Below are 110,273 nucleotides of genomic sequence, written 5' to 3' on the forward strand. Positions count from 1 at the left end.
TGTGATTATGAGCATGTGATCTTTTTACAGATAGAACGGGCTAGCAACCGAATACTCAAGTGGGGATACTACTGATATAAGGAACTGATCTTCAGCCGAAGGACAACAGTCTAAAATCTTTTCCTATCTTAAATTGAACGCGAAACCAGAGATCGTGAACATGGAGTAAAATTTTTTTTAAATCAGGAGTTGTGAAAAACAATATTTTGGCATAAACATAATCCAAATATTGTTGAATCATGCTGAGTACTTCAAGAAATTAATCTAGTAGTGAATTATATTTGTTGTCAGTCGCGTAATTGCGAGGCTATCTCGACAGATTAGCTAAGGCATTTTGATTTGCCGAGTAACAGTATAAAAGCTGCGGAGGCCAGCAGGGCGGGGACTTATTTCGCAGATATCTTTATGAACTTATTATCTCGTCGTCAGAGCAGCGTACGCTTGTATAAAGAAAACCGCTGCAAGAAATTTGCAATCAGCAGTCAAGGAAAGTAAGAAAAATCCATCGCATCGCAGAATAGGTGAAGAATATCAAATTATCGGTGAGTTTATGCAGATCTCATTTTCCTCAACATTGCCTCAGAAGGCCATAAAAATAAATTGCAAGTATTTCCAGATTAACCTTGGATATTTTTTTCCAAAAATTATAAAATTTTATCGAATATTCTCAGCCCTCTGACTGGTATCAGATATCAAAACCATGGCGCTTTACTCGGCGTTCTTCATAGTTGAATTTTTGGGGATAATAATTGCGCTCCTCTCTGCCATTTACATCTACTTCAAGTATGTGGCTTTCAACTACTGGAGCTCAAGAAATGTCGTATCTTGTGAGACAATTTTTCCTTTTGGCAGTATGTGGCCTGTATTTTCAGTGAAAAATTCAATAGGTGAGTGGCAAAACTTTTCTGACAGAAATGTACTTTACGAGACTGAAGCTAGCAGCGAGAATTAGCAGCTAAAAGTTCTAATCTTCGTTTAAATGAGGTGGTGAAGTCAAAAAATGAAAATTTTGTGCAACACCTTGAACCTCCGACGCTTTTCTGGAATTACGAGGATAAAACTGACCGCATTTTTCTATTTCCAAAAAGTTTAACACATTTGGCTGCTACCATCAGCTTCATATTTACCTACTCTGGATCCGAATTAATTTCGAAACACTGTAACACCAACTTTGTAACTCTATTACAGGTGAATTTTTCCGCGATACTTACTTGAAGTTCAAGAAAAACCGCGTCTTCGGTGTTTACACCTTTCACAAGCCTGGACTAGTGATCTGCGACCCCGAACTCATACGCCATGTCCTTACAAAGGATTTCGGGCACTTTCACGACCGTGGAGTATTTTCGGAGGAAAAGATTGACCCTTTGTCGTTACATCTGTTTAACGTCCCTGGTGCTAAATGGAGATTCTTGAGGACCAAGTTCACCCCTACATTCACTTCAAGCAAAATGAAGCAAATGTTTTTCACCGTCAAAGATTGTTCTGAGACACTCGCCGCGTTTGTGGCCGATAAAGCTAAGAATTCGGAATTGGTCGAGGTGAAAGATCTCGTAGCAAGGTTGGTTTATCATTAATTGGATAATTCCAAAAATTTATAGAAATTACTTTAACGACACCTTGTTTTTTTCAATCAAGGTTTGCCACCGATGTTATAGCCTCGGTGGCTTTCGGTATTGACTGCAAAAGCATTGAAAATCCTGATGTGGAATTTCGAAGGATGGGTCGAAAAGCTTTTGCAAGCAGACCGTTGACAAATTTTCTAGGACTTTTCGCCCCATCTATATTTAAAGCACTTCGTATTCCCACAACCGACAAGGATGTTAGCAAGTTCTTTATCAGTGCATTCAAGGAAACAGTCGCGTACAGGCAAGCCAATAACATAGTTCGAAAGGACTTCTTGGACCTCATCATACAGCTGATGAACAAAGGCTACGTGCAAAATGACGAGAAAAAGGCGGTGCAACCATCAGGTAACCTTTCGCTTTCTTCATTTTTAAATAATCGAAATGGAAAAACAAACTGAAAATTATTTTCCGCGCGTAGCAATTGACACTCAGAAAATCACAATGGCGGAAGGAGCTGCTCAGGCATTCGTCTTCTGGTTGGCTGGCTTCGAGACATCTTCATCAACTGTGACTCACTGTCTTTACGAGTTGGCGTTGAATCAAGAGCTGCAAGACAAAGTGGCCGAAGAAATAAACAAAGTTCTTGAAGAATTCGGAGAGGTATCTTACGACAGCGTTAAGGCGATGTCATACCTTGACAAAGTCGTGGATGGTTGGTTTCATTCGATAATAATTCAACCAACCCCAACCACCGAGTCACGTGACGAATCTCGATTTTTCCAGAAACGTTGAGAAAGTATCCATCAGTACCGATTCTGAACAGAGAGTGCACAAAAGAGTTTGAACTGCCCGGCACTGGAATCCGCTTGGAAAAAGGGACTCCGATAGTCATCCCAGTCCTCGGGATCCAATCGGACCCAGACATTTACCCAGATCCAGAAACTTTCGACCCCGAACGTTTTAACGAAGAGAATGTCGCAAGTAGACATCAGTACACTTATTTGCCGTTTGGCGAAGGGCCGAGAAACTGCATTGGTAAGTTGATCTTGTGGCTCCGAAACATGACTTATTGGAATGGATATAAACTGACCCATTTCTGTTCTTTTCGCAGGCATGAGGTTCGGTTTAGTGCAGACGAAGGTTGCGATCATCTGTTTGCTTTCCAAATACCGTTTCAAACCTGGACCAAATCTGAAAGTACCGATGTCAATGGACAAAGGAAATCTCGTGCACTGCGCTGACTCTAATGGAATAGTGCTTCGCATCGAAGAGCGATAAGATCACGACAGCATTACCATAAAGGTTATTGTATATTACTGTAACTGAGTGAACCGAGTTTAAAATTAAGGTTCTAATGCTACTGCTGCATTATTTTTGACGACAATAAATGTTATACCCGATTGCCCTCATTTTTGGACAAACTCGTTCGATATTGTTAAGTGAATTTTGTCATTTCGATGCAATGTCTGAAAGCTTCGTTACCCGAAACCTTGAAGCGGTTTAGAAGGTTGTAAACCGGTAGGGTGAAATCACGTGCTGTAGAATAATTTATTCCCAATACTTGAAAAGTGTAATAAAAATCAAAAATCACATTTCATCGAGATTATAAATAAACGGATTATAAATAAATATTTTTTCTTTCATGCATCAAAACAGTGCAAAAATATGTACGCCCCCCTTAAAGTTTTTTTCTATAGTCTTGGTAGTCTCCGTAGTAATAACGATTTAACAATTTCGCTAGCGTAAGTCGTTAAGAGATTTTGTACCTGGGATTTGCTTACGTGAATATTATATGTCGAGTGATATTAAACAGATGAAAATTATTATTTTTAGAAAGAGAGTTTGATTTTGCAGCTAGTAGAGTGCTATATTTTAAAAATAAAGAAAATCTTTGATTTGAATTATTCAGCCAATAAAAAACCAAAACGATATTATTTTTCACACGAAATGATAAATATTTGTCCAACGTTTCCCACCGAGCACTCAGCAACAACTCATATCCATTCCCACTTTCAACGACTGTAATCAGCAGATACACAAGTCATGCTGAATGTAGTAACATCGTTTTTACAACGCAGGCATCGTTCAGGAATCGAAGTTGGTAACATTTACAGATTTATTCATTCTAATTTCAGAATTGGTTTCTTTTTTTGAAAATGTATTAGTTACATAACCAAGAAATATAATTTATGGTGAAAATATTTGAGGTCCAAGAAAGGGCGTTTTTATAAATTTTTAGGGATTTATCATTAATTACTTGCTACGTAGTAAGAGTCAATGAAGCGAAGCCTGACAGCGATCAGTATATATGGGGCATTCCACGCCAATTCGACCTGGGTTTTACCCTTGACCTCTCAGGTTATTTTGAAAGGTGTTCGGTTTTTTTTTCTTCTATTTAATTTAAATTTTTTATAATTTTTAGAAACGGTTTCATCGACCGACCAAAATTAGAAATTTGAAAAATTTCTGAAAAATTCTGTGTTAGATATTAAAATTTTCAAGCTTGGACTCGGAGTGGGCCGATTTTCCGTTCTTATTGTTCTTAAGCTTTTCCCGAAAAAAACGTTAAGAAAATTGAAAGTGAAAGTCATTTTACTATGGAGGGTTGCTGAATCATTTTTTTTATGTCACATTGGATTTTTGAAGATCTTTCGTAAGATTTTTGTTTCTCTTCCATTTTGCTGATTAAAAAATTACAAATGGTAATACGGTTCCGAAAAATCTGAAAGAAAATTTCAAAAATCCGGTGTGACAGATAAGAATATTTCAGCAGCCTTCCATAAAAAAGTCACTTTTGCTCCTAATGTTTTAAAGTTTTTTTCCGGAACAAGCTTGAAAACAGTAAGAAGAGAAAATCGGCTCACTCCGCGTCCAAGCTTAAGAATTTTGATATCCGACGCAGGATTTTTCAGAATTCTTCCAAACTTTCAATTATGGTCGGTCGATAAAATCGTTTCTAGAAATTGTAGAAAATTCAAATTGAGTAAAAAAAACCGAGTACCTTTTAAAATGAGAACAATAATATAAAAAAGTTTTCATAGACAACAGCAATACTTTTATGGATGAAATTTTTGCACAGAGCTTGCAGATTAGAAGCTACGTGAATCTGAAAAATCGGAGATTCTCAGGAATTCAATTATTCGGAAGGTTATTACGGCACAACGTTACTTCCAAAATTACAGTTGATCCGTCCAATACGTTATTGATTCATTGAGAAAATCAAAAAATACCGGTACGGGTTACAGCAAAAATAGTCTCGTTTGCTCGATTTTATCTGAAATCGCCCGAATAACGGATAACCTTAGCAGTAGCCTCAAGTCATCACGACTGATCTTTAATTGATAAAAAAAGCGACTCGCACATTGCTATTCGACTGTCCCACTCAGACTTATCTCCAACACAAACGAAGCTTGGTATCTGAAATGGTTACGCAGCCTGAGGCCACGGTCATTCACTGTACGATCAATGCACGCGGCAAGTATTTCCGCGGTTTTTTGCTTAGGTTATGTGATAGCGTTTGGAAAGTGTTGAAAGAAGATTTGAAAAACGGAAGGTGAGGTGGTGGAATTTCTTTGTAAAAATGGGGTTTCTTTCCGCATACTTGGTCGTCGATTTTTTGGCATTATTAATCGCCATTATCTTCAGCACGTACTTCTACATGAAATATGTAGTCTACAACTACTGGAGTTCGAGAAACATTGATTACGTCAAGCCGATATTTCCTCTCGGCAACTTGGGACCCGTCTTTGCCGGGCGGCGATCAATCGGTACGAAAAAGTATTATTATTGGAAGGCACGAAAGAAAAAATCTCGAAGATTATAAATTACAGGTGAAGTCTTCCACGATGCCTACTCGAAGTTCAAAGGAAGCCCGGTCGTCGGTCTCTACATGTTTCACAGGCCGAGCCTCGTTATCAACGACCCGGACCTGATACGCCTTGTGCTGACAAAGGCCTTCGGGCACTTCATGATCGTGGTTTACACTCCAATGAGAAGGTTGACCCCTTGTCGCTGCACTTGTTTGTTGTGCCTGGCGAAAAGTGGAAATACTTAAGGACCAAGTTCACCCCTACTTTCACTGCGAGTAAAATGAAGCAGATGTTTTTCACGATCAAAGAATGTTCCGAGACACTGGCCGTGTACGTCGAAAGAAAAGCCAAGAATTCCGAATTGGTACAGGTCAAGGATCTCATAGCAAGGTTAGTCGATCATTCGTCGGTGAATGTGTGACCATCGGCGAGCAATAACGATATCCCATTGGGTTTGTTCCAGGTACGCCACTGACGTTATAGCCTCTGCGGCTTTCGGAATACAGTGTAACAGCATCGAGAATCCTGATACAGGATTTCGAAAATGGGGACGGAAGATTTTTCAAAACAAACCACTAAAAAATATGGTCTCAGTTATGGTCCCATCCCTGTTGGATTTATTCCATATTCGTGCAGTTGACAAGGAAATAGCGGACTTCTTCATAGGTGCATTCAAGGAAACGGTGGACTACAGGACGGCCAACAACGTGGTCAGAAAGGACTTCTTAGACCTGGTCATGCAACTGGTGGACCGAAGTTACGTGCAGAATGATGATCGAAAAAAAACATCGCCATCGTCAGGTAATATTCCGACCGATTTCTATTCAAAGAATAAAAATTATTAAGGTACTCAAACATTTTTTTTTTTTCATCAAGCAGAGTCTGATACCAAGAGAATCACCCTTATCGAAGGAGCTGCACAGGCCTTCGTCTTCTGGGCAGCCGGCTTTGAGACTACCTCTTCAACCGTCACCCATTGTCTTTACGAAATGGTATTGCATCAGGAAATGCAGGATAAACTGGCGAAGGAAATAAACACAGTTCTTGAAGAATTCGGAGGCGTATCTTACGAAAGCGTTAAGGCGATGCCCTACCTTGACAAAGTGGTTTCTGGATCGTATCTTGGACTAATAATTCCTTAAACTGAGGACTATTGAAAACAGGAATAAAGTTCCAGCTGATATTTTCTCGTCTTTCCAGAAACGTTGAGAAAGTATCCACCGTTGGCGATGCTGAACAGAGAGTGCACAGCAGATTTTGAGCTACCAGGAACTGGCCTCCGCGTCGAAAAAGGTACTTCGGTAATAATTCCGACTCTCGGGCTCCACTTGGACCCCAACTTATATCCAGAGCCTGAAAAATTCGACCCCGAACGTTTCAACGAAGAGAATATCGCGAATAGACATCAGTACACTGATCTTCCGTTTGGCGAAGGGCCGAGAATTTGCATCGGTATATCGATATGACTCTGAAATATGATAGTGAATTTATTTTAAAACTGATCAATTTGTCTTGACTTTACAGGTAAGAGGTTCGGTTTGGTGCAAACAAAGGTTGCGATTATCGCTTTGCTTTCCAAATACCGTTTCAATCCTGGACCAAATTTGCAAATACCGCTGATAATGGACTCAGGCAATTTTGTGTATACCACTAGAGATGAACTAGAGCTTCGCGTCGAAGAGCGATAATAAGTTGCAAAAGGGAAATGGAAAATGCTACAGTACTTTCATGCAAATAATTTAGTGAATTTAACAGTAACACGGTCATCCTTAATTGGTGGTGGGAAAATTTTCATTGGGACGCCTCCCGAATTTACTGCAAATCATTAAAAAATATCTGTGTCAAGTTTCAAGCTGTGACATTAACTGGAGGACGTACATCAAAGTTCTGAAGGTTTTAAATGGAAATTACCTGGAGCATTTGCAATAAGTTATTTCGTTTCTTGTGACTTTGGTATGAATAAAAGTAACGATTTCGAACTTGGCAGGAACAAATGCTTAGAGTTTAAAAGATATGACTTCTGGCGTAAATGTATTTCAGGTCCGAGAAAGAACATTTATATAGATTCTTAGTAATTTTATAATGATTATTTGTCACCTAATTAGAATCTATGAAATAAACCCTGGCTTGAACCAAAACTAAAACAACATACTGCAAATTATATTTAAAAAAAAACCTCGGTCTGCATTGCTATTTCTGAAAACATTTGACTTGGCAGCTGACGAAGACTCCGTCGATAAGGTAGGCAAATCGTTTCAGAAATGGTAGTACAGATCTAAGATGTAATTTCGGTTGCCTATCTACTGGCGTTGGTTCACAGATAACTTGGGGTACAAATAAAATAAAATGATGATACGAATTCGCACCTCGCTTTTTATCATTCTAATCACACATGTCTATCGCACGACACGAAACGAGTATTATCACGGGCTATTACACGTGTAATGAAGTAGCAGCGAAATCGTATGATAATGTTACAGTCGCAGCAAGACGTTGGGTGTCATTGACTTCAGAAACTCGGAAAGAGTGTTTTTGCGTTAATTTTTTATTGAATTACGTAAAGGTACTAGAAAAGTGTTTGACGAGATTTGAAAAATGTCTCAACCTTACACCAAATTTAAACTACATTGGCGCCTTTCTGAAAATGACTTTTCATTCCACAGATTTTGTTGGTAAACTTTAGAGAGCAACAAATTGCATCATCTGCTCCCTGTCGACCTCGATAAAATATATAGCCTTCAGATGATAGATTATAGGAAGCAATTGGTGATACTTATCCGCAGAGAGTGATCGATCGATATGAGAAATAGACTAGGCATTTGAAAGATTAAAATAATCTTAGGCAGAAGAAATTACAAGTGAATTTTTCTGCGATGCGTGCTTGTATTTGAAACCATCCAAGTTCCGAATATCCTCCCGTTTTACAAAATCATTCGTATTGAACTGTGCAAGCCAAAGAGAGGACGATTCAATTGTTCTGAATTTAAAAATTTGTTCAAAAAATTAACAATTTTTTACAATTATTAAGAGAAATTACGTTCTGGAAAGAACTTCGCGAGAAATCTTTGGTTCATTGAGTGATTTTAGATTTGAGCTTGATTTACAGACTTTGTGGTGTCCAGATTGTAATTATTCGTTTTTATACGAACTTTAATATAAATACACATTTATCAACAATCACAGTTTTTTTCAATCGGTTCTCAAGGTTCGTATTCACAATAATTTTCCTTGCTGAATTTTCAAAATCTCACTTCAGACTCATAATCAGCAACCCCAAAAACACAGATTTCTTATAAAATTTGACTCAGCACAATAACGTGTGACTCAAAGGGTTATCGCAGACCGACCACAAGACGCTATCGGGATTCTCTTGACACTGTAACGCATGGTGACATCTCAATGAATGTTGCAACATTAATCGCCAGCTGATATTTGAAGAGCGATTGCTAATCATCCCACTAGAGTGAACTTGTCTGACTTAACCCTTTAAGTCACGCTGGGACGCTCCACCTTCTTTTGTAGCTTTTTAATCATTAAACTACATTTTTGATAACAATTGCAGAGTTTTTTTGTTCCACGAAAAAATATAAGATTTATTTCTTTATTCATTGGAAAAATAGCACATGTAAACAAATGATCGATATTTGTACTTTTCAACGAAAAGAAGCATTTTCTGCTCATCTACCATGAAAATCCAAATGCCAATTTTCACACAAACTTAATACACACCGAAAAATTTTACAGAATTTTTTCAAAATTTTTATTTTTTTGTCTATCCACCACCTTAGATCTGCCATTTTTAATTTTTCTATTTCGAGTTTAGTTTCGTAATCAGTGACCGCTAAAACCATGTAACATACAGTTTTATCAAAATCAAATAAATTTTTTAATATTCGTCCGCCATTTTGAATTTTTGAATTTTGACTTCAAATTCATAATCAGCGACCCCAAAAGCCTGTGAATGCAAAATTTCAAGTGAATCGCGTACACGGAAAAATGTATGCATAAAAGGATTATCTATCTTAAATAACTTGTCTGTAGAATTGGAACTGATAAGGGTACTCAAAGTGAACAAGAATCTATAGACGTATTATAGTTTACAGCACATTACCACATCGCTATTGAGCGACTTTACCAGCACGCGGATGTCTGAAATGATTATATATCGCGATGAAAAGTGAAATACATGAGCACTGCACTGTCTTACTAAAATTTTGCGAATTTGACAGTGGTTTTTGAGAGTAAAACTGATACAGTCTAAAGTCAGTGATCATTTCTTACAATAAGCACATCGTATGGCTACTGGATGTTGGACATACCATTTTTCAAAAATAACATACTTATGTATACTCCACTGGGTTACTCTACCACAATAACACAGTGTCAAAAACTATGAGCACACGCTATCCATATAGGTACATACATATCGCTGATAGCACTCACATTTATTTATTTATTTTCATATAAGTTCCCGCACAGGCCCTTATAGAGATGGGATAAACACCCAAATGAAGTTTTGGATGAAATCGAATAGGAAAAAGAAGGTCTAATCCATTTATACTCGACATTTTGAGCAGAGATACCCAACTGCTTTGAAATCTGCTGTTTTACTGAACGATCATCACTTAATACACTAATCGGATCCTGTTTCTATTGAAAAAGTAACTGCTTATCCTGATCATTAGAGAGTATCTAGTTTTTTTCGGTATAAAGGTGTGAATGAACCAGATGATGTTGAATTTCTTAGCAAGTATGATAGACACATTTGTAATCAAACTCACCATTTGTGAACTAAAGTATCTCGTGGATGTTTGTGGCTCATCAGATAGCTATACATTGGAAGCCAACAAGTGGAGGAAGTTATCTCGGAAGTCCGGGGAAAACCTAGTCGCGAAAGAGGGGATGGCAAAGTATATAAGCCAACAACATGTTTGAAGTGGAGCTCCGGTCTCAAGAACTGAACGTAATCCGGTAATGTGAGAAAAAGTTTTATTGAAGTGAAGATTTCGTGGTTGAAGAACCTGACAACTCCAGTGAAGTCTTCAAATCATATTTTCGTACATTAGAAGATATAATAACAAAAAACATGGTGCTTCACTCCAGCTATTTCATCCTGGAAATCGGCGGAATAATAATTGCCATTGCCATATCTGTCTATGTGTACTTAAAATATGTGGCCTTCAATTACTGGAGTTCGAGAAATGTCATTTCTCCAGAGCCGGTCATTCCTTTTGGCCATATCAAGCCCGTCACCGAGAGAAAACGTTCAATAGGTATGACAAAGTGCCATCAAGTGTTTCTGCATGAACGGAACTATAAGTCCGACAAACTAAGTATTAATTTTGTGTGAGTAAATAATTTTCTGGTATGTCGCAGGTGAACTTTTCAAAGATATCTACTTGGAGTATAAGAAAAATCCAATTATTGGTGTTTATTTTTTTACCCGGCCTAACCTCGTCGTCGCTGATCTGGACCTCTTACGTTTTGTTCTGACAAAAGAATTTCCGCGCTTCCACGACCGTGGAGTTTACTGCGACGAGAAGGCTGAACCTTTGTCTGGACATTTGTTTTCGCTACCTGGTGCCAAATGGAGATTTTTGAGGAACAAGTTCTCTCCCACGTTCACTTCCAGTAAGATAAAACATATGTTCTCTACGATTAAGGAGACTTCCAGCAGACTTTCTCAGATTGTTGAGAAAAAAGCACGAAATTCTGAAGTGATTGAGATAAAAGATCTTATGGCAAGGTCAGTTTACCTCTACAGAGGCCCAAATTCCATTAAGCTGGTATAAATATGTCCAAATACTTACCGATCTTCCGTTTCTCACGACAAAGGTTTTCCACCGACGTGATCGCCTCGGTGGCTTTTGGCATTGATTGTAACAGCCTAGAGAATCCAGATGCTGAATTCCGGGCGATGGGTAGAAAGTTTTTTGCGCCGAGAAAGGGTATAACCGGATTTGTTTTCGCATTTCCAATTTTGCATAAACTGTTTAAATTCCGTGCGATCGACGAAGAAGTAACCAATTTTTTCATGGGCGCTTTCAAGGAGGCCGTGGAATATAGAACGGCCAATAACGTCGTTCGAAAAGACTTTTTAGACTTGGTTATACAGCTGATATATAAAGGCTACGTTCATAATGACGACGAAAAAACACCGCTGCCTGGGACAGGTATTTTGCCAATCGATTTACTTTGGATTACTTGAAAAAAAGTAGATGCGAGAAAGTTGTAATAGTTTTTATTCTGTAAAAAAAAAGTTGACGAGCAGAAGATCACCATGGACGAAGGAGCCGCACAAGCATTCGTCTTCTGGGTTGGTGGCTTTGATACATCATCGTCAACGGTGACTCATTGCCTCTACGAGTTGGCACTGAATCAGGAATTGCAGGAGAAAACAGCCGCGGAAATAAACAGAGTCCTCGAAGAATTCGGGGACGTTACTTACGAGTCCATCAAGGCGATGACTTATCTTCACAAAGTCGTTTCTGGTAAGTTGTTCTAAATAGCTATTTATGTGGCATGCCCGTAAACCGCCTGTTTTTTTGGTAAGGATCAAGATTTCAGGACGAGCTGAAGGCGAGCCGGAAGCGAGTACTGGAATTATCCGAGCCAAAAAACGGTTTACGGGCATGCCACATACAATATTTTTCACGGTATGGGCATTGAAAAGCAAAACGAAGAGTGAGGTTATGTCACGATATGTTCGACGAAGCTACTTTATTCGCCAGTTTGGGATGCGCACTTCGAACTGCGCATCAAAACTGCGGAATAAAGACTTTATTCCGCAAATTTGTTCGCTGCCGTATAAAGCGTCACTTTACGGAACGAAAACTGCCACAAAAAGTGGACTTTTCAATGTCCATGCCGTAAAATAGTATATTACCACCAGATAATGTTCAACTGTGATCCACAGAAACGCTGAGAAAGTACCCGGTCGTCCCGATACTCAACAGAGAGTGCACCGAGGATATTGACCTGCCTGGAACCGGCTTTCGAGCCACCAAGGGTACTAAGATTATTGTCCCGGTTCTTGGGATCCATTGGGACCCCGACCTATATCCGGAACCAGAGAAATTCGACCCGGAACGGTTTAACGAGGAAAACATTGCCAAGAGGCACTCGTACGCTTACTTGCCATTTGGCGAGGGGCCCAGGAACTGTATCGGTACGTTGCGTTGGTGTTGTAACCTTCGATTATAAGGACAGGTTCAAACTAATTTGTTTCCATTTTAATCACAGGTATGAGGTTCGGGTTGGTGCAGTCTAAAGTTGGCCTGATCCGGATGTTGTCAAAGTTCCGTTTTACTCCTGGGCCAAACTTGGAAGTGCCTTTAGTAATGGACAAGGCAAACTTCGTGCAGATGGCCCTAAATGGAGTATCATTGCGTGTCCAAATGCGATAATGCGATGGAGTCAATGTGTAGTATTCAATTGATATTGTGCAATGTAAGTGTAAGATTCCTAAGATGGTGGGAGCTAGGATGAACCTTACAGTCTTCAGTAAACGAGCTTCGTAATAAATCGTGTTTCGAAACCAGGCGTTCTTGTATTTCTTCTTTGTGATAGAATTTCTGTAACCACTCATTCCATTGGCAATGGTGGTGACAAAAATCTATTTGCCAAAACTGGAGACCGAATTTCTTGGTAGTTTGTAAGCAACACTGACATTATGTCATCCACCTACGTCAGAAAAATATTTACACTCACGATATCAGACTCTGATTATGTGATTTACGCTGCTTATCGTACTTAGACTGCTTATGCAATACGCTGGTATATTTGCTTCGCCATTAAAGTTATCTGAATTCAGGTTCATTTGCTCCTTTCAGATTCATATACCCACCACTCCGATTTCTTTACAGATATTTTACATAACATTGTAGTGTGTATAAAATTAAAAGTTCCATTAATGGTGTCCGAGTGAGCGAAAACAATCCACGATACTTTTTTGTTTTGCTCAAAGTGTCAACGAAGCCCCAGTATGGAATATCGACCATCAATTCGAACGTGAGCACGCGCCAACTTTATGTTTCTCCACTGATTGGATAAACGGTACCTTTGCACATATGTCAAAGGTTTCGCGAATAACACTTTCAACGAAAGTGATATAAAAATTGTTTACAGTTATTATTGGGATTTGGTGATTAGCTAACGTAGATAACGTCAAATTATCAACTTGATTAGCTATCACGATGTAAAATCCATTCGTCATATGACCCGTTGTTTCTTACAAGATCAATATGTCCATTCACAGTGAGAGTATTACTATGATAATGAGAAAGCAGCTGCGTACTGTATAGTTTTGTATAGTTTTCTTTTTTACTCAACGAAATTATAGTCATTATTTTTCCGTACTTTTAGTTAGTTATTATAATATTGTTTATTGTTAGTATACCAGTCCTACGCACAGGTTCTTGTAAGTTCCTGTAAGTTTTTAAATTTTTACTTTCATGTACATACATTTGTAATTTATTACCAGTAAATAAATAATAACGTTAATAATAATAATATTTCTCAAATGTTTCAAATGCAAGCATGTATCTGCAGTACTGCCACAACATTCCTGCAATGTTGCAACTGCAGTTGCAATATTGCAAATTGTGAAAACATTTCACAAATCGTGGTGCATGCTGGGTCAGATTTAATGTCACGCAAAAACGATGCATACTTACTTAACATCCCAGTCAATATCTGAGCACAGTAGATAAGATATGAGAGTTCTGGCGCACAATGGCGGCGTTTCGAGGAGGGGGTTCCCCCCATTCCTACGGGCCGGCCGGGCCAGCAGCAGCGGCGCGCGGGGGGGGGGGGTCCGCGAAGGGTGCGCGAGGGGTGCGCGGGGGGGGGGGGGGGGGGCAAAATCCTGTCGGGTCTTGTTCGATGGCGGGAAGCTCTAAGTTAGATAACGCTAGACCACTTGAGAAAAATTCCTTGAAATGCAGCCTTTCAACTCATGCCGATAATGAATGCAGTGGGGTGGTAATGTAAATAAATCTGTACATACTAAATTTTATCATAAATGCCGGATGCAGCTGTTGAAATAAATCTGTCACACATAAAAGATTCTTCAAAAATTATTAAAAAATGCCAGATGTCGGTTACGGGAGGATGGAGAGCGGGGGCGGTTTTTCCCTCGAAAAATTTTCCCCTCGATATGCAGGTCGAGTCTTGTTTGATGGAAGAATCGTGGTGGGGATGGATGGTATATAAAATACCGATTCATTTCGATAGTCACTCTGTTCTCATCGTCTTCTCGTCGCGTACTGTTCGTACTTGTGAAAAAGGAAAGTCACTCTGTTCTCATCGTCTTCTCGTCGCGTACTGTTCGTACTTGTGAAAAAAGAAACTCTCATCGAAAACGCTATGGATTTGGGAAAAATCAACCACGCCAGCCGCCTGGAGAATCTGCCGACCAAGAAGATGTCGGAATTCGAAATTGGAGAGGTGTATAACGTCACCGGACTACGACTGGTCAAAACGAAATTCGGGGTACGTGTTCTGGCCGAGATTGAGGGGGAATACAACGTCTTCCTACCACCAAGAATCGCGAAAGTTCTGCAAGAAGATTCGAATCAGCTGACCGAAATGTGTGATATGGCTGGGGCAAATCGTCTACAGTTGAAATACTTCGGGGGAGAGTTCAACAAGTTTGAATTTTCGTGCAGTTAGGTGCCACAGATAATTTACATCGTATCCCCTCCACTTCCATCAGATTCGACGGGGTAACACCTGGTATGCGGGGGAACGAATAGTCAGTCGTCTACGGATATTTGAGAAAAATCGAGCTCGGCATCCCTCTGCACCATGGAGATGATCCTGGACGTGCAATGTTTCATCGATCAAGGCAACCAGCTTGTACCCAAAGAAGTCGCAGCCATATACATAAACGGTTCGGGTTTGGAGCACATCCTCATTAAACCACCATGTGATTTAACCAGCCTACCAATCGAATATAGAGCTACTAACGCCTCGTTAACGCGCAATCATCACGGGATACCATGGAATGTCGGCAACAAATCTCACGATGAAGTACCGAAGATTCTGAGAAAAATTGTGAGAAATGCGTGTTACGTATACGTCAAAGGAGCAGAGAATAAAGCATGGTTGACGGAGATCCTCGGTGGCACCACGCCAGTTATTAATATGGAAGATTTACACATCGAGCCCCCTACACTGGTAAAATTGAAATATATGGAAGTGGCACCCTTGCACGACCTAAACCACGGATACTTCCCATCGGACGATATTTGTAAATATGCGGAAGAAGGATCGATTTGGTATGATGACAACCCTGAATACATCCCGGGATACAACTGTGCCTTTGAGAACGTTCAGCGGCTGAGAAGTTGGTATTTGAAGGAGTGTACCGGCTCTCTCGAGAAATCACTCCACCTGTACAAGGAATTGGCTGGTTTAAGAGCAATGAGGTCTGAGGATATCGCTTTTTTACCGAAAGAATTCGTCTACATGTTCGCATCAAATTCTATCAATGATGTGTGGGATAAGCTGCCTGAGAATATTAAAATGGATGCCAACATCTACAGTTGTCGCAGATGTACCCTGCATTATATACCCGGACCCGATGGCGATATAGTGGACGGTCCAAACCCTCTGGTTAAAGACTGTTTGGAATGCAATCGTCTGCCTAAAAAATGTAGGCAATATGTTTGAAAATACCAATAGAATTTACAACAATTACATCCTCGCTGATACATATAATAAGAATGCAGTATTCAATAAAATTATTTACATATTTAGAAAAAATAGAACTGATTGTAATTACATCCTAGCGCATACATAGAATTAAAATTTTATATGTAATTAGATTATTATTGAATTCATTACAATTATACACATATCTTCATAACTTTCATCCGTTTTTGTGAAATAAATGTAAATATTATGAATTTCATTTGTGTGAAAATATATGATAAATAATTGTGTAATTTTTTGTAATACATGATTTTACTCCCCGAAGTAATCCATAAAATCATCTTCATTATCACGAGATGTGTGGCCGGAAAAATTTTCTCAAAACACTTTACCCAAAAAACTCTTCTCGGGAGGTTTTCCCGTCAAACGTCGTAAAACTTTGTAACATGGATCTGCACTGCCAGCCTTTCCTCATGTGATTTTTTTCCTACTTGACAGGTTGCACATGCGACTTTTCACCAAACAGCCCTTTTCGTCAGATCCCATAAACATAAATTACCCGGTCAAGAGTTTAGGGATCAGAATTCATCTCTATGCCACTCGAAGCCGCTTCCCGCCAACCGATTTTCCCACTGGGTATCTCCAACGTGTTTATTTTTTTTCACTGATAGGGGAGGGATGGGCGTGTGCAGGCTCGGACGTGGTCGACCACAATTGCGCGCAAACTCCCGGAGAAACCGTGAATTCATACCAAGATTCCACATTGCATGGGTCAAAGATCTTTCAGAAAACTGCGTTGTTCATTAATTTATAAAAGTTTTTTTTCAAATTCACTGTTCGATTTTTTTCCGTAAATCAGTATTAAAATATTTTTAGAGTAATATGTTCAATGTAAGGATGTAACAAAATTTTATCATAAATGCCGGATGCAGCTGTTGAAATTATGCGATAGATGTCTATACCACTTTGCTGTAAAACCTACGCCTACGACCTAACGATCTACGAATAAAGTGTGCATACCATTTCCAAGATCTGAAGATTTAAATTTAAAGGTCAAACTTTTTAATAACAAAGACACTGTCCCGTTTGTTGTTAACGCCGATCTCACTAACATCTTCGATTGTTTTACCGAAAACTGCGTTGTTCATTGATTTATAAAAGTTTTTTTCAAATTTACTGTTCGATTTTTTCCGTAAATCAGTATTGAAATCTTTTTAGAGTAATATGTTCAATGTAAGGATGTAACAAAATTTTATCATAAATGTCGGATGCAGCTGTTGAAACAGATACCACGAATACTTCCCATCGGACAATATTTGGAAACACGCGGGACAAGGATCGATTCGGTGTTTAATAAGATTATTACAGAATTTATTACAATTATACATATATCTTTATAACTTTCATCCGTTCTTGTGAAATAAATGTAAATATTATGAATTTCATTTGTGGAAAAATATAATTTTGTGTAATACATAGTTTTACTCCTCGAAATAATCCATAAAATCATCCTCATTATCATGATCACTATCATCATCTTCATCATCAGCATCATTTTCTATATCTATCATTATGGCGACAGTCTCATTTTCCCATTTTTCTATAATAATTTGTATAGGCGTTCGATTATAATAATTTATGTAATATCGGCTGTTTGGCCGCGCTCGAGCCTCCCGCGCATCTTCAACGAGTCCCCGAAGTTCCTCCAGCGAGAACTCTGACGCTGCTTCAGAAAATCCGATGGTTATTTCGTCCCCAACCTCCGCAACCCCCTCAACCTCCTCCTCATCTTCAGTCCATCCGCTGCTGCCGGCCCGGCCGGCCCGTAGGAATGGGGGGAACCCCCTCCTCGAAACGCCGCCATTGTGCGCCAGAACTCTCATATCTTATCTACTGAGCACGCAAGAAAGAGCGAAGTCACCGTTAACGCGGCATATTCCATTGCAGTAGGCTTGGCTAAGTGGCGGACAATATCATTTCAGTTTCAAGAAGAAGTGGGGTGAATGGCAACGATTGTTATAAATCTGTAAGATGAAAACGAAAAGCGGCAATGCAATGTTCAGATCAGAATCAGGAGCTGATTGAAATTAAGTAGACGTGCAAAACTTTCAACACTTTTCAAGAAAAGCAAGAAATAATCGAAGAAATTTATCGCGGAAAATTAAACATTTACGAAATCTGGCAAGATGCCAGCAGTTTTATTCGAGTGAAAATTTTGTGATTGAGTAATTCGATAAGACTAGTCGAGTTTTTTTTATATAATTGTGCGTTCAATCGTGAGATGATATAGAAAACATGGCGCTCTACTCCAGCTATTTCCTTCTCGAATTTCTGGGCATAATAATTGCCATTGCCATATCTGCCTACGTCTACATGAAATATGTGATCTTCAACTACTGGAGTTCGAGAAATGTAACTTCTCCAAAGCCCATCGTTCCTTTTGGCAACATGAAGCCCGTCGTGACAGGAAAACGTTCAATAGGTATAACAAATTAGCGTAAAATGTTTCTACCTCACAATTAGTCTAACTGTAAATAATTATCTCATATCTTTTCTAAAGAAGGTAATTTTTCAAAGTGACAATAATTGTGCGGTTCGTGTTCCAGGTGAAATGTTCCACGACATCTACTTGGAGTTTAAAAAAAGTCCGATTATTGGTGTTTACATGTTTCACCGACCTTCTCTTGTCGTCGCTGATCCAGAACTCGTACGCTTTGTTCTCACGAAGGAGTTCGCACACTTTCATGACCGTGGAGTTTACTGCGATGAAAAGTCTGAACCCTTGTCTGGACATCTGTTCTCGTTACCCGGTGCTAAATGGAAGTTTTTGAGGAACAAGTTCACTCCCACGTTCACATCGAGCAAGATGAAGCAGATGTTTTTCACGGTTAAGGAAACATCCGAAAGACTTGCAGCAGTTGTCGAGAAAACAGCTCAGAACTCTGAAGTGATTGAGATCAAAGATCTCATGGCAAGGTTAGTCGAGCTTTTTTTTTGACACTCTTTGATTCCTTTGGGCGCCATCGAAAGCAGGATGTAAGCAACCGCCAACCACCAAGGATCTTCTGTATTTTAGGTTTTCCACAGACGTGATTGCGTCAGTGGCCTTTGCCATCAACTGCAACAGCCTCGAGAACCCAACCGCAGAGTTTTTAGTGATGGGCCGAAAGTTTTTTGAACCAAAATTATTTACAGCCGTACTTTCCTTCACCTTTCCATACTTGTTACAAGTATTGAAAATTCCTACGATTGACCACGATACTACAAAATTCTTTACTCGTGCTTTCAAGGAAGCAGTCGATTATAGAATTGCCAATAATGTTGTCCGAAAAGACTTTTTGGACTCAGTCATACAGCTGATGAACAAAGGGTTCGTTAAAAATAAGGATGAGGATAAACTTTCCTCCGAGACAGGTAATACTTGAAACTAAGACTAAGTTACTTTCTCACTACTACTGTCAGACATTTTTAAATCACAGTCATTTCTCATCTACGCTAAAAGATTCAAACAGTTTTCATTCACGGTTAGAAATTGACAATCGAAAGATTACCATGGACGAAGGTGCCGCCCAAGCTTTCGTATTCTGGATTGGTGGATTTGATACATCATCGTCAACGGTGACTCATTGTCTCTACGAGTTGGCGCTGAATCAGGACTTGCAGGACAAAGTGGCCAAAGAAATAATCAGTGTCCTCGAAGAATATGGGGGCGTGACTTACGAAAGTGTCAACGCAATGTCCTATCTTGCCAAAGTCGTTTCCGGTAATTCTTGCGTCTAGTCAAATCCAAGGAGTTAATCACTAGTGTATGCTTTTCCGGAAATCTTGTGAAATCCTCTGAAATCTTGTGCAATCCTTGAAATTTCACGAAATATTCCAAAATCTCTTGAAGTCTTTTGAAATCTTCTGAAATCTCTGAAACTTTCTTCCAAAAAAATACTTCGAAATCCCATGTGGCCTCTAGTATTCTTTTGAAATCTTTTGAAATCCTTTGAAATCTCTTGAAGTCACTTGTAATCCTTTAAAATCTTGTGAAATCATCTGAAATCTTTTGAAAACTTTGTAATCTTAAAATCAGATGTACATGAAATCGATCAGTGATTAACCCATCGGCGAAATCGTTCATGGTGTTACCGAGTTTCAGCTAATGTTCAACCATGATCGACAGAAACGCTGAGAAAGTACCCGGTGGTCCCAATACTCACCAGAGAGTGTGACGAAGATATTGAGATGCCTGGAACTGGCTATCGTGTCACGAAGGGTACTCCAATCGTCATCCCGGTTCTCGGGCTCCATTCGAACCCCGATATATACCCAGATCCAGAGAAATTCGACCCGGAACGATTCAACGAGGAGAACATCGCCAAAAGGCATCAGTACACGTACTTGCCATTTGGCGAAGGGCCCAGAAACTGCATAGGTACGTTAGTGTCAGCCTTGCATCATCTGATTATGTCCATACTGATTACATTCCGTTTTATTTACAGGTATGAGGTTCGGACTGGTGCAATCTAAGGTTGGTCTCATCAGCCTGTTGTCAAAGTATCGTTTCACTCCTGGGCCAAACCTGGATGTGCCATTGATAATGGACAAGGTCAACTTTGTGCAAGTCGCCGCAAACGGAGTAACACTGCGTGTGCAAATGCGATAATGTGATGTTGTTAATCTATGGTGTTCGGTCTTAAGATTGCCAAGTAGTTAGAGGTGATCGGGAACGGCATAAGCATGTTAGTCAATAAACGTACTGCAAGTAACCTTCTGGTGTTTTCTGGCATTCTGGTGTTTCCTGCTGTCAGAGAATTTCTATCCACACTCAGTGCATCGGTGATTATATCGAAAATCTTTTCCATGAAAACGGGGGAGACCAAATTTCTTGATAGATCAAGTCACAATGACATTTCTTCATTCTTTAACGTGAAAATTATTTTTTACGGCATGGGCATTGAAAAGTCCACTTTTTGTGGCAGTTTTCGTTCCGTAAAGTGACGCTTTATACGGCAGCGAACAAAGTTGCGGAATAAAGTCTTTATTCCGCAGTTTTGATGTGCAGTTCGAAGTGCGCATACCAAACTGGCGAATAAAGTAGCTTCGTCGAACAGATCGCGACATAACCTCACTCTTCGTTTTGCTTTTCAATGCCCATACCGTAAAAAATATTGTATGTGGCATACCCGTAAACCGTTTTTTGGCTCGGATAATTTCAGTACTCGCCTTCAGCTCGTCCTGAAATCTTTATCCTTGCTAAAGAAACAGGCGGTTTACGGGCATGCCACATGAATAGGTATTGATACTGGTGATTGGACAATACGCTAGTGTATTTTCTTTTCGGTATTCAGGGTGTGTTGTTAATTGACGTTTATGTCTCTTAAAGAGTCGAGAGCCAATTGTTTTGGTTATTATACTTATCAGTACAATTTATTATCAACGTTGAGAAAAATAATCGTGCATTTTCATGAGAAGAAATGTGCTGTACTTTTTTTTCACTCACCTAACGCCTTCGCTATATCCCATTTTCTATTGATATTTATAATCTGTATTTTACTTCGATCGGTTTAACTGGAATGATAATAATAATCATCAGGAAATTATCGTGGAATATCGAAAGTCCCAGTGACAGGCTGATGCTAAAGGAGCCAAGAATTTGTGATCAAAGACGCAAAGAATCTGGAAAATCGTTTTGAGATTCAATTTTAGGCTAGAAAAACTGAAGATAAGATTATTCCTTCTGATTATTTTCTCGTCGAATTTATTGGCGTAATAATTGCTGTTACTCTTGCCGCCTATTCTTACGTCAAGTATGCGATATTCAACTACTGGGATTCAAGAAACATCGAATCCCACAGTTGACCATTTCTTATGGAAACATGAAGCCCGTGACGTCAGGAAAACGTTCACTAGGTATGAGAGATTGCTGCCAAACGATCCCGAGTGGATTCAACGAACGGTTTGTCCGAACTTATGTTACTTTTCACGAAACGGAAGCAAGCCTTGAATTCGTTTTACAAGTGAAATGGTACACAACGTGTATTTGGAATTTAAAAATAGTCGGATCTTTGGCATTTACGTATTTCATCGAAATCAAAGATTGATACTAGGATTAATAACCCAGAAATAATAACTCTGACAACAATGGCTCACAACAGAAATAAGTCATGACAACAATAACTCACGACAAAAATAACTTATGACAAAGATAAGTTATATTCCATTTTAATATTATTTTATAGACTTACGTGTGATTATTACGTAGTTTATTATTCGAAAAAATAATTTTTATATTATATATATTCATTTTTTCTACATTGTTGTTGTTTTGTTTTTATTTTATTTTTTTTTTATCAAAAATTAAATCCATTATCTCAAAGAAAGAGTAGCCTCGTAATTAATGTGAATTTTTGATCATTATTTATCCTAATTTGACACAAAACATATGGTCTTGTTAATAATTATTTATCAAAGAGTAAGTTGACATGGTGATATTGTAAATACTTATAATTTTGTCATGAGTTATTCTTGTCATAGGTTATTTTGCTTCTAAATTATTGTTGTCATGAGTTATTTCTTAAGTGAAGTTCAGGATGAAATGTTTTTTTTTTGAACTCGGTTATGGAGCTGATGAACAAGGTGATTTTTTATACCTCTGTCATAACAGTTTAACTAATCCGAATATCACATGTTAATTACAATAGATATGTCTCATGTGAGAGATAATCATCAGTTTGATTTAATTGAATTGACTAAATTTTCGGATGAAAGAAAAAAAAAATTCTCCGAAAAATTGACAAGGTTCGGATGAGTCTGCATCAACACCGTATCTCCTATTTAATTATAAAATTAACACATCAGTCAGCGCCGCAGACTTTGCCGTATGTGGTATTTGCTTCAAGGTCGAAGTTCTACCAAATAAAGTAGCAGTTAATCGTCTAACCGTCTAAAATTATTAAAAAACTCGCAATAACGCAAATGCTAAACCTTCTCTGTCTCACTTGCTCCGTTGGGAGTTATCAGATGTAAGACGTACCGATGTTAATCGTGCGGGGGATTAATTCCCGATTCTTAATCGCGAACTTGAGCGAGAAAGAAACAGAAAAAGTAAGAGACGCTTTGGTCAGATTAGATTTTACATGAGTCAGGTTAACCTTGTAGAGCCACAGCCAGCGGCAGTTTCATCTTAGATTCTCCAAGTTTAACATGTGAGAATTGAGAGATACAACAACGTCAGATAACGACAAATTGGAAGGTGAAGGTTGTGAGTTCGGTGGGAGTTTTGAACACTGGTGAACACTGATTTACAGTCTGTATAGAATAATAATTGTGCTTTGATGAAAACATTAATTTTTTACTTCACGAATCACGGATTCTTACATAACAATTTGGTCTTCTCTCTTTCACTCGATCAATATACACGTTACAGGGATTTGGATTCCAGCTATAATCTCGTCAACAGTAGAGAATCTTGAGAGGTGATCGCATCAGCAGTCACAGCTCGACGCTGATTGCAATTTTGCATAATTAAATCATGGGGAATCATTCGGAATACCTGCTCGTTGAATTATTCGGATTGATAATCGCTGTGATCGGTGGTGTATACATCTACTTGAAATATGTGACCTTCAATTATTGGCATTCGAGGAACGTTGATTACGTCAAGCCAATAATTGTTCCATTTGGAAGCTTATGGCCCGTATTATCAATCCAGACTTCGCTCGGTGAGTACAACAAATCGATTATACGATAACGTTAAGATAATCCAGTTTCCGAACGATTTTTGCTTTTGTTTACATTGCAGCCGAGTTCCTTCGTGATACGTACATAGCGTTCAAAAAAAGCCGAGTAGTCGGTATCTACACGTTTTACAGACCCATGCTTGTTGTCAACGACCCTGAGCTGATACGTTTCATTCTGACTAAGGAGTTCGCCTACTTTCACGACCGTGGTTTATACACAAACGAGAAAGTCGATCCTGTTCTTGGAAACCTCTTCTTGGTACCAGGAGCCAAATGGAAGCATCTGAGGACCAAGTTCACTCCGACGTTCACTTCAAGCAAGATGAAGCAAATGTTTTTCACCGTCAAAGATTGTGCCGATATCCTGGCTTCCTCCGTTTCAAGCAAAGCCAGTAAATCTGAACTTATCGAGGTCAAAGAACTGATGGCAAGGTCAGCTAATCTGACAGTGACTGTTTACTCTGACGAACCAATTCCTGATGTGTAAAAATCGCGATTGCAGGTTTTCCACTGACGTCATTGCGTCAGTAGCTTTTGGCATTCAGTGCAACAGCATCGAGAATCCAGATGCAGAGTTTCGAAAGTGGGGTCGAAAGGTCTTCGAGCCAAAACCGTTGAGAAACGCGCTTGCGATACTGTTCCCGAGCATCATGCATCTCTTCAGCATTCGGGTAATCGACAAGGAGATATCGAACTTTTTCATAAACGTTTTCAAGGAGACCGTGCAATACAGAACGGCCAACAACGTGGTGAGGAAGGACTTTTTGGATCTGGTTCTGCAACTCATCAACAAGGGTTACTTACAAAGTGACGAGAGGACGAAATCGCCTGAGACAATATCGGGTACGCTGATATAATCAAACTTCCTAAAAGCGCAAGAACCGTAATCCATTTAATCTCGACTCGCAGATGCCGACAACGTGAAGATTACAATGCTGGAAGGAGCAGCTCAAGCCTTCGTCTTCTGGTTGGCCGGCTTTGAGACGTCTTCAACAACGGCAACCTACTGCCTTTACGAAATGGCGTTGAATCCTGATGTCCAGGAAAAAGTTGCCGAGGAGATAAACACCGTATTGTCCAAGTTTGGTGGCATGAATTACGAAAGCATCAAGGAGATGCACTATCTTCACAAAGTTGTGTCTGGTACCTTTTTTTCTTTCTCGATAATTATCACTCAATTTCGTATCGCAAATGAAGATATTCACTAGTGAAAATTTTTTCCGCCAACAGAAACGCTGAGGAAGTATCCTTCGCTTCCGGTACTCAACAGAGAGTGTACCAAGGATATTGAACTTCCTGGTACCGGACTTTGCGTCACAAAGGGAACTCCGATTCTTATTCCCGTATTCGGGCTTCACCGAGATCCCGAAATTTATCCAAACCCGGAAAAATTTGACCCGGAAAGGTTCACCGAAGAGAACATCGCCAAGAGGCACCAGTTCTCTTATTTGGCGTTCGGCGAGGGGCCCAGAAACTGCATTGGTATGTTACTTTCGTCACTTTAAATATCGTGAAGCTTCAATCAATGCCGTTGCTTTGCTTTAATTTGCTGTATCATTTTAGGCATGAGGTTCGGGTTGATTCAGACGAAGGTTGGCCTCGTCAGCCTACTTTCCAAGTACAGATTCAAGCCAGGTCCGGATTTAAAAGTGCCGCTTGAACTGGACAAGGGAAACTTTGTTCTTGGTCCGAAAGGAGGAGTGACTCTTCGAATCGAAAAACGATAGTGCTCCAAAGTGTACTTTAGTATTGATAAAGGTTTTTACTATAATTCAAATAGACGGAAATATGAATGCATGAAGAATACAAAGAAGAATTATAACCGCACGATAAATTGAAGATTTCTGCTCGAAGATTGTTCTGGTGTTGACGACGCTACCACAGTCTATGCTTGTGACTATTGTGATGAAAAAAAAGAAAATAACATTTTTCTCACTTTACTCAACTTTACGTGTCATTATCGTTTGCGCACTTAATCTTTTCATTCCAACTTTAAGTAAATAGTCAGTTTTGATCATTTTCCTATGGTCCCCATCTTACCTGCACGTTTGAGCAGCATGGGAATTTCTGCACTTAAGATGCTTATAAAGAAGCGTCGTACGCCTCGAAAACGCGGGGTTGCAAAACTCCTATACCGCTCAAGGGATCAGAGTAAAGTTTGGGCAGTTAATGCCTTATTTTGGCAAAAAGTGGAGCGTCTTATTACTTTTTCAAATTTTGGAAACAAATTTTACAGATTGGTTACCACCCACAGAAATTGGCCAAATTTTCGCAGTTACACTGAATGGATCGAACTGTCCAGTATGATGAAACTTGGTGGTGATGAAACAGACATTTTGAGCCTAGTTCCATGAGATTTGATGGTGAAATGACGAAATGGCAGCTGATCTGGTTTTTGATTACGAAGTACACCGAAATCTCATTTTGGCGACATTTGTTACCGACCTTTCACGCATGCGGGTAATTTTTTACCGACATTACACGCATACATTACCGGCATGCGTGAAAGGTCGGTAACAAATGTCGCCAAAATGAGATTTCGGTGTACTTCGTAATCGAAAACCAGATCAGCTGCCATTTCGTCATTTCACCATTAAATCTCATAGGACTGGGCTCAAAATGTGTGTTTTATCACCGCCGAGTGGCATCATGCCGGATAGTTCGATCCATTCAGTCTAACTGTGAAAATTTGGTCAATTTCTGTGGGTGGTAACCAATCTGTAAATTTTTTTTCCAAATTTTAAAAAAGTAAAAAGTGGCTCCATTTTTTGCCAAAATTAGGCATCAATTGCCCAAGTTTCACTCTGATCGCTTGAGCGGTATAAGAGTTCTGCATCTCCGCGTTTTCGAGGTGTACAACGGGTCTTTATAAGCACCTTAAGGATAAAATAAGTCATTTTCTTGTCCAATGATAAAACATTCGTAATTGTCCTGTTAATCGTAACCAGATGAAGGTCTACAGATGACGGACGGGACTAGACGATGACCCATTCATCGTGATAAGACAAATTATATCGATGCTCCAGCTAAAGTCCCCATTTAAATCGCCTCTCTACCAGAACGTAAAGAAAAATAATGTTTCAACTCGTATAAAATTATCGTTGACACTGACTGAAATCTCCCACTAATTACCAAATTTCCTGATTACCAAATTTCACGGATAGTTTGGTACCCGCCCATCGTTGTGAATAGAATGCATTAAAACTGTGGCCCATTTCGGTGCTGCGGCTCATGGGTTTCCTAATCTTTAGGCAGATAAGATAATTCTTCGTACGCAAGGCGGAGATATTTCCATAAATAATGCTAACGACTCTATTTTCATGTTGTCGAGTTGGAAATATTCCACAAGATCATGGTACGAAAACGATGAGTTAAAGAATCAAAAAACCGCCTAAAGGGTGCCAGTAGATCTTTCCTCAAACGAAAATTAACATAGTCAAAAATCGATCTATTTTTTAGTCAACGGGCATTTCATATAGAAAAAATTTGGAGGTGGAAAATTCCTTGTTACACAAATTTTGCATTTTGAACATTTTCTTTTTTCGCCGGGAAATAAACTTGAATTTTTTATTTTTTAAATCCGTACTGGTCCCTTTAAGTAAAATCTTACTTGCCTCTTCTTCCGGAAGGAATTATTAGCAAACCGAATTTTCACCTATGTTATACTTCGAATGCGTTATTGAGAACAAGACAAGTCATGAATCACAAGCTGCTTCTTGTCCACGGATTCCACACCATATTTACAAGATATTCTTACCCAGTTGAAATTACTCATTAGGTTTGAGATTAGGCCATAAGATAAGACGCAAACGTGTTTCAGACCAACTAATTGTCTCTTGGCCACGTACGCTGTTCACTAGAGTTTCTTGAGTTCTCAAACTGTTTTCTTCAAATCGTTCTCAAAATCGATATCGTAATAATTGAACGAATTTGAAAGCATTAGAATGCCAACATCGAGGCTCCACGAATATATGTCAACCATTCCAATGAAGTAATGGAAACTAAAGCTACAGCTATTACGTCAGACGCTATGGCCTCCGGTTAGAGTGCGTTTATTGCTATGGAGGGGGTTCGATGCTTATATACTTGCTTTCCGAAACCCTGCGGGCTGCATATGTGACGGGACATGAAAAGTGTCGAACTATCGTCGCTACTCTCCAATTTATCAACTTTTGATGTGTCAAGTGCGTTTCAATATCACAGTCCTTGAATAGAGTGCCGCATGCCGCTACCTTTGATTCCCCATAACACCCTGGACATGATTTATTGCATTTGTGAGCATCCTTGTGTGTCTGGATAATTCATTCTCTAGTGTCTGCCAAGATGGTGTTTCTCCCGGACAACCTTCTTCTCCAAATTCTTGGTGTGATAGTTGCAATTTTCGGTGTCGCCTACATGTACCTAAAACACATCGTCTACAATTACTGGAGTTCAAGAGGGGTTGTTCAGGGTGAAACGATAGTACCGTTCGGCAACTTGTTGCCGGTCCTCATGGCCAGGAAGACAATCGGTGCGTTTCAATTTGATATCGAACAGCCAGAATTCCAATCTATCTTCAATGTATGCACTCGTGTTGTTCTCAGGTGAAATGCTGCGCGATGAGTACAACCGATTTAAGAAGAAACGCGTCTTCGGCATTTACGCGTTCCACAGACCAACCCTGGTAATCTGTGACCCAGACCTGATCCGCTCCGTGCTGACAAAAGAGTTCGCGAAATTTCAGGACCGCGGAATGTACGTGAACGAGGAAGTGGACCCGATGTCGTCCCACCTTTTCCTGCTCGGTGGTGTGAGGTGGAGGAAGATGAGGGCGAAGTTAACGCCAACGTTCACGTCCGTTAAGATGAAGAACTATTTCAGTGCTGTTAAGGACTGCACCGATAATCTCGTCCAGTGCTTTGCCGGTGAAGTGAAGAAGAGCGATCTCGTTGAAGTGAAGGGCATCATGGACAGGTGAGTGGTCGAAGCTAGGCGTCGTTCAGCAAAGGTCAGAAACAGGAAAACCCTCGGTTTCAGGTTTACTACTGACGTCATCGCCTCCATAGCGTTCGGAATAAACGGCAACAACTTGCAAAACGGAAACTCTGAGTTTCTTTTCTGGGGTCGTAAGACGTTGGAGCCCAAGCCAATCATAAACACGCTGCTGTCAGTGTGTCCATCGATTTTGAAGCTGTTGAACATCAGCACAACCGACAAAGGATCTTCAGACTTCTTCATGAGAACGTTCAAAGAGACGGTGGCGTATAGAAAGTCTGCTAAAGTAGTAAGGAATGACTTTATGGACCTGGTTATGCAGCTGATGGACAGGGGTTATGTCAAAGCTGACGACGGCAAGGACACCCAGGAGTCAGGTAGAACATCGAATCACTCGAAATAAGTCAGGATGCATTAACGATGCTTCTTTTTATGTTGAATCGTGCAGAGGACACTGGTGGACGGATAACTATCGAGGAAGGAGCAGCTCAAGCTTTCATCTTCTGGCTAGCCGGTTTCGAAACTTCATCAACAACGGTAACAAACTGCCTCTACGAAATGGCGCTGAACCCTGAAATCCAGGAGAAAGTTGCCGAGGAAATAAACACCGTCCTCGAAGAATTTGGTGGAATGACTTACGAGAGCATCGCAAGGATGGTTTACCTTCACAAAGTTGTATCCGGTTTGTTGATCCAGGATCTGTTCATCAAACTATATCCACCGGAATCAAATTCTCATTTCTTTTCTCTCGCATTTCACAGAGACCCTGAGGAAGTATCCTATCGTTCCAGAACTCAACAGGGAGTGCAATCAGGACGTTGACTTGCCCGATAGCGGCTTCCACGTTCCAGCGGGTACCCAGATCTTCATTCCGGTGTTTGGCATCCATAGGGATCCCGACTTTTATCCTGAGCCAGAGAAATTCGACCCGGAACGTTTCACGGAGGAGAATATCGCCAAGAGGCACCGTTACGTTTATCTACCTTTTGGCGAAGGGCCCAGATATTGCATCGGTCAGTTCTTCACGTGAATGTCGAACGTAATGCATTACTGTTTTTTCTAAATTCCTTTTACAGGAATGAGATTCGGCTATCTTCAGACGAAAATGGGCCTCATTGTACTGCTTTCAAAGTATCGCTTCAAGCCCTCTCCGGATTTGAAAGTACCTCTGCCTCTGGACAGAGGAAATTTGTTGCACGGACCCCTAGGCGGAGTAACGCTTCGAGTCGAAGAAAGATAGTGGAAGATGGAAGAATATTTAACTACAGCCTGACTGTAGTAGAGAAAAAAATTCTAAGCAACTATTGTGAAATGCTGTCATCTGCATATGAACCTGAAACGATAATGTAATTTATACCCAGATTATAGAGAATTAATTGATATTAATTTATAAAACGCTTGATCAACCTACGTTTTCACTTTTGGAACTTTTTAAAACAATTGTATGTGATTCGTCGATTATTCGTCAAATAAATTGTTTCATAACCGTATCACAGCTGTGCAGAATTTATTATGGGACTATTACTTATTTATGAATGATACTTTTTATTTCAGACTGCATATTAGGCTGCAGTCATATTAGGCCATAAGCTTATATCATATAGCTATACCTATATCTATTGCTGCTCGTGTAATATTAAATGAGACCATAACCTTCGAAAATTGATGGGTTCTACCAAAGTCAGAATTTATCAAACTTGAAGACACTCTGAAGTGTTTTTTGAATAAATATAGCGCAAGTAAATTGATGAATTAAAAGTAAAAAAAACCACGTTTCAAAATTCTTTATATACTGAAATTATTATGCGCAACTCCATTCACAATTTTACCAATGAATGATGCATCGATTTTTTTTGAATCGTCCAAATTTCTCGCAAGACAGTGTAAAACACATTTTACAAGCCATGTTTTGCATCAAAGAATAAGCATTTTATGTAAACAAAATGATAAGATAGTAGAATAAGAATTTGTATCACGTAGTTTTATTCCCATTTTCTTTTCCGAAAAACGTTTACACAGAATTCCGAATAATCTCGATCTTAATTAACATAAACGCGGTGTGCAAGCCATTAGCAGACCAGAGACCACCTACGCTCCGTACTGGAACCATCACGATTCACAATATTAAGTATATTACGAGTTCACTGGTGTAATAACATTTCCTAAAACCGTAAAAAAAATTCAGGTTTGACAATCACATGGTGCTATTCAATTTGTAACTCGATAAAAAACTGTTATAATCGTTTCCGCAAACGTCAAACTCGTGAAAAAGCATAACATATTTACTTGCTAAAGTGTGTTCAATTTATTAACGAATATGTAGATTCAAAAAATGTCTCCAAATTTGATGGACAATTTCAACGTAAAAATTAGTACTTTAATCGAAACATCTGATAATCCTTTATTGCAGATGAGTTACATTAGCATCAGTCTCTAAATAGCAAACATACGTAATTTGATGCAAGAGGTTCGTGGAAAGATGGAGCTTATTTCAACAAACTTACTTCTCCATATTTTTAGAATAATAATCGTGATCGTTGGTGCATTCTATTTGTACCTGAAACACGTGACTTACCATTACTGGAGATCGAAGGGGATCGTGTAGTCCGAACCTGTAATTCCGTTCGGTAGTCTATGGGCAGTACTCACTGCAGAAAAATCTGTGGGTAAGGGGAACCAGTTTATAAGAAACATTGACTGTATGGGAATGAGTGTTCGTCGATGTGGTTGAAACAGACATTCGGCATTCACGTGTTTCAGGTCAACTGATGCGCGACTTGTACTTGGACTTCAAGAGGAACCGCATCTTCGGCATCTACTCGTTCCACAATCCCACACTAGTGGTCTGTGATCCTGAGATAATCCGGTTCATAATGACGAAGGAGTTCACGGCTTTCCAGGATCGTGGCCTGTACCACAACGAGCAGATCGATCCGATGTCGGGTAACTTATTCCTGCTCGGTGGTCCAAAGTGGAAGCGCCTCAGAGCCAAGTTCACACCGACCTTCACAACTGGTAAAATGAAGCAAATGTTCGGGATAGTGAAGGAAATCGCGGAGAAGCTCAACAAGTGCATTGCCAAGGAGGCCAACCAGAACGTCGACGTAGAAGTCAAAGATCTCATGGCGAGGTGCGTAAGGCCGACACGTATTGTAGTGCCTAGTATCGAGATGGTTCAAAGTGAATTGCATCCGTATGAAAAACGATGTTTCATTTACTCTAACCCTGGAAAAAGTTGACACCTTAGATATTTTCTATGATTTGGAATGGAGTTATTCTACATATACTGGACGATCCAGATTTATATTGTTAAAAAAATTAATGTACACAGCCACTGTGATACTCATCGTTTCCCATTTATAAGAGTAGGTTTTCCACGGATGTGATAGCTTCAGTGGCATTCGGGATCGACTGCAACAGCTTAGAGAACCCAGAAGCGGAATTCCGCGCTTGGGGCCGGAAACTACTTGAGCCCAAACCAGTGAGGATTACACTGATGAGTCTGTATCCGTCGATCATGACAATGTTACATGTCAAGATCATTGACACAGGTCCTTCAAATTTCATAATAAACACCTTCAAGGATACCGCCAAGTACAGGATGGCTAACAATGTGGTACGAAATGATTTTATGGATCTGGTTATCCAGCTGATGACCGGAATGAAGTGCAACGGGGCCCAGGTAGGTGGTCGTTTACTTTTTCTTCAAGTTTCTTGGACAGTCAAAATAAAGAATATAACTATTCAGTCGCGGCCAGTGAGAAGATTACTATGCTGGAGGGGGCAGCTCAAGTCTTTGTTTTCTGGATTGGTGGTTTCGAAACCTCCACAAGCACCGCCACTCATTGTCTCTACGAGATGGCAATGAATCAGGACATCCAGGAGAAGCTTGCCGAGGAAATTAATACCGTGTTAGAAAAGTACGGAGGCTTGACGTACCATACCATCATGGAAATGCCCTATCTTGACAAAGTGGTTTCTGGTCAGTGAACGATAAGAATTTTCAAATACTTATCTCCGTGCTATTTGAATCACCGTATCGTTTTCAAACCAACCTGTCATGATCAATGTTTCACAGAAACACTCAGGAAGTATCCTACCTTCCCAATCCTGAACAGGGCGTGCAACAGGGAAGTCGAACTGCCAGAAACCGGATTCATAGTCCCAACTGGAACCCCGATAATTCTTCCAGTGTTGGGGATTCATTGGGACCCCGACATTTATCCTGATCCGGAGAGATTTGACCCCGAACGTTTCAGCGAAGAGAACATCGCGAAAAGACATCGTTTTGCATATTTACCGTTCGGTGAAGGGCCCAGGAATTGCATTGGTGAGTTCTAACTGCCATCTCAACGTATCCTCAGATTTCTGTCCACTTACAGTCATTTTGTCCGTTTCAAAGGAATGAGGTTCGGCCTTCTTCAGACAAAAATCGGTCTCATCACCTTACTTTCAAAGTTCCGTTTCAAGCCAACACCGAACACCAAAGTCCCTCTACCTCTGGATACAGGAAACTTTCTACTCATGACACTTGGTAGGGTGACTTTACGTGTCGAGGAACGATACTGAGAACGAATAAAAAAAATAGTCTTTTATCACACGTCCGCCTATGATGAAAAAATAACAGTGAAAAAATAAAATCACCTTGCGTCGAAGGAGTTGTTGTTGCATTTCATTATTCATCTTCCAACCCTGCTAATTTTCACTTTACATTTCTCTTCGCTACTCCAGAAGCGATCAGCGACCTTATGAATATCATAGGAGCGTACAGTAACATTCACATCATCTACGTACCTTGTCAATACTAATAACAGCACAAAACTAGGTGTACAATTAAAAATATGCAAGTGATTAGTCTTGACAGTCACCGTCAATTATACAATTTAAACCACGGTTATGCGTATTCGGCCGTGCTGATTTGTTCACAGTAGTCAGTAGTAAAGCAATTCGTTATGATTTCATTGTAGAAGTTCCGAAAACTAAGGGGAAAGCTATTTTTTATTTAAATAATCATCAATCAACTTGAAAGTTACAGCACTACCACGCTTAGCTGTGCAAATACCATTTGAACCCAAGAACATGTGGTAAACGACCCCCGCCGACTGCCAACCTGCTCTCTTAAGCTAAAAATTGACATTACCGACTGAGGACCGTGATCACAATTCGTTTTTATTATTCGGCAGTGAGGTTGAGTCGGCGGGAGCATCAGTTGCTTGCTGGTCATTGCGCAGAACAATCCAAAAAAATCAACTGGGGTCGCTAACAACCCCATTCTAAGGCTGCCGTTTTCAGTGGGTAAATATTACTTTTTTTACTCAAATAAAAATATTTGCCTTTTTATTACGTGATTTGAGCAGTAATATACCATATTATATAAAGCCATATACTTTATATACTGAAGAGATTTTATCCGTGAACTTGAACGCTTTGTAAAAAATGTGAACTTCTTTATTTTTTCATGTGAATCAGTGACTTTGTATAGGATGCGTCCTATTTTTTTACGCTAGGAATGTCTGAAAGAAACAACTTAGTCCTCTGCAAGGAACATCCAACGGTGCATTATTGCCTTTGCGCTAGTGCAGTCGAATGAGTTATACGATTCCTTCCTTAATTTACTAATACTAATTGTATACTACTTTTCAAATGAAAAATCTTGAAAATAGGCGAAAACTTTTCACAAATGCTTCTTTTTATTACGTTTTTATTGAATTTTTTCGTATTTCCGTATTTTCACCATTTTCATAAACCGAAGTAAATGTACTGTTTTAATGAACCATAAGAATAGTATTTTTTCGTAGATAGTCTGATGCATCCTCTGCAAAGTCGCGTTTGAAATTCGAAAATCGGTTCATTAAAACAAAAGATACGAGATTTTGTTCGAAAAATAACGTTTTTGCCGTTTTTAGCACTTTTGGTTACCTATTTAAATTTTTTCACCACTTAAACATGAATAAAATTCAATTTGCTCTTCACCATTCGTTTCTTTATCAAAAAATGAAAAAAATTAAACGATTCATGTATTTACGAGTTCCACTACAGAACTCTACTACTTTTAGAACAATTTTACGAACAAGAAACGCATGGGGTCGTTATCAACCCCACTCCAGAGTTAGAAGGTAGAAAAAAATACGTGTGTTTTGAGGTCAAGTGAAATAAGATGGATCCCCCCCCCCCCCCCCCTTTTGCTTTTCGATTACACGTATTGATAGACACGTCGTTATAATATCATCAGCAATGTATGCACCATGAGGAACTTAAGTGAGTTATTACTCTGGCGGCCTGTACCTCATTCACGAGAAAAACATATTTTTAGTAACGGTTCGATTTTACTACCTCAATTTTGTCATAATGAGTCGGGGAATACCAAGAAATCAATTTTGACGAAATTTAGTATATCGTTATGTAACAAAATATGTTTCCCATAAGATCGATAGCGAAATTTTTCAAAATTGTTTCTTCAAAATCGGGGCGTTATTATGCGATTGTTGAAAACACTACTAATCATTAAATGTCATTAGACTTTAGTTCCGGGAGGGGGGGGGGGGGGGGGGCAGCTGATTATGCACCACACTGAGTCCTCCACTCCTTGATCCTGAGAATTTTTCAAAATTGCTGGGGGAATTTCTAAAAACGAATTAAATGCTCTCTCTCTTAGATTATGGTACGATAAAATTTCTCGCCAACTCCGTTAAAAAAACATCTTGGAAGGGCGTATGAACGAAAATCTTGAATACATCAACCTGACGATGGAATCAAATATCAGGTTGCACAATCTGCAGTGTAAATCCATCAATATCTCAGGTCAGGAAAATTCTTGACGAGTTTGTAAAACGATGGGACTTGATTCGCCAAGTTTGATTATTCAGCTTTTGGGAACAATAATTGCGGTAGCTGGTGGAATATATTTATACTTGAAATATGTCGTTTACCGTTACTGGAGTTCAAAAGGAATCGTGCAATCGGAACCTTTTATTCCGTTTGGGAGCCTATGGCCAGTTCTCACTGTAAAACAATCAGTGGGTAAGGAAAATTAAATATGCTAAGCAATTGCTTTTTTGTATGCTACGAATACTTATCGTTCGCGTGTTCCAGGTCAACTGATGCACGAACTGTATTCAGAGTTCAAGAAAAACCGCATCTTCGGAATCTACTCTATCTACAAGCCCAGACTTGTGATCTGTGACCCTCAGATAATCCGGTTCGTGTTGACGAAAGAGTTCACAGCGTTCGAAGACCGCGGCATGTATTGCAATGAGAAGATTGATCCATTGACGGGTACCCTGTCTCTGGTTAATGCATCAAAATGGCGGCGGCTAAGGGTAAAATTTACGCCAGCATTCTCGTTGGGGAAAGTCAAGTACATGTTTGCGACAGTAAAAGAAATCGCAAATAATCTTCGGGATCGCGTGGCCAAGGATACAAGCCAGAGCGACCTCGTCGAAGTCAAGGATCTCATGGCCAGGTGGGGTGATTGGAAGTATATAATCGACGAGCGTTGATGTTAGTGCGTATTCAAAAATAGAGTTGGATTACAAAGTTGAGATTGAGCATTACTTAGAATTTCACCACGTCGAGTTGTCACGCCTTTTACCTTTCACATTTTTCTATTACTATGATCAATCATTTGTTTTACTCCCGTGCTTGAGTTTTACAGTTGATGAAAGTTTACAGGTTTTTGCAGAAAAAATTTACAAGAAGATACCGATACAAGCGACGATTCGACGTTTTGGTAATACTGAAGAGTTTGAACTTTTAAATACTTTGAAATTTCTACAATTTGGTTGGAAAAATTCGGCGAATTGGTCTGCCTAGTGTTAAATTCATTAATGATTGCAGATATTCGACGGATGTGATCGCCTCAGTTGCCTTCGGGATTGAATGCAAGAGCCTGGAGAACCCGGAAGCGGATTTCCGTGCTTGGGGCCGGAAGTTCCTTAAGCCTCAACCAGTGAAGAATGCACTGTTCACACTGTGTCCATCGCTTATGAAGATGTTCAACGTCAAGTACGTCGACGAAGACGTTTCGAATTTCATAATAAGTATCGTCAAGGATACTGTTGCTCATAGGATAACCAATCACGTGGTTCGAAAGGACTTTCTGGACCTGGTAATTCAGCTGATGACCAAGGGCTACGTACATTCCGACGACGACAAGGAAACCCAGCAGAATCCAAGTAGGCAAATGTTAACTCATTTTCTCGATGGTCTCGAAAAGTGATAATTCGGCAAATACTTTGCAAAGATCTAATAGCTGCATCCACTGAGAAGATCACCATGCTGGAAGCAGCGGCTCAGGTTTTCGTCTTCTGGCTCGCTGGATTCGAAACGTCTGCTACCACCGCCACATACTGCCTGTATGAAATGGCTATGAATCAGGACATCCAGGAAAAACTTGCCGAAGAAATTAATACCGTATTACAAGAGTTCGAAGGCTTGACGTGTGATGCCATCATGGAAATGCCCTATCTTGATAAGGTGGTTTCAGGTCAGTGGACGAGAACAATTAACGAATAGTTATCTTCGTGCGATTTTGATCATCCAGTCCATGACCCACATTTCACAGAAACGCTCAGGAAGTATCCGTCCTTAATGATCCTGAACAGCGAGTGCACCAGAGCGGTTGAGCTGCCTGATACCGGGTTCATCGTACCAACCGGAACCCCGATAGTGATTCCAGTGATGGGGATCCACTGGGACCCCGACATTTACCCTGGCCCGGAGAAATTCGACCCCGAACGTTTCAGCAGGGAGAACATCACCAAGAGAGACCGATACACTTACCTACCGTTCGGTGAAGGGCCCAGGAATTGCATCGGTGAGTATCAACTGCAATCTTGATACTGCGGATGCACGTCCGCTAAGTTATACTTGCAACTTTTACAGGCATGATGTTCGGTCTTCTGCAAGTCAAAATCGGTATCATCACACTGATATCAAAGTATTGTTTCAAACCAGCACCCAACACTAAAGTGCCCTTACCTTCGGAAGCAGGAAGCTTTTTTTTACTTCCGCATGGTGACGTGACGCTACGTGTCGAAAAGAGAGTTATATGAATGGAAATAATTTCTTTATCGTACATTTGAATATGCCTTCTGGAAATTTTTTAATTAAGAGACTTCTTTTTTTTCTTGAGGTGTAAAAATAAACTTACTTAAAATAAAATTGTGTATTTGGAGAATCTCTGTTTCTTATCATTATCCATCCTACGAATTGTAATAACATTTTAAATCTGGTGCAGTATGAATATTTTCAGCCGCACATCACATCATATTTCGGATATTCCAGGGCAGGTTCTTCGGTATCCTTAGCTAATTTGGATGTTGCAACTACAGTCTGGTGATTAGTATAGAATCTACTAATTTGTTATGTCAGGAATTCGTTGCGTACAGTGACATAGACGATCGGCAACTTCACTCCACATCTAGCCGTAGTCCAGGTCACATGCCTTCACGAAAATTGTGACAAATCCGATCCTCATTTACAAGAAATCGTAAATTTTGAAAACCTATCACCGACGATAAAATAGTTCAACTATCATCAAAACTACGACTCGTATGCCGAGTGAAGAGGTCGGCATTCCACATAAGAGGTACGTTGTGATTGAGATTGGAAAAGGATAGTTTATTACGTTTTGGAGCGACCTCCTAAAATTGCCTGACTTGAACAATTAGAAAGAACCAAACTCTTATGAGATTCGATACAGTATAATGAAAAATTTGTTCCACACGTTAGAAAATATTCTATATAACTTTTCACAAAGAAAATCGATGAAAATAAATTTAATTTTTAATTTTTTTTTACAGTAATGGTTTTATTTCTGCACTGTGGTCTCCACTTGCAATTATGTAGAAAATGGAATTTGTGAGATCTGATATGATGAGTCTGTTCTAATCTTGAGAAGAGGACGTTATTCTAAATTAACCTAGTTAGAGTTCGGATCCTTTTTCGAACCGTTTTCTAAAGTTGGGATTTGCCATTTTCATTTGTGTGCTAAACAGTTGATCAGGTTCTCTCGACTCTGCGATGTTTCACAGGAAATATCGATGAAAAAAGATTTCCACCCTTTACGCGTGGCTCAGATTATTCAAAAGTGATTATCAATCATATTTAAACCTTCCGATAAAAAGTGATAATTGCAAAAGTAGATTGCGATTGACTCTGACTCCGTTCGATTGAGGTATAACAGATATACCTTTATGCATGAACAATGTTACATTAGGGTGTCGCAAAAAAAACCGATCATTGTCTTTTTTTAGTCTCGTGTGATATAATGTAAGTTTTTGATGTTTTAAGCGCCCACTCCAAAGGACAACTCAAAAATGAATTTTTAAGAGGTCGCTCCACATTTTTTAAAACGTCAGAAATCGTCAAAAGCCGAAGTTTTTTTTCTAAATTTCTTATCTCGTTACGGTATAATTTTACAGACAAAAAAAAAATAAGTTTTCGAAAGTTTCAGTTCAGAATTTGAATTTTGGAAGGTCACTCGTAATTTTTTTAAATTTTTTCGTGCATTTCTTTAGATTTTTTCGAGCGACTTTTTGATGTTCATATTGAAATTTCATAAATTTTTTTTCTTTCATTTGATGAGAAAAAATATATAAAAATACATCACGGCATGAATTAAAAATAAAACGAAAAACTGAAAATATAATTTTTTTAATTTAATTTTTGACGATTTTTGAGATTTAAAAAAATTTGGAGCGACCTCTTAAATTTTTTTTTTCTTAAGCTGTCCTTCGGAGTGGGCTCTTAAAATATCGAAAACTAACATTTTGTCACACGAGACTCAAAAAAAAAAAAAAAAATAGCCGCTTTTTTGCGCCATCCTAATGTTACATAGTACCGGATTCCAATCTATAGTATCTGTTTCAATTTTGTTCCAAAGTGAAGAGAAAAAATATTGCCAATTAATTTTTCCTCGACTGTTAAAATACGAAATCAAAAAAAGTCGTAACACTTCCGCGTTGCATTAAGATAGTTGCTGTGATCGTAAAATGTGTTGACACGAGTAATATTACGTAGACTCACTTTCGACTATACGCAATAATTAACTCGTCATTAAAAGACTATTAACAATGTCTGTCACGATAACGAAACTCAGGTCTGTTATTGCAATCGTTACCCCCCATTCATTTACGACCGAACCATATTTTCGAAATATCGTCGGAGTGCGCATCGCTAATGCCGTACTAATCGTGTGTTGTTAAATTGTAAGAGGAATATTTAAAACTTGTTGAAATTTTATAGACCATAGTCGGAATGAAAATGTGTGGCATTGTATCCTACACAAATGTGATCCCAAAAACTGTAGCTCTGCAGTCCAGATCAAATACCTTCTAAGTAATCCGGCAACAATCTCTTAACAACAATCATGTAACAATAAAACACAACTCATTGGACCCACACAAACAAAAATTGTGCTTTGATCCCTTGCTAATTATTCAATTAAACATACAGTCAAGACGCCTTTCGGTATTTTTCGTAAAAATGATATTCGATCGGCATGAAGTTAAAATTTCAGCGCTATCTGATAAATCAGCCTCTATGTAAAATACACCCTTGAAATTGTTGCTAATTACAGTAGTGATATAGAGAAATGATACATAATCTGAGTAAAAATAAAGTTAACAAGATTCAAATACAATAGGGGAATTCGATGAAAGTCTCTATTAGACAATTCAACGATGAGGTGTAATTTCAGGTTGAGCGATCAGCAATATAAGTCCAGGAATAGCCTTGCAGTCAGGGGAATCCCTGATTAGTTTTTGGATCTATGGGGCTCATTTCGGCGAACGTGCTCTTCCAGCTTCTGGGACTGATAACTGCGATCCTCGTTGCGGCATATCTTTATTTGAAACATGTCACTTACCAGTACTGGAGTTCTAAAGGAGTCGCGCAGGCCGAACCTGTCGTCCCGATTGGCAGCTTATTTCCAGTCCTTAGAGGAAAAAAGTCCGTGGGTAAGGTGATTCAGTTGAGGAATTTTCATTCCATGAAAAAGCAAAATCTCAGACACGGTTCGGATATTCATCGCTTGCGTCTTGCAGGTCAACAGATGCGCGACCTCTATTTGAAGTTCAGGAAGAACCCCATCTTCGGAGTCTACTCGTTCCACATACCCAACCTCGTAATCTGCGATCCTGAGATCATTCGATTTATACTCACGAAGGAGTTTACGGCGTTTCAGGACCGCGGCGTGTATTCCAATGTAACGCTTGAGCCACTGACAGCTAACCTGTTCCAGCTTGGTGGTTCGAAATGGCGGCACCTCAGGACAAAGTTCACGCCAACATTCACGACTAGGAAATTAAAGTACATGTTCACCACGGTGAAGGCAATTGCGGATAATCTCAGCAAGCAGATAGCCAAGGAGTCCAGCCAGAGCGACCTCGTTGAGGTCAAGGATCTCATGGCCAGGTGGGTCTAATGAAAACATCGACACGCGTTCTTGTTGACTTGTCACTTGGAAAATGATGACACACTCATCATCAACGATTGTTCAGAATTTCATTAGTCTAACCGGTGAACATTATCAATCGCTTCAATTATCAAAAGTTTTTTGATTTTCACTCAGAGTGGTTTGTATGGTTTGCGAGAATTTTTTGCAATCCATACGGTTTACTGGAAAATTTGACCTTCTGAAACTCCTGACCGGCGCGAATTCTTAGTACCTCAAAATTTCTGCGGTTATGTTATAAATATTGTACATGTATAAATTGGGCATAATGGTTGGCATAGTGTAAGACTATTTAAAACTCTAGTCGATGGATAATTACCGATCGTTTTTCATTGCATCACGCTAAAAGGTTTTCGACAGATGTGATCACCTCGGTTGCCTTTGGGATTCAAAGCAACAGCCTGGATGATCCGCAAGCCGAGTTTCATTTCTGGGGCCGAAAGCTCGTGGAGCCTAAACCAGTGCTGAATGCACTTATCGTTCTGTGTCCACCGGTGATGAAGATGTTGAAAATAAAGTACATTGACGATGGAATTTCAAATCATGTAATAACCGCCTGCAAGAACACTGTCGAATACAGGACGGCCAATAATGTCGTTCGAAATGACTTCATGGACCAGGTCATCCAGCTGATGACCAAAGGCTACGTGAACTCTGACGACGGTAAAGACACGCCACAGGATCCAGGTGAGCGATTGATTCTTTCTTTTTTGAGGGTCGACAGAAGCAGAAATCCGAAGAGTAATTCATATCCATCTAGTGACCGGCATTGAGAAGATCACCTTGCTGGAAGCAGCGGCTCAGGTCTTCATTTTCTGGTTTGGCGGATTCGAGACGTCTTCTACCACCGCCACATACTGCTTGTATGAAATGGCGATGAATCAGGATATCCAAGAGAAGCTTGCCGATGAAATCAACAGTGTGTCACAGAAGTTCGGTGGCTTATCATACGAATCCATCATGGAAATGACGTATCTTGATAAAGTGATCTCAGGTCAATAATCAAAAAGAGCTTAAGAATATTTATTCTAGTAGTTCCAATAAGTCACATGTTTTTCTATCATCAAAGATTTACTTTTCCTCACAGAAACCCTCAGAAAGTACCCAACCTTCATGATCCTGAACAGGGAGTGCACCAGGGAAGTCGAGCTTCCCGAGACCGGGTTTGTCGTCCCAGTCGGAACCCCGATAGTCATTCCGGTGTTGGGTATCCACCATGACCCTGAAATTTACCCCGAACCGGAGAGATTTGATCCCGAGCGTTTTAACCAAGAAAATATCGCCAAGCGACACCGATACGCTTACCTTCCGTTTGGCCAAGGGCCCAGAAACTGCATCGGTGAGTTTCGACCGCTTTCCCAACTTGGATACATTTTCGCTGAGTCAATTCTGTATCTTTAACAGGCATGAAGTTTGGGCTTCTTCAAACGAAAATTGCTGTCATCACTGTGCTCTCCGAGTATCGTGTCAAGCCAGGACCTGACACCAAAATTCCCCTACTTCCCGACGCAGCAACTTTTTTTCTTGTTCCCTATGGTAAAGTGACGCTACGTCTTGAGAAAAGGTAGAGAAACAAAATGAATCAACTGAAACAATAGCTCACCTTCTCTTCGTTAAGTATACTTCATGGTGTATGTTTTTCAAAGACTTTGTGATTTCGGAAAATAAATGTGGTGCAAAAGCAAACTTACGTCGTTCCTTACATTCTTGCTATTTCTCAGTACCCATCAACTAAAATTTCCGTCATATAGTATAACGGCCAATACCGTATGAAATTATTAGATCAGTTGACCCTGAAATGAAAAGTAAGAGTTTCAAATATTTTTCGCTGACCGTTCAATTCGTGCGAATTTTTAAAACTGCCAACAAATTTAACCCCTCCGTCCGATAGCATCCCGCCTGATTTTCGAACTGTATGCAAATGACAATACTGAGATACCGAAAACAAGTGTTTCAGTTACCTATAGTACGACTGAGATTCATATTGGTAGATCAATTGGTAGCTGAAGCGACAGTTTTTGCTCCTACAGTTGTAGAGTTCGTCAAGTATGAGTTGAAGTTTGGGAGGTATGGAGGTTGAACGCGTTCGAACGAATTATTAACCCGACGATAATCGAAAATATTCGCCTCGTGGCTGCATTTTTGTTTATATGGGATTTCGACCCTCAGGAATCAAAATCTGAAGTCATTTTTAAACCGCATATTCGCAGTTTTGAGGAAACAGCCAAATTTCACATTTTTCTCAAAAACTGCTATCGATAGATAAAAAATGACTTGACCATCGTAAAGAACGGAAAATTCTACATGGAACTGTGTTCTCATATGTTAGAAAAGGAGTAGAATAAACAAATTGAGAAAAAATAAATTATTTCACTAAAATTCCCCAGATGACGTTGATAAGTAGAATTTTTTTTTTTTTTATCAATTTGGTCATCCGACTCCGTTTATGACGTAGATGATCATTTTAGACATTGGAGCGTAACGCGCTTACTGGCCGTATTTAAAATGACTAAAAACAGTATTTTGGTATGCTAGGAGACCATTAAAAAAAAATTTCATACCGAAAGGCGATGCCACGATACAGTTAAGCCAAAGTTGAGCTTTCTTTAAAACATGCTCAGATCAAACGCAAGAACAAGAATTTTAGTAATAAAACGCACAAATATGTGCAATTTTTCAATATCAAAATCAAATGATGTAAAACATGGTTTTAGCCTTAAACCCTCCAGAATCTGTGAACCGCCAATCCTGTTCAAAATCCATATTTCAAATTCTTCCGTTTCATCTGCCACCCTACCATTCTAATCTCATTCAGATTTTCCTAAACTAGAAAATTTCAAAACCAGTGTGAAAGAATTTCATAAAGAAATCTTTAAATATTCGAGCTGTATCGTAAAATTGAAGACATCGGTGCTGAATTTTCCATGAAAACAAGATGCCTAGAGTAATCGTCAGTAGACTGGCTACGTTTCCAGAGTGATCGTTAAAAAACGAGAAGACCTCCGATGATGTGTGAGAATACCTTTGGTCACCATGACTCAGCATGCGTGAATTCGCATCTTCGCCGATTATTTTTCTTACTGACTGCGATACTTTGATTTGTTGAATATTCAACGACGAATCAAGAAAAAGAGAAACAAGTAAATCAAGCATCTTATAAACAATCTTGCCAGTAAGTGTTCCCGCAAATTCGTATATAAAAGTACAATGTACATGAATTTTTGTTTTAATTCTTTAGTAAATAAAAATGAAGTATTTGAATTGAAGTTTTGATAGAAGCACTAAGTCCCTATGTGTGAAAATAATTTGGTTCCTTGCTATTTTAGGAGGAGACTTGCGAGTTCGTTTGTTTGTTTTTTTTTTTTTTTTGAGGAGTGAAAAATTGTCTCGTAGCTTTGTATGTATATTCAATTACCGTTCATTTCAGATAAGATTATATTTATTCGTGACATAAGACTGGGAACTGTAGCTACATCGCCTCTGTCAAACTTTATTCGGAGAGGGGATTCGCAATCAAATTACGGTCATTTCCAAATGGTCTTTTCGCGAGAACACAAGTCCCGACTGTTCGGTCCACGTCTTCATTGCAAATAAGATTTCAACTAACGGGTGAGTTCGCTGTTTTTCCAGAGGTTGTTTGAAAAATGGTTTTACAATATGAACTGCATGAAATATTATGCAAATGAGTTTTGTCGATTGAGAATAAATACTTGAAGAATATAACGAGAAGGAAACTTCAAAATTATACAGTGGATCGATCGAGTTTGAGATTATCACGAACTTTCAAATTTATTTACTCTAATTCAGCAGGCGATTTTAGAAGCGTGGTCAAATGTGGCTGGTCATACACAGTTATGGATGGTTATTGTTAGGAAATTCCGTGCCAATTTCATTATTGACTTTTTTTCTAACTTTCCGCTTTTTTTTATTAAGAGTAGTTATTATAATAACCCCGAAAGTAAAAAGTCGAGTTTCTACTTTATAATTTACAGATGTACGTGTGTGTGTGTGTGACTGTGTATATCTAATCTACAGAGCTTTTATTAAATTGAAACTGATTAGATTCTCGTCTCGATCAGATCAGCGATTTTGTAGTTAATAGATTAACTCTGGGAAATTTCCGATACTAAAAGTTTATTCCAAAAATTGTTAACGATAAATAACACTGATTGCCTTCGAGAGTCAGAAAAATCATGTTAAAAATCGCTGACCAGTTCCGAGAAGTCAAGAGTTGGTCCCACGTCAAATTGGTATGGAATGACCCATATAAAGTTGAAAAACTACTGCCCCATTCCAGCAGAAGAAATGAGAGAGAGCACTGGTAATGAGAGTGACTGTGAACCAAGGAAGAAATAATGCGAATAATATTATGAATAATTGTTTAAATCTACCAAAAAAAAAACAAAAAAAAACAAACGCAATTCCAAAAATTTTCCAGAGCAATGGGTATCGTTTCGGCAAACTTGATTCTCCAGCTCCTGGGAATAATAATTACGATTTTTGGTACGATATATCTTTATTTGAAACATGTCGCTTACCATTACTGGAGTTCGAAGGGAATCCTTCAGGTTGAACCTGCCGTTCCGTTCGGTAGCCTTTGGCCAGTCCTAACAGCAAAGAAATCCGTGGGTAAGTCTGAAGCTTTTATTTTACGGGAGAAAAGGAGACAGAAAAGTTTATCATCGAAATGTAACAGGTCAACTGATGAGCGATCTGTACTTGAACTTCAGGAAGAACCGCATCTTTGGATTATACTCGTTCCACAAGCCAACACTGATGGTCTGCGACCCCGAGATAATCAAGTTTATAATGACGAAAGAATTCACGGCTTTCCAAGACCGCGGTATGTTTCACAACCAAAAAAAGGATCCAATATCGGGCCACCTGTTCCTGCTTGGTGGTGCAAAGTGGAAACGCCTCAGAGCAAAGTTCACGCCGACTTTTACGACGGGAAAAATAAAGCAGATGTTCCCAACGGTCAAGGAAATAGCAGACAACCTTAGCAAACGCATGCATGAAGAGATCGAACAAAGCAGTGTCGTAGAAGTCAAGGATCTGATGGCCAGGTAGGTCGAAACAACACGAGCACTGCCAATGAAAATGGAGATGGTTCAAAAAATTTAGTGAAATGGTTTTCTCATTAACGAGACACTTTGGTCCCGATTTTTGAAATTTCCAAAAGTCTGCTGGGATTGGTAGTATTCAAATATCGCGAGAGGATTTTTTCTGACAAATGAGATCCTTACCAAAATATAACTTGTCGTTAATTCCTGTCAGCACAAATTTGGAAACCTTGCTAATTTTTCACCGAACTGAAGGAATTCAGAACCGTTCTCGCAAGTTAAACTGTTCGTCGTTTCTGATCAATGTACGCAGGTTTTCCACAGATGTAATAGCTTCGATAGCCTTCGGGATCGAATGCAACAGCTTGGATAACCCGGAAGCAGAATTTCGTGTCTTCGGTCGGAAGTTCCTGGAGCCTCAACCCGTGAAAAATACGTTGATGTCGTTATCCCCGACACTTATGTCGTTGTTGAACTTCACGGTCGCTGATGAGGGTACGACAAAGTTTATAATAAAGACCTTCAAGAATACCGTCAAGTACAGAACAGAGAACAATGTGGTTCGGAAGGACTTTATGGACCTCGTTATCCAGCTGATGACCAAGGGCTACGTGACCTCTGATGACGACAAAGATACGAATCGGAATCCAGGTGAATGATCGTTTATTTTTTCGCAAGATTCTGGTCGAGCAGGATTTTAGAAAACCTTTCTTAACGATCCAGTGGCTGACAGTGAGAAGATCAGTATGCTAGAAGGAGCAGCTCAGGCCTTTGTATTCTGGGTTGGCGGTTTCGAGACGTCTTCTTCGACTGCGACTCACTGTCTGTACGAGATGGCGATGAACCCGGAGATCCAAGAGAAACTTGTTAGTGAAATTGACACTGTTCTGGAGAAGGTTGGAGGTTTGACGTACGATGCAATCGCAGAGATGCCCTATCTTGACAAAGTGGTTTCAGGTACCTAAGTCAACTAGAAGTATTTGAAAATAATTATAAATGCCATTTGAATTACGGACGCGCCTAATACCAAAGTGTCCATGATCCATGTTTTTCAGAAACTCTCAGGAAATATCCTTCCTTCCCAGTCCTGAACAGAGCGTGCAACAGAGAAGTCGAGTTGCCAGGGACTGGATTCGTTGTTCCAACCGGAACCCCGATAATCATTCCCACGTTGGGGATGCATTGGGACCCTGACATTTATCCTGACCCGGAGAAATTCGATCCGGAACGATTTAACGAGGAGAATGTCGCCAAGAGACATCGTTATGCTTATCTTCCGTTTGGCGAAGGCCCCAGGAATTGCATCGGTGAGTTTCAACTACGATCTCGACTAACAAATAAGGTATTCTCGGTCAATCTCTCCGATTTGATTTCATTTTTAATACGTCATAGTTGACGAAAAACTAAGCGACTCTTGTTGTTTTTTATCTGCCATTGAACACTTCAAGGGAGTGAAACCAGCCTCCGAAGTAAGGCATGTCAAGGAGCTGTTTGGCAGTTTCACCCACAAGAACGTAATATTTTTCAACCAAGCTTCTGACTTTTTCACAGGTATGAGGTTCGGCCTTTTCCAAACGAAAATCAGTCTCATCACCCTGCTTTCCAAGTATCGTTTCAAACTGGCACCGGAAACCAAAGTACCCCTACCTGTGGATACCGGAAATTTCCTATTCATGTCATTCGGTGGAGTGCCACTACGAGTCGAAGAACGTTACTAGATACTGGGAAACTTTTTTATTTATTCTCTTGTCTACTGCAAAAATAAACTGACCTCTTTCAGACAATTGTTATTAAAATTCATTACACATCCTTCCATTTCTTACTATTTAGATTTTTTTCCTCTCCAAAAGTGACGATATTAACCTTGAATGGTATTTATATACATTACATCACATCAGTGCGTAGAAGAACATTCGTATCATGTATGGAGCACACCAATCGTTACCCATGTCATGATATTTGATTACCATACATCGCAAATGACTAGCCTTTAGCGTTACTCAAGCATATATATATATATATATATATATATGTTTACAACTTAAACCAATGTTATATTTATTTGGCCACATTGATTTGCTCACAGGCGTAATGAATTCCGAATAGTCCCAATCATGACAATTGCTTGTCATTTTATTTACACGAGATATGGAATTGGATGTCACAATTAGTAAAAGTCTACCATCTTTAATCGTAGGTATTTCATTCTCCAATTTTTAGGAATATTCCCGCCACAGTTTGTTAACTATTTTATGAATCACCGATTGAATTTATGTAACGCAGGTACGCGGCAGGTTAATTTTTTTTTTTTTTTACTGCGTTCCGTAGGTAAGATAACCGTTTTGGCGGCACTACAAAAAAGCGCACTCTTACGCCTTGAAATTAGAAGTAAAAAGTGTTTCTTTTTTGTACTCCATTTGCAATAATAATTGGTCTAAAAAAACTTTACCTCCTTGATTCAAAATCTAATATTATTAGAAATTTTTATTGACTTGTGCGATGCATCATTATTACGTGTTGATGATGTACAGAAAAAAAAATCCTCAACAAATTGAAGGACATTTTCATGACAATTTCAGGTTATTCAAGGACATTGCGGAAAACAAAAAAAAAAAAAACACTCTTTGAAAATAGTTACTCGGTGAACGGAAACAAAATGTATCATTAGCAGAAAACCTCAAAAATAGAATATTTCCAGGACACAAGAAGAAGTCAAGGATGTTTTCAGGACTTTTTAAAGACAATCAAAATTCAAGGACATTTCCAGAACCTCAAGAACTTCCAGGACCACTGAACACCATGATATGGACGGGTTTGATTTCATTTCTGGCAGTGGACTAAGTTGTTCAATCAACATCATCAGTGTTCAGCCATTTAAATTTATGGAAAAAGGATTATGCAAAAAAAAAAAAAAATCACAGCACAAAACAACTCTTGTCTCTGGAATTATTCTTGACACTATAAAAACTACGGAATGATCTCCAGTTATTTACAGCCAGCATTACGTAATATTCAACATGAGGTTTACACTTGTTCTGCTAAAAGGACATAATAAAAACAAGTGAAATTCATAAATGTGGTTTTTTTCCAGTATCGAATGCCTCCCGCACGGTTTTTTTATACTTCCATATGCTTTGACAGTGGGATTTAAAAAAATTGGACTTCGCTATTATTCGTTATATCTGTTTATCGTTTGTAATAGATAAGCGATAATGATCATTGGTTGCGTAACGCACTTCATCGCCAAGGTCAAGCTAATTTATAGACACAACGAAGCTCATAATTTTCAGCACACCGATTCCTCATGCATGTAGGAGAGGGGATTTGAGTCGGAATTCGCAAGTGCGATCACTTGCGTCAATAGTCCTGGTCATTGGCTAGGTACAACTGTTCTATTCGTGTCCAGATTGTGATAATATTTCACCTTACGCGTAAGTTGAGCATTTTTCTATGTTGATTTGAAAGAAATTGTTGATCAATAAAACGTTCGTAATATGATGTAAACGAATTCTATTTCTCTTGAATAAATATTTGAAGTAAATGAAGTAGGTTTAAATAAACTTCTAAATTATATGGGAGATCGACCGAGTTTTAGCAAGTAAATCGAAAGTGATTTGTTATAAATATTCATTGTACATACAGTGTTTTTTGAAACAACGTTTGGCTGCATGTTATGTAATCTGACTTGCCGCAGCATACCGGTCAACAATTGTATTTAAAAACATGTCGATCTGTAAAGATGGAACATTGATTTTTACTGAATTTCCCCGAACATTTAAGTATTTCGGACAAAAAGAATATTGAGTATAAATTAAACGAATTTTGTACTTGATTTAAGAAAGTAGTTGACACTAGATTTGCTATTTATATAATCATATTCTTCTAAACGAAAAGAATATTTGCCAACCGTTTCTCATTTTGGATTTTCTTCTTATTAAGTATGGACGCACCTAAAAATAGGTTTTTTTCGCAATATTTTTCACCACGAAAGAGTTTGTTCATCGGTTTGTTTGAGAAACTTCTTGACTGAATGAAAAATCTGGAACTCATAGAACTTAGCAGCAAATTAAAAAGTATTGAAAGAAGAATAAGGAAAAAAAATTTCTGATGAGCAAAAAATTGATAAATTTTTCTTGAAACAAGTAAATTAACTCGGTGAAACATAATCGATTATTTGGAAGAAGTAATAAAGAGGAAAGAGTAAAGGTTCGTTGGTTGTACATTGGAAATCGATTAATTTCCGGTCCAATCGGAGCTTTAAATTGACCGAGACGTAGGAATTTTTCATGCCCATCATTTGGTACAAAGATCCTGTAAATTTCAGATTTTTTCATTTAGCCATTTCCAAGATCATTCCTGGAGTTTTTCGCACATACCGACACTCTCTAAAATAGCTATTTATGCGGCATGCCCGTAAACCTCCTGTTTTTTTTTTTTTTGGCAAGGATAAAGATTTCAGAACGAGCTGAAGGCGAGCCGAAAGCGAGCCGCAAACTAGTACTGAAATTATCCGAGCCAAAAAACGGTTTACGGGCATACCACATACAATATTTTTTACGGTACGGGCATTGAAAAGCAAAACAAAGAGTGAGGTTATGTCGCGATCTGTTCGACGAAGCTACTTTATTCGGCAGTTCGGGATGCGCACTTCGAACTGCGCATCAAAACTGCGGAATAAAGACTTTATTCCGCAACTTTGTTCGCTGCCGTATAAAGGGTCACTTTACGGAACGAAAACTGCCACAAAAAGTGGACTTTTCAATGCCCATACCGTAAAAACACATTGCTCGGATTCTAGAGGTTAGAAAAAATAAAAATACGTTGAAATTAGAAAAGATGATTTTTGACGAGAGCCAATACTTTTAACACCCAAAAGTGATGGTAAGTAAAAGGAAATCACCATAAATTCCTGATACGAAGTGTGAATAATGTGACGAATAAATAATGCATGTGAATTTATTAGGATCTTCATAAATCCATCAAGAGAATGATGATCTATGATTTCAGATTGTGCGGTGGGCAAAACAAATCTTTGAATATCCTAAGTCAGGGGAACCCCTGATAAGTTCGTGATACGATGGGGCTTATTTCAGCAAACTTTCTTCTTCAGCTTCTGGGAACGATAATTGCGATCTCTTTTGCGATATATCTTTACTTAAAACATGTCGCATACCATTACTGGAGTTCAAAGGGAATCGCGCAGTCTGAACCTATGGTTCCGTTTGGTGTTATATGGCCGGTCTTAACAGCAAAAAAGTCTGTGGGTAAGGAGAATGGGTTAAAAAAATTTAATTTATAGGAGAAAAACGTCCCCTCCATGAACTGGATGTTTATCACTTGCGTCTTGCAGGGCAACTGATGCGCGACCTATATTTAAAGTTCAGGAAGAACCGCATCTTCGGAGTCTACTCGTTCCACATACCGAACCTCGTGGTCTGCGACCCTGAGATCATTCGATTCATAATGACGAAGGAGTTCACGGCGTTCCAGGATCGCGGCATGTATCACAACGAACAGCTTGACCCAATGTCAGGTAACCTGTTCCTGCTTGGTGGTCCGAAATGGCGGCAGCTCAGGGTTAAGTTCACGCCAATATTCACGACTGGAAAAATAAAGTACATGTTCACCACGGTGAAGGCAATTGCGGATAACCTCAGCAAGCAGATAGCCGAGGAGTCCAGCCAGAGCGACCTCGTTGAGGTCAAGGATCTCATGGCCAGGTGGGTCTAATTAATTCGTCGACACGAGTACAGTGAGTGGTCTAAGATGGAGAACGCGCGAAAAATTCGGACCGATTATTATGAATGGTCTCATCAGTCTACATGATTCTAATTTTCTAAGAGTTATTTTGGATTACATGCCTAGATGCGAAATGAAAATTCTTTGGAATCAATTACATCGATACAAAGATTATTGCTTTTCGTCAGTTTTAGCCAGTAAAAATTTTGAATGATCAGAATTTCGACGATCCAGACTGAAGATTGACGTAGATTTATACTGATCGTGATTTTCACTACTCCTAGCAAAATTATCCTCGTCAGTTCTGATTCCCGAGTACAGATTCTCCACTGATGTAATCGCCTCAGTCGCTTTCGGGATCGAGTGTAATAGCCTGGAGAACCCGGAAGCAGAGTTTCGCGCATGGGGCCGTAAATTCCTCCAGCCTCAACCAGTAAAAAACACCATGATGGCACTGTGTCCGTCGATAATGATGATGTTCAACATCAAGTTTATCGACGAAGGCGCTTCCAATTTCATAATAAACGCCTTCAAGGACACCGTCGAATATAGAACGGCGAATAATGTGGTTCGAAAGGACTTCATGGACCTCGTTATCCAGCTGCTGACCAAGGGCTACGTCAACTCTGACGATGGCAAGGACACGCAGCAGGATTCAGGTAGGCGACTGATTACTTACTTCTCGAGTGTCTGAGGAAGAGGAAGTTTAGGAAGTTTAAAACTTATCTGGCAACGCTGCAGTGACTGCAAACGATAAGATCACCATGCTGGAAGGAGCTGCACAGGCCTTCGTATTCTGGGTTGGCGGCTTCGAGACGTCTTCATCGACCGCGACTCACTGCCTCTACGAGATGGCAATGAATCAAGACATCCAGGATAAACTCGCCGAGGAAATGAACAGGGTGCTGGAGAAGTTCGGGGGTTTGACGTACGACGCCATCATGGAAATGACCTATCTTCACAAAGTGGTTTCAGGTCAGTGAACGATGAGAATTTGAAAACAGTTATTCTAGTGCAATATGGATCACTCGATTCTTTCTCGACCAAACTTTCATGATCCACGTTTACAGAAACGCTCAGGAAGTATCCATCCGTCCCAGTCCTGAACAGGGAGTGCAACAGGGAAGTCGAGTTGCCTGGGACCGGATTCGTCGTTCCAGTTGGAACCCCGATACTTTTCCCAGTATTGGGAATCCACTGGGACCCCGAAATTTATCCTTCCCCAGAGAAATTCGACCCGGAACGTTTCACCGAAGAGAACATCGCCAAGAGACATCGTTATGCTTACCTACCGTTTGGCGAAGGGCCCAGGAATTGTATCGGTGAGTTTTAACGGCCATCCCGACTTACGAGGGAAGTAGACGCATCCGGGGTGACCGAATTCGGTAAAATTTGAAATGGCGAAACTAAATCGAATTTCATTGAAGCCGTATTATTTTCCGTCACATGGCCGACGATTCCTGAGATATCACGTGGAGTTTATTTAAAAAATCATTTGGATTCTTTATTTGTATTTTTATTACCATCATGTACATTTTAATGCAATTATTTCCCTCCTGCAGAATGTCCTGGATGGACATATCAATCAAACAAATGATATAATGCGGGTATTATCATTAATCATACGTTATCAAAGGCTCTGCAAAGTACCAATCTTTGTCAGAAACAGCATTGGTACACGTGCGCGAGTAATGATCATGGTAAAAGCATTTAAAACAAACACATAATAATGTAAGTACTGCATACGCATCATATATGTACGACTTTGTCTATTATTCGAGGAAAATAATTCATTGATATTCGTGAAAACTATTCTAGATTCGGTTAATTTTGCTGCGAACCAGGCGTATTGCAGCATGTCTCTGAAAACAGATAAGCAGATAATTGATTATGGATCAAGAAATGGATTTTTTCAGAATGTTTTCTTGTGCTCAACTCGCGGTCTTCCGTCACAAGTCACGTAGTTTTGTAATCTTTTATTTAATTCATTTTGAAGTTGCATTTTTTTTTTATTGCCTCTTGCCTCGAACCTCGTAGCTGAATCAGAAAAAAAATTCTCGTCGAAGCGCAGAGCATAAAAACAATATTGAGAAGTCGCTACCAGTTATTGAAATATTTTTCATTTTTTATTTATTGTTATGTGTACACCTTAGGGACTTAGATGTGTATAGTATAGACAGTTTTTTTTACTGAAAAAGGAGTATCACATGACCATAATGTCCTCATTTCTTTTACAGTACTGACTTTTGTAAGCAATGATTGATTGAACCAGGACAGAAAAACATAAAAGAATCCATTTTGTTATATTACTTTATTTTTTGGTAGCTCGGTTCAATTAATCATTGTTCATAAAAATTTGACAGCGAGTTTTTAAACGAGAGGCGATGAAGAAAATACAAGTACATGAATAATATATGTGATTTCTCAGGAAACGTTATTCATGGGACAGAAAAAATACGAGTCTAACGAAATTCGATCTAGTTTCACCAGTTCAAATTTCATAAAAATCGGTCACCCCGAATGCGTGTACTTTTCTCGTTAGACAAGTGCACTGAGTCCCTTCTGACCTCTTTGCAGGCATGAGGTTCGGTCTTCTTCAAACAAAAATCGGCCTGATCACCCTGCTTTCGAAGTATCGTTTGAAGCCAGGACCCGACACGAAATCACCCTTGGTCATGGACACCGGAAATTTTCTACAAATGCCGCTTGGCGGTATGAAGCTCAGAATCGAGGAAAGACGTTAGATGACTAAGAATAGTTTCGATATAAATTTTCAAATTTGTTAAGTGGGACTGAAGTTTACAATGGAAATATAGCCTCGATAGTGTATAAAATAATAACGACAACAATAGAAAGCCCAGCATTTCATTTTATCGAAATTTGCGAACAAGCCTCTGGTTCCTTTAATGTATAACCAATTTAATGTATTTTTCACTTTACTTCACCGATTCCCTACACAACAAACACGCTCTTCATTCTAACTATTCGAACCTAATTGGTTCAAAAGATTATCTCTGTACCGCACTTAAAATAAACTCAACTTTGTAACATTTTGCTGTTCAAGACCAGTTGAACGACTTCAAGAAAATCTAACACAGTTTGGTATGGATTTCTTTCATAATCAAAGTTGATTTTGTATTGAAAACATTTTCTTCAATAAGAATTATATTGTGAGGATTTGTTTGAACCAAGAGCAATTCATTATTTCCACTCCTTATCGAATTAACATGGACAATTATGAAAAAATCTTTTGTCCTGGTTATTTGCAAAATGCAAATTTGGTGATTTTCTTTAATTGGTTAATTACAATTAATGATAACTACTCGCATCATTTTTTACTCTCGAAACTCTACGTTCAAAACGATGAGTAACGATTCATCAAAGGATACGAGGCATCGACAGGATGAAACTTGCGCCATATTTGTGGACAAATCCTTTCAATAAAACTTTTTCCTTATTATTTTTAATGATATGAAATGAATTGGGATCAAAATGAAGTCGATTTTAGATCACGTCGAATTTTTTGGAAGTAGATGTAGAGGTCTCTCCAACTTTACTCGCATCCAACAATCAGTTGAGTTCAACGAACGCGCTTCCCTCCTAGAGTGATGAATCGGTTACCTTGACCTAGCGCATTTGAACTAAAATTTTATCTAGTTACGTCAGCGTGCGTAAAAGCAATGGCGCGTCTCTAACACACGTCCTCCTGTTTATCCGATCATCATAGACACAAGAGGCAGCACACTTCTGTCAAGTTGTCGCAAACATTGCCAAGCTTCTTCGATCATCGAGTATTCGAAATGACAATAACAACGTTCTCGAGTTAATTGTGTGGTAGAGACACTGCAAGATGTGGAAATGGAGCAACAATATATCTCAGTAACAAAATAGATTCAAAATTCACGAGCGAAAATTTTCCAGAGTCTGGAAAAGCGATTCTAAACAGCTCTAACCGACGACATTATTTCGGGCCGATGCAGAGATGATTTCTGTTTCTTATGGGTTTTATGTATTTCATTTGTTTCCTGTTTACGAGACCGTAAATGCGAAGATTAAATCTACAAATTAAGATCTGTTGCTGCCCTGTCTCACTCGCGTGTATCAGATCAGAATTAATGGAGAATTCAAATCTCAACTCAGTGATTGAAAAATTCTACAAGAATTTTGGTAACCTGATGAAATCTAGAATAATACTCACCACTAAAAATTTGCCACAAAAATATTTGCATCCTTAAAAAAGGTGCATAATTTATCATATTATTAAAGGCTATTGAGTTTTTCCATTAAAAAGTTTTCCCCCGTGGATAAGCTCAGCAAGCAGATAATCAAAGAGATCAACCAAACCGACTTCATCGAGGTCAAGGATCTCGTGGCTAGGTGGGTTGGTTGAGAAAATCTACAAACTTATAGTGACTAGTCGAAGGTGACGGATACTCAAATGTGTCAAACTGATCTTTAGAAATCTCATCAATTTTGGTAAGATCAAACGTTTTGTTTGGTATCGTGTCCACAATTGGAATCGTATAAAATACTCTGCTTACGACCCTAGAAAAAGTAGTCCGTTGTCACTTCGAAATTCTTCGTTGGTGCTTCGAAATTGAGGAATTTTGTATGTCATTCACTTTCATAGTGTAGAATCAAACTAACTTTAGGCGAGGTAAGTATTTCCGGAGGTCTTCGTTCGTCTGCCAAGGTATTCGATTACCATTCATTGATAATTATCACCCTAAACTGTTACTCAGACAAACATTTTGTCACCACGCAAGAATTCGGACCACGATTATGGTTATTCTGCCGTGACTCCTGACAATTGCGCCAGCGGAGATGATGGTGCATGATTTGGTAAGCATGGGTCAAGCGCAGGTTCTACATTTCATCTACTCAATTTGAATGTAGCCTCCATAGTCTAGTGGTTACTCTATAGTCTACTAATTTGGTGTGTTCCGAATTCGTTTACACCTATAGAGTGATAGAAACGACAGGCAATATCAGAGAATGTCAGATGGCTTTCACTTTACCTCCAGCCGTGGCCCAGGTCACACGCATTTACAAAAGTTCCGAAAAGCTGAATTTCTATTTGCAACAAACGGTTTTCATATTTCCACAACCGATCATCGCGAATAAAACAATTCAAGTATCATCAGAACTGCGACTAGAATACTCAGCAGTGTGAAGGCTTCCATTCACCGAGTCCAAAGTGTGAAAATTCATTCAATAGGTGAGTACGTCGTGATTGATATCGAACAACAACAGGTACGTCACGTTATGGAGTAATTTTCTGAAATAGTTTGAAACAACTACACGTTACTCATAAAATTAGTACCAAATGACGAAAGATTTTTGCACCCTAATTTGTAGTTCATAAAATATGAAATATGATGTATTACGTATGATTTTGATGAATATTAGTTAATGGTATCTACTAAATATGACACACTACTTTTGACGAACAAGATTGTTTATCTCTTCATCCGTGGTTCTATTTCTGCACTTTAGTCTTCTCTTCGAACTGGGAACAAAACTTGCGGAATCTAATATGCTGACTGTTTCGATCGTGTCTCATCGTTCACAAATTGGTCATAATTGCAGAAATTATTTGCCCCTGAGTTTGACTGTTTTCGATTAAGATATACAGATATAATTTGGCACGGGTGAGGTCACACGGTACTATTTGACCATATCTGGTCGCCTAAGCTGCTGAAACATAGAAATGAAAAAGAAATCGTATTACTGGCACATTGCACTCAAGACAGTTACCATTGATCGTGGATCATGTTGACACGAAAAATATCGCGTCGAGGCACTTGCAGTCGAACGCGATAATTGACACGTCGTTATAAAATCATCAATAACGTGCGGTAGAAAAACAGAAGCCAAGTCCTCCATGGCACTCGTGAGCCGCGGTTCAATTACGAGAAAAAGATATTTTTGAACATCACCCTGAATGTGCATTGCTAAAATCGCTTTATAATGTGTTGTCCGTTTGAAATTGGAGGCAATTAGTTTGAGATTGATAGACTTAATGTTGTTAATATAACCTCAGGATCGCAGCGATCTAAGGCAATTGTAATAGTCTGTATTTTTAGAAGAAAAAAAAACAAGTGCTGGTGTAACAAGAGGTGTAATTTCAGGTTGAGCGATCAGTAATATAAGTCCAGGAATAGTCTTGCAGTCAGGGGAATCCCTGATTAGTTTTTGGATCCATGGGGCTTATTTCGGCAAACGTGCTCTTCCAGCTTCTGGGACTGATAACTGCGATCCTCGTTGCGGCATATCTTTATTTGAAACATGTCACTTACCAGTACTGGAGTTCGAAAGGAGTCGCGCAGGCCGAACCTGTCGTCCCGATTGGCAACTTATTTCCGGTCCTTAGAGGAAAAAAGTCCGTGGGTAAGGTGATTCGGTTACGAAATTTTCATTCCATGAAAAAGCAAAATCTCAGACACGTTTCGGATATTCATCGCTTGCGTCTTGCAGGTCAACAGATGCGCGACCTCTATTTGAAGTTCAGGAAGAACCCCATCTTCGGAGTCTACTCGTTCCACATACCCAACCTCGTAATCTGCGATCCTGAGATCATTCGATTTATACTCACGAAGGAGTTTACGGCGTTTCAGGACCGCGGCATGTATTCCAATGTAACGCATGAGCCACTGACAGCTAACCTGTTCCAGCTTGGTAGTCCGAAATGGCGGCATCTCAGGATGAAGTTCACGCCAACATTCACGTCTGGGAAAATGAAGTACATGTTCACCACGGTGAAGGATATTGCGAACAACCTTAGCAAGCAGATAGCCATAGAGTCCAGCCAGAGCGACCTCGTTGAGGTCAAGGATCTCATGGCAAGGTGGGTGCAATGAAATCGTTGACGCGCGTACAGTGAGTGGTCTAAGATGGAGAACGTCGAAGACATCCGGACTGATTGTTACGAATGGTCTCATCAGTCTGCATGGTTCTATTTTTGAAGTGTAATTTGGGTTTACATGCCTTCGGGCCAAATGAAATTTACAATCAATTATCGATACAAAGATTTTTACTTTCCTCCAGCTTTAGCCAGTGAAAATTTCAAATCATCAGAATTTTGACGATCCAGACTGAAGATCGACGTAGATTTATGCTGTTCGTAATTTTCACTACTCCTAGCAAAATTATCCTCGTCGTTTCTGAATTTCCGAGTACAGATTCTCCACTGATGTAATCGCCTCAGTAGCTTTCGGGATCGAGTGTAATAGCCTGGAAATCCCGGAAGCAGAGTTTCGCGCATGGGGCCGTAAATTCCTCCAGCCTGAACCACTAAAAAACACAATGATGACACTATGTCCGTCGGTAATGAAGATGTTCAACATCAAGTTTATCGACGAAGGCACTTCCAATTTCATAATAAACGCCTTCAAGGACACCGTCGAATATAGAACGGCGAATAATGTGGTTCGAAAGGACTTCATGGACCTCGTTATCCAGCTGCTGACCAAGGGCTACGTCAACTCTGACGATGGCAAGGACACGCAGCAGGATTCAGGTAGGCGACTGATTACTTACTTCTCGAGTGTCTGAGGAAGAGGAAGTTTAGGAAGTTTAAAACTTATCTGGCAACGCTGCAGTGACTGCAAGTGATAAGATCACCATGCTGGAAGGAGCTGCACAGGCCTTCGTATTCTGGGTTGCCGGCTTCGAGACGTCTTCATCGACCGCGACTCACTGCCTCTACGAGATGGCAATGAATCAAGACATCCAGGATACACTCTCCGAGGAAATGAACAGGGTGTTGGAGAAGTTCGGGGGTTTGACGTACGACGCCATCATGGAAATGACCTATCTTCACAAAGTGGTTTCAGGTCAGTGAACGATGAGAATTTGAAAACAGTTATTCTAGTGCAATTTGGATCACTCGATTCTTGCTCGACCAAACTTTCATGATCCACGTTTACAGAAACGCTCAGGAAGTATCCATCCGTCCCAATCCTCAACAGGGAGTGCAACAGGAAGGTTGAGTTGCCTGGAACCGGATTCGTCGTTCCAGTTGGAATCCAGATAGTCTTTCCAGTATTGGGAATCCACTGGGACCCCGAAATTTATCCTTCCCCAGAGAAATTCGACCCGGAACGTTTCACCGAAGAGAACATCGCCAAGAGACATCGTTATGCTTACCTACCGTTTGGCGAAGGGCCCAGGAATTGTATCGGTGAGTTTTAACGGCCATCCCGACTTACGAGGGAAGTAAACGCATCCAGGGTGGCGGAATTCGGTAAAATTTGGAATGGCGAAAGTAGACCGAATTTCATAGGATCCGTATTTTTTTCCGTCACATGGCCGGCGATTCCTGAGATATCACGTGGGTTTTATTTAAGTAGAAAATGTTTATTCGTGTTTTTATTACCGAAAGAAAACAAAAATCTCATTATATATATAAATCAATACTCTCAAACGAGATGTCCTTTTTCTGACCTTGACACCGAGTTTTCAAACGAGAGGTGAAAAAAAAATACAAGTTTATAGATAAAAATATTCTCGCAAATAATGAAGACATTAATAAAGAATCTTTTACAAAACAAACCGTAAGTGATTTCTCAGGAAACGTTGTTCATGGGATGGAAAAATAACGAGTCTAACGAAATTCGATCTAGTTTCACCAGTTCAAATTTCATAAAAATCGGTCACCCCGAATGCGTGTACTTTTCTCGTTAGACAAGTGCACTGAGTCCCTTCTGACCTCCTTGCAGGCATGAGGTTCGGTCTTCTTCAAACAAAAATCGGCCTGATCACCCTGCTTTCGAAGTATCGTTTGAAGCCAGGACCCGACACGAAATCACCCTTGGTCATGGACACCGGAAATTTTCTACAAATGCCGCTTGGCGGTATGAAGCTCAGAATCGAGGAAAGACGTTAGATGACTAAGAATAGTTTCGATATAAATTTTCAAATTTGTTAAGTGGGACTGAAGTTTACAATGGAAATATAGCCTCGATAGTGTATAAAATAATAACGACAACAATAGAAAGCCCAGCATTTCATTTTATCGAAATTTGCGAACAAGCCTCTGGTTCCTTTAATGTATAACCAATTTAATGTATTTTTCACTTTACTTCACCGATTCCCTACACAACAAACACGCTCTTCATTCTAACTATTCGAACCTAATTGGTTCAAAAGATTATCTCTGTACCGCACTTAAAATAAACTCAACTTTGTAACATTTTGCTGTTCAAGACCAGTTGAATGACTTCAAGAAAATCTAACATAGTTCGATATAGATTTCTTTCATAATCAAAGTTGATTTTGTATTGAAAACATTTTCTTCAATAAGAATTATATTATGAGGATTTGTTTTAACCAAGAGCAATTCATTATTTCCACTCCTTATCGAATTAACATGGAGAATTATGAAAAAATCTTTTGTCCTGGTTATTTGCAAAATGCAAGTACGGTGATTTTCTTTGTCACACGCATTTACAAAAGTTCCGAAAAGCTGAATTTCTATTTGCAACAAACGGTTTTCATATTTCCACAACCGATCATCGCGAATAAAACAATTCAAGTATCATCAGAACTGCGACTAGAATACTCAGCAGTGTGAAGGCTTCCATTCACCGAGTCCAAAGTGTGAAAATTCATTCAATAGGTGAGTACGTCGTGATTGATATCGAACAACAACAGGTACGTCACGTTATGGAGTAATTTTCTGAAATAGTTTGAAACAACTAAACGTTACTCATAAAATTGGTACCAAATGACGAAAGATTTTTGCACCCTAATTTGTAGTTCATAAAATATGAAATATGATGTATTACGTACGATTTTGATGAATATTAGTTAATGGTATCTACTAAATATGGCACACTACTTTTGACGGACGAGATTGTTTATCTCTTCATCCATGGTTCTATTTCTGCACTTTAGTCTCCTCTTCGAACTGCGAACAAAACTTGCGGAATCTAATATGCTGACTGTTTCGATCGTATCTCATCGTTCACAAATTGGTCATAATTGCAGAAATTATTTGCCCCTGGCGTTGACTGTTTTCGGATAAGATATATAGATATACTCTGGCGCAGATGAGGTCACACGGTACTATTTGACTATATCTGGTCGCCTAAGCTGCTGAAATATATAAATGGAAAAAAAATTGTATTACTGGCACATTGCACTCAAGACAGTTACCATTGATGAGTTTGAAAAAACGACTCTAAACAGCAACATCTTATTAATTTGCGATATAATCAAGGTTTAACCGTGAGTTGAGTATGATGTATGTGATTTCTTTTCCCCACTTTTTCAACACTGCCAAATAAATCATGAATCATATTTTATGATAAATAAGGTGGACCCCGGGCAATGCTCTCCCCACCGCGAATAAAACACCTCAGTACCCAGCGATGCTTCGAGCAATAAAGACGTTGAATTGAATTCTGCGCCACATTTAGCATTTGTGTTTAACCGACGAAATTATTCCAGATCGATGCGAAGATGAAAAATTAGTATTTCTCCAATAAAAGCTATTTTCAGGTATGTGTCTTCAAACGTTATACAACCCAGAGATTTTTTCTACGTATAATAATCGATCAAAAAATCATTGACAAAAAATTTTCTAAATAAATTTACAACTATATATAAATAAACTCGATATCGATCTCGAGAACTTCATAATGTCACTAAAATTCTACATTCTACGATATACATCATTTTTCTTTACTATATTTCTAAAAGAAGGGTTCATCCGAAACCATTAAAACATCGACGGTAGTTATCATTGAGAAAACTATTGATTTCCATACACGCATAGTAGATATGAAATTCAAGTAGCTGCTCAGGAGTTAAACCGTGTTGAACTGGCTAATTTGCAATTTCAACACCTGATGTTCACGCCTGTCATTATTCAATTCTCGTGGATCGTCATTTATCGATGAATCGAACTCGCGGATTACAATTATTAAATAAAACATCGTTAATGCATAGATATCTAATCAATTATTTCAAATTCGCATCAATCACAGATAAGATACTGAATACGACTACCTTGTGGCAAAAGTTGATCGAAACCTTCGAATTAGTAAACGTTTGCAGAACTAACCGACATCAATACGTACATGGAATGTAATCACTTGTCATTTTCACAGCATGAGTATCAATTGCTGAGTAAAAGTTTCTGCATTCACAATAAACTTCACCTACCTTGCGCCAAACTAGTCATTCAACTGTGAGTCAGCTATTTTCCGTTTCTCACGTGGTATGTATTTTATTTATTAACTGTTTACATCACCGTAAACGCGAAGTTCGAGTGCTGAAAATAAACTCTGCTGCTGTCCTGTTTCACACTTGTATGTATCAGGCCGAAATTGATGGAGACTTCGAATCTCAACTAAGGGATTAAAAAATTCTGTAATAATTAATTTTCATATCCCGTTAAAATCTTGATTACTAATCCCCACTAAAAGTTTGCCACAAAAATATATCCATCCTAAAAAAAAGTCAAATAATTTATCATATTGTCAAAAGGTATCGAACTTTTTCATCAAAAAGTTTTCCCCGATCTTTAGCAAATTCAATCGCTTCGATAAGATTAGTTCCCAAACGAACAAACCTTATCGCTCTTATTCATGTGTAATTTATAATTTTAGATTCTCAGACGGATAAGATCCGAAACAGTGAAAAATGGCGCTCTTTTCGGTTAACCTTGCGCTCCAACTATTGGGAATAATAATAGCCATAGTCTGTGCAGCATATATTTACCTCAAGCATGTAGCCTACAACTACTGGAGTTCCAGAGGAATTGCACAACTGGAACCAATAGTGCCGATCGGTGACTTGTGGCCACTATTGTCGGGGAAGAGATCAATCGGTAAAGAAGGAATCATCCTCCTCAGAAAAAATCATATTTCAATCGAGTTAAAAAAAGCGAAAATTTGACCGGTGTCAACGAATATATAGAACAATGTTTCTGGTAAATTTGAAAAATCAATATCCGTTTCAGAATAATATTTTCCAACAGATTTCCACGCATACAAAAAAAAATCCCCCTTCAAAAGAAGCGATTTAAATTCATCAATTTTATTTCGCGCACGTTAAGACAGTATTTAATCTATTTATTTATGTTTTCTTTTTTCATTTTTTTTATACCAGAGAATGAGGTTTATCAGGGCCAATCAAAGTGTAGACCACCAACGACTGTAAAGATTATGAAATTCGAAGGAAGTGTAAAAAAGTTTGTCAAAATTCGGGTTGGCTATTAGATTTTTTTTTTTTTCTTCGCGCACTTCGAAAGAAATCTAACGTCGATTTGAAAATTGTCATAAAAAACGGCGCGCATTCAAATCGCGTAACGATTTTCTAACCGTGTGTCTTTTACATCCGGTGTGTCTTTCTAACTTATAACAAAAGTCCACACGACATTTTTATTTATCCACTACATAACTTCCTCCAGGTCAATTGATGCGCGACGGTTATTTTCGTCTAAGAAAGAAGCGAATTTTCGGCATCTACTCATTCCACAAGCCAAACCTGGTGATCTGCGATCCTGACGTACTCCGGTTCGTCCTGACGAAGGAATTTCCGCGATTCCAAGACCGTGGTATGTTCAGTGACGAGAAGCTCGACCCGATGTCGGGTAACCTGTTCCTGACGGGTGGACCAAAGTGGCGGCACCTCAGGGTGAAGTTCTCGCCGACGTTCACGTCCGGCAAGATAAAGCACATGTTCACAATCGTCAAGGAGATATCTGACAATCTCGACAAGCGTCTGACCTACGAGGCGAAACAGAACGACCTTGTCGAGATCAAGGATCTTATGGCAAGGTGATTGGTTGTTTGAAGGAAAAAAGAAAAATTACTGATAGAATGTCGAGAAGTGATTGACACGAATTTTTTCTTTCTTCAATTCAATGCTTATTAAGAAAAATATAGCAAGTTGAATTCCGCGTGACGTCATAACCTTCAAATTTTAGTATATGTATACCTATTTTTGCACCGACTGTGACGTCACGCGTCAATTTCAAACTGCTTTATCTTTTTTTCATGAACATTGAATTGGAAATAAAAAAAAAGGTTATGTGATGCAGGTTCTCCACCGATGTGATAGCGACCGTGGCCTTCGGGATCGATTGCAACAGCTTGGAGGATCCCGACGCAGAGTTTCGTGCTTGGGGACGAAAGTTCTTGGAGCCGAATCCGCTCAAGAACGCGTTAATGGCACTTTGTCCCTCCGTATTGCAGACATTGAAGATTCCGTTCTTCGACAAGGGGGCCTCCGACTTCATCCTGAACGCGTTTACCGACACCGTTAACTACAGGACAGCCAACAATGTGGTGAGAAGGGACTTCCTGCAGCTTGCTATGCAGTTGATAAACACGGGATACGTACAAGGCGACGACGAGGACCATAAGGAAACGACTCAGAACTCAGGTATGGTTTTCACTGATTCAACCTCGAGTCCCAGTATCATGACCTTGACGAAATCCACCCAGTGAACGCCATCGATAAAATCACGATGCTGGAAGGAGCGGCGCAAGCTTTTGCGTTCTGGGTTGGTGGATTCGAAACCTCGTCTTCTACAGCGACTCACTGCCTCTACGAAATGGCCCTGAATCAGGACATTCAGGAAAAACTGTCCAATGAGATAAATACAGTACTGGAGAAATTCAGAGGCTTGACCTACGACAGCATAAGCGAGATGACTTATCTTCACAAAGTTGTCTCAGGTAAGTCAACAAGGGTTTTAGAATCACTGTAGAGCTCATCCTTGTTTAACGTTTCAAGTCAGTGTTCATCGCGCATTAAGGTGCTTATAAAGACCCGTTGTACACCTCGAAAACGCGGGGATGCAAAAGTCCTATACCGCTCAAGCGATAAGAGTGAAACTTGGGCAGTTAATGCCTTATTTTGGCAAAAAGTGGAGCGTCTTTTTATTTTTTAAAAATTTAGAAAAAAATTTTACAGATTGGTTACCACTCACAGAAATTGGCCAAATTTTGACAGTTGCACTGAATGGATTGAACTATCCGGTATGATGCCACTCGGCGGTGATGAAACACACATTTTGAGCCTAGTTTCATGAGATTTGATGGTGAAATGACGAAATGGTAGCTGATCTGATTTTCGATTATGAAGAACACCGAAATCTCATTTTGGCGACATTTGTTACCGACATTACGCGTATGCCGGTAATGTATGCGTGTAATGTTGGTAAAAAATTACCGGCAGGCATGAAAGGTCGGTAACAAATGTCGCCAAAATGAGATTTCGGTGTACTTCGTAATCGAAAATCAGATCAGCTGCCATTTCGTCATTTCACCATCAAATCTCATGGAACTAGGCTCAAAATGTGTGTTTCATCACCGCCGAGTGGCATCATACCGGATAGTTCAATCCATTCAGTGCAACTGTCAAAATTTGGCCAATTTCTGTGAGTGTTAACCAATCTGTAAATTTTTTTTCCAAATTTTGAAAAAGTACAAAGACGCTCCACTTTTTGCCAAAATAAGGCATTAACTGCCCAAGTTTCACTCTGATCGCTTGAGCGGTATAGGAGTTTTGCGTCCCGGCGTTTTCGAGGTGTACAACGCTTCTTTATAAGCACCTTAACCTTCTCTCTGACGTGTTCCACAGAGACCCTTAGGAAGTATCCTTCAGTTCCCATCCTGAACAGAGAGTGCAATCAGGACACTAAGCTACTCGACACTGGCCTGGTGGTCGAAAAAGGAACCCCGATCCTCATTCCAGTTATGGGTATCCATTGGGACCCCGACATTTATCCTTCCCCAGAGAAATTCGATCCGGAACGTTTCACGGAGGAGAACATCGCCAAGAGGCACCGTTACGCTTACCTAGCCTTTGGCGAAGGGCCCAGAAATTGCATCGGTATGTTATCATTATACTCATTTCGACTCCAAACACCGGTACACGCTAATTGGTTTGCAATGTTTTCACAGGTATGCGATTCGGTTACCTTCAAACTAAAATCGGACTCATCACTCTGCTCTCAAAGTATCGTTTCAAACCAGGTCCTGACACAAAAGTACCACTGCCTGCGGACACGGGAAACTTTTTACACATGCCACTCGGTGGAGTGATGCTACGAGTCGAAGAAAGAAACTAGAAGATTAAAAACATTTATCATCACACTTGGCTATTTTATTTTTTTACAAATTTCGCAATTTTTTTTTCCCTCCATTCTACAAGCAGTACTAATTAACCTACCTCTCACGTTGGACAACTTTTTTTTTAGCAACACCTCGGCATGCGTTGCCTGACATTGAACCTCACAAAGGTTTTTTAATCCACTCTCTAAATTTAAATCACGGAAAATTCACTGATTCTTAATTAAGACCTGGGGGGGGGGGGGGGGGGGGGGCACGGGGTACTTGAGAAAATACTTAGTTCCCCCACAACTCAAATACGCTAAATATTTTTTTTGTTTTTTTTTTTTATCCTAACCAAAGAAACAAAAAAAATAAAAATTCTCAATATTTAATGATAAAATAAAAATTCTGAAAATAAAATAAAATTGATTATCGATAGTAATTCGTTCGATAGGTGTGAAGACCCCAGTTTTTATATATTCACTTGTTTTCAAATACATTAACTTATTTCATCAGCATTATTTGTACGGTTACAATATCGTCTCTCAAGCTATTTTTATTACGTAAAAAACTGTTTACTTTTGCAAACATAATCCGCTGAAGAATGTTGCACGATATACATATACTTGGATATGTTTCTTCACAGAGAATAATTGGTTTATAATCATCGTGACTCGGCAAGTCTGATTAAACACAAACACGTTCCGTGATTTCTGCTGTGAAACACGCCTCCATCTCGACGTCGTATTTGCAACTCATGCTGCCTTAGCTGTTAAAACCTGTTTTCCATAGATAAGGGGAAGCAGAGTGAACTCGCGTGACCTGTATACTCTGGGCAAATCTCATTCTCACACATTTGGACAACGACGATAACTCAATCACGTTAATTTAATATTTCCCTGGCAATTGGAGGGCGGTAACAAAAAAAAAGAAAGATAGAAAAGAAAAAAAAAACTCGGTGATGTGACGAATGAAAGACAAAACGTGTATTTTAAACGAAAGTAATCAGCCAAGATGGAGATAACTCAATTGTCCTGTTCCATCTGCAAGTGATGGTTCATCGGTCTTGTAGGTTCTAGTGCTACCAAAAACATATCATTCACTTGCTTACGGAGGAGATAATTAGTAGTTAGGAAGATTGAACAGCACTCTCTGTATGTAATCGATCGGTTTATTTTGCAATAAAATCCATCAGTATTTATAATCCGGAAATGACTCGGACTAGAAACTGATCGATTAAGTAAACATGGTCTTGGAATTGATCAGAGGTTTGACTTACGTGGGTATAAATTTAACGAGATGCCCCTACTTTTACAAAATGGTTTTTATTTGATAGAAAAATTGTAACTTCTCGATTATCTTCGTATCAGACAGAGTAAAAATCTTGACATCTTCAATCACACTGCTTTTTTACTGCATAAAAGGTCAAAAATTGATATTTTTTCTATTGCAAAACTATAAAAATTCATCCGATTCAAATATTGATGATCAATGAGAATCGATCAACTAGAGCAAAATTGGTACATACAATGAAAACACGAGGCGTTGCGTTCCTTTATTTACACAATTTGCATTAAAGATTCTGCGACGTCGAAACATTCGAGGTGGAGGGGATCACAGAGCGAAGATAGCGACGGTATATATCACTGTATCTCAACCAAGGGTCTTCATTCGTCTTGCAATTCACGGAATCCGGATCATCTAACTCAGTCGTAAACTGGTACAATTTTTTTTATTCTATTTTCATCGTTATAAAAAGTCGAGTTAGTAGATTTGAAAGAATGTTGAAAAAGGAAACTTAAAGAAACGTGAAAGTCACAACGCGACGTCCTGTTTCAAGGTAAAAAAAAATAATCTTTGTACGCCATTATGCACGTGATACGAAAATCATTTTTCACTGATAGGGAAAAAATTGCTTTACCGTTGCACACAGTGTTTCTTTGAAATCGAATAGTAAGAGATTTTAGAAAAAATCAAGAGAAGACAACAAAAGTCTGTTAAAACATAAACACCCGTGTTTTCGCTGTGAAAAAATTTTTCGAGAAACTAATGTAGAAAAAAAAAAAAAAAAAAAAACTGCTAATTTTACTGTGTTTGACACAACAGTGTTTCAGTCCAAGGAATAACATCGATTTACAGCCGAGAACCATGGCACTCATTACAACAGGGGTCCTCCTCCAAGTTCTTGCATTTCTCGTCATATTCATCGGTGCAACGTGCAGCTACCTCACGCATGTTGCCTACGATTACTGGAATTCAAAAGGGATTGTCCAGTCCAAACCGATGACACCGTTTGGAAGCTTGTGGCCGGTCTTCAGTTCGCAAAAATCTATTGGTAAAAAAATTGTTGTTACTATAACAAGAGGATAAGGTCAAGTGCCGAAAAATTTATTGCTCAACGTATTGTCCACAGGTGAAATGTTACGCGATGGATATCTGCGTTTCAGGAAAAATCGCATCTTTGGAATATACTCGTTCTACAAGCCTAACTTGGTCATATGTGACCCTGACATCATCCGTTTTGTGCTGACAAAAGAGTTTTCACGATTCCAAGACCGCGGGATGTACTACAACGAGGAATACGATCCGATGTCAGCCCACCTGTTCCTGATTGGTGGAACAAAATGGCGAAATTTGCGAATAAAGTTTACCCCAACGTTCACGTCCGGTAAGATGAAGCAAATGTTCAGCACGGTGAAAGACACCGCGGACAATTTGGGCAAGTGTTTAGCAGAAGAAGTGCAGAAGAACGGACTGATAGAAATCAGGGATCTCGTGGCAAGGTCGGTTAAACGTTTCGGGAAATCAATTGTTCGACGTTGATTATATAAATTAGTTACGAAGGTTAATCGTCGCTTTCTGAAATCAGGTTTTCCACAGATGTGATCGCGTCGGTTGCTTTTGGAATAGAATGCAACAGTCTTCAGAATCCAATGGCAGAATTTCGTACCTGGGGTAGAAAGGTTTTGGAACCTAGGCCAGTCAAGAACACATTATTTGCGTTGTGTCCAGCAGTGTTGAAGTTCTTCAACGCCACCATGACGGACAAAGGGGCGTCCGATTTCTTCATTAAAGCATTCAAAGACACCGTAGAGTACAGAACAGCTAACAACGTCGTTCGAAAAGACTTTTTGGACCTGATTATGCAGCTAATGAACAAGGGTTACATCAATCCTGACGAGAGCAAGGGGGACGTGTTCGCCTCAGGTGAATTGTTAGCTTTTTTATGTCTCAACAGTCGAAATAGGTGAGGCTATAACGTTTCTATGACGCAGAATCCCGCGAGAAGATCACTATACTGGAGGGAGCAGCGCAGGCATTCGTTTTCTGGATCGCCGGATTCGAAACATCGTCGACAACGGTGACACACTGCACTTACGAGATGGCACTGAATCAGGAAATTCAGGATAAACTAGCCAACGAAATAAACACGGTGCTGGAAAGATTCGGAGGTTTGACTTACGAGAGCATAAATGAGATGCCTTATCTGCACAAAGTGGTTTCAGGTTAGTAGAAGAATAAGTTTCTCGATTATCCTCGTGCCATTCGATCATCGATCTTGTTCTTCGATAAAACTTCTTTTTTATCGCTTCATAGAGACCCTGAGAAAGTACCCATCAGTTCCACTTCTCAACAGAGAATGCAATCGCGAGGTTGAACTGCTTGACACTGGCTTTGTCGTTCCAACTGGAACCCCGATAATCGTTCCGGTTCTAGGGATCCATTTCGACCCTGACATTTATCCTGATCCAGACAAATTCGACCCGGAACGATTCAGCGAAGAAAACATCGCCAAAAGACACAAATACGCTTACCTTCCATTCGGCGAAGGTCCCAGAAACTGCATCGGTAAGTTAGGACCGTGACTTTGGCTCACAAGGAAGATATCCCAGATCAATCTCTTCAATTTGATTTTTTTTTTTTGTAATACGTTATAGTAGACCCAAGACTAAGCAACACGTATTTTACTTCATCTGCCCATAAACACGTCAAGGTGTCGAAACCACCCTCCAAAGTAAGGCATGTCAAGAGATGATTTGGCAGTTTCACCCACAAGAATGTAATAATTTTGAACCAATCCAACTGCAAAAGTATTTTCACAACGAGAAATGTAAAATGTAATTTTTTCAGTCAAATAAAAAGAAACTGCCAAATCACTGCTTTACATGCCTTACTTTGAAGGGTGGTTTTACCCCCTCAAAGCGTTTAATGGGAGATGTAAAAAAAAATAGGTATCGCTTAGTTTTTAGTCTACTTTAACATATTACAAAAGAAATTAAATCGGCAAGATCGACCTGAGATACCTTACTTATCAGATATTCTTTCATCGACCTGTTTTCAATAATACTTTTTTCTTTCGATCTTTGTGAAAGGAATGAGATTCGGCCTCCTCCAAACAAAAATTGGTCTTATCACCTTGTTCTCAAAGTATCGTTTTAAGCCGGGACCAGACACCAAGGTGCCCCTACCAGTCGACAAAGGAAACATACTACACGGCCCTCTCGGCGGAGTGACATTTAAAGTCGAGGAGAGATACTGATTATATATATAAGATAAATCGGTGGTTTTTGTCGTCGCCGTTCTTAGTGTTTTATCTGTAATGATAAGCTGTTATTTTTTATCCGATACCTTGCAAAAAGGTCACCAACCTCGTTTTTCGCCAAGGATAAGATATCAAGTTTTCGTGTATTGTCATTATAGTGAATGTTAATGTGATTGTGTATATAACCTATGTATAATAAGTAAGCCTACATTGTAAATGGCTTTCGAAATACGTACTCTATTAAAACACATTGAAACTTATTTTCCATCAGCCGATTTTGCACAAACTCATGACCACATACCTCAATAATTGTCTTATTTGCCTGATTACTAATTTTTCCTTGACAAAAACAGGAAGTCACAAGAATAGCATGACCAAGCGTAAATTCATGTCCACCGTTGCCATTGGACAGGTATGAAAAGAACCTTCTCAAAGCAAACTGCATGTGTTCATGTTTGTCATTATCCGAATGAATACTGTTCAATTATTTCAGATGACAATCCGCGTTGAATCCGTACCAGCCTTCTAATGAAAATACATTTTTCAAAGAGAACTATAAAAACGAACAAAAATAATCAGCAGAAATCTCTGTAACGTTCAAAATCTCAAGATTTCGAATGAGATCTAATGTTGAAAAGTTGACTCCAATTCCAGTATTGTACTTTACTTGTACACACATAATATGCATGACAAAAAAAAAAAAAACTCAAAAACTTAACAAACTATATAACAGCCAACAGAGATTACTCTCCTCCACCCCCCCCCCCCCCCACCCCCCCTCGCAGTACACAAGCAAACAGGATCCCCCCCCCCCTTTTTCTCACTTCTTCTCGCAGCGATCGTCACGCAACGAACATATAACGGCATCCAGAACTATTCGCCTAGACGCTAAGACCGGTTGCAAAGGATGGTTTCTGTTTAGATTAACGTCGGTATCTAAAATAGTTAATATGTTATGATAATTTTTGCGTAAAATATATATTAAGCCTTGTGGAGATGAAGTGACGCGGATCCACGTGTGCAAACAACTATTATGTATCTAGACAAGAGTTGCAGTATGTTGGTAAATAAATAGCCAACGTGGCAGATCACCGCGTCGTCGTCGTCAACACAAAGTAAGTAAACAAGACACAAAAAATTATTCATATAGTTCTTTATCACACGTGTTTGTATACGTTCATTCTTTGTTCACTTCGTAAAACCTTTTACAATCGCCATAAATTACAGCGATTGAATTTCGTTGAGGGCGAAGTCGATACTGAAGAAAAAAAAAATTAAAAAAAAAAAAAAAAACTGGTACACTGTGAATAGTATTCCGATCCGACCAATGCAGCTGGAGAGATAATATTATTATCAAGATTTCGTTATCTATGTTAGACTGCACAATAATCAGAGACAGGATGTTTCATCTGTTTAGTGATCAGCTAGCAAGTGCATTTCTAGACTGTGCGCATAGAGAGAACGGAGAATTTTCTATTCGATCTAAATTATTCGTTGTTGCTATTGTCGTTGTCGAAAACCCTTTATCAACATTATATCAACTTCACAGCGACAATTCTAATTCCGGCTATTTTATTTTTCTATATATAGGTAAAGAAAATGGTTTTATTCCAGTGCCTGTGCCTGACGATGTGACTGATTAATGAAAAACTATTACCTGCAGAAGGTTTCGAACCGCGAAGTGTCAAAGTGCAAATTGGCGTAGAAACATTGCAAACTCGATCATTTACTCGTGATCGTTAACCGTTCTCATGGAATTTGGAGCGTTCAACTTTCTCCTTCAACTACTAGGTGTTCTACTAGCGATAGCCGTTGCTGCCTACATTTATCTGAAAAATGTGACCTACAACTACTGGAAGCACAAAGGAATCCCACAGGCGGAGCCTATCGTTCCTTTTGGTAGCCTGTGGGACGTTGTCAAGTCGAGGAAATCAATAGGTTCGAATTAAAGAATCAGGCATCATAATCCCTTGCATATACTTCACGAGGATAAAGTTTCTTTCACTTTCAGGATCGTCTGAAATTTGACAAACCATGATAACGAAAACAAAGTCATATTTTCAAAATTCAAACACCTTGAAAGTCATTCAGAAATTGTACAGTAATGATTTGATTCCTGATGTTTCGTTACATTAACGTTACTTTTCACCAAGTTAACAACCCTCGAATGTCCCTAATAAATTTATGTTTACAGCTGTACTTATGCGTGATCTGTACCTGGAATTCAAGGACAATGCCGTGTTTGGCTTCTACTCGTTCCACCGACCGTCCCTAGTGATCCGTGATCCTGATCTGATACGTTTTGTACTGACGAAGGATTTCTCGCACTTTCAAAACCGTGGATTGTACTACAACGAAGAAGTTGATCCACTTTCGGGTCACCTGTTCATGTTAGATGGCGCCAAGTGGAAGAATCTAAGGATCAAGTTCAGCCCGACGTTCACGTCAGGTAAAATGAAGCACATGTTCACGACGGTGAAAGAGTGCTCGGACAGCCTTGTTCAGTGCGTCACTGATGAAGTCGAGAAGAACGAAGTCATCGAGATAAAGGATATAATGGCAAGGTAAGTAGCACTGATCAACGGGATAAATTTTTAGCGCGTATTGATCATTAATCAACAAATTTCGTAACGCTATGGTTCACAGGTTTACAACTGACGTCATAGCGTCCGTCGCTTTCGGGATCGAGTGCAACAGCCTGAAGAATCCAGAGGCTGAATTTCGTACTTTGGGACGAAAAATCGTAAAGCCTCGGCCAGTAATGAATGCGATGTTGGTGTTGTGTCCATCCCTCTTGAAAATGTTCAACATAGCCGCGACTAACAAGGAAGTTTCTAACTTCATAATCAAAGTCTTCAAGGAAACTGTGGACTACAGAACGAGCAACAATTTGGTTAGAAAAGACTTTTTGGATCTGGTTATACAGCTGATGAACAAGGGCTTCGTGCGCGGTGACGACGACAAAGAACCATTGGACAAACCAGGTATGGACTATTGTTATTACTATAATAATTATTTTCATTTAGTCATCACTCCGTCGTCATTGAATACTCAAAATAGCGTTTTCAATTCAATTTCAGAAATTGCCAGCGGTAAGATCACGATGCTCGAAGGAGCAGCGCAAGTCTTTGTGTTCTGGTTAGCGGGCTTTGAGACGTCGTCTTCGGCGGCAACTCACTGCCTCTACGAGTTGGCGATTAATCAGGATATTCAGAAGAGATTGGCCGATGAAATTAGCCAAATTTTGGAGAAATTCGGAGGCATAACTTACGAGAGCCTTGCGGCCATGCCGTATCTTCACAAAGTAGTATCCGGTTAGTCGATGAAATCTTCACCACAAGTAACCACGTATCCGTTCCCAAACCAACATCCTGTTACTCTGATGTTGTTTGCAGAGACGCTGAGAAAGTATCCGTCGGTACCAATTCTGAACAGAGACTGCAACCAGGATGTTCAACTGCCGGGCATTAACCTGAGCATCACTAAAGGCACCGCGATCGTCATACCACTTTTGGGACTTCACATGGACCCTGAGGTGTATCCAGAACCTGATAAATTTGATCCGGAACGATTTAATGACGATAATATCGCCAGGAGACATCGTTACGCTTATCTACCCTTTGGCGAAGGGCCCAGAATCTGCATAGGTGAGCTCTCGTTGGTGATTGTGGAGCACAGTCAAGTCGTCCGAGGTGTTAATCCGTTTTTACGGCATGAGCATTGAAAAGTCCACTTTTTGTGGCAGTTTTCGTTCCGTAAAGCGACACTTTATACGGCAGCGAACAAAGTTGCGAAATAAAGTCTTTATTGCGCAGTTTTGATGCGCAGTTCGAAGTGCGCATCCCAAACTGCCGAATAAAGTAGCTTCGTCGAACAGATCGCGACATAACCTCACTCTTCGTTTTGCTTTTTAATGCTCATACCGTAAAAAATATTGTATGTGGCATGCCCGTAAACCGTTTTTTGGCTCGGATAATTTCAGTACTCGCTTCCAGCTCGCTTCCGGTTCGCCTTCAGCTCGTCCTGAAATCTTTATCCTTGGCAAAAAAAAAAAAACAGGCAGTTTACGGGCATGCCACATAAATAGCTATTTTGTGTTTGTTACAGGAATGCGGTTTGGTCTGATGCAAATGAAAATTGGCCTCGTCAGTTTGTTGTCAAAATATCACTTCGCCCTCGGTCCAAATACCAAAGTACCGCTAGAAATGGGAACTGGCAATTTTCTGCTAGTCCCAAAAGGCGGAATAGAGCTTCGTGTCACGCGAAGGAAATAGACCTTAGTCATTTGGTGTTCAAGATTTGATTTTCCATCGTCTGACGAGGAAAACTTTCCCCTCCGTTTTCTACATGGTCAAAAAAATTTTCACTGATCTATACAGTTCAGTAATTACAAGTCAACGCTAAAAGTAAAAAAATCAAGAATTTTCGCTAGCTTACGAAATTGATGACCACAGTTTTATAACTCATACACACATTTACCCTCGTGAAAATAAATATTTTATGATACAACATACCTCCTAAAACTGATCTTTAAATCTCCGTGTAATTCATTTTATTGCTCGAAGTACGGAAAAATAAGTTCCAGAGGTCCGAAGTATCTGAAAATTGTAACACCAATGTGAAGAAGGAATTCAATACTACCGCATAGCATGTATGTCTTTTGGTATACTTTTAGTATACCTGCAAAAGTCGAATGGATATGTGTTATCGTAAGAATGTCAACTAACTCTTACATTGGCAAAACACGAATGTGACATGACGCAGAATTTCAAAGCCGTGATTTTAAAAGGTGCCTGAGCTCTAGCCTGCATCAACATAAAAGCCCGGGCATCAGATCCTTTCATATCGTACCATGGACTTTCGTAGGCAGCTTCACTCAATCGAATGCTCTAAAATAGTTACTTAATTTACACTCAAACACATTATTGATTCAGTGTATAAATTAATTGCAGCAGGATGAATCACAGCTGAAACATCCAGTTATTTCAGACACATTGGAAAGGTTTACCTCATCGATTAAACACTGCCCAGAGTAGCAGTAGAGAAATATTTGCATAAGCATTGCGATGAAGTAGAATGTAAACTTTCCAACATCTGCAGCATAGCCGCTGTCCAATGACTGTAAGAACCTCGAATGATTCAGTTGTTCCAAGTAAGTTTGTAATTATATTGTTAATTTAATACGTAACATTATTAGTACCATAATGAACTTGTATCCTATACTGCATATAGCCAAAGAACTGACAAGCAGTTGGCCGCAAATAATAGTTGAATAAATGCTTTCCAAATCCTCGACGTATCTGCAGACAATTTGAAAGTAAAAAGCATTGAACAGTTTAACCTTTAACCCATCGTTAACAGCCCGGGCTCATTTTTAACCGGAAGAATTTTTCATTGAATCCTCACTTTTCAATTTTTAATAATTTTTTTAAACAATCTAATTTCATATTTTCCAATTTTAAATTTTCCAGACATATTAAGGAATCTTTAAAGAATATTTCAGAGTTTTTAAACTAAAATACGACCAAAGGGTTGTTAATGACAGGTGGATGAAGCACCATAAGGGTCAAATAGTGGGCAGAACAGTAAGTGTTTCAAAGATGAATTGCTGGAAAAAAAAATCCCGTCCACTTACTTGACCAGCCGCAAGTGACGTTCAACGATGTTTCGAATCATTGGATCGCTTTTACGTACGCCCCGAATCGTATGACTAAGTATGTCGAGTTGGCCACAAACGTGGAGCGCCAGGGCTGCGAAAAAACAGTCAATGGCGGCATATGCCGCCGAGGCTGTGCAGCAAGAAACCGTTTGAGAAAGGTAAATAAATTGGTAAACCGGCGCGGATGTCACGTCGTAAAAGTACTTGGACCTCAAAGGTAGTAGATACATTATTTCCGTGCCATTTTCCGCCTGTCTACAAATCACCTGAGGCGTCAATGCGAAGGACAAACCTGCCGCTATTGCGAATGCAGGACCCACGATCGAGAATAATCGACCAATCCTGGCTCGACCCATCATCAGCTGAAATTCACAGAAAGGATAGATTCGTTGTGAAAAAAGATCGAAGAGATAAAGAGGAAGGAAACTGGCTGTTCGTTGCTGCTCATCACCTTTGGTGGTTTGAAATAGCTATTTATGTGGCATGCCCGTAAACCGCCTATTTTTTTGGCAAGGATAAAGATTTCAGAACGAGCTCAAGGCGAGCCGGAAGCGAGTACTGAAATTATCCGAGCCAAAAACGGTTTACGGGCATGCCACATACAATATTTTTTACGGTATGGGCATTGAAAAGCAAAACGAAGAGTGAGGTAATGTCGTGATCTCTTCGACGAAGCTACTTTATTCGCCAGTTTGGGATGCGCAATTCGAACTGCGCATCAAAACTGGGGAATAAAGACTTTATTCCGCAACTTTGTTCACTGCCGTATAAAGCGTCACTTTACGAAACGAAAACTGCCACAAAAAGTGGACTTTTTAATGCCCATGCCGTAAAAAAAGTATTATGGTTTCGTTTGAAAATCAAGTTTTTTAAATTTCAACGAATCCTCGCGTTTTCGAATCTCTAAAATCAAGAAAACTCCGATAAACTTTGTTCTTCTTCGGAACTTGTAATAATTTACGATTGTCTGACTCGACAATTAAACCCTCGTACCGATTTTAGGAAAGTTTTTTCGACTGACCTGAAATTCCTGAGCAGTGTAAAAGGCAGACCAGTCGGTACGAACTTTGGCAATAACGTGACGAAGTGTATCGAAATTCCACAGAATGATAAAGAGCTTAACCAGTGACAACGAGCCACCCATATTAGCAGTCAGATTATCGAGCATTGGATTGAACTGGCCCCAAATCGATACCAAGTCTGTCCATTCCGCGATTATAACAACTCCCAAGTTCAAAGTTAAAAGAAAAGTTACGAAACGTTCAATCGTCGACGTTTCTTCAGAGTCGATGGGCCAGATGCCAAGCATTCTTAGCATGTTTCGATTCCACTTGAAGACATGATTAAATTTTATCAAATCTCGAGCAGCAAGTATTTCAGGGTTCTCCATCTTTTCAAAGAGAAGATTCTCAACCAACTTCTGAGCCTCTTTATAAGTAGACAGACTACATCCAACCCAACCCATCGAAGCTGCGCACGGTATAAACTTTTAAATAACTCAAGGGTTTCTTCCCCCATTACAAGAATTGAAAGAATAATTACTGAGGTCAATGGAGCATGCGATGTACCATCAAACCATTTCAAGACATAGTCAATTATACATTTTCCAGGCTCTCGCGGATAACGAGAACCATTCTTCTATGTATGTATAATGCATGATGCGTTTAACTCAACCCCGCTTTAGAGGGAGAATTCAAACCGCAGATTACCGATTCACAGTACATCGTGAAAATGCATAAATGGGATCAGTTCTGTCTTATTCGTTTTTTACCGATCAAATATTCAACACTCATGAAAACTCTACAAGTCCTTCATCAAGAGCTGCAGTATAAATTCACCGGTGAAATGATCAGAGCGGCTTAGATGTTCTTAAGACTGTCTCTGGTCAGTCAATGCACACAGAATATACGCGGATACAACGAGAGAACAATTTTTTAATCATCAGACAGTTTTCGTGTTTCAAAGAGCACCACGATTCTCATTCCAGCATTGGCCATCCAGTTCAAATCAGACCTATTTTCACAACATGAGTAAATCCGACTCTGAACCATTCAACAAAGTTTATACCAGAAGGAATAAAAAACTGTACGGGTAAGTCGACATGTTTTTTTTTCACCCCTTTACGCAATAAAAGTTCTTTAATCACCTGACGATCCTTGGACTAATATTGATTTCCATTTTTATATTATCTTTAATATTGTTTTTACGGCATGGGCATTGAAAAGTCCACTTTTTGTGGCAGTTTTCGTTCCGTAAAGTTACGCTTTATACGGCAGCGAACAAAGTTGCGGAATAAAGTCTTTATTCCGCAGATTTGATGCGCAGTTCGAAGTGCGCATACCAAACTGGCGAATAAAGTAGCTTCGTCGAACAGATCGCGACATAACCTCACTCTTCGTTTTGCTTTTCAATGCCCATACCGTAAAAAATATTGTATGTGGCATCCCCGCAAGCCGTTTTTTGGCTCGGATAATTTCAGTACTCGCTTCCGGCTCGCTTCCGGCTCGCCTTCAGCTCGTCCTGAAATCTTTATTCTTGCCAAAAAAACAATTGGTTTACGGGCATGCCACGTAAAAAGCTATTGTAAATATTCTATTCAATGTGATGTTTTGCGATCTAAGATGTTGCCAATCTGGCAACTGAATTTTGTAAAATTGCCCAATTTCGAGGCAGAATAAAATCAGAATACTTCAGAAATTCTACTGAACTTACCAAATCCAAAAGAACTTGCATAGACGTTTTTATTTTTTCAATTTCAGGAAAAACGATTTTTCAGTCATTCAATGAGCTTTCCTACCAATATTGGACGCAATTAGTCGACTAAGCAGTAAGTGTCGAAATCGCTATTCCTCCAAACAAATAGAAGAAAAAATCAAGCGAATCCCAAGTAGGGAGATTTCGAATTACGCAATCAAGAAATTTTGCAGACTCAGTTTTGGAGGGGTACAAATTATTTTTGACTGGACGCCACTTTCTCCGAAATGATTTTTCCGACTATCGAATTATGCGCAAAATCGTTCGATTCCGTAACATAAAAAATTCGTGAAATCCAGAAAACAATTTTTTTTCCCTTACTCGTGAAGTTTAAAGAATACATAATCTATCATCCGACGGTAGAACAAATGTAAAAAATAAATTGTGACAGACATGAAATTGACAGTATAGGAAAGGATGAAAAATTTCTTAGGATGAATTCTACGATACACGTATTCTGATTATTACACTAATAATACTTATACATACATACATATTTCGCAATATCTATAGTGCAATAATGTAATTTGCAAATTATTATTTATAACCTCCTAAAATTTTCCCAAAGCATCCGTATAAAGCGGTTTTATTATACCGACGTAAATGGGAATATTTAATTTGCCAAAATTCTTCGAATCGTGCAAACTTTGACGATTCTTGTCATTCATTTAATCGCTCGCAGAACCGAGAAATAGGTTGCGGAGGTACGAAGTATCTGAAAATAAAATTGCACATTACCGAGAATACATGTATTTTATACTAAATACACAAAACTCTCGCCACAATCCTAAAAAACTGTGTACATTTGCAAACTCCAATATTTCCTGTACCGTTTGTCGAAAAGTCAATGACATTTTGCGTCAAATTCAAACTCAGAATGTCGATGAAATATGCTTTTAATTTTGAATATACAATGAGTGATAAGAAATTTTTAAATAATAAACAGACATATTTAAAACCGATAAAAAATTTCAAATCACCAAAAAATATGTTGGCATTATCGCTAAGGAACTTTCGGCACAGATATTCAACTATTTTTAATTCGATTAAGATTGCCTGCAAGTTTTTCATTGGCGAAGAAAATAATTCTAACGTAAGTTGATTTTGACTCCCTGTTTATAGAATTAAGATGTAGGCACATCACTGAATGTTTCTCACATCTGCAAAGCACGAGTGTGACATGACACAGAATTTCAAAGCTGTGATTTGAAACGGCGTCTGAGCTCTCGATTGTATGAGTATAAAAGCTCGGCCGTCAGATCCTTTCATCTGATACCACGGACTGCTGTAGGCAGCTTCGCTGAGATGGGTGCTCTGAAGAAGTGGATAAATTTTTATTGTATAAATTTTTCGACCACAATCAGCCGCGAAATGGAGTAAAAAAAGGATATTTACCTGGTCGATTAAACATTGCCCAGAATAGCAATACAGAAATATGTGTATCAGAATCGCGGATAAATATATCGAAAACTTTCCCATATCCCCAAAATCCCCGGTGTCCAAAGACTGAAACAATATTGTGCAATTAATTATCAAACACTATGAGAAAAGAGAATAATTTTTGGACCAGAAAATTTTTGTGGTTAATATTATAAAGAGGGCAAGAATTTTTTTTTGCGGCATGGGCATTGAAAAAGTTCACTTTTTGTGGCAGTTTTCGTTCCGTAAAGTGACACTTTATACGGCAGCGAACAAATTTGCGGAATAAAGTCTTCATTCCGTAGTTTTGATGCGCAGTTCGAAGTGCGCATCCCAAACTGGCGAATAAAGTAGCTTCGTCGAAGAGATCGCGACATAACCTCACTCTTCGTTTTGCTTTTCAATGCCCATACCGTAAAAAATATTGTATGTGGCATGCCAGTAAACCGTTTTTTGACTCGGATAATTTCAGTACTCGCTTCCGGCTCGCTTCCAGCTCGCCTTCAGCTCGTCCTGAAATCTTTATCCTTGCCAAAAAAAAAAACAGGCGGTTTACGGGCATGCCACATAAATAGCTATTTTTTTTTTTTTCTAAGTTAAAAATTTAGCAAAATTAATCAATTGGTTTGCTCTATTACGGTCAAAATTCTTGCTATCTCTGTATATTGACACTAAATTTTTGCCATTTTTCAATCGCATAACCCATGACGTATATCCTGTATATGATAGATACCATGATGAACTTAAATCCAATACTGCATATCGCCAAGGATGTTGTCAAAAGCTGACCGAAAATAACCGCAGAATAAATGCTCTCCAAATCATTCATGTACCTGTCGATGTGAAAATGAATAAAAAGTTACTATAGGTATGAAGAAATGAGCGAATTCAAATCGTCTTACTGGATGAGTCGCAGGTGACGTTCGACGAAGTTTTTAACGATCCGATAATCTTTCCTTTCCAATCCACGAATCGCATTACCGAGTATTTCGAGTTGGCCGCAAACGTGAAAAGCTAGTGCTGCGAAAAAGCAGTCGATACCGGAATACGCCGCCGATGATGTGCAGCAGGCTACAACTTGCGAAAAGTAAGTGAATTGGTAAACGGGCGTCGACGTAACGTCGAAAAAGTACGTCGACCTGAACGGCATCAACATCGCTATTTCCGTCCCATTCTTCGAGTACATAATAACCTGAGGAGTCAACGCAAAAAACAGACCCGATGGTAATGCGAGGACTGGACCCACAATCGAAAACCATCGAGCAATCTTAGCTCGAACCATCATCACCTGAAACACGTTAACAAAGTTATCCTTGAATGAATGTGGTAAAAGGAATGTTCAAAATTGGGGTGCGGCTTAAAGTACCAATAAACCATATGATGAAAATTCCTAACAAAACTGCGACCTTTGACCGTTTGGAATTTAGTCCATTCTTTGTAACGATATGTCTGAACTTTGAAAGTTCTTAACTTGGACCCAGTCCCAAAAGTCCTTATTTCCTTCAATCTGATATTCCTCCTGTGACATATTTTCAGTTTGGAAAAATTAAAGAAACACGAACCTCACAATCCTTAGCAGTATAACCTTCGGACCAGTCGTTTTGAACATCAGCAATGAGGCCCTGAAGTGTATCAACATGCCATCGTATAATAAGGAGTTTAACCAGTGCCAACGAAGTGCCCAAATTCGCAGTCAGATTGTTAAGCATCAGATCTAAATGTCCCCAAATTTTAATCAAGTCAATCCATTCCGCGACCACCAAGGTTCCGAGATTGAAAATCAACAAAAATGTACCAAGACGTTCAAGTCTTGATGTCGTGGTGTGATTGAGTGGCCACACACCAAAAGATCTCAAGAGGACTCGGTTCCACTTGAGAAGATAGTCTAATTTCGCCAGATCTCCAGTCGCCGCAGTGACTTTGGCCAATTTATTCATCCCTCCGTGGAAGAAAGATCTCAAAGTACTTCTGTAGACACGTGATATAACGAGACGTATGTACTCCAACGTCTCCAACCTAACAGAAAGAAACCGAACCAGGCGAAGAACTTTTGAATAACTAAACAACTTCATCCCTCTTCGGAAAAGTTTCGCGAATAATTATTGGGTTATGGCATGCATTACTCTGATCATGGAGAATGTCGAGTGCAGCGATGCAATAGATATATACATATATACATACTGTAACGAGAATAGTGTTTCGATAATACATGACGTCAAGAAATACGATCAGTTCCGGGTCACTCGTCTCGCCAATAGAATATTCAAACGTATGCATATAACGATCTCAAATTCAAATCTTTCAAGACGAATATATGAAAGTGGATTAATAAAAATTTTTTCATAATCCGCGAGATTTTATAATGCGTAAATTTTTTTTTTTTTTTCTTTTTGCTCTTTCTTTCTCTTATTACGCAGCAATAATTGCTGCATCTTTAAGATATTTTTATATCATGGTAAATATGTATAATTCAAACTTTAATATTATAACAACACAGTTCCATGCATATACACTTTTTTTTATACACGCACACACACGCACGCACAGAGACTCACGCACACACTTTTTTATATATGGCACTGCAACTTATGTAACATATGTATTTTAAACGTAATTTAAAAATAATAAAATTGGAAGAGAAACGTATTTACATTGTACATTTCTACTTCTCTGATTCATGCAAAAACGCGTAACAATATTATACGATTATACGTTATACGTGGTATAATATTATGTGGATATATTTACACCTAATCTATCAAATGTATAGTCACGATTCTATTAGAAATCGGTAATGTGAATACTTTTAAGTAAGTTCCACTAACAAAAAAAAATCACCTCAGAAATTACACGGAACCGAATAAAAATTCGATTCGCTTCTTGCGCTCAATTTCATCGAAAATAAAATTGTAAAATTTTAAGGAAACACTTCCTTCCGATAATTAATTTCTCTGACAGAATAATAAAAGTTTTTTTTCTTCTTTTCTTCCCTTTGATAGAAAATAAATACACAAGAAGGAGAAAATTATTGTGTCTATGATAGTGTAGTATTTTCGATTTAAATAGATGAATAAAAAAAAAAAAAAAAATACTTCTTCAGAAATCAAATCCACAAAACTGATCGTTTTGAGTACATTATCGATACACATAACGGTATGAAATTTCTTTTTAACATTTTTACCACACTTTTCAAATTTCTTGCCTATACCGTTACGAAATTATAACAGAATCCGTTATCACGCGATGCTTGCGGACATTTTCAAAAAAAAAAATTTAATTCGTCGTCGTGGATAAATAAAATACAGCGGCAGTATAAAGTGTCTGACAATCTTCTTCCCGACGATAAACAATCGGTGTTAATTTCGCGTAACAAGAAGTGAGGTTAAAAATATTCAGTAACAATAAAATTACATTGAAAATTCTAGAGATTCTAAAATCACCGCTGCGCTACAGCCTGTTGGGAAAGAAAAAAATAATTTTTTTTTTCATCCAACAGCGCGTAGAAAATTCGATTAATTAATTAAAAAAAAAAAAACTTGGGATAATTAGCAATTAACCTCCCGCGATAAAATATGGTCGATTAAGCGATTTATGAATTGATTTTTTTTCACTCAAAGTTTCTCGCAGAAACTTTCATAATCTGTAAAATCGAGCCGTCGAAGTCGCGTCGCCTTCAAAATTGGGCTTCGAATCGAAGACAAAGTCGATTCGATAGCTGTTCTATTCGTCGTCCATGCGAGCCTTTGAGCATGAAAGGCAGCAGGTCCTTCGATAGATTTCGTAATTACAGAGCCGAGCCTGAGCCACCAGAGGACAATTGAAGTTGGTGTCTTGGCAGTTCGGATTGTCGTCGAGCCCTGAAACAGGGAAGCAAAAAACTACGTGTTGCAAATTTTATTCGCCCCCTTCGGCGGCTGGAAAATTCAGAATTGGCGCTCAAAGAAAATTTTATTTATACCCTGTGTCCAGTAGGAAAGTGCGCACCTTAAGCGCGTGCGTCAAGTCGTTCGAATACCAATCGCGACTGTCAGGAAATGTCCCTAGGAGACCACAGTTAGCTGCCCGTCAGAAAATGTCCCTAGAAGCCCACCATTAGCTGTCTTTCGGAAAATGTCCCTAGGAGCCCACAGCTGACAATGGACTCCTAGGGACATTTTCTAACAGTCGCGATTGGTATTGCGTCAGCTGCTCAATCAGGTGGTAACTGTCCGCCAATAAGATTCAAACGACTTTCCACACGCGTATAAAATGCGCACTTTAGTCATGGACACACGGTATATTGAATCAGATTAGACTATGTAAGGTCTATTGATTGGGTTATTGTTTTTGTATATAAAAAAAAGCTCATATCTTTGGATTTCGTGAAATCAAACGAAACTTGGATTGATCGGAAGGAATAAAAGAAAAAAATATTTTCTCACAACAAAACAGCAGGAACTTCGAAAATCAAAGAATGTCAATTGAAATCCTATAAACTTTTCCATAAATCGAGCGCCTTTTTTTCTGATTTCCAATTCGTTAATTTCATGCGTGTTATATATAGAAAATTTATCCTCCATAGCTCACGGTTTGATACTTCCGGATCATTTTGGATCTGGACAACGCGATTAACGTTCTCTGGCCCGTAATTGTTGTCCGAATTCCTGCACGGATGCTCGTTACAGATCAATCTTGAAACCGGACGATCTGCTTCCGGGCATTCTCTTCCTGGTTGTGCCGGCCGGCCGTCGCTTTCCAAACATTTGACCACTCGCTGTTGCATTCCTCTACCACAAGTCCGGGTACACTGTGAAATAAATATTCGCAATAGCGACTAGAAATTTTTCATCGAGACAAGAAACGCGGGGAGAAAAAGGAGAAAAATAAATGTTACGTCAGATAAGTTAAGAATTTTGAAAATTCTCTCCACGCCTTAACAAAACAACCAAATTTTACCGATTAAAAATACGTTGGTATCAGAATTAAATTTTGACGAAATCTGTTTTAAAAAAATGGAAAATAAATACATTACATAAAAAAAAAAAAAAAAATTCCAAAATTTATTTCTCGCGACGATTATCAACGTTCGATTCTTCATTACATTTTCGCAAACTTTTAGAAGTCAGAAATCGAAAAGTAATTAGTTTGAAAAACACTTGCAGAAAACAATCGGACGAAATTTATAAATCGTCAAGATGAATTTGGACAAAGATTGGTGAAAAAAAAAATCATAATAATCACAGTGATCACAACTGATCGAATAATGCGTGTTAATTTTCTCATATTCGTGTACCAACAAAGAAAAAAAAAAGATACAAAAAATCATTGGACCCCTGTCGGAAAATTTATAAATCGTGAAATTCGTAGAAAATTTTTTAGAAGCCCTGCAGATTGTAGAAATGTTAAATAATGAAGTTTTGCTATGTGTCACGAGTGTAAAACTCACCTCCGACCAATCGGATGCGAACCAAGCGGGGGGGCACGGGGGGCCCCTGCAGTGTCTTTTAACGTCTGGTTTCTCAACGGGACAATTCATGTCGAGAGCAACGTGAAGAATGCCCCGAATTTTAGCAACGCAAATCACTTCTCGGGTCTGTTCACCGATTTCGCACGCTGCCGAACACTGGCAAAGAAATATAGAAGTGAAAATTTCTATAGATTTCATTCATTTCAAGGTATGATAAACACTTGTAAAAACAAAAATGGAATTTCGAGATTTGAATTCTCTGCAGTGAAAAGAAACATTGTACAAATCTATTTCAACGCTCTACTCAAGTAAAATCTAAGAATGCAAATAATACAATAATAAGAAGAGTTCTGAGTGCAAATTCCGATACCGACATTTTATCGACATTTTAACCGCTTCACAGCTCAGACACAAACCCTTATTTGCAAGCGAGGGATCATCCCAACTGTGGTTGACTTTATCGATCATCGAAAAAGTCAATCAGAGGTTGACCCAAAAAGGGTTTGTGTCTGAGGTGTGAAGCGGTTGAAATGTCGGTAAAATGTCGATATCGGGATCTATATACAGACGACTCCTTATTATACTACTAATTCATCGAGAATAAATTATCCGGAAATTCCATATTTCGTGAATTCTATTTTTCCAGCGTAGATATAAGAATTTTAGTCAAAATGGTGCAGAAAATTGGGAAAATTACGCGAGTCCATGGGCCGGAAAACCAGTGACCGCTGCAGCTGTCGTCCGTTGCGCATTCTTGGGTCGTTTTCGGTTTTGTCGACTCGTCGCAAGTTTCCGATGACGATGATCCGCACACAACTCGACGCCATTGAACTCCGGTACCGCAATCGGCCGAACACTGTTTTATACATCGGTATATTCTCGAATCGTTATATTTTCGAATTGAAACAAAAAAAAATTCGTATCTCCAATCGTGCAATTTCCCTAGTTCTTAAACTAATGATGCAAATTTTTTGAATCATGAGAAAAATATTGTCTCCAATGAACAACTAAAATTTTTCCGTGAACCGGAAACCATTATGAAAATTGTCGAAAAAATTCTTCAATCAAGAAATGAGAAAAAAAATGAAATGAGAAAGAACGAAAACCCGTCAAAACAAACGAATTCACGAACCTGTCGAGACCATTCGGTGAAGAGCCACCTGCTGCCCGAAGAAAATGTGGAAATCGAATTCGAGTGAAACGTCGCATCAGGAGGCGGTGCAAGTTTTGGACTACAATTTCCTAAATTGCAGGGCTCTTCATACGGCGGTTTTTCATCGAGAGAACATGGACGCCCGGTGGTGGTTATGCAGGAAACAATCCTCGTTCTTCTCCCAGGACCGCAAGTCGCAGAGCACTGGATCATATTTAGAATTTTGGTATTTAATTTCTTAAAAAATAGGATGTGAAAATTAGAGTGAAAGGCGAATATAATTAAATTTTCTCGACTGCCTGTAAGAATTGATAAATTAATTTTCACTTGCCTGGAACCGTTGAATAAAAGAAATCAAAATTATTCTTTGAAAAACACTACAAGTTCGACAGTTTATTTTGTTATTATTCGTTGTTAAAAAAATGAAGAGCTCGCAACAGTTTGAAAGCGAATATCGAGGTGCAGAGATAGTTTTTTACCTCAGACCAAGGCTCGGCGTTCCATTGGGAGGGACGAGAATTTTTTTCGAATACGTTTTCGTCTTGGGATTGATCGATATGCAGATCGTTGCATGGCGGCATGACGCAGCCCTCTCTCAATGGCAGGAGACTCGGCTCGATGCAAGCACCGTCGGCAACCCTCATCGTCAACGCCGACGTCACTTCCTGAACGCATTCCATTTCACGAGTGTGATATCCGGTCCCGCAAGTCACTGAACATTCGCTCCAAGCCCCCGCCCGCCATCTTGAACAATAATTAATTCGATTCGAGATGCTACAAGGGTGTTGAAAAATAAGAAAACGATTCCCCGGTATTTTGCAAGACAACGATAGATCAAATGTCAACGTTTAACGATCCGAATATCGCTGAAAACACCTTAAAGTTGAAGAAAAAAGAAAACTTAATCGAATTTTTTTAACTACGATGATAAAAAAGTTGAAAAAATGTGGTGGCAGTCGATAAACAATCCAGGTTTTAAATACAGATTACTTTACCGACATTTTACCGACACTCAGCCAAGACACAAACCCTTTTCTAAAATGTTCAACGGTGGGAGATATCCCCACGCTGTTTGACTTTATCAGTTATCGGGCCATTTAGTTGTCGACGTGTTTTGGATACCACAAAGTGTAGATTGAAAATTTTGGTTTCAAACCTTAGAAGAATTCCAATTTCATGAAAAATAAATGATTTGTCAAACTGAAGCAAAATGTAATTCATCTCATTTCAATTTTTCTGTTACTAACTTCGCAGGACAGAGTCGAGTGTTGCATCTGACCGTTTGTCCGATCGGTTTTTCCAAATGATGACACCTTTTTTCGGGAACTTGCTGCTGCGTTTGTTCCCGAATGCAGATGAACTTAGTCGTCTGAATACCTTAGGGAGAAATAAAATCTATGTAATCATACAACATCCAACTTGGGAAGTGTAAAGAAATCGGCATATTGTAGTAATAATATCGGTAGTCAATTATTCCACCTTTCACGATCTTTAAGCAAATCTATCGAACCGATTACCGAACTACGAGCTCATTTTTCTCGCCCTGCACTCACCTCCGCCACAAGACCTGCTGCATTCGTTAAAGCCGTGATTTTTCCACACAAATCTCCGCCTTCGTAATCGTCTCTGTGGCGCAACGACTGACAAAGGCCGAGCCTCATCGTCTGCTATTCGATTTTTCACAGGTAAAGTATCTCTTCTAGATATAGAAACCGAAAAACAAATTACGACAACAAAAAAAACATGAAAATAATTATTTTCTCAAAAATCATTTACTGATTATTGGGTGTTTCGTTCGGAAGCAAAATTTTTGCTTTTCATTTATTTCCCATAACTGACAAACCTTACAAAAGTACAGAAAGAAAAGAATCCTTTCTGAAGGATATCGCTAAAATTAAATTTTAAAAGCCCGTTCGCGGTACTTTTGAAATTCATCCCATTTAACTGACATTAGAGGAAGACGTTCTATTTGCGTTGTTTTGTGTTTTGTTTTTTTTTCTTTTTTTTTTTTGATTTTTTGTTTTTTAAATTTTTTTCTTCAAATTCTTACCACTCAGCTGAATTCAATTACACAGACTCTATCCTAGAAACGACCTTTCGAGGTTCGATTCAGAAGATATCCCACCGCGAGGTTACTTTCGTTGCTAATTATGACAAGTTTTTGAAACCTGAGTCGATAGAAAAATATTTCTTTCAAACGAAGCGCCTTATTTACTGAAACGTTAATAATAATAATGATTATATCAATAATTTCATATTCACCTTCTCGCTGTGTAACGACCGGGTGGAGGAAATATGTTCGAAGTCTTGCCCGTCGCTACGGAATATGATAGAATGAAGAAAAAAAAAAGTTACACAACGTTATAATATATAGAGTTATATAGAGATAAGAAGATGAAATAATCTTACGGTCGTGTTACTCAAATGAAAAATTAACTTTTTTCAATCAACGAATAAATAAAATCACAGCGTTCGAGATACCTGCTGCAAATTTCGAAGTCCAACGTGAAGCTGTCGGCTGTTCGCCGGATGTCAAATACCTGTAGACGATACCCGGATTTGGATCTTTATAGAAAACCTGGAGGAAAGGGGATAATTTTTATGATAAATGTGTATAATGTATAAATCGATAGGGAAACCAATTTTTTTTTTTTTTTCTCTCTCATTTTTTCCACAGATTTATACATTATACACATTTTTAAATTGATTGGTGTAAAGAAAATTTGTTTTTTCTTTTTTTTTATCTTTGATACGTCCTTTTGGCATTAGTAACGCGATATATATATATATATATATATATCTTTATCACCGTCACAGAATTTTCAAATATGTGAAACTGTCGCAAGAATTAGCTATATATATTATTTATTATTTTATTCATTTTATATATGCAACACGATCTGCTCAGTCCATCACGTGTTATTTTCAGCTCCAGTTGACGTAACGTTATTCGCTGAATTACACATTTAGAAACATTGCCCAAATTAACTCGCTTAACATCCAGTCAATAAAATTAGAATAGCAATTAAATAAGAGGCTAGAATCTCCATCAGAAACGAGAAAATAAGTGTAATAAATGTGAATATAATTATAATCATATATATGTATATGTATAATTTTACTAAAAATGTAATTTCCGCATTTTTTTCCCGATTTTGTATTTTATATCGCAGCGTTGTATTTTTTTTTTTTTTTTTTTTTTACAAATAAAAAGAAACGAATAAATGAAAAATAAAAAAAAAATACTTAACCCCTTTAACCTAACGAGTCAAGCTAGAATTTTATGAAGGTTTACGTTATATTTAACAATTATCGTGATAAAAACCTTGGAAATACGCCAGAGCGTAAAATAACAAAACGATCGATAAACAATATCGTATGCAAACTTGACAATTTTTCCGAAAGCCAATGACTTGATTTTTGTCCAAGTGGAAAAAATCTATACTCGATAAGAAAAGTGTGAAAATGTAGGAAAAAAATTCAAACGACGATGATAAATAACAGGAATAAAACACGAAAGGTGAGGAAAAAAAAAAAAAAAAAAAGAAAAAAATCATCGAACCGTATCGTTAAAGACGAATAATAATCTACGATAACCCCATAATAAATTGTTACGGAAACCTGTAATGATTACGATAAATTTTAGGAAAACTTAGTTATATACATATATGAAATAATTATAGTCAGTGCCGAGTCACTATAGTGTTAACGGTATAAAATAAAGAAAGAACGCTTTTCCAAGTGCGTATATATACATACATATATATATATATATATATATATATATATATATATATATATATAGAGGAATGGGTGAAATCCTTGAGTAAACACAGTATACCTACTCGGAGAAGATAAAAAATACGAGAAGAGGAAGAACGTGGCTCTCTTATCGAGCTCGTAGTAGTCACGCAAAGTGTGTTCACGTTTTTGTTGCGTAACGCAGGTAATGTCGTGTAATTTCATGTTCGAGAGAGAGAGAGAGAGAGAAAGAGAGAAAGAAAATAAAAAGTAGACAAAAGGGAGGAAAACTAAATTAATCAATGAATAAATAAATAAATAAATAAATACGAGAATACAGACGAGGGGGGGAAAAAAAAAAACGAAAAATCAAGTAAAGTTGAATTTGCAAAAAAAAAAAAAAAAAAAAGTTGAAGTTGAAGTTGAATTTTTGATAATCCGTAATTTCCATGTGTATCAGATATTTAAATTTTCTCGTTATCGCATTTTCGAAACTTTACTTCGATATTTCGTCAAAGTTTCATTTCCTTTACTTAAAAGTTTCGCCATCAAAATAATCCGAGAATTTCCCACTTTCGGAACTTTTTTAAATTCCCGAATTTTCAATCCCGCTCCAAATCTTCAACACCAACGCGATAAATAAAACGTTTAATTTATCATTTATACCGTTTTTGCTGTTATTATTTTTGTTATCATTATTATCGTTATTGCACACTGACCAGTACATCGACCGGCTCCTGAAGAGGTCCTTCGGCGGCTAGGCTTTCCGGATTATGCGAATCACGTCTAGTGTAAATGAACGTGGTTCCCAAGTCTACGAATGAACCGGAATTGGCAAAGGCGTTGTAATTGCCGTTTAGAATGAAATTGCGATCTTGTCGTCTGACGGCTGTAACAACGTTAATAATCCATATTGTAAAAAATGATTTAAAAGAAGAAAAAAGAAAAAAAAAAAAAAAAAACCAACACGCAACAGCCTGGTATTAATTTTCCAAATTTGTCTTGAAAACGAAAAAAGAAAAAAAATCGGCTCCAAAAATTGTCCAACGGTAATTTTCTTTTTTTTTTTTTTCATCGTTTTCAAAATTCAATCCGAGGAGAAAAAAAATATTCACAATATAAATATAATATATATATATAATATTGTCGAATAATTCGTTCGTCTAAGTAAGAATCTTGATTAATATAAATTCGCTACACGTGTGGGGAAAATTTTAAGTAACTCGTCTTACGAATCGAGATATCAAACGTAGTCCAAGATGAATAGCACATCGTGATACGTGAATGTTTTCGCAAATATATTTCATCAAAAGCTCGTTCATCTTCGTTTATATTGTACGCAACGATTCAAACTATAAAAATAAATTCTCTCGATCATCTCAATTCTACGTCTTGTAACTAGTCAACTCACTCGTCGTAGCTGTTAATACTATAATATTATAGTTTATTCTATGATCGTAAATGCCTTACTGCTCAACAGGACCGAGGCGAAAATTTTGTTTCCATGCGCGTAAAATTTTCTCAACAATGAATATAAATGTACGTTAGAAAATGCTTATAAAGACAGTGAAAAAACAACAAAAAAAATCCAATAAAATTTAAAACTCCGTTGAAACGATGATTTAATTTATACGTTTTGTCGCCTTTTACTTATTTTTTTTTCTACATTCAAATTTACACTCCACAACAGCTTATAATTATGATCAAATGAATTTCGACCGTCGAATAATTGATTAATTGATTGATTCGTTCATTCGAAGGTTCAACAACGAGATGAAGAATGATTCGTTATTACAGGATGATAATCGCAATTCTACCCTTGATTGATTCTTACCCAAAATATTACTGGTGTTACCCAGCTGTGTGACATTCAATGCTTTTGCACCCCGCGGCACAGATGTTACCAAATTATATCCAGGCTTCAACGTTGGTTCAGTGAATATTCCATCGATCAGACGACCGCTCGCAGAATGAATAATGAAAAGTACCTGAAAGAGATAAAACACTTGAAATCGCTTGAAGTTCAGCCTAACTTTAAAAAACATTACGAAAATCATTCTCCGTCAGTGAAAATATTTCAACCCCAAAAAAGTGCGGAGATATATTTGCTACTTTACATTTCTTAGGATAAATCGAGATCATTATAAATGTAAAACGATTGTTTAAATTTATAGATTATTAAAAAATATACAAATTTTCTAAAAAAAATTTCGTACAAAGAGAAGGATTTTCCTCTATACGATACAAATGAAATCATGATCCATAAAAAATTCTGCGATATGATGAAAAAAGCTGAACAGAATAATAATTCAAGCGATAATTATACAAATCATGCGTTAACAATGAATGAATGCAATTATTTGTTATGACAGAGGCAGAGGTGTTATTATAAAATAGCAATATTCAGAACGTAATGGGAAAAAAAATAAAAAATACGATTTCACAAGATAATTTTTCAAAAGCCCAGAATCAATGAGAAACAATTTTTTCTAAACAATTTCAAAATTCTATAATAAAAATGAGATAATTTTCTCGACTTGAATCAAATTTTTTAATTGTTTTTCCTGCACGATGAAAATATACGTTCAATTTGTTAATTTCAAGAAATTGCTGGTCTCCGAAGTGTTTATCTCTTAATGAACTAAAACAATTATGAAAAATGAAATTCCTGATCGTTCAATTACCGCAGCAACTGATAGTTGTATAGGTATAGTTTTTAGAGAAGAGAAAGATTTTTAGTGCACGCGGATGTGACGCAATATTTAAATAGCTAGTAGTTTTTCCACCGCTGCGTGCGTGGCGTGCGTCGTGCACAACTAACAACAAGTAAGGTGGCTGTTGGTATATATCCCAAATAGAAATAACTATCAAGTGGTGTATATCTGGCTACCGCACCGGATCAAAGCAACGGACCGGTTAAGCATCGTGAAAAACTCCGGCAAACTTGTAAGGATTAAATGCCACGAATTGAATTTCGATTCAGGAATATATATAAATAAAAAAAGGTGATAACAGTTTCTTCGATTTCAATTAAAACAAAAACAGCAAAAATATTTCAACATATATATATATATATAATTAGAAGCGTTCACCCCCATTTTTTCAAATCCTTTATTGTTACAAAATTTTTCATTTCACTTTGTAGATATTGTCAGGAATTTTTTGCACAAAAATTTTGTACAATCGTTTTTTTCTCACGAAATTCCTTCGTACAATTGTTTAAATTTTCACCAAAGCACGGAAAAGGTTGTACGAAACTTTACGAAACTTAAATGATCGTTAATTGAGTTGGAAAATTGTCGAAAAAATTTTATCAAAAATTCTTTTTATTTAATTCTATCACGAATAGTTTCAATTTCAATTGTTTCAACTTTTTCCGAAATCTTGCCTAAAATTTTTTGTCAAATCTCAACAAAAAGCGATCCAGTTTCATCTATAAATTATACATATATATATGTATGTATGCGTTATTCTGTTTAAAATAAAGAAGGAAAGTAGCTGTAAATTGCGTTTTCAACGTATCGTTTTAAATAAAACAATTTCGTAAATATCGTTGCAACGGCGACTCGGATATTTCAGGAATCTCGTCTGCGTTATGAAGAGCACTGAATAATGCACTTTGTAACTCGTCGGATAAATTATAGGCCGATTAACGAGTTCGGTTTTACATTCAAACAGACCTCCGCATTGCATAAACAAAACGTCAGGGTCTTCTAATTCAGATTAACGATGTTGCAGGTACCTTAGCTTTTTGTCCCACATTACATTCCATATAATTTCCAAGTCATTCAACGTCAAGATTCTGTTACAGAAATTAATTTTTCACTCCTTCTTTCGCGTCATTAAATTGAATGAAATTAAACAAAAATTGACAGCTGATTCGTAAGGTCAAAGAAATTTTTTAAAATCGAGTCTAAATTAGGAAAAATTACGGGAGAAGGAAGGAAGTAAGAAAGAAAAACAAGACATCAAGGATTCCGAAAAATTATTCAGACTGGAGAAAATGATCGATGTTTTTGGAATTTTATTCTCATTTCCATTCGAAATGAACTCAAGTACGTGAATTTACGAAATATTATATCACAATTTTTCTATTTAACGGTTGAATGAAAATTTTTGAATCCTTTGAAGCAATAAGTTTGTTTGAAATATTCTAAACTTGATATTCTAAAAGATCTCATGAATTTAAAAATAATAGAATCAAATTTTCATTCAATTGGTAAAATTTATTCAAATCTGATCAAATCGTTTGAGGTTCGTATAATCAAAATCTGGATCATCTTAGTGATTCCTCGTTAAATAATAACAATATGAAATAACTACGTAGAAGAGATTTATTCAGGATAATCTTACTGCCTTTATTCAGAGCTCACAAACATGACGAGCAGATATCTCAATTTACAGAAGGACAGTAATCGTCGAGGTAAGCCTGCGCAGTCGAGACTAACAAGAAGCGCTTACGAACGATGATTTTGATTAGCAATGAGACAAGTTTAATAATCTGGTCAATAAAACTTTTTCTTTTTTTGTTCACTTATTAATTTAAAAAAAAAAGAATCTTAAACTCACGTGTAATAGTTTTTTTTGTTTCCCGTACAAATTTTTTTTTCACCAAAGAAGAAAAGATTGTGATATACGATTCGAGGTGGTAAGCGAAAAAAAAAAAAAACATACAACAATCATAAAATCACTCTTAAAAAAATTATTATTAATTTTACAGTTTTTTGTCTGTTTAAAATTTAAGTCATTGGTTTTAAATTCTTTTCCTAACGCCGTTAAGGAAATAGCTGTACATAATTTTTTTTTTTTTTTTTCAACAACACAATTGCTAATTTTACATGCGTGCGCAAAGCAGAATGGATAAAAAATAATTATTACATCGTATCTTTATCTGTTACCGATAAAAACGACAAAAATAAAAAAAAAAAAAAAAAAAAAAAAACAGAATGAATAAATAAATCAATCAAATACGTACAGCAGATTGAAATTTATATGTGACACGATAAAATCCGTGAACTTCAATATTATAACTGTAAGATTCGCATGTTTTAACTTTTCTTGTTACGATAAAATAAAACATGTACGTATATTACGTATTGCCAGATAAAATTTTCAATATCTCTGCTGCATCGCATACGTTCATAAAAATTGAATTATTATTATAATTATCGTGAAAAAATTGACTTTCAACCAGATTGACTTGAGCCATGAATTACGACGAATCTTGCAACGATGATAGTTGATAAAAAAATTTATCTTCTCGCGTTCTTAGAAAACGTTGAACGAAGAACGAATAGACCGGGCGTAAAAGCAGAAGCTAAAACTTCTAGGATCCTTGAGGATTATTATTGAGAAATCATAGATTCGATCTCCAGACGCCCTCCCTGCATGCCTGCGTTACTCGATAGGTGAGTCTAATTATAATACAACCAGCCACTGCAGAGAGAGAGATAGAGACAGAGAGAGAGAGAGAGAGAGAGATTCGTGGCGAGATGATGATGATGAATACAGCTTCGTAGCATTCACGATGCTGCAGAGACTCGAGATGATCACATTTGCGAAAGAGCAGCAAACACGTCAAGTCTTGTGGTAGTTCAAGATACGTTTGCTATTTTTCCCGCATGCCTATTGCCTCATCAAGTGATCCCCATTCAGTTTCAGCAACGCGGTCAGTTACGACCTTACGTTACGTTGTGCTTCGTATGTTTCGTATTGTAGGTACACGAATAGTTCAACAGGCAAAACACGTCTCTCGACGAAACAAATCAAAATAGATCCGAATAGAAAATATTCAGCTCGTGACTGAATTTTGGTTTACAGGGGTTTTCGACCTTCGTTATTAACTCAAATCTGAGGTCATTTTTTTTTTTAGCTGCATAGCCGGGGTTTCGAGAAAACAGTTAAATCTCACGTTTTTTTTTTTTTTTTTTGCATTTTACTCAAAAACTACTGTCGATAGATGAAAAATGACTTTGCTATCCTGTAGAGTGGAAAATTCTACATCGAATTATATTCTCATATGTTTTAGAAATGAAGTCGGATTATCAAATTGAGAAAAAAGAAATTATTTCACCAGAATTCCCCAGATGTCGTCGATAAGTAGAATTTCTTTTTTATTAATTAAGATATTATTTCAACAAAATTCCCCAGATGTCATCGATAAGTAGAATTTCTTTTGTCCTAATTTGTTAATCCTAATTTGGTTTCCGGCAAACGAGGACATAATTCGATGTAGAATTTTCCGCTCTTCACGATGGTCAAGTAATTTTTCATCCATCGCCAGCAGTTTTCTGAGAAAAATGCGTAAAACGTCAAATTTGCCTGTTTTTTCGAAACTCCGGCTATGCAGCTCAAAAATTACTTCAGATTTCAGTTCCTGAGCCGAAACGTTTCACTTAAATATTTTAATATATAATACAAAGTAACAAGGATCATTTCAAGTTATAAATAAATTGTGATAAAGTTAGAACATGGAAATTTTTTCAAATAGGACGCTGAGCATTTCACTATGACTGAAAGGGTTAAACAATAAACCGAAATCATAGTAATACGATCCCATATTTTTTAAATTTCATAAAAATACGAGACCACTTTTAACTCAATGATTAAAATCGTTCAAGTGATGTGATGTATAACGATTATTCACTCCCGTCCAAACAATCGTCACTCCAAATATCGTTTTTTTTTTTTTTTTTTTTTTTTTTCTTCTTCAACTCAATCGCGGTGCAAAAATTTACCAACAGTTTTGAAAGATAATATCGACTGTCAACCTGAGTTTATGTAACTGCAGATATGAATATATTAAATGAGTGAGTTCTTTTTTTGTTTTTTTTTAATCAAACAACTTTCACAGACTTTGCGATATTCTAAATGACATTTTAGGCGTAAATGAGATCACTTTTGAAATTCGATTATTGGTTTTTTTTTTCTCTCTCTCGCTCTCTCTCTTCATTTTTCAACAACGTCGAAAGAATGTATTAACAAAAAATTCGTCAAGAATCTTATTTTTTTAATTTCCGCTGCCCTGCAATTTTGTCGTTTTTTCTTTTTTTCCTTTTCCTTTTACGGTAATATTTTTCAATTCCTCCAAACGTACAGTTGCTGACAGTCCATCTTCAAGTCCGAATCACGTACGAAGTGAAAAAACTCGGATTCGATCAAGGATCTCTGAGATAAATCTTTATCACCGTCACTCTAGTGATTATGAAAAATCTCATTCACGCGACTGATTGTCAAATCATATCATATCAGAAGCAGGCAAACGACATCTTGACATATATATATATATATATATATATATATATATATATATATATACATATATACAATATACATGCCTTAATAAACGTTTAGGGTACATAAAAAAAATGGCTTATCTCAAAGCGAGGACCCTTCTCTCAAAAAGATCGCTCGTAAAAAAGTGGAGAGAGAAAAAAAAATGTCGTTAAGTAGGTTCCCCCCCCCCTTCTCCCTCCCCCTCATCGCCCCTTATTTTATTACAATTCTTTCCTTTGAGGGTAGATCGTAAACACATAATTAAACACAGGTCGCAAACCGTTTTAAAGTTAGATTAAGAACTCGAGTGTATACATATCGCAACGTTAAAGCGAGTTTCGTCTTACAATCGTCATCCTTTCTTTGATCCTCACTCGTTCTTCACAAACGTTTCTAAAATATATTTTAACTATGACAACAACAATATGAAATCTAACATATATATCTAAGAAAGAAGAAAAATTGATAAAAAAAAACAAAACAATAAGAACAAATTTCGAAGAAAGATTATTTCAAATTAAAATATTCGTAAAACGGCGGTAAATTTTTTTTTTTTTTTACTTCTCTTTCCCAACATTTCAATTTTCTCATTGCAAAATTATGCAGGGGTGAATTTTTTTTTTTTTTTTTTTTTGTGGTTTTTCGCTTTTTCTTTTCTCACGACGATTGTAACGCTCGTTCGTAAAACAATGTGGAGAGTAAAATATGTTTTGGTGAAAGAAAAATTGAGAGAAAAAAAAAAATTCGAGAAATCAAAAAAAAAAATCCAGAAGCTAAAAAAAATAAGGAAGCAGGAAAAAAAAACGTGGAACCTTGACCGAATTTCGATGGTCAATCTATTGCACACAAATCTTGGATGTGTATACACAACAATCAATCAAACTGTATAATTATACTGTATATATATATATATATATGTATATATAGCTTGTAACGCACGTGTTATTAGATTACGTACACGTTGGAATGATGATAAATTGGCTCGATTCCAATGATTAGTCGCGCTTATGCAAAGTCCACGCTTATATACATATATACACATTATATACATATATTAGAAACGCAGCGCTGGATATTGGATAAAAGATTGGTACATTAAAAAACATGAGAAATTAGTACGCATAATAATTAGTGAGATAACATTAGTTAAGGTTCATTAATGCAAGTATTACATATAGGTATAGGTAAACAAAATTCACCAAATACAAGCACGTTTTCTTTATCCTGGTGGAAATATTCTCTTCTGTAGAAAATTAGGATAACGATGAAAAAAAAGTGTTAAAAACTTTTCATTTTTCATTTTTTTTTTTTTTTTTTTTTTTTTTTTCTCTTTCTTCGCTTTGTTTCGCTTTATAAAACAAGAATATCATCATTTCTCTGATACCATTCAAAGGCAAAAAGTAAAATTCCCACAGATTTTCCCTAAAAATTGATTTTTGCTCTTCCAAGATTACAAGAAAAAGGTAAAAAAAAAAAAAAAAAAAAAAAAAAAAATTTCAATTATTAAAACAACACTCGGGACAAAGTTCCCGGTGCAAATAATTTTCAAAAAAATACTAAATTCCACCGTTTTCGATATAATCAAATACCGTTACAATGCAAGAGGGACGGGGTAAGCTTGAAAGACGAGAGAGAGAAAAACGAACAAACAGCAGAAAAAAAAGGACAAGAACAAAAGAAAAGAAATGAAAAAAAAAAAAAAAAATTTGACAAAAAAAAAAGATTAAACCAGTCGAATCTTACCGAGACGATTAAGGAATTGAAAATCGATGACCACTGCATCCTGAATTCCTTTCCTGGTTCGGAAGAGCAGGAGAAGAACGGAGATGAGAAGAAAAAAAAAAAAAAAAAGAAAATTTCACCTTCCAATCCAGTTATTCACTCGGTATAGTAGTCCCTCACAATTTTTATTTTTTATTTTCACTCGATCACCGTTGAAATCTATGCTCGCATGTTGTTTCACAAAACTTTCTTTCACCCTTTTCCTTTCTTTCTTTCTTTCTTTCTTTCTTTCTTTCTTCCTTTCTTATTCCCGTAACTCCGGATTTTTATCCCTTAGAAAGAAAACACAGAGGCGCGCACACACGCATATATATACATATATATATATATATAATATAAGTTATAAATTATAAAAAGTTAATGCATAAGTTGAATTTCACCGTTTATTACATACGCGAGTTATTAAAAAAAAAAAAAATAAAAAAAAAAAAAAATACTTGTCAAATTTCGGGAATATCGTGAGGAATGTGTTTTTCGATATTTATCACGTCGATGACAATTAAAACGTGACAGAGAGAGAGAGAGAGAGAGATAGATTATCGAGTCATTCCCGACGAAGCAAAAAAAAGACGCAACAGCAACAGCAACAGCAACAGCAACAGCAGCAGCAGCACAGGCCGAGGTTCTTGGGACAATGAGAGCTCGGACGGTTTAGCTGTCAACCAACCATTTGGGTATATGTATACCTATACGTACGTACATACGTTATTTTTACGTATATGTATGAGATAATACGTAGTCTGACATGCCGTCTTCCATCCTTGCCTAGCTTCTAATCAGACAACGCCAAATGTAAACAGTCACAAGGTTTACGTGCAGAAATCTAGGATTTGTCAACTGACGTGAAAAACAATCTGAACAATATATATATATATGATGAAGTTGAACGATAAAAATCAAAAAGAAAAGAAGAAGAAGAAGAAAAAAAAAAGAAACAGAAAAGGCAATGGGGAAAAAAAACGAAAAGAAACGATAACTGCGAAAAAAAAAAAAGAATGTTCTAAAAAATTTCCCCCCTCCGTTGAAGTTCAACTTTAATTTCTTCATCGATGATGATTCGATTGCCGCAAAGTTTTTTTTTTTCTTTTTCTTTTTTTTGGATTCTGTTTTTTTGTTCTTCTTCTTCCTCTTTTTTCTTCAACATACGAAAAATACGCGTGGTATATATATGTATATATATATATATATAATAATTCTTGACTAACAATAAATTCAATGAGACGGATTTCAGTCACAGTTTTTTGACGTTACAAAAAGTCTGTCGATTCGATTTCGCGAATCGAGTTTTTCATTTACGTGGCGGTTTTTTGTTTTTTCCATATTTCTTTTCTCTTTAAAAAATGCAACATCTGCAGCATATGTATATATTTTTTTTTAATACACTCTTCCCACTCCGGACACACTCTGTGGTGTGCACGGATGTGATTTTACGGAGAATTGACTCTCGAAAAAAAATTTTTTTTTTAAATTTGGAAGAAAATTTTTTGAACACGGAAAAAAAATATTCCCCTCTCATACTCAAATAGGTTTTGAATCGTAATATTTTTCTGATTCATTGACAGAAAAAATTCTCAAACTTAGCTACGATGAGAGCTCAGCGATATATCCTTTGCTCAGCACTAAAGTGTACCTATACACGGTAGAAAAATACAATATTCTGCATCAATAAATCGGGTCAAATTACGGTTACACCGTATTACTTGTTGCAGAAGCTGCACATCGCGAAGATGAAGAATCTCGTTATCAAAATCGTTGGGAATGTAAATTTTTTTTTTCTTGCTTGTTTTTTTTTTTCTTGTTTTTTTTTCATCCTCTTCCCCGACCAAAAACGTGTGTCGTCGTCGTAAACTAACAATATATACATATATATATATATATATATATATACAGACCTTGACTTCGCATCGACATATTTTCGTTATCATATTTATGTACATATATCATCCGTGATTCATTTACCTGAAATAAGATCACTCGATTTCTTTCTCTCTTTCTCTCTTTCTCTCTCTCTCTCTCGCTCTCTCTGTCGATTCCAATAAATCAAAGATAAAGAAATTTCTAACGATAAGAAAAAATCCGCGAGATACAAATCTCATGTATGCATGTAAAAAATAAGTAAAAAATGTAGTATACAGTGACAAGAATCGTTGTTCGAAATGATTTGAAGTTGAAGAAAGCGTTTTTCAAATTTACAAAAATCGAAAAAAAAAAAAAAAAAAAAAAGACAGTGATTACGGAGAGTCCACGACCGGACCGGTATTACAAGTTTTTGAAAGAATACTTTCCAAGAAATCGAAAGATACACTCACTTTTCAAAAAAACGATTTAACATTTCAAACTCAATAATCTTAATCCAAAAACACTTTGAATATTTTTGTTGTATTTTTTTTCTGTAAAGGCCATCTGAAAACGAACAGTTTGGAAAAAAAAAAAAAAAAAAAAAAAGCTTCAATTTCGACCATTGTTGAACAAGTTGTGAACAAAAAAAATCCTCAAAATATACCATAAAGGCTCTTTTCAGGTGGTTATTGAAAAGATATCGAAAAATTGAGAAAATGAAAAATCAAAATTATTCAATTCGTCCGATTTGACTTGGAACGTCCCCTTAAATAGACAAAATTATCAGTGTAATAAAATATTCAAGTCTTGTTATAATTATACCCCGAAATGTTAAATTACACAGAAAAATTTCATCCGCCGGCTTATGTATATCGACTTCAGCTTCCGTAAGTTATTATTGTATATATATATATATATATATATACACACACACACACACACACACGCAGGCACGCACATACATAAATATGTATACATGTATTACACCTACGTGTATCTAGTTAAACTGGGATCAGAGCTGATCCATTAGAGCGCTTCGAGAAGAGGGAGAGAGGGAGAGAGAGAGAGAGAGAGAGAGAGAAAAGTAAGATAGAAATATAGAGAAATCGGATATATAATTAAGAAGAATTAAAATAACCGAAAAAACTAGTCTGATAGAAAAAAAAATTTCGTTCAAACGTATTTTCTTCATTCTAAGAATTAAATTTATTATTATTATAAATATACGGGAGAAACTGAAGTGAAAATTCTTCAAAATAATTTATCAAAAATATATCTAGAAAAATTTTATACATGGTATGACATGGTACCGTGCACGGTATGGTGGTAAACAAAAACAAAACCTTATTTAAAAAAATACAAAATAAAAATTCAGAGTTAAGTTTGAACAAAAAAAAAAAAAAAAAAAAATTTTTTTTTTTTGTTCCTCTTCCTTCTCCTTGTCCTTTGTCTTCGTCGTCGTTGTATAAAATTCTGAATGTATTTTGTGGGCGCGTGGCATAAAAATTCTAGCCTTCGTCCCTGGTATGCACAGTTAATTACACGAAATTAGATTAGATTAGATTAGATAAAACGACATTCTTATTAGACGGCTAGGCTAGACACGCTCGTCGTTGTTTCGCCGCGTTTTTAAAAACACAAGAAAACAAAACCACAGGTACTGACGAAGTATATTAATGCTGTATATTCTAACTGTATATATCTGACTTATATATATATTTTTGACACACTAACATGTGTGTCAAAAAATGTTTAATGCATTCACGTTTACTCAGCTGAAAGAAATGCGAACTTGTTCTATATATATATATATATATATATATATATATATATATATATATATGTGTGTGTGTGTGTGTGCGTGTGTGTATAGAAAAAAATAAATAGACATTCTACTTGGCAGAAAATGCCCGGTAAAAATTTTTCATTATAATATCATCAAACGTTTGCATAAGATCTTGTCACGTGATTACCGCAACTGTAATATATAAATTGTGTGGAATTTATACTTTTGAAATTTGGTGAAAATAAAAAAAAATCAATCGCAACAATAATTCTTTTATTTTACTAAATAAAACCAGAGCGAAGCGAGCTGATTGCGAATAAAAACGAAGGCAAAAAGAATGAATAATATGGATGAAAGAAAAAATTTGTCGACGGATCATCGAATCTTTGTATTTTTACAAAAATTTCAAATCTAACAGGCAATTTCAGGATTTGATTTTTTTTTTTTTTTCAATTCTCTTACTTTCATACAACCCAGAATAATGACCCAATTTTACAGATCTTGCAGCCTGTAGCAACCAGCGGCTGATGTCAAAACGAATCCAACGACCTACAACAAAGCTTATTTATCGCCCTGCAATAATTCAAGGGATATATGGCTAGTCAAAAATGTCACTTCAGATTCGGATTTCTCTGCAGCTGTAATAACACAAGCATTAATTTAGCTCTGTCCGTGCACCAAATTCGTATTTTTTTTTTTTTTCTTTTTTTTTTCTCTAGTTCAATCTCGCTCACGGATGCAAAAAATCTTCACGGCGTTGTAATAACAATTCAACTAACTGGAATAATAAAAGAACGTAACAAAAATTAAAAAACGTACTCGTTAAAATCGTTTTTTTTTTCTCAAAAACAACTTATCAATCAGAGTAAATTTATTTCGAATTCTCGATATTATTTGAATGAAAAAAACTTTTTTTACAATCACTACGAGATTATTTAATAATAATAATAATAATAATAATAATACATCTGCATGTGATAATTTCAGGCGGAGAAACAAAACAGACTCGATCGCTTGTGGAGTGACGAATTTTTGGAGATCAAAAAAAAAAAAAAAAAAACTTTTTAAAATTCAAATTCTTGTCTTCAAAATCTTGCCCTTATTTTTACGCCTATCCTTGTTCAAAGTAGTAAATAGATAAGCAGCTGTGTTTACATAGGCAAGTATGTACATTAAACGCACTGCGAAATATAAATATATATACAGTTTGAGAAGAGGAAGTCCTGTCTGAGGTGCCTGATTTATTTCAAATAGTTCAAATCTTGCTTCTACGCTGTTTCCATTTTTTCATTTTACCCACCAGGCTTGGGAAAGAATTTTTTTTACATTTTTCACTTCTAACATCTCAATGTTTGTACAGATTAAAATAAGTTCTGCATTACCGGTATACAATCACTTGAATGAATATCAGATTCAGTCAATCTGCTGTCAAGTCTGTTTTTTTGACAACGATAAAGATTTCAGGACGAGCTGAAGGCGAGCCGGAAGCGAGTACTGAAATTATCTGAGCCAAAAAACGGTTCACGGGCATGCCACATACAATGTTTTTTACGGTACGGGCATTGTAAAGCAAAACGAAGAGTGAGGTTATGTCGCGATCTGTTCAACGAAGCTACTTTATTCGCCAGTTTGGGATGCGCACTTCGAACTGCGCATCAAAACTGCGGAATAAATACTTTATTCTACAACTTTGTTCGCTGGCGTATAAAGCGTCACTTTACGGAACGAAAACTGCCACAAAAAGTGGACTTTTCAATGCCCATGCCGTAAAAAAATATTTTTTACCTTATGAAAAAACTGATTGAAAGAACATCTTTAGAAAAATTTATTTTCATTCAACTATTCAAGCAATGCTCGGAAGTGAAAAATAGTAAAAAGCAATCTTTGCAGTATAACAAAAATTCCTACGTTATATTATAACTTTCCGATCTATACATAGAATATACATATACAGGGTGTCTTATTTTCAAAAATATGCTCAAATATATCGAAAACTGTTTTCTGAAAGGGGGGCATCAGATGAGCATCCCAGTTTTTGGGTCCGGGCCCATTGAGGCTCATCTTTCGTTGTTCAAAATAGAGATGCTCAAAAAACAATGCGAACAAGCGCTTAGACGCTTTGGAATGTTGAACAATTCTGCTCATCGTAGAGCTCTTTCTCATTTATAAAATTCTGCGCAAATATTGAGGAAAACTTCGGATAACGTTTCGGATCTGTTCGAAAACGAAATCCAAAAATTCACTAGGAATAAAACTCACTCAGTTGTTAATGAGAAATAAGAAAATGTAATAAAAAAATAGGAGGTCCCGTTTGACAAATAAAATTTGTGCCTCCATGGGCCAGTAGAGGCCCCGAACCCAACCTTTCACTTTTTAAAACAACTTTAGTGCGAAAATTTTTTCAATTCAATGCTTAGTTTTCGACATATTTTAGCGTTTAAATTCAAAAAAAAAAACTAGAACACCCTGTATATGTATACCCAATTATTTTTGTAATAAATCTTCAAACGAACAATAAATATCTATCGAATGCACTGTATGTGCGTGTCTCCCTCCCTTTCACCAATTCCTTAGCCTCTATATTTATAACAAGATATAGTTTCGCACCAGGGTGTCACCTCTGCAGTTATATGTATACGTTATTTTTACATTGCTCCCCGCAGTCATTTTACACAACGTCATAATCCAAATGGAATCTTCGAGACTTTTTTCATTTGCTTTCATTTCCGTAAAAGAAAACGACGTTTCGCTCCGACTGAGTTTAAACGAAAATACGATTTTCGAATTAAGTAAGTAACTTTGATCTGAAAAATAAGATATATATATATATATATATACACACGGCAGTCCAGCTTATTTTGACCTACGTACTTTGAAAACCACTAATTTTTTTTATTTTACCTATTTTCGACACGGTTTGAATTTTTTACAATTATTCAGAAACCATTTTATTGATCGACAAAATTTTTAAATCTGAAAAAATTCTCAAAAATCATGTGTCGTGTATCAAAATTTTTAAGCTTAGAGCCTGAGTGGGGAGATTTTTTCTTCTCACTGTTTGCAAGCGTTTTCTGGTGCGAATAAAAAAAAAAATAGCGTTAAAGAAAGTTACAAGCGAGAGTCATTTTACTATGCATCATTGCTGATACATTTTCATATGTCATACCGAATTTTTGGAAATTTATTAGACTTTTCGGAACCGTTTCAAGGTTCGCAATTTTTTTTATCAGCAAAATGAAGAGGAAAAAAAAATCTCTTGCGAGAAATCCGAAAAAATTTCATAGTAAAATGACTTTCGGTTTCAATTTTTTTTTTTCTCTTGATTTTTCTCGGAACAAGCCTGAAAACAGCCAGAAAGAAAAATCTTCCCACTCCGGCTCTAAGCTTGAAGATTTTCATATCTGACACATGATTGTTCAGAGAATTCTTTCATACTTTTAAATTATGTCGATCAATAAGATGTTTTTTTGAAATATTGTCGAAAATTCGAACGGTGTCGAAAAAGTAAAAAAAAAAGTAAAAAAAAAAAAAACATTAAAGAAGAAGAAAAAGAAATTTGAATCCAATTTTCCATCCCGATAAATAATTCTTCGAAGAAAAAAGAACCAGCGTGAGAGAAAAGGAAGAAGAAAAAAAAACGAGAAATAAAGATGAAAGAAAAAAATGTGAATTCTCTAATTGCGCGAGATTAGACTTCTTCTTTTCTCTGATCACTAGCCGTGCGGTTTATGCTAATTGCTAATGTTTTGCAGAAAGTAGAACCGGCGCGGTTGAATTGAGAGATAAAACGAAGGATCATTAAGGTAAGATCAGGTATGCCGCGTAAAAGTAGATTATAATACGGATTTTGGAGGAAAAAAAAAAATGAAAAATTCGATACGGTTAAGTGTGTACGATAAGCGGTATTTGAAGAAGGCATCGTATTATACGGATACAGAAATATCTGCTCCGTGACATTTATTTTATAGGTAGGTTACCGAGGCAAACAGGCAAGCAACAGGCAAGAAGTCAGTCAGTCAGAGTCAGTCGGGCGCAAGTGTACGGATTAACGCACGTCTGCATCTCGGTTTGATAAAAATAATGGATGCATAAAATGCACTCGAAATAGGTATACCTTTTAGTAAACCGTACATATGCAAAGAATGTCTACGCGCGTGTGTGTTTATATCTATATATACATATATACGCACGTTCGTCAACATCCACACAGATTACAGGCCGCAATAAAGCGGTTGTTTTAAAAGTTCCGAAATCCCGAGGGAACGGGTGAAAAATAAGGAAGAAGTAAGGAAAAACAAAAAAAAAAAACAAAAAAAAATACTCGAAACAAAGAAACAAACGGAGACGTAAGAAAGAAAAACAGAAAACTAAGAAGAAACTGATATAAGGTAAGAGAAGTCAAGTTTAGGGCAGTCGTCGACTCGTTAACTGGTTTAAAGTATAGTTTTTTTTTCTCAAAAAAATTTTCTCCAAAATTCTATCGATGAACCGGTATTCGATTTATAATATGCAATTACGCCTCGCAATAATTACACACACACACACACACACACACACACACACACAATATAAACTTTAAACAGTATATTATAATATTGCAACGTGAATTTAAAAGTGAAAAGAAACTTGATATACATTTTACATATACATATAATCTCATACAATGTCAAATTCATCGTGTATACACGTGTAATAATAATCAGCAAAATTTTTATTCCAAAGTATAACATAATTATTACTATTATTATTATTATTATTATCTTTTTCTCTCTTTTCTTCTTTTCTATTATTAAGACAGAAATTTTCATCGATCATTTGTGTGCTGATAAAAAGGTTTGATTCTTAAAGTTCGAGGAAAAATTTCTACAAATTTTTAAAATAAAACATTCTTGGAGAGAGGAGAATTAAGCAAAATAAAATAAATAAATCAATAAAAAATAAAAAATAAAAATAAACATATCAAAGAACCGCAAAAATTTTGGACGACAACAGTTTAATAATTATTCACGTAATGTATAGTATAATCCTGTCAAGCCCGAGTATATATGTATGTGTGTGCGTGTGTGAGTATATCTATATGTACATACATACATTTCGCAATATCTCAGGAATAACGAGCGATAAATAATCGTTGTTGTAGGTCGTTGAATTCTTTTTAACGATCATTCGGAACTTGAGTAAGCCAAGAATGTGTGCCAAAACGTTTAAAAGAGTTCGCCAACTCGTCATTCAGTCGCATTTAAGAATAATCAAAATTAAACAATTCACTAACTGTTTTTTTTTTTTTTTTTTTTTGCTCCCAATCGAAAACCTCCAAAATAATTATTTCCACGCTACCTGTTATATATATATACATGGTTTTCAAAACACTTGTTCGAAATCGATGTATTTTTTTCTTTTTTTTTTTTTTTGTACAATTAGGCAAATTACGTTAATCGTGACGTAAGGGATGAAAGAAGAGAAAAAAAAAACGGAGAAGAAAAAAATAACGAAACTCTGTGACAATCTAACGAAACAGAAACGAATTAGTTTGGCCAAACGACAAAAATTTCCAATCATCGTATAGATATTATATCGCTTACAGATTTCAAGTTTGAACCGAAAAATAGTTGAAAAATTAATTTTCATAGCTGATAATATGAAAGCCAATTTTTGAGAAAATGGCTGACCAGAAATAAAAAAAAAAAGAATAAAAAATTTGCAAAATTTTTCCCCCGTATGATTGACGACTATTTTAAATTATCGAACGATTGGCGCGACATGAATAAATAAATGAACAAGTAAATAAAACAGATATAAATTGAATAACAAATAA

General features: G+C 37.7%; 14 protein-coding genes across 17 annotated transcripts; 11 read left to right on the top strand and 3 right to left on the bottom strand.

Moving 5' to 3' along the window:
* Positions 1-493: 493 nt before the first annotated feature.
* Positions 494-13,435, top strand: LOC124414466. Its single transcript, XM_046895414.1, is given in 15 exon segments — positions 494-542; positions 672-887; positions 1,189-1,558; positions 5,838-6,175; positions 6,254-6,477; positions 6,538-6,826; positions 6,899-7,060; positions 10,122-10,284; positions 10,373-10,647; positions 10,751-11,120; positions 11,210-11,547; positions 11,635-11,865; positions 12,291-12,542; positions 12,617-12,839; positions 13,415-13,435. Coding segments are annotated over 13 exon segments (3,363 nt in total). The 5' UTR covers positions 494-542; positions 672-700; the 3' UTR covers positions 12,781-12,839; positions 13,415-13,435.
* On the top strand, positions 5,118-5,755 carry LOC124414550 (cytochrome P450 6k1-like). Its single transcript, XM_046895514.1, has 2 exons — positions 5,118-5,332; positions 5,396-5,755. The coding sequence occupies exons 1-2, from the start codon at positions 5,146-5,148 to the stop codon at positions 5,617-5,619; spliced, it is 411 nt and encodes a 136-aa protein (XP_046751470.1). The 5' UTR covers positions 5,118-5,145; the 3' UTR covers positions 5,620-5,755.
* Positions 13,436-18,325: 4,890 nt separating the features above from the next.
* On the top strand, positions 18,326-20,681 carry LOC124414548 (probable cytochrome P450 6a14). Its single transcript, XM_046895512.1, has 6 exons — positions 18,326-18,512; positions 18,637-19,006; positions 19,107-19,444; positions 19,560-19,793; positions 20,199-20,450; positions 20,518-20,681. Exons 1-6 carry the CDS (start codon positions 18,326-18,328, stop codon positions 20,679-20,681), a joined length of 1,545 nt encoding a protein of 514 aa, XP_046751468.1.
* Positions 20,682-23,489: 2,808 nt separating this feature from the next.
* On the top strand, positions 23,490-33,340 carry LOC124414467. The gene is given in 12 exon segments (XM_046895415.1): positions 23,490-23,739; positions 23,820-24,189; positions 24,260-24,900; positions 24,988-25,239; positions 25,321-25,483; positions 26,033-26,076; positions 28,037-28,267; positions 28,341-28,710; positions 28,774-29,108; positions 29,180-29,413; positions 29,493-29,744; positions 33,134-33,340. Coding segments are annotated over 12 exon segments (3,249 nt in total). The 5' UTR covers positions 23,490-23,549; the 3' UTR covers positions 33,301-33,340.
* Positions 33,341-35,564: 2,224 nt separating this feature from the next.
* On the top strand, positions 35,565-37,784 carry LOC124414468 (cytochrome P450 6A1-like). Its single transcript, XM_046895416.1, has 6 exons — positions 35,565-35,751; positions 35,824-36,193; positions 36,568-36,905; positions 36,983-37,216; positions 37,295-37,546; positions 37,615-37,784. The coding sequence occupies exons 1-6, from the start codon at positions 35,565-35,567 to the stop codon at positions 37,782-37,784; spliced, it is 1,551 nt and encodes a 516-aa protein (XP_046751372.1).
* Positions 37,785-41,791: 4,007 nt separating this feature from the next.
* LOC124414551 (cytochrome P450 6a2-like) lies at positions 41,792-42,231 on the top strand. Its single transcript, XM_046895516.1, has 2 exons — positions 41,792-41,875; positions 41,949-42,231. Exons 1-2 carry the CDS (start codon positions 41,800-41,802, stop codon positions 42,188-42,190), a joined length of 318 nt encoding a protein of 105 aa, XP_046751472.1. The 5' UTR covers positions 41,792-41,799; the 3' UTR covers positions 42,191-42,231.
* A 3,382-nt stretch (positions 42,232-45,613) lies between these two features.
* Positions 45,614-54,767, top strand: LOC124414469. The gene is made up of 12 exons (XM_046895417.1): positions 45,614-45,817; positions 45,885-46,254; positions 46,565-46,902; positions 46,975-47,208; positions 47,307-47,558; positions 47,803-47,967; positions 51,318-51,515; positions 51,602-51,971; positions 52,312-52,649; positions 52,732-52,965; positions 53,061-53,312; positions 54,568-54,767. The coding sequence occupies exons 1-12, from the start codon at positions 45,631-45,633 to the stop codon at positions 54,732-54,734; spliced, it is 3,105 nt and encodes a 1,034-aa protein (XP_046751373.1). The 5' UTR covers positions 45,614-45,630; the 3' UTR covers positions 54,735-54,767.
* Positions 54,768-58,193: 3,426 nt separating this feature from the next.
* Positions 58,194-60,908, top strand: LOC124414544 (probable cytochrome P450 6a13). The gene is made up of 6 exons (XM_046895508.1): positions 58,194-58,380; positions 58,468-58,837; positions 59,172-59,509; positions 59,592-59,825; positions 59,921-60,172; positions 60,711-60,908. Exons 1-6 carry the CDS (start codon positions 58,194-58,196, stop codon positions 60,875-60,877), a joined length of 1,548 nt encoding a protein of 515 aa, XP_046751464.1. The 3' UTR covers positions 60,878-60,908.
* Positions 60,909-63,613: 2,705 nt separating this feature from the next.
* Positions 63,614-67,197, top strand: LOC124414541 (probable cytochrome P450 6a13). The gene is made up of 6 exons (XM_046895505.1): positions 63,614-63,826; positions 64,409-64,778; positions 65,042-65,385; positions 65,448-65,681; positions 66,589-66,840; positions 66,912-67,197. The coding sequence occupies exons 1-6, from the start codon at positions 63,640-63,642 to the stop codon at positions 67,076-67,078; spliced, it is 1,554 nt and encodes a 517-aa protein (XP_046751461.1). The 5' UTR covers positions 63,614-63,639; the 3' UTR covers positions 67,079-67,197.
* A 1,997-nt stretch (positions 67,198-69,194) lies between these two features.
* LOC124414545 (cytochrome P450 6a2-like) lies at positions 69,195-71,703 on the top strand. Of its 2 annotated transcripts, none has more exons than XM_046895509.1 (6): positions 69,195-69,396; positions 69,475-69,844; positions 69,931-70,268; positions 70,337-70,567; positions 70,659-70,910; positions 71,435-71,703. In XM_046895509.1, the coding sequence occupies exons 1-6, from the start codon at positions 69,210-69,212 to the stop codon at positions 71,599-71,601; spliced, it is 1,545 nt and encodes a 514-aa protein (XP_046751465.1). In that variant the 5' UTR covers positions 69,195-69,209; the 3' UTR covers positions 71,602-71,703. The 2 variants fall into 2 exon arrangements, with proteins under 2 accessions (XP_046751465.1, XP_046751466.1); XM_046895510.1 differs by having other exon boundaries at positions 69,616-69,844.
* Positions 71,704-73,254: 1,551 nt separating this feature from the next.
* Positions 73,255-75,900, top strand: LOC124414542 (cytochrome P450 6A1-like). Of its 2 annotated transcripts, none has more exons than XM_046895507.1 (6): positions 73,255-73,542; positions 73,799-74,168; positions 74,251-74,588; positions 74,685-74,918; positions 75,000-75,308; positions 75,695-75,900. In XM_046895507.1, the coding sequence occupies exons 1-6, from the start codon at positions 73,356-73,358 to the stop codon at positions 75,727-75,729; spliced, it is 1,473 nt and encodes a 490-aa protein (XP_046751463.1). In that variant the 5' UTR covers positions 73,255-73,355; the 3' UTR covers positions 75,730-75,900. The 2 variants fall into 2 exon arrangements, with proteins under 2 accessions (XP_046751463.1, XP_046751462.1); XM_046895506.1 differs by having other exon boundaries at positions 73,256-73,542; positions 75,000-75,251; positions 75,712-75,900.
* A 144-nt stretch (positions 75,901-76,044) lies between these two features.
* Positions 76,045-78,761, bottom strand: LOC124414549 (odorant receptor 82a-like). Its single transcript, XM_046895513.1, is given in 5 exon segments — positions 76,045-76,493; positions 76,613-76,723; positions 76,805-76,904; positions 77,240-77,625; positions 78,285-78,761. Coding segments are annotated over 5 exon segments (1,383 nt in total). The 5' UTR covers positions 78,729-78,761; the 3' UTR covers positions 76,045-76,151.
* A 1,879-nt stretch (positions 78,762-80,640) lies between these two features.
* On the bottom strand, positions 80,641-83,723 carry LOC124414552 (odorant receptor 4-like). Its single transcript, XM_046895517.1, has 6 exons — positions 82,999-83,723; positions 82,339-82,724; positions 82,170-82,269; positions 81,413-81,523; positions 81,176-81,331; positions 80,641-80,732 (listed from the first exon to the last, which is right to left on the bottom strand). The coding sequence occupies exons 1-6, from the start codon at positions 83,506-83,508 to the stop codon at positions 80,682-80,684; spliced, it is 1,314 nt and encodes a 437-aa protein (XP_046751473.1). The 5' UTR covers positions 83,509-83,723; the 3' UTR covers positions 80,641-80,681.
* Positions 83,724-84,514: 791 nt separating this feature from the next.
* LOC124414540 (ADAMTS-like protein 4) lies at positions 84,515-100,928 on the bottom strand. 2 transcript variants are annotated; one of them, XM_046895504.1, is made up of 13 exons: positions 100,795-100,928; positions 93,611-93,764; positions 92,496-92,665; positions 90,517-90,613; positions 90,298-90,352; positions 89,589-89,731; positions 89,283-89,412; positions 88,515-88,779; positions 88,015-88,239; positions 87,580-87,738; positions 86,862-87,038; positions 86,003-86,222; positions 84,515-85,293 (listed from the first exon to the last, which is right to left on the bottom strand). In XM_046895504.1, the coding sequence occupies exons 1-13, from the start codon at positions 100,831-100,833 to the stop codon at positions 85,157-85,159; spliced, it is 1,971 nt and encodes a 656-aa protein (XP_046751460.1). In that variant the 5' UTR covers positions 100,834-100,928; the 3' UTR covers positions 84,515-85,156. The 2 variants fall into 2 exon arrangements, with proteins under 2 accessions (XP_046751460.1, XP_046751458.1); XM_046895502.1 differs by having other exon boundaries at positions 89,589-89,734; positions 100,795-100,927.
* Between the last annotated feature and the right edge of the window lie 9,345 nt (positions 100,929-110,273).

The sequence above is a fragment of the Diprion similis genome, chromosome 14, assembly GCF_021155765.1.
Source record: "Diprion similis isolate iyDipSimi1 chromosome 14, iyDipSimi1.1, whole genome shotgun sequence".
Lineage (NCBI taxonomy): Eukaryota > Metazoa > Arthropoda > Insecta > Hymenoptera > Diprionidae > Diprion > Diprion similis.

Coding starts and splice junctions, on each gene's coding strand:
- LOC124414552 (XM_046895517.1), bottom strand. CDS start 83,508: ATGAAGTTGTTTAGTTATTCAAAAGTTCTTCGCCTGGTTCGGTTTCTT. Junction 81,524..82,169: donor TTGGATTTAAGTTCATCATG/GTATCTATCATA, acceptor ATATTGTTTCAG/TCTTTGGACACCGGGGATTT. Junction 81,332..81,412: donor GGCAATGTTTAATCGACCAG/GTAAATATCCTT, acceptor CCACTTCTTCAG/AGCACCCATCTCAGCGAAGC.
- LOC124414544 (XM_046895508.1), top strand. CDS start 58,194: ATGGGGCTTATTTCGGCAAACGTGCTCTTCCAGCTTCTGGGACTGATA. Junction 58,838..59,171: donor GTCAAGGATCTCATGGCAAG/GTGGGTGCAATG, acceptor TTCCGAGTACAG/ATTCTCCACTGATGTAATCG. Junction 60,173..60,710: donor AGGGCCCAGGAATTGTATCG/GTGAGTTTTAAC, acceptor ACCTCCTTGCAG/GCATGAGGTTCGGTCTTCTT.
- LOC124414469 (XM_046895417.1), top strand. CDS start 45,631: ATGGGTATCGTTTCGGCAAACTTGATTCTCCAGCTCCTGGGAATAATA. Junction 47,559..47,802: donor AGGCCCCAGGAATTGCATCG/GTGAGTTTCAAC, acceptor ACTTTTTCACAG/GTATGAGGTTCGGCCTTTTC. Junction 47,968..51,317: donor ACGAGTCGAAGAACGTTACT/AGATACTGGGAA, acceptor ACCCCTGATAAG/TTCGTGATACGATGGGGCTT.
- LOC124414542 (XM_046895506.1), top strand. CDS start 73,356: ATGGAATTTGGAGCGTTCAACTTTCTCCTTCAACTACTAGGTGTTCTA. Junction 74,169..74,250: donor ATAAAGGATATAATGGCAAG/GTAAGTAGCACT, acceptor TATGGTTCACAG/GTTTACAACTGACGTCATAG. Junction 74,919..74,999: donor TCTTCACAAAGTAGTATCCG/GTTAGTCGATGA, acceptor TGTTGTTTGCAG/AGACGCTGAGAAAGTATCCG.
- LOC124414468 (XM_046895416.1), top strand. CDS start 35,565: ATGGGACTTGATTCGCCAAGTTTGATTATTCAGCTTTTGGGAACAATA. Junction 36,906..36,982: donor GGAAACCCAGCAGAATCCAA/GTAGGCAAATGT, acceptor AAGATCTAATAG/CTGCATCCACTGAGAAGATC. Junction 37,217..37,294: donor TCTTGATAAGGTGGTTTCAG/GTCAGTGGACGA, acceptor CACATTTCACAG/AAACGCTCAGGAAGTATCCG.
- LOC124414541 (XM_046895505.1), top strand. CDS start 63,640: ATGGCGCTCTTTTCGGTTAACCTTGCGCTCCAACTATTGGGAATAATA. Junction 63,827..64,408: donor GTCGGGGAAGAGATCAATCG/GTAAAGAAGGAA, acceptor AACTTCCTCCAG/GTCAATTGATGCGCGACGGT. Junction 65,386..65,447: donor GGAAACGACTCAGAACTCAG/GTATGGTTTTCA, acceptor AAATCCACCCAG/TGAACGCCATCGATAAAATC.
- LOC124414550 (XM_046895514.1), top strand. CDS start 5,146: ATGGGGTTTCTTTCCGCATACTTGGTCGTCGATTTTTTGGCATTATTA. Junction 5,333..5,395: donor TGCCGGGCGGCGATCAATCG/GTACGAAAAAGT, acceptor TATAAATTACAG/GTGAAGTCTTCCACGATGCC.
- LOC124414540 (XM_046895502.1), bottom strand. CDS start 100,833: ATGCAGTGGTCATCGATTTTCAATTCCTTAATCGTCTCG. Junction 90,614..92,495: donor AGGAGCCGGTCGATGTACTG/GTCAGTGTGCAA, acceptor CCTTTCCTCCAG/GTTTTCTATAAAGATCCAAA. Junction 87,039..87,579: donor TTTCCGGCCCATGGACTCGC/GTAATTTTCCCA, acceptor TTTCTTTGCCAG/TGTTCGGCAGCGTGCGAAAT.
- LOC124414548 (XM_046895512.1), top strand. CDS start 18,326: ATGGCGCTCTACTCCAGCTATTTCCTTCTCGAATTTCTGGGCATAATA. Junction 18,513..18,636: donor GACAGGAAAACGTTCAATAG/GTATAACAAATT, acceptor TTCGTGTTCCAG/GTGAAATGTTCCACGACATC. Junction 20,451..20,517: donor AGGGCCCAGAAACTGCATAG/GTACGTTAGTGT, acceptor TTTTATTTACAG/GTATGAGGTTCGGACTGGTG.
- LOC124414551 (XM_046895516.1), top strand. CDS start 41,800: ATGGACCAGGTCATCCAGCTGATGACCAAAGGCTACGTGAACTCTGAC. Junction 41,876..41,948: donor AGACACGCCACAGGATCCAG/GTGAGCGATTGA, acceptor ATATCCATCTAG/TGACCGGCATTGAGAAGATC.
- LOC124414545 (XM_046895509.1), top strand. CDS start 69,210: ATGGCACTCATTACAACAGGGGTCCTCCTCCAAGTTCTTGCATTTCTC. Junction 69,397..69,474: donor CAGTTCGCAAAAATCTATTG/GTAAAAAAATTG, acceptor TATTGTCCACAG/GTGAAATGTTACGCGATGGA. Junction 70,269..70,336: donor GGGGGACGTGTTCGCCTCAG/GTGAATTGTTAG, acceptor TCTATGACGCAG/AATCCCGCGAGAAGATCACT.